Source organism: Danio aesculapii, chromosome 12 (assembly GCF_903798145.1).
Source record: "Danio aesculapii chromosome 12, fDanAes4.1, whole genome shotgun sequence".
NCBI lineage: Eukaryota > Metazoa > Chordata > Actinopteri > Cypriniformes > Danionidae > Danio > Danio aesculapii.
In genome coordinates, this window is record NC_079446.1 from 27652036 (window position 1) to 27796214 (window position 144179).

At 35.6% G+C, this 144179-nt stretch overlaps 2 protein-coding genes across 4 annotated transcripts in view; both read right to left on the reverse strand.

Moving 5' to 3' along the window:
* Nucleotides 1-15197: 15197 nt before the first annotated feature.
* Nucleotides 15198-92050, reverse strand: opn4b (opsin 4b). The gene is made up of 11 exons (XM_056469384.1): nt 91785-92050; nt 62238-62380; nt 58088-58221; nt 41389-41592; nt 39680-39851; nt 39312-39476; nt 34544-34651; nt 27027-27213; nt 24894-25106; nt 21538-21603; nt 15198-15799 (listed from the first exon to the last, which is right to left on the reverse strand). The coding sequence occupies exons 1-11, from the start codon at nt 91923-91925 to the stop codon at nt 15635-15637; spliced, it is 1698 nt and encodes a 565-aa protein (XP_056325359.1). The 5' UTR covers nt 91926-92050; the 3' UTR covers nt 15198-15634.
* A 47518-nt stretch (nt 92051-139568) lies between these two features.
* usp54b (ubiquitin specific peptidase 54b) overlaps nt 139569-144179 on the reverse strand; it is a 119583-nt gene continuing 114972 nt past the window's right edge. Inside the window, exons 19-20 of one of the 3 annotated variants that reach the window (XM_056469124.1) lie at nt 143980-144047; nt 139569-143743 (exon numbers count right to left, since the gene is read on the reverse strand). In XM_056469124.1, the coding sequence (XP_056325099.1) occupies nt 143704-143743; nt 143980-144047 (108 nt within the window). In that variant the 3' untranslated portion in view covers nt 139569-143703. Of the gene's footprint in view, nt 143744-143979; nt 144149-144179 lie in introns of all 3 variants that reach the window. The other 2 variants (XM_056469123.1, XM_056469125.1) reach the window with 2 other exon arrangements.

The window sequence follows — 144179 nt, forward strand, 5'->3', positions numbered from 1 at the left end:
TTCAGAAAGGCTTTGAAAGCATGTGAAATGCGACCTCCGGTGGACAGTAGCAGACTCCGAAATGAGGTGCAGATTCAGAGTTCCACATGAGGTTAATCATTAGCAAATGATATAAATGTTACGAACGTAAACATTAGGTGAGTAGGTTATATCGTAACCCCGTGTTCTAACAACACGTGATGAGATTTGCAGTGATAAGCAATTTGGCTGTTTGCACCAGACGAAACATGACAGAAATTTAAATACGGTCATTCAGAAGCACAGAATAGAGCACTCACGAAATGGTAAAGTTTATAATCTATTTAATACATATGAACCCTTTTTAACATTATTAAATGTACATGCTGAATCATTCATATGTGTTTAGTTCTAAAGTTCAATTTCAAACGATTTATTTTATAGTTGTATAGAGGTGAACTATCTGCTGCTGCTGACCTGAAAAGATCAGATTCCATGCGGTTTGGGCTGTTCACACTATCATTACCTAAGTCACATGTAGGAAAAATAATCAGTTTCGGGCCACATTTGGCTGCAGTGTGAACGTAGCCTAAATGTCATGTAAAATGGCATTCAGACTCACATTGTTAGCATTTAACACTGAATAAAGCACATGAGGTGTACCTGAGGTGATCATTGTCATAGTTTTCTGTTGTTCACCTGTGAGAAACAGAAGCCGTTTCTAATATATCAATTCGAGGTGTTGGTTGGAACAAAAACTCTTTTTAATATGGAGAATATTCCTTCTATCAGGTGCCGTTGCTTTTTTTAGAACACGATTTAAATCACTTGCTCCTGTCCTCAATCTGGCAACCTGTGCTTGGTTTGTTTTGAATCAGGAGTGCAATACCTAGTTCAACCAGTGGGTATCAATCTTACATTCATTCATTCATTCATTTATTCATTTATTTTCAGCTTAGTCCCTTTATTACTCTGAGGTCGCCACAGCCGATTGAACCGCCAACTCATCCAGCATTTGTTTTACACAGCGGATGCCCTTCTAGCTGCAACCCATCTCTGGGAAACAGCCATACATACTCAATCACACACATACACTACGGACAATTTAGCCTACACAATTCCCCTATACCACATGTTTTTGAACTTTTGGGGGAAACCAGAGCACCCGAAGGAAATCCACGCGAACAAGGGGAAAACATGCAAACTCCACACAGAAATACCAACTGACCCAGCTGGGAATTGAACCAGCGACCTTCTTGCTGTGAGACGATTGTGCTACCCACTGCGCCACTGTGCTGCCCCCAAACTTACATACTACACCTTTAAAAAGTCTTCACTTTTACAACTGGCTTGTAGCTTTATGACTGATTATGCTGACCATTAAAACTTTGACCTCTTGGAGTGAAACAGTTTTTTTAAGCGGTGTTGATTCATTCAAATACATTACCAGCTTTACACATCCATAATGACTTTACATTGTACTGAAATACAATATGACCCTTCTGCTGGATTCAGAGGAGAACTGACAATCTAAACAAGCTGACAGTTACATTGATAATGCTTATACTTGATGTTCTGTGAAATACACTTCTGGATCAAGAAGACCCACTATAGTTGATGTGATCGGAAAGGTTGAATGAAGCCCTGCACAAAAAAACAGTAAAAGATCAGAGGTATAATTTAGCCAGGTTACTCCATCTGAATCATGTCGCTCTTATTCTTAAGAGTGACAAATGCAGAAAGCATTCGGGCTTCATGATGCTACACAAAGACACACAGCAGCTATTATTACAATGCTGCTCTCTGGAAATATAAAGCTCAGCCTCAGCTATAAATTAACTTACCTCACAGTGATCACAGTGACTTACCTCACTCTGATGTTTCTTTGAGCCCAGCTTGTTGTCAATTCATTCAATTGTGGAAATGACTTTTGGCTCATTTATCTTCCCGTTGCTTATAATAGGCGATGTAAACAGAGACATAACACTGCAAACAATTTAGTGTATGCCTTTTTTCTGAATGAGTGTGTATGGATGTTTCCCAGTACAGGATTGCAGTTGGAAGGGCATCTGCTGCATAAAACATATGCTTGATAAGTTGGCGGTTCATTACGCTGTGGCGACCCCTGATGAATAAAGGGCCTAAGCCGGAGGAAATGAATGAATGGTAGAGGGCAAATATTTAAAACAAACAAAGGTATATTTTGATGATGTCATGACAGTGTGGAACCATGAAATTGTAATCTTAACTTATTATAGCCATCAAAGTGGAATGGGACTGAAGCAATTGCTGATGAGAGATGAATGTGACGGCACGAAAGCATCCACTGCTTCATGATCATGTGGGTAAGAAGCAGCGCTGTTTTTTCATACTAAATACAATTTAAGGTTAAGTTGTTTTGTGCAGTATAAAAAAATGCATAACACATTAAGGGGTCTTTGGTGTTTCGCTGTTTTCTATTAAACCAAATCAGAAATCGAGGGTGTATGATGTGATTATTCAATTCATGTTTATGTCTATAACTCATTTTACAATGTACAGGGTGGGCCATTTATATGGATACACCTTAATAAAATGGGAATGGTTGGTGATATTAACGTCCTGTTTGTGGCACATAGTGTATGTGAGGGGGCTCATGAAAGAATAAAGTTATGTTAAAACCAAGCACACCATTGTTTTTCTTGTGAAATTCCCAATACGTTTGATGTGTCATATGACCCTCTTCCTATTATTGATCCAAGATGGCGACTTTAAAATGGCCACCATGGCCACCACCCATCTTGAAAAGTCTCACATATACAGTACTAATGTGCCACAAAGAGGGCGTTAATATCACTAACCATTTTCATTTTATTAAGGTGTATCCATATAAATGGCCCACCCTGTAGATTGTGTCAAAGCCGCTTAACATAGAAGTTCTAGTAAAGTCCAGATTAGCATGGCCGCACAGAACACGGTCTGTATCACTAGTAAGAAACAGCTAATTTCTCTGGATTTGAAGATTCTTCAAAACATTTGGCATCATGAAAGTACATGAATTAGCTTAAATTATAACATTCTTGTGTTAATAAATATATTTATTCCACTTCATATTCTGTATTGGGTTATTAGCAATATGAAAGTTTCAGTTCCGTCAAAGTCAACAGTAAATACTAGGTGTAAAAATAAATAAACAAATAAAATTCAGCTGATATTATTGAAAGATTATAATAAACTATAAGTTAAACTGTAAAAAATGCTGGGTTGCACACAAATCCTTCATGTTGTCCCAACACAAATCGATTAAGTTAACTTAATTGTTTTTACAAAATGAAAGTGGATTGAACAAAAAAACAATTAAGTTGTTAAAACTCAAGAATTAAGTACTTTTAACAAGCAGCAAACATATTTTGAGTGTATGACCTTTTTGGAGGTGAACTATCTCTTTAAGAAAAAACCTTCAAAAAAATAATTATTTATAATGTGTTAAATAAATGGTGTATACCGTACATTATTTAATCTTGCCTGGTTCTAAAAGCATGTCCTGTTTGTAATAATTTTCTTTCTAGAAATTTGGGAAAATAACCTGTAAAACCTTAGCGTGATTTCCGATTTCTGACTGTGCTGGAATCAGTTAGCTACATCTGGCAACACTGGTTAAGTGCGGCGGCCCTGGTTACATTCAGCCGATTTGAATGTTATCACTCGATTGAATAGGCATTATCAGTGATTATAAGCTAATACATATATGCCAGTAGGGGCCTTCTGCACCTACTAGTAGGCTCAAAAGGCTGTTATCATCCATCCACATGGTTAATCAGCTATTGATCACATACGGCCGAATATTAATGAGAATTATTTAAATTATTTATTAAATTTCCCATTAAATGTATTTTATTATTGTCTACCCCCTACCCCAACCCTAAACCCAACCATCACAGTAATGTAAAAACAGATCAGGATCTAGAGTCTTTTCTTTCAGTATAGCTGACTAAAAACCACAGGAATTATTTATTCATTCATTCATTTTCTTTTCGGCTTAGTCCCTTTATTAATCCAGGGTCGCCACAGCAGAATGAACTGCCAACTTATCCAGCACATGTTTTATGCTGCAGATGCCCTTCCAGCTGCAACCCATCACTGGGAAACATCCACACACACACTCAGTCACACTCATACACTACGAACAATTTAGCCTACCCAATTCACTTATACCTCATGTCTTTGGACTGTGGGGGAAACCGGAGGAAACCCACGCGAACGCAGGGAGAACATGCAAACTCCACACAGAACCGCTAACTGACCCAGCCGAGGCTCGAACCAGCGACCTTCTTGTTGTGAGGCGACAGCACTACCTACTGCACCAATGCGTCACCGGAATTATTTATATCATTTATTAAATTTCCCATTAATTGTATTTTATTCGCGGATTCCCCAACCCTAAACCCAACTGTCATATTAATGTATAAACAGATCTTGAGTCTTCTCTATTAGCTGATTAACTACGAGAATTATTTATTAAATTTCCGATTCATTGTATTTTATTAACGTCTACCCCTACCCCAACCCTAAACCCAACAGTCACAGTAATGTAAAAACAGATCTGGATCTATTAGTATACTCTCTGTTAACCATGTCAATGGATGATAACAGCCTTCTGAGCCTGTTATCTGAGAATGTTATCGAGTGATAACAGTCGAAGCGGGTGTTACATTGGGTCGAACATTACAAAAAAGTGACAGAAGTGAACTAACTAACTAGATTCAATCAGTTGTTTTGGCATATATACAAATGCATTTTACTCTTATAGAAAGATAAAACTATGTAAAACAAAACAGACTCAAACTTCAGCAAATATATGTAAACAAAATTAACAATCAAGCATAACTCATAATACATAACAGACTTTTATGTTTATTAACGTTCTCAATCACTCAAATGCATCATTCAATTAAGTAAAGTGAAATCGCACACTCATTGCAAGAGTTTTCTATATTTTTGGCCATGTTGCATGAAGAAAACACAAATAGAACCGCACAAGATTTACAGATTAGGAAAACAATATATGCAAAGGAATCGAAAATCTTCTGAAAGGCCAATGAACCAATGAACAGTGTTTTGCACCGACCCCAGTGTAAGGTCAGCACTATTTTAGGTCGGAGAGTCCAGGCTATACTGTATTATAAATTGCACTAGTCAATAGCATAGAGCTGTTTACTCTATAATCGTATCTCCAGGGGCTTGTGACCTTGTTCAGAGCTCATTGCGGGAGTCAGAGTAAATGTTATATAAATGCAGAGCCATACTTTCCACCAACTGCTTATATAAATACATATAGGTTGGCAGATCTGTATAGCCTTTTTTAACACTCTTCATATTTCAACGAATCAAATAAAACTGAGTGACATTTATACAGCTGAAGTCAAAAGTTAACATACACACCTTGCAGAATCACCAAAATGTTCAATTACCAAATATATACAAAATAAGTATGTTAATTTATAAAATAAGTATAAGTTATTTTCACTCAAGAGGCAATTTAACCATAACTTCATGTTAAAACAGCTATCATAACATTATTTATTAATATGGGGCTCTTTTTGGATTGTTTGAAGCTATAGAAATTGAAAATGTAAAGCAGGAAATACGTTGTGACCATTGTTTTTGTTTACATCCCTCAAAATAGTCTATACTAATACATTTATATAGTATAAAGTTGTATTTAGTTATTTAGGTTTAAACTTCTGGAATCGAAAAACATTTGCTACATAAAACATAAGCCCGAGTTATTGGTGGTTCATTCCACTTTGGTGACCCCTGATAAATCAGGAACTGAGCTGAAGGATAGTGATTGAGTAAGGTTCAAATTCTTACTGATGCTCTAGAACAGGGGTGCCCAAACGTTTTCGTATAAAGGGCCAAAAACCAAATATCATCGAGAGCTGAGGGTGGAAGGTAAATATACCAAACTATATAACTTTAAAGTTTCCATAGGTAATTTCTTCATTTATTTCATAATGTTTAAAAATAAATAAAATACTATAAATAAATATTAACTAATACAGTATAACTTTTAAAATGACAACTTATTGCAATAAAAACATAACAGTGAAATGTGGAGTTCAATGCTAAATACACTAGTCAATCTGTCTTGGCCTTGATTTGCTCACCAAAGTTTCGGCATTGTCCTCTATCCATCAGGTGACAGTATGTACATTTAAACTGAATCTGATTACATTACAATATTTAATTGAAACATTTAACTTAAGTTAGCTTTTAACAATAAAACAAACACAAGGTTACTTTAGATTTGAAATGACAATCTCTAAACCATCCCCATCACTCTTTCTCTCTTCTCTGATGGGGTGGCGGGCCAAATCAGAGCTTACAATGGTCAAACTTTGGCCTTTTGGCCTTGTTTGGACATCACTGCTCTAGAAGGAAAAATGACACATTAAAAGCAGAGGGCTGAAAACCTTTGAGCAGAAATTAATACTTTTTCTCTAAGTAATGAGTACAGAAACGCATTACTTGAAGTTACTTTAAGTTACTTTTTTTTAAAAATATTTACTCGAGTTACTTTTTAAATGAATACACTTTAGCTGACATAAAATGAGTGTATTCACGTTGAATCAAACTCAATGAGAGAATGAACTCCCAGCGAGAAAAGACAAAAACCAGGATGGCAGAGCGAGCCTTACATGATGGAAGTATTCTCATTATTTAAAAAAGGGACAGTGATTTTACTGAACTAATGAGACCAAAATACAAAAGTAGCAAACACATTGCTTTAATTTTTAAAGGTTAATGAATGAAAATACCCCGCACGTTCTGAAAGAGATGAGGCCTCAAGCAGGTATGAAAAAAGTAACTCAAAAGTAACGTAAAGCATTACATAAAGGGATTAAGCTGAAGGAAAATGAATAAATAAATGAAAAAGTAACTAAGGAACACAACTAGTTACTTTTTGGGGGGAGTAACTCAATATTGTAACACACTACTTTCAAAAGTAACTTTCCCCAACACTGCTAAAAATCAATTAACCTTGCTATTTTGCTGCTTATTATTAAGTTGGTTTTAGGTGTTGACTGGGAATGTAGAACAACATCTTGCAGAATATTGGCTTTATAAGTACACATAAACAGCCAATATCTTAATATTAAACAGGAAATATGCCACTGGTTAATATAAAATATTTTATTCAGCTCAGTACTACATAAAAACAACATGCATTCTGTATGATCTCTCTTGTTTTATTAAAATAATTAACTCTTTTACTGATTCTACTAGATGTATGTAAACTTTTGCTTCAACTTTAAATAAATAAGCATTATGAGCAGTTAAAGTCCAAGTGAAATCTAAATTTACAATGTTTATTTTGCTAGTGCATATTGTTTTTCTTAAGATGAACAATTAATCTGTACAATTTAATGAAATTAAATGAAAAAAAATGCTTCCTTCTCTGTTCACATCAGTTTGACGACTTTCAACACAAAATTCTTAACCACCTCTTACTGTTAGATTTCTATAAGGTTATGGTGCACCTAACTCCTATTCAATATTCCATTTCAATTGGAAATACATCAGCATATACTGAAAAATAAGTCTCCACAACTTCAGGCTAAGGGGGACTTTAAGTTGAGGAGAAATGTCTGAATTGGAATATTGATCAGAGCTGGCAAATAAAGTCTGGCTGAGGAGTAAAAATGACAGACAGCAGTGATCAGCGCCTCTGCATAACAGCCACACATTACCATCTAATCTGGACCACTTGACAAGCTAACATTTGCATGCTTACATAATGATTTCTGCCTCTTTCCAGATGTGGACAGTGTGGATTGATGGTGGAACCTGCGGTGTCTCTCTCTAAACCCACAACCCAAAGGTTACACAGTATTTTGATGGTCTCCTATCTGACATTCCAATTTACAGTTGTTATTAAGATGTGTTTTTGTCAAACTGATCACAAGTACTTAAGGATTACATGTTTAAAAATTATTTGCACAGTGGCACAGTTACTGATTCTCCCTGATATTCTCATATTATTTCTTTCTTTTAAATGTTTCTTTCTAAAAACTTTACTGGTTGTCATAATCTTAAGTTTGAACATTCATAATATAGAATGGCTATATAAAAATGAGATATAGGTTTCTGAATTTTGGGATAAAATAATATAAAAAACAAAAACAAACAAACAAACAAACAAACAAACAAACAAACAAACAAAACACTTAAAATAGTAAATAGTAAAAAAAAAAAAGTAAATCTAAAAGTAATCCAAAAGTAGTCAGATTACCTTACCCTAATATAAGGTGCAGATTACATTTTTGACCATTTTGAGTAACAGACTAATATTTTAAGCAATATATCTAGCACAGATCATTTGTATAGTAGCTCGCCTTTTTAAATGCTTAAGGTCTTATACAGATAAATAAATTTGATGTTCTTGCAATGTTTTAAGCATTCGTTAGCAGGTAAAAAATGCTCTGAAAGATAATCCAACAATGTAATTTGTCTGGGTCATTTAGTGTGGATTAGTAGTTGTACACTACCTGACAAAAGCCTTGTTGTCGATCCCAGTTGTAAGAGCAACAAATAGTAATTTGACTTCTAGTTGATCACTTGGAAAAGTGGCAGAAGGTAGATTTTTCCCAATGAATCATCTGTTGAACTGCGTCCCAATGATCACAAATACTGCAGAAGACCTACTGGAACCCGCATGGACCCGCAAGACTCTCAGAGAAATCAGTCAAGTTTGGTGAAGGAAAAATCATGGTTTGGGATTACATTCAGTATGGTGCGTGTGAGAGATCTGCAGTGGATGGCAACATCAACAGCCTGAGGTATCAAAACATTTGTGCTCCCTATTACATTACAAACCACAGGAGAGGGCAAATTCTTCAGCAGGATAGCACTCCGTCTCATACTTCAGCCTCCACATCAAAGTTCCTGAAAGCAAGGAAGGTCAAGGTGCTCCAGGATTGGCCAGCCCAGTCATTATTTCTGTTAAGTGACAAGACTTTTGTCTAAGCAAAGTCAGACCTGACTGCCCTAATTAAATAATTAAAAATCAAGGCATGATCATATTTTATTTCAGTGAAATAAGCGTAATCTAGAGGCCTTTCCTTTCATATACTCCACTTCTGATACCAAATGATCAAGTAGAAATCAAGTTATTATTTGTTTTTCCTAAAACATGGATAGATGACAAGACTTTTGTCTGGTAGTGTATAGTACATATGATGTTTAAATTATTTGCCACACTTATTTGTTAACTTCAGTTCATGTGGATTGCTTTTGAGATCTGCATGAAGATCCATTTATTTGCATTAGATTTAGAACAATCCTGGAATTGTTCAATCTATATCATTATGAAGACAGAAATTCAATTACACCTTTGCAAATGGAATTTAATATTTTATGACGATGCTGAGTAAAACGGGTTAAAATTCCATTATTTAAAAAAACATGCAATGCAGTTTACAGCCAGTAAAAATGTACAATACTACTAATAATGAAGTTCTTAAGGCAAGACACTGCAGATGAGTAAAGTGAAAAACATTCATTCATCATTCATTTTCCTTCAGCTTAGTCTCTATTTCAGAGGTTGCCACAGCGGAATGAACCGCCAACTACTCCATTATATGTTTTATATATAAATATATAAATATTCCTTCCAGCCACAATCAAGTAGTGGAAAAAAATCAACAAACAAAATATGAACTCTGAATGATGTCAGGTTATTCATTCATTCATTTTCCTTTCAGAGGTCGCCACAGCGCAATGAACCGCCAACTACTCCATCATGTTTTACACAGGGGATACCCTTCCAGCCACAACCCAGTAGTGGAAAAAATCAACAAACAAACAAAATATGAACTCTGAATGATGTCAGGTTATTCATTCATTCATTTTCCTTTCAGAGGTTGCCACAGCACAATGAACCGCCAACTACTCCATTATATGTTTTACACAGTGGAAACCCTTCCAGCCACAACCCAGTAGTGGGAAAAATCAACAAATAAACAAAATATGAACTCTGAATGATGTCAGGTTATTCATTCATTCATTTTTCTTCGGCTTAGTCTTTATTTCAGAGGTCGCCACAGCAGAATGAACCACCAACTACAGTATTCAAGCATATGTTTTACATGCCCATCCAGCCGCAACCCAGTATTGGGAAAAATCAACAAACTAACAAACAAATGCCAACTGGCCTGGCCAGGACTTGAAGCAGCGACCTTTTCGGTACGACACGACTGTGCTAACCACTGAGCCACCATGCCACAAAATGTCAGGTTATCTTTTAACCAATTAGAGTCAACGGTTCTTACACAATAATAATCTCTTTTTATCACTCCAAATTTAAGAAAATACTTCAAACTGAAAATCCAAATTTTATTTTATATAAAGCACATACAAACTTTATAGATTTCTGTATCTTTAAAGTGTTGTATTTTCTTCAAGTGTTGCTGAAGTGGAGATTTATGGCTTAATGCAAGAAAAAAAAAACTCATTTTGAGAATACAGCTTTTAAAAATTAAATATATGTATTGATTAAAACTGATAAAAGGGACAAAGGAAACAATTGTATTGTAACAAAGTATATTTTGGATGTTTTCTTTACTATATATAGTTTTCACCTGCAGTGTTTTACCTTATTAATTATGGTAAATTAAATCATTATCAGGGGCTTTGAAAGAAAAACATTTTTTGAGAGAAAAAACTTTGCCCTGCACATATTAATATTACATGGCGACAACATCAGCAGTGAACTCAAGAAAAAAAGCAGGTAAGAGAAGGGCAAAAAAGACAATGTTATCACAAATAAAAATGTATGACCTCGTGGCTCTCACCGATAAGCTAACCTTATCATTAATATACCACTTGATTATGTCACCCGACGGCGTCCAGACAACAAATCAGCAGGACACGCCATTGACCTACTTGATAACCACGAGTGGCTTTAGAAATGCAGTCGAAGGTGAACATTCTGGCAACATCAGTAAATATCCACAGCAAAGGAGATCATAAACCATTTCTGAAAGACATTTAGCTCAAAAAGGAAAGGTAAACATCTCTCTCCGGAGACTCGGTGAGACTGACAGCGCATTTGAACTGCTTCAGAGACCATTATCTGAGAATGTGAACGTAACTTCCAGCCTTTAAAAGCAATGGCGTGTTCTGGCTGAGCACTTTTCCAAAAGTAATCTTGTTAAAAGCGTTTCCCCCTCTAATCCCTAGGGACTCCCAGATGCCGGCATATTAATCCCACTAAAGCATGTCTGAAATCCAGCAGAAAGGCAAATCTGCATCTGAAAGGTACAGTTCATTAACGCCACAGGCGTCGAAACCATTCGCTTGAGCTTAAAAAACAATTCTCACATTTATACGGGTTGGGATGTCATTGTAGTCTACGCAGAAAGTGAAAAACATTTCAATATTTCATTTAGGAGCCTATTTTACATGAAGAAAGCATGCAGGTAATCAGTCTGGGGGATTTTTAACACAAAAAGAGGGTAAATCATACAACTGAGATCATTTGTTGAGCACGCTTTCATATAAACATTCAATAATACATAGACTATTATACACATTGGCCATAGAGTGCTGAAAAAATATCACTTACAAAATGAGACAAACATTGTGTTTGATCAGCAGCAGCAAAAACAATGGCAATGGTTTTGAATGTGGCTGATTTAGATGAAGATGATATTTTAAAGCTAATCGGGTAGGTGCAATATATATTTACTATTTCAGTTATCCCTCAAAATCAGACATTTGTTTTACATCATATTCTTGGATGTACAACTGGTTTTCTTGTTTTATTTCCTGTACTGTCAAGTAAACATTCTTACATTAAAATAGATTGACTTAAGAAGCAAAATTACATATCAAGTTGTCTTCTTAAAAAGGGTGTTTGAGTTCATGCTTTAAACAAGGAAATATCTGCTAATGCAATCAGAAGTATCTTGTTCTTCTTTAGAATTACATTTTATTTTTTACCCCAATTGGTAGACATTTTCTTGTTTTAAATACCACGGTACTAAATTTTTCTGGGTTTTTTTCTCCCAGAGAGCAACATTTTATATCAGGGGTGCCCAAATTTTTTCTAATGAAGAGCCAAAAACCAAACTTGATTAAGGCTAGTTGGCCGAAGGTAAATGTAGTTGCCATGGGTAATCTCCTTATTTATTTAATAAGGTTTAAAAATGACTTTAAAACATTACTTTATATTAACTAATACAGTATTTTATGATGAACTTATTACAGTTGAATCAAAACAATCTCTATTTACTCATTTACTAGTTTTTGCCTTGATTTGCTTGCCGATGTCTTCTGCATAGTTCTCGATTCGTTGAGTGACAGTATTTACATTTTTAAAAATCTGATTCGTTTACAACATTTAATTGAAATGTTTAATTTCAGTTTGATTTTTTTTTTAAAGGTTACGTCAAATTAGAAATGACGATCTCTCCATCATTCTCCTCTCAGATGAGATGGTGGGCCAAATCAAAGGTTACAATGGGCCAACTTTGGGCATCTCTGCTTTATATCTTCCATCATTTTGTTTCAGAAGTTAACACATCTTGATTTAAGAATGTTTATAATATGTTTACTGGAAATACTACATAAGTAAACAACTGTTTTGCAGTGTATCCAATTTTTGCAATGTATTGAATTTTTTCTATGACACATTTAAATTAAGTTGGTAACTGTTTATGTAACATAACATAAAATGTCTGATTGTATTACAATGTTATAATACCTAAACTTTTTCATTCAGTATTTAAAACAATACGATGTTGTTCGTTTTTATTGTTCAAATTATCAACACAATATTTTATGGTGTTATAGTATGTTTAATTTTTTTTCTTTAAATAGTGGCTACAGTAAAAATATATCTTTTTTACATTTATACATGTAATTAATTACACACTCCACCTTTAAAACATGAACCTCGATTTTATGTCCTAACATGGTTACACTCCAAAGATACATTTATTTTAGAATTACAAAACAAAAAATATCTAACAATTCTTAAAGAAGACAAATTACTAAGGAAATCGAGTGATGTTTTCTGAAAAAAGTTCAAATATGGACGCTTAAACTCCCTGAATGCTTAAATCCTACGAAAAATTCAATCAGTGATTTAAGAAAAATGCAACCCAGGCTCATTCTGAAAACGTCCCGCTATATACATTTCTCGTTACTGCCAAATAAGTCCCAGGAGCTACGTTTTTTGCAGTTTTTGATTTCGCACATCCACCAGAGACCGCTGTGTATGCTTTTTCAGATCTCAAATTTCTTTCACGAGTGCTATTCTCGCATAAATCTATCAGAGGCCGCTGTGTACGCTTTTTCAGATCTCAAATTTCTCTGACGAGTGCTATTCTTGCGTACATCCCCCAGAGGCCACTGTCAACAGACCGAATGACTGACTGACTGATCGACGGACCCACCCTTCTTCTTCCCTAAACCCAACCAATAGTGTTTTCAAAAGCACAGATTGACCCGAACACCCACTTCCCTAAAACCAACTGACAAAAAAGAAATCCAGTTTAAAAGCAAAGTTTTAAAAAGCAATCCAGAAAAAGAAAAGCTCTTGTCTGAATTTTACCACGTTTTTCAGATTAGACCACATTCTCACACTGTTATTTACTTGTTTATTTTATTTTTTGGCTTCTGTTATGCTTTATCTGTTTTCTGGAACTGTTCTTCGCCAGACTGAACTCTGTCGTTTTGGTCAACTTTTCTCTGCGTCTCAAGTCCGCTGACCTACATGGTGAGGTAACTGGACAAACTGGTAAAAGCAGGAAATTTGTCCATACGGAGGTAAGAGGTCAGCTGGTAAGCACGAAAAGCTATGGCATCATACCGCCCTGTAGAGTTTGTTTTAAAGACAAAATGCAGCCATACATAGTTCCTCTGGCTACATAATTTGTGATCTCCAGAAATGTATATAGGGGTACATTTTCAGAATGAGTCTATGTTGGAAAAATCTTGTTTTCCTTTGTAATTAAAAGATTAGAGGATTAAAGGTAATACTGCTGTAAGTAATGCTCAGTTTCCTGCACAAACAGATAATTGTGATTTATAAGACCTCAATTTATTGTCCAGATTATGTTTTGCATGTACTGTATGCATGTATGCATTTTTTTACTCTCAAAGTTCTGGTAGCCACTGGCTTTAAATATATTTTTGTAACCACACTATCAGAATTGTTTTCTCATTTTATTCTTAACCTCAACCCAAATTTGATATATTTTAACTAAACAAAGTAAAATATTTTCAATCATTTTGCTTCTCAATTAAATGCATCTTGGTTTAAGAATGTTTAAACATATGTACCAGTGAAAAATTCTAGTAAAATTGGCAGTGCACACTTATAGACAGGGCTCTACATGTCAAAGCAAGAACAAAATCTAGAAAACTAGGTAAAATCTAAAGGTCCCATAATACTTCAAACAAACTTCTTTTTCAGCTCTTCATTTGAGGGTTAAGAGGCCGTTTGAAAGGGTTAAGTGACGGTATACTGTTTTCAAGCTGTCCGACACCCCCGTGCTACAATAGGCAGGGTTGTAAATGTGTCTCGCTCATAGAGGTCATGTTGCTCATGTGTACCCATAAACAAAACAATGATGGTGGCTGTGAGAGAACAGTTTCCTAGATATCTGGCCAAACAGCCTTCTCTATTCATAGGAGATTCATCTTTACATTGTTTTCTGTTTGCCTCGAACAGACACTGAATGCAATCTGGATTCACACCAAACGCAGAGCACTGAATCACTCAATCTAGTTTACTCGTGGGATGTTTTTTCCCTCACAGAATTTTTTTAAATTTGAAAAAATTTTAACCTAAAAAATGTTAGGTTGAAACCAGAATAACTTTCTAAATTAAGTTGATGTAAAAACATATGTTGTCTTTGTTATTATTTATATAATGACTTTGTTATTACGTAATCTTTTAGTGTAAGTGTAAGAGTGTAGTGTAAGACACAACCTCACATGCTGAAGCTTTTTGTCCAGTGTGTCACTCCTTCAGAGTCTTTTAAATCTGTCTGCTCTCAATCATACAGGTGCGGATACATCTGTACCAGCTCTGTACATACTCTCCTGTTTATTCATGTTGCTAACTAGACATTTTTGTTGTATAATGAGCTGCCAAATTGAACAAAACCAACTTCATTTTGGCCAGATTTGTTCAAAATGATGTAATTTCAGCTCGCTGTCCAATTTTGTTTGAAGTATACTGGGGCCTTAAGTGTTAAATTTTCAGTTCTTAAATAACCTGTTGTTTCTGATCTTGTGCAGACGCAGGCAATGTTTTTTTTTGCTATGACCTATACAGCACAGGCATTATTGGACAAAGCAGCTCATTGAAAAGGGAATCTGAACACATATTCAGAGCCGGTGCCAAAATCCACAACTCAGACACCAACTGCTGCTTTTCTTCCCTGAGAGGAGAGGATCATCTCCATACCACCGGAAAAACCCTGAATGGGTGTCCTGACCCCACTTTCATGTCAAAATACTGACCCTGTTTACCTTATGGTTGCCCGGTTATCATCTGAAAACAGGCAAAGGTAACAATAATTCAGATGTCAGTTGTAACTGCATGCAGGTTGGTTTTTTGAGCCCTGGGTAAAGAAGACAGAAATGAGGAAGAGACAGTCAGATGACCAAGCATCAGTGTTCAGTCAGTCGCGGTGACAGAGTCTGTGGCTGCTGGAGCTCCAGGTATGAGCCTGGAAGAGTGTCCCGCTGACAAGACAGCAGGACTGGTTTCTGAAGTCACAATGATGGATGGGATCCGAACCAACGGCCTTTTCTCATCTGCTTTCTCTGAGATGTCATTCGCCTTGATGTGAGACAGAAAAAGACAATGAGTGAAGGAATAAACACATAAATACTGTATGTGTTTATATAACATTTTTCTATTTTACAGTTTTTGATAATAAAAATCTATATTTCTGTGTTGATTATGTTGGTGTTAATGTATTAATCTACATTGGATGTAATAATTAGATTTAGGGGACTTAAAGATGGAAAAAATATGCTCTGCGCCCCGACACATGGTCTCACAGGGTTGTGTTAATTCTCTTAATGAGTTATTGGTGTGTTTTGAGCATTATGTGCATTAAACCAATCAGAGTCTGATCTCCCATTCCCTTTAATGCTGTGTTCACACTAAACACGGAAGAAGCATCAAGCGTGAGTGATTTACATGTTAAGTCAATGCAAACACCCGAATAGACATCTTGTGGCGCGATATGTGCAACTGAGGCGACGCGAATGATGCGATTCATGCGAATAAAACAGCGCGAGTTAAAAGTTTTGCGCGAATCGCTCAAGTTGGAAAATCTGAACTTCCGCGGACATTCCCAATGCGTTAACCAATCAGGAACTTTTTCTTGTAGGGGCGTGATTATGACATGTTGTTGGTGTCCCAGGGTAAAATCCTTTTGCAGACATCGGACAACAGTTCATCAAACTGGGCTCGGCTCATTCTGAAGCACCACTGAAAGATTCTATCATTCAGATATAGTTTCTGGTGAAGTTGATGAGCTCACAGAGCTGGGTGCACCTCTGAATGGATCTAGTGGACTCGGCTCTAGTGGAAACGGCTTCAAATGAATCAACACTGTTTATCAGCCTTCCTAAAGCACAGCTATTCTCTCAATAAAATCCATGTTAGCCATTTAGCAACGAAGCTACAGTCACTGGGCAGACAGAAGCCCCGTCCATGACGTGAATCCGCATCTATTGCTCGGTGAATTAGACACGCGAATGAAGCAGATTTGACGTGCGATTGAAGTGAGTAAACTTAAAATGTTCACACGTCTATTTCCGCTTGAATATCGTGATTTATCCGCGCGTTCCGCGTCTAGTGTGAACACAGCATAGGAGTCAGGCACATTTGCTATTTACATGGCGGATTTTGTAAGGGGAAAAACTGAATGCTTCACTAGCGAGAAAACAGTTAAACAGACCATCTGCAACCAATGAGCCTCCTCCATTTGGCCTCTTTAGTTTCTCTTTACTTTACTTTTACTTTTTACTTCTTTACTTTCGTGGATAAGGAAACGGTGTTGTACGCAGTCCACTAAAGACATCCATTAACCTGCATATTTTGTTTGTTAAGTACAAAGATTTGTTACAAAACTATTTCTAAATTCAGTTCTAATTTCCAGCAAACGAATAAATGAACAATAATAACAAAGCATGGTCAAAAAACTAAGTTATATCCAAACACACTTCCTATTCTTATGCCTAATATGGTGATGCATACATTTTCAAAACCCAACTGATGGAGAACTCTAAACTTGTTTTTATTAAAACAAATATAATTATGCATATAATAACTAATACTCATTGTCATGAATAAACTGAAAAAGCACCCAGAGATGAGTGGAGGTAGTGTTTTCAATATTTATATAGAAAATAAGAATTCTCGAAACATTTTAATTCTTAATTTTTTTCATATGTAAATATATTTGTGTATTGCTGTACATCATGTGTTTATTAAGCAATGTGTAAGTATTTGGACCCACACAGACGCATAACTAAAGTGCTCTGCGCTGGACTTTAGACCAGTTTTATTTTCAGTCTATTTTAGTTCCTCAAAATAGCAATGTGCCAACAATGCGCCTTAACACACCTCCTTTATGGACCAGCACACCCATGAGTCCACAAAGCGGCGCAAATGGATTTGCTATTTAAACAATGTGGTACAAAACTTGAAAATTACTGTTGCACTGATCTGAAAATAGCAACAAATCATGCCAAACACGTCTTGCGATTAATTGCGCCAGTTGTATGTTAGGGCCCTTAATCAGTATAGCTCTAAAATAAAACGTAAAAGTTTGTTACAAATAATATTTTTGTATTGTAATGTATTTTAAAATGTAAATTATTGATGTGAAATTTATCTGAAATTCCATTGTCATTGTTTTTTGATAGCTGCTGCACATTGAGTCAAGTCAATTCTGGCACCCAGAAACAGCCCACAGATCCTGTGAATTTTGGGTTTTGCTTCAGAAACTGCATTTGCATTTATAGAGTCCTTTTTAAAGTTTTTTCATTAACTACTTCACTTTGTTGAATCGAGTCCTCTTTTTTCATCTTTTCAGATGGCAAACTTACAAAAACTAGTGAATTTTTGAACCACTGAGATGAATGAAACTATGTTTTTATCAAAACTAAATGATTTTGCCCAATAAAAGTCGTCTAGGATACTTGGGAGTTAAAATAATAAAACAGAAAATATTTGATATTTATGAATATGTTTTCCACACCTCTGTATTTTTGTTCAGCTCACATACAAAGCACAACAATGTAACTGTAAACCTCACATGTATAATAACTGAATACAAATCAGACCAAGCTGGGATTATAGAACTGGCTTGATATTTTGTAGAGTGAAACCATGTTTTTCCAAGGTCATGTTGATGCTCAGCAGCACAGGAGGTTTTTTTTTTTCAGCTTGATCTGCGAGAGAACTTTCTGGACTGAGGTTTTTTGTGTTTGCGTTCGCTGACAGGTTTGCTTCCTGCTTTCGCTTCCAGTCACTGTTGTTATTAATAATGACACACTGGAGGTGACTTTATGACAGTGCAGCTCGGCCTGTGATCAACAACACCACAGCTCAACACAGGACAATCTGAAAGCTTAATTTGGCCTCATGCCGATTGTTTTACTTGTTATAGTGTGCCATTTGTGTCTCCCTTCTCTATAAAGATCAAGCAACACTATTTTTCTGTCCGAATTCAGTGTAATGAAATCCTGTATGCTATTATGTTGAACCAAATAGATATTTTATTACCACATTTACACCGAGGGAGCTACAAATCAGATTAATAAACATGAACATCTATGGGATGGTTGTATTATAGAAGACATATTCGGACAAGTGTTCCCTGTGGAGGTAAGGTAAAATTGCATTTCGCAGATGGACCCTGTGATTGTAATCCCGTATGAATGAAGCATGTTTGATTTTTCACACACAACCTCCAAAAAGATTACAGAGTAAATTACCTGTTATTTTTCAGCATCCTCTGAGAAATAGGATGCTCATCTCATAGGTATATCTATGATTGAGGTGCATTATTATTATTTTCATAACATTTCTCCTTCAGACTGGGCACTTTATTAAGCATGTCTGTTCCACTACGCAAATATTCAATAAACCAATCACATGGCAGCATCTTGATGCATTTAGGCATGAAGATGTGGTCTAAAGTTCAAACTGAGCATCAGAATGAGGAAGAAAGTTGATTTACTGTGAGTGATTTTGAATGTGTCATGGTTATTGGTGTAAGATGGAGCACATATGCACAAAACAATGCTTTAAATTTTGCAACACACTATAACATGCAAGATGAAATATATATATGTGTATGAAATGAAAGATATATATTCTACTGCATGCAAGCTTGCTTAATTTGGACACATTCATGATCCACTATCCACTATTCAGGTCCACTTGTCATGGAAAGAAAATAAGCAGGTCAAGAGCTGTAATTCCAACCATACAGATTGTGTTGTTTGTGAACAATGAACAATGAATGACTGTAGTTGGCTAACAATGGTTTTTGGAATGACGTTTGGTTTCAGAAGTGTTCCTTGTGGGTTAAAATACCCTAAAGGACAATTTTGTTTTGCTTCAGAAATCTTGTATCAGTCTATTTGGATCAGTTTATCTTAATATTTATGCAAGTTTTGATTAGTTTTATTTTATCCCTTAATTTTAAATACAAAAACTTGTGTTTACATTTTACTGTGCACATCCAACCATATTACAAACAGGGTCAAAAATCACCCCCAATTTGGGTCATTTACCCCATAAAAGGAGTTTGTTCAGGAACCAAACTACAGTGATTTTATTTTATGCTTCTTGATTTTTTAAAATCTCCATTTCCTATGAACTCAAACAGATTACTTTCGTTAAAACTAGAAGATAAGTGTTAATTTAATAATAGAATTTAATATTATGGTGTCACAATTGCACAGCGGGTAGCACAATCGCCTCACAGCAAGAAGGTCGCTGGTTCGAGCCTCAGCTGGGTCAGCTGGCATTTCTGTGTGGAGTTTGCATGTTCTCCCCGTGTTTGCGTGGGTTTCCTCCGGGTGCTCCGGTTTCACAGTCCAAAGACATGTGGTATAGGTGAATTGGGTAAGCTAAATTGGCCATAGTGTATGTGTGTTAATGAGTGTGTATGGATGTTTCCCAGTAATGGGTTGCAGCTGGAAGGGTATCCGCTGCGTAAAACAAATGCTGGCTAAGTTGGCGGTTCATTCCGCTGTGGCGACCCCAGATTAATAAAGGGACTAAGCCAAAAAGAATGAATGAATGAATTTAATATTATTATAAGCGTGAAGAACACCCTATATGTTAACATGTTAAACATAATTTACATCCCCAAATCAGAAAAAGTTGGGACAGTATGGAAAACTCACATCAAAAAGAAAGTGGTGATTTCCAAATTTACTTTGACTTGTATTTCATTGCAGACAATATGAACACACAATTTTTCATGTTTTGTCTGGTCAACTTCATTTCATTTGTAAATACACATTCTTTTCTGTCATTCAGACCTGCAAGACATTCAATGATGTGATTTGAAACAGGAGGTGTCAACAGGTGATTGTAATTATGATTTGCAACGAAAGCAGCATGCAAGAAAGATTTAGTTCTTTAGGAGCAAAGATGGGCCGAGGATCGCCAGTTTGCCAACAAAAAAATCTTGAAATGTCATCTACTGTGACATCCACAAAACTGTACTGTGCCAAAAGTTTAAAAGTGTCCGGAAGCGCAGTCAACTTCTTTGGGCTCGGAGGCATCTGGGATGACCCATCACACAGTGGAAAGGTGTACTGCGATCACATAAATCAGTATTTCAGTTTTTTTTGCAAGAAATGGACACCGTGTGCTCCGGACCAAAAAAAAGAAAAGGATCATCTAGACTGTTCCCACCAACAAGTCCAAAAGCCAGGGTCTGTCATGGTATGGGGTTAATCTGCACTTCTGTGATAGCACAATTAATGTTGAAAAGTACTTTTTGGAGCACAACATGCTGCCTTCTTTTCCAGCGACACCCATGCTTATTTCAACAAGAGAAAGCAAAACCACTTTATGCACACTTTACAAAGTTCTGGCTGCAGAGGAAGAGGATACAGATACTTGACTGGCCAGCCTGTAGTCCCAACCTGTCTCAAATAGAGAGTTTGTGGTGCATTTTGAAGCGCAAAATGCAACAACGAAGACCCTGTGCTGTTGCTCACCTTAAGACTTGAATGGGACAAAATTACACATGAAACACTTCATCTATTGGTGTCTTCATTAAAAAAAGAATGGCAATATTACAAAGTGGTAAATGCTTTACTGTTCCAACTTTTTTGAAATGTGTTGCAAGAACCAAATTTGGAATACGTGTTTATTTTGAAAAAGAACAATATAAATCAAGAGGAACATATTAAATGTTTGTTGTATTGTCTGCAATGTATTACAAGTCAAAGTGAATTTAGAATTTACTCTCCATACATCTTTTTTCTGATTTGGGGTTGTAGAAACAGATCCAGTTCAATTCAAGTACTCACAGAGGATGAGGGACAACTGGATAGGCTGACCTCGGCCATGGAGATTTCATCTTTGTCACCAACCGTCTGAAAGGGGGACGGAGAAGATACACATAAAATTCACCATAATGAGAGACTAACTGACTAACAGTACTCAGTTATTTCATTTTTTTGAAGTAGACACTTCTCTTTCTCATTTTAAAGTTCATATTACCACATTGAGGCTCCCACTGTCTAAACTGGACTGTGACCAATCAAAAGAAAGAGGTGGATGGGCAGAGCTGAAGGTGCCACCCAGTGGACGCACTAATGCCATTCATCTTGATGACATAGGATGAGCTTCTGTTTATGGGGATAATCTCTCTAAAACCAACAGATTAGGATGGGAGAATTAAAGCAGGCTTAATCTCAATGTAATGGACCCTCATTGAAGTCGGCTCTTTAAAGGAATGCCCTTTGCAATGCTCCAAACTCAGCTTCTGTTGGCCTGTGTTCTGTTGAAAGTTCTGTTCGTTTAAAAATGTATAAGACGTTGTTTTTTTTATTTAAAGAAAATAGAAACAGTTTTGCATTATACATCTTGAATGATAAGCAGAAAAGCTGGATTTGGTTCATTCCATTAACACATGATCATTTTCTGCTCTCTGAAACAGTGTCGCAATCCAAAAATGGGTCGTGGGTCTATTCTGATAAACCTACAAAACTTTCTCAAAATAAAACTAAAACATAAAACAAAGAAGTATTCAGGTTGGATAAAGAGACAATTTTGGTTTCCTAAGATTGCAATTCTGATCTTGATTCCCTTTGACTCAGTGATGATTCATTTGGATATATAGATTGCAAGGATATATAGGTACAATATATATTATATTGTGCATCTATAATTAGCAAAATGCTCCATTCTAGAGTTAAGCTATGGTCACTGGATTGTATTGATATCATTCTGCAGTAGATACACTGATTGATTCACAATTTGTCAACTCAATTTGGACTGCTTCTTTGAATACTCCTTTGTTTGTTCATGTTCTTTCAGAACAGCAATTAGCAGCAAGGAGAAAGGGATGATCCGTTCACATTACTTGCAAAGAAAAATCGATGTAGAAAAGCTCTTTGTTTAGTGTGTCTAGTCACCTTAGAATTTATAAGGTTCTATCTGACATTTTTGTCAAAATTGAGTTATTCACATATTCTTGTTAAATGACTCATTTACGTTATATGATGTTTTTTATAAGTTGTTTACATTTTAGGACTTTTTATTTAAAAAAAAACAAACAAACAAACTCTAGCTTGGCTCTATAAGGTTCTTTCTGTGAGCCAATCAGCATTTCAATTGCATGCACAAGAACCAATCAGGATCAGCTTTCTTTGTCATTTCGCTGGACTGCTCTCTTGACAGCAGGAAAGACCAGAAAGAAACATAAAATCAGAATCGACTAAATAATGCCGCACCACACAAAATCAAGAAGAAACCTGAAATTGAAAAGATGTGTGTAAATGTGATCATTTAGAAGCATTTTTTGACACAGAGATATAATGTTACATTTCACACTGTTAAAAAAGACAGGAACTAAAATAAAATTATATATTAAATGTGAAATATTTTGTAAATAGTATAAATGTTTAAAATGTACAATATAAATGTAAATAGTCAGTGAAACATTTTTAGTGTTTATTAAACTTTGTTAAACAATTTGCTCATTGTCTATTTTCTTTTAAAGTCTTTAAATTTGATATTAACTTAATTGGTATTTATATAGCGCATTTATCATGTATGGCCATACATCCAAAGCGCTTCACAATCATGAGGGGGGTTTGTCTCTCCACACAACCACCAGTGTGCAGCATCCACTTGGATGATGCGACGGCAGCCACAGGACAACAGCACTAGTGTGCTCACCACACACCAGCTGTTGGTGGAGTAGAGAGACAGTGACTGCGACAATTCAGTGAATGGGGATGATTGGGAGGCCATGATGGGTAAGGGCCGAGAGGGAATTTAGCCAGGACACCAGGTTTACACCCCTACACTTTACGAGAAGTGCCATGGGATTTTTAATGACAACAGAGAGTCAGGACCTTGGTTTAACGTCTCATCTGAAAGATGATGCCCACTGACAGTATAGTGTCCCCTACACTTTTACTGGGGCATTAGGACTCACACAGACCACAGGTTGACCTGCTGGCCTCACTAACACCACTTCCAACAGCAACCTAGTTTTCCCATGTGGTCTCCCTTCCAGGTACAGGCCAGGCTTATATTTAATTCAATAAATATAATTCAATAATTCATATATAGCCTATAATTTCATAAATATTACCATAATAATTACATAAAATTGACATCTGCACTGGACAAAATATTTAGCAAGGCTTACTTAATTTGAAAAAGGGAGAAAAAATCATCTTACAACATTTCTCAAGCATCAACATATTGTTACAACACCATTTTTTTTCTTTAATTAAATTAATAAGCAGACTGATTGTAATTCTTAAAAAGTAATGCTTCAATTAATTATCCGCTAGATAAAACCTTATTATTCCAAGCGGAAAATGACCTTATAGAATATAAGGTTCTATCTGCATTTGCCATGTTTGTTTTACCTCAACTTGCAAAATGAAGAGAACTTAGATCATTCACATCTAGAGTACATTTTGGGTCTCTGTAATGTTAATGTATGAAAGAGAACTGTTACACACATATTGTTTGCAATATGTATTGCAAAAACTTTGAAGCTCAATATCTCAAAATCATTTAGAATGCAGATAGAACCTTATAATTCCAAGGTGACGAATTTGCAAAGTAGGACTGAATAAGCAGCACATGAAACTGGTATTGGTAATATGAAACTGTTAACACAAAGAGTATTTTAGTATAGTTTTCAGATAATAGGTGTACTTTAAAACTTCCCCATGATGTATCATTCAGGTAAAAAACTGTACCAGGAGGTCGAATTAAAAAGCACTTCTTCATCTACTTGTTAAAACGAGCTGTATGTAGATGTCAGACAGCAATAGCTCCACTACATTTAAAAGAAAAACTTGGTGAAGGAGGCACCAATTTCTCTCAAACTTAATTAATGTACAGTCATAAGAAATCCCAGAAAGTGCATCATTAGCACACATAAGCATGCAGGCTCTTGAAGACTCTTGTCATTTGTCAAAGTACAGCGCTGGCTAAAACCAGGGCAGCGAACTGTCATCGAGATATGAAGGATGGAATGAAATTTCCAAATTAATTTTTTAAATCTGATGGAGTCGTTTCCTCTCTTAAAATGAATATGGGGCTTCCTAATTTCATAAATCAAAGAGTGCCGGGTGAGCTGTGGAGCTGGTGATAAATGAGGTAGATATGACACTAAATGAAGTCTCTCACTTACGCTGATGTATGCACAGGGCCGGTTGGTGCTCGGGTCGGCTAGACTCTGGGCTGAGGTCCTGTCGAAGATGCCAGAGTCTCTGCTCTTGACCTTTAGCCTCAGAGAGCTGCTGTGCTTGATATCGCACATATCTTTGCGGATGTCTGATGAGACCTGGCGACTAGCAGGCCGGGAACTTGCAGTGGAGAGATCTGCTTCTGTGTCCGTCCAACCCTGTTCATACAAAACATACATTAAACAGTAACAACAGAAAGAGCTTTGCTATTAAAGCAATAGTTCACCCCAAAATAAAAATGTACTCACTATTTACTCACACTCAAGTGGTTGCAAACCTTTATGAGTTTCTTTATTCTGTTTAAAGGGCACCTATTTTACCCCTTTTACAAGATGTAAGATAAGTCTTTGGTGTCTCCAGAATGTGTCTGTAAAGTTTCAGCTCAAAATACTCATCAGATTATTTATTATATAAAATAGAATTTGTCCAATTTGGTGTCTGATCACAATGTAGCTGTTTTTGCAGCCTGTGTCTTTAAATCCATATGAGCTGGTTTTCCCTGCCCACTGCTCTGACGTGCATGTCTGCTTCTCCTGCGTTACATCAGATAAACAGCAGTCAGTGACAAAGACAAACTCGGATGACGCTGAAATAAGGTCACAAGTCAAAAATACCAAGTAAGTTTATTTCATGTATTTTTGGTGGAGATTATTCAAGCTTTTTTGAAATGAGTCTCACATAAATGCCGTTTGCAGTATACATACACATTCACAGATATACGTTTACTGACACCATGCAGCCATGGTGATTATAGCGGTTTAGAATTACACAGCAATTCTACTGTCTTTATTACAAACACGCTCTGTTTTAAAACGTTTTAAACGTGTAAAGTTTAACTTGTATTGAGGTTATAAAGTTTAACTTATATTGAGATGCAACTGATTACAAAGACTTGTAACATATGATTTAATCCCAGTTTATTTGCAAAAAAGTTCAGTGGACGTGTATATTATTATAGAAACATGGCGCCTGTCAATCAATTCAGTGGGCAGGAAAAACCACACTTATATGTCATGTTGCGGTGGGCCTCAAAATCACTGGGATTTGTGTCGTATTTTAATGAAAGTAAATTTAAAAAGAGACTTGTTGGGGTTATCTCTCCAATTTGACAGTGGACACACTATACATACAGACAGTTCTGTCCAAACAGCTTACAAAAGTTGATTTTCATCATAGGTGCCCTTTAACACTAAAGAATATATTCTGAAGATATCTGAAAACCTGTAACCATTGACTTCCAAAGTACCAAAAATACTGTAGTAGTCGATGTTTACAGGTTCCCAGCTTTCTTCAAAATATCTTCTTTTTTGTTTAATAGAAGAAAGAAAGTCGAACAGGTTTGAACACGTAAAAGCATGAGTATTTAACAGAATTTTAGGTGAACTGTTGCTAAAGCTTAAAAAATCTAATAAGGAAAAGCATCAGATTTGTGTGTGCTTTTGAACGAGGAAAGACAATTCTACAAATATCTGCAAAGTGAATTCCTTTGTGGTTGATCTGTTATCCAATATTTAATATAAATCATAATATTTTGTTCTTGGTTTATTAAGTTACAAGGTGAACTTTTGATAGAATTTTTTTTTACTGAATTATGTCACATACACTTTTAAAAATAAAAGTTCTTTACTGGCATTGAGAGTTCCATGAAGAACCTTCAACATTTTCAGTTCACAAAAGTGGATATATAGTGGATTTGTTTTTTTTAGATAGTGGAAGACTATGAAAATGTTCCTGACACCGCAAACGATTCTTTGAAGAACTTTCGACAAAAAAGTTCTTGCACTTTCATTTTTAAGAGTGTAAATACAATGTTCAATTCAGTTCATCTTTATTTTATTGCGCTTTTACAATGCAGATTGTATCAAAGCAGCTTAACATAGAAGATAATAATAACAATGTTCTATTAGTAGAGTCATTTGTAGAATAAAAAAAACCCCTTGAAAATGATTGAAAACTATCAATTTAATTTCTAAAAGTGATTTTAAGGGAATTTGGAACTCAACACATGAAATCAGGAGTATGTGGCTACAAATATATGGGTTCATTGGGTTGTTTCTGGCCTGGAGGTGTTTTCTTACTGATTCGCTGTCAGATACAGAGGACAAGCGTGCCTTTCCGGCTCGATGCAAGTTGTTGCTGGTCTCAGAGGACTGGCTGGTCAAAGTGGAGCGTCGTGTGGACATAAAGCTACTGCTGCTGAAGCGGTCTCTACGAGGAACACACAGCAGCACTCCAAGACATGGGATGTACTTTGCAATGGCAGACCTGCCAGAACAAGAGAGAGAAAACATATACAGGAGGCAGTAAAACACCAATGACATCTGTTGCTTTTCACACAAATTAGGACTGCAGGGCAAACTGTTAGATACATGCTTATTTGTGCCCTTTTTATGAACTCCAAAACTATAAGTGGATGATTTCTTAACAAATACATGCAAATGCATATCTGCATGGCTTTTCTGGTAAACTTGCTTGGTAGTTCTCCTGGAAGAGTGTTGCACTATATATTTTCAACAAAGAGCTCAAAAACATGCAGAAAAAGATAAAATGGCAGGATTACTTTAGCAAATGCTTAAAAAAAAAAAAAAAAAAACATTTGTTTTTATTGTAGTATAGGACAGTGTTTCTCAACCACGTTCCTGGAGGATAACCAACACTACATGTTTTGGATGACTCCTTTGTCTGTCACACCCATTACAGGTCTTTCAGCTACTGCTAATGAGCTGAAGATCTGAATCAGGTGTGTTTGGTCAAGGAGACATGTGCTGTGTCTCAATCGCATACTTATACTACGTCCTAAAAATATGTACTTTTTGTGAAGGAAAAGTATATACTTTTGAGTGTGTAACAGAAGAGTATGCAAGCTTTGGGACATACTACTTCCTTGTTAACAGATGTTGCTTAGTTACAAGCCCTGTCAATTATCCACACATCATCCACATTTCTTTCATATTTAATTACCTACCTTGTTGGAAAAGCAGCAGCAGGATAATCTGCCATTTCATGTAAATAAATCTCCTCAGTATTTGGATAATTATGCATTCAGACTTTAATGTCCAAACATGTCTTTATATAAGTTCACAATGTTGTTACGGATGAAATATAACACAGAAACGACCAACTTGATGGTTGGTCTCGCGCATCCACCATGTTTGTAGTTTATTTACACTTTTCAACTGCATTTGTAGTTCTGATCAAATTTACATCCAACATGCAATATATTGTGGACAATATTAGAGGTTAGAGTATGGATGGTTCTAATTTTTACTGGAAATAGTAAACTATCCGGTAACCTTTGGCGTACTATTTTCAACATAATATGATTTGAGACATACTATTTCTATTTTCAAATACTATTTAGGATGGATAGTATGGGAATCGGGACGCAGCAACGGAAAATGTGCAGGGCCAGTGGTCCTCCACGAACATGGTTGAGAAACACCTGGTTAAAGCTTATTCTCAAATATCATGAAAATAATACAATTTATTTACTCCCGCTATGTGTATAGCACTGTAATAAAACCTAGCATAGTCATGTTTCAGGTTTGTCACAGACAATTCAGCACCAAAATATAATTTTGAATCCATTTGTTTTTTTCATGTCACAGTCTTGTTTGATTTACTCAAAGCTACGTTTTATAGGTTTCATATAAATAGCCACATCTTGCCAATTACTCTTAGTTGCAAAAAAGAGTAAACAGCACATTTCACATTAATAAAAGTAGTACAATTAAAATTGTCAATAAAAAAAACAAATAACTTTTGCTTAAAGTGCCCTTATTTTTGTTATTTTTTTATGTTCCTAATCAAGGCTGACATTAACACCCGCCAAATGCAGGTGGATTTCAGCTGTTGGAGGTTAGATAGACACTCACACTAGCCACTTTGGTTGGTTGGAAATCATTTTTGAATTGTAGTTTTCTTAAAAGCAGGGTTCGACAATAAAGATGGCCCAATATTCATAGAAATGTGATTATAGAATCGAGAAGCTGCAAGACAGACCAAAATAACTGTGTTCCACGCGAGCAAACAAAAGCAGATGAATGCCGAATGAGAGGATGATCACTCGCGATCACAGATGATGTGATGCACACGATTGTTAAAAAGCGCACGTGCTCCCGTTTACTTCCGCGAATCACAGGAAACGCAACTGGTGCTATCGATTCTTTTTGAAATAGACTGGACAAAAAGCAATGATCGTGCATTCACAATCCTGCTGCTTTCAAGAGCTCAATATTTAAATATATGCATATATATCCTTCTGTATGCAAGAGCAGTCACTGCGTTCGTTTTAATTATTCTTTGAACAGATTATTAGCAGGCCTAACATTAACCATGTGCGTGAGTACATCCTTTCATTATCATTATCATATTTTTGTTTGTTTTTTTTGCTTACAATTATTTTTGTTAATATAGTTTAATTATCTTTTCTTTTTTTTACAATAACATTTCTTTAATATGAGATTAACCCCCCGTTTATGTGTAGTTAACTGGTGATCTGGGACCTTTAGTCTGGACAGGTTACTGTGCATATTTTAGATACATGACAATAATTCTTTTTTAAATGTCTTTTTTTTAAATAAAGGTTTTGTGGAAATAAAAAGTGCTTGTATACAGCTATATTTTGCTTGTTTTGACACGTTAAAAAATTTGTGGCTAAGAAATAATCATACATAAATCTGGTAAATCCTTAATTTTGAGCTCTGAAAAGTGTGGAATAAAAACTAATTGCATTGTGACAACCCATTTGCTCATGCTCATTGAGCAAGCTCATACACAACACACACAAAAAGTTAAATGAATGAGGACGCATGTGGACATAACACAAATCTAAATCAAGTAATTTCAGCATATCAAGGTCAAATTTATGCATATAAAACATATTTTCCCAATAACAAAAGTGTGGCTAGTAAAATTGGCGAGTGGCTAGTAATGTTGAAAAAACTACTAGCCACAGTGGCTGGTGATCAAAAAAAGTTAATGTCAAGCCCTGTTCCTAATATATATATATATATATATATATATATATATATATATATATATATATATATATATATATATATATATATATATATATATATATATATATATATATATAATAGGTCTGCCAGCATTGAATTCATTTCCTCAAATATTTATATTTCATATCACTTCATTTTTCCATTGATTTGTTTGAAGATTTGCTTTTTTTAAAAACCCTCCTTTCCATTAGCCTGCTCTGCTTTGATTGGTCAGATGGCCCAATAAGTTGTAATTGGTCTACCATTTATAGCAAATATCACAATTTAAACACTCATTAACATATCTAAATGAAATTTTCAGAGCCTTCCTTAATCTTTAGTGGTTGTACACTGTGCACTGTAAAAAATAGCATTCATTATGGGATGCTCTGTCGACTTTTCAACTCTTTTTTAGATATTTTTATAGTTTGAAATAATATAATGATTTAAGAAATAATATGTAGAGAAAATTGTAAAATAACAGAAGGTTTTATTGGGTAATATACACCACCAACACAGCCAATATGTCAATTTAAACTATGAAAATTTTAATAAAAGTTACTTTTTTCACCTTTTTAAGGTTAAAAATTGTCAGAAGAAAAATCAAGGTCTCAGAGTGCGATTCAAAAGCATAATCAAAAATAAAAAAATAAAAACATGAATCACAAAATATGGAAAACTGCTAATTTACAGATATTTTTTACAGTGTGTGCATAAGTTGCAAAAGAATACATGTTTTGTCTCTACATTAAATTTAATGTCAATAACAATGACCCAACTAAACTCTTTGTGGGTCAGAATGGATGCTTGCAGGTAGCAATCCCTAAGCTGTAATTATGCAAATTTGTCATAGATGAATAAAGATAAGTAACAAAGTGAAACAAGAATGACTTACAACTTGTTTAAGTTCAAAATCTGTTCTTTCTTTAGGAAACCATAACTTCATTCATCATGTACTTTGACCTTTAAAACTGCAGATCTTTTGCATTCACAAACAGAATGAGTTGATTTTTAAAAATGCATAATTGTGGAAAATATTTAATTGTTTAATAGGGAAAGAGAATATTGTGTTTGCTGTTTCTTGTGTCACTTATCAATCCTTCGTAAGGATGACCTTAAATTGAGGTTATGTGTAAGTGATGACCTCATGCTTCAAGTGCTTCATGTCGAGGCATTATTCTTGTGTGTCTCACCACAGATCGGTTATGAGCAACACATGGCTCAACGCATTCACAGCAGATCAATCTGAAGTAAATCTGACTTTTAAAGGTCAGAATCTACCTCTGTCATTTCAAGGTACTTGTGCTTGCTCTCTGAACACAAAGCCACTGATCGATTTAGGTCTGCCAAGCCTTGAAGCACGCAGCATGCATTTTTTTTGTAAAACAAGGTTTCATTTCACTGGACAGACCTTTCTAAACTGGAAAGCAGAGTGTGTAAAAAACTAGAGCAGATGGTTACTGAGTCAGGTCTGCTTTGGTGCTCAATTTGGATCAAGGCTATTACATTTATGTAAAATATTGCATTTATTAAAGGTGATGTAGAATGAAAATCTGGATACACTTAACAGCTGAATAATAGGAGTTAAATACATTGAAATGACATCACATGAGCCTCAATCACCATTGTTTTATAATTCAAAATAGATAGAAATCCTGCTTGATGCATCTTAAATGCATCTCTGACTGCCCCTTTTGCTGAGTGTATTCATAATTTAGCCCATATTTCATCCCAAACATTACTTAGAGAAAACTTTCATTTCATTTAATTCCTTTACTCTCCTTAGATATAAAATATCTCTCCACCACTTTTGGATAAGGATTGACGTGGAATCTCCTCAGTGTTATTAAAACAAAATGAACTTTGTATTTGGTCCAGTTTTTTGTATAAGGACCAAGGTATGATCTAGAACTCTATTATGGTGGTTTATGAGGACATGTCTGACATCCTTGTAATTCAAAACGCATAAAAATCATTATTCTTAATGGTGTCTATTTACATTCAATATTTCCTCTGAGGGTTGGATTTAGGGCTAGGACCATATAAGTGGATTTTAAAAGTAAACTGTCCCTGTAAACTGCCAATAGCAACTCGTGTGTATGTGTATGTTGTGTGTGTGGGACAGGCGCTGATATGAGCTGCAGAGTGTCAAAAAAGTACTTAAAGGTGCAATGTGTAAGTTTGACACCCAGTGGTTGAACTAGGTATTGCATTCCTGATTCAAAAAACACGCAAGAGCGGGTTGCCAGATTGACGACATCAACAAGCGTGTGCTGGTTATCGAGCCTAAAGGCTGATTTAAGGCTTATTTATGTTGTGCTTTAAATAAAAGTAATAGCACGCGAAAGAAGGAATATTTTCCATATTAAAAGAAGTTTTTGTTCTACGAACACCTCGAATTTATATTTTAGAAATGGCTTCTATTTCTTGCAGCTGAGCAACTGGATAAATTGATCACCTCAGATACACCGCATGTGCTTTATTCAGTGTTAAATGCTAATAATGTGAGTTTGAATGCCATTTTACATGACATTTATGGCTATACTACTAAAAGCAGCAGCAAATAGTTCATCTCAGATCTTGAAAATAAAATAAACCATTTGAAATGGAACTTTAGAACGATGACTCGGTGCAAGCCAACAAATATCAGTCATTCAGCATGTACATTTAATAATATTAAAGAGGTTTAATATGTATTAATTAGATTTTAAACCAAACCATTTTGTTGGAGTGCAGTAAGTGCACTATTCTATGCTTCTGAATGGCTGTATTTAAATTTCTGTTGTCTTGTTTGCAAATCCTGTCATGTAGCGTGTTGTTAGGACACAGGGTTACAATGTAACCTGCTCACCTAATGTTTATGTTTGTATTATTGATATTATTTGCTAATTAATAACCACCTCATGTGAAAGTATAAGTCTGCATCTCATTTCAGAGTCTGCTACTGTCCACCGGAGGTCACATTTCAGTCACGGACGCATGCTTAGAGAGCCTTTCTAACTGAATGAATGAATTACGAAATACTGTGACATACTGAAATACTGAAATATAATTTGCTAAACTGGCAATGGCAAGGGGACTAAAAAACGTGATGGACGGAGCTGTGCCGTGACTATTGCTCAGTGAAGTTGTAGGTGATCTTTGAAAGGTTAGATTTTGTTTGTTTATTTTAACATCCTGATTCCTTTGTCTTTTGTAGTTCATTAGCCTAAATAACAATTGCTGCGTCTCAATTCGCATACTATCTGTCTTAAATAGTATTTGAAAGTAGAATTAGTATGTCCCAAATCGTAGTATGTTGAAAAGAGTATGCCAAAGGTTCCCGTATGGTTTACTATTTTCGGTAAAAACTCGGAGTAGAAATGTCCATACTCTAACCGCTGATATTGCCCACAATACATTGTGCATAGGATGTGAGTTTGATTAGAACTACAAACGCAGGTGAAAAGTGTAAACAAACTACAAACATCATGGACGCGCGAAACCAACCGTCAAGTAGAGAGGCTTCGGTAAAGATGTTTGTATGACTGTTAATTAATATCTAGCCCACTGGAACATATTTTAATCCCATTTTCTGTGTTATATTTCATCTGCAACAACAATACTGAAGTTATATAAAGACGTGTTTGGACATTAACGTCTGAATGCAGAATTACCCAAAGACCTGAGGAGATTTCTCTGCATGAAAGACTTGTGAATGGGAGATTAACCTGCTGCTGCAGCTTCTCCAATAAGGTAGGAAATTAATATGAAAAAAATGTGGATGATGTGTGGAGGATTGACAGGGCTCATAACCAAGCAACACAACGATCTGTTAACGAGGAAGTCGTATGTGCCAAAAACATGTATACTCTTCTGTTACACACTCAAAAGTGTGTACTTTTCCTTCACAAAAAAGTACATACTTTTAGGGTGTAGTATAAGTATGCAAATTGGGACGCAGCATATAACATAAATCGGCAGGTCCGTCACATTTTAGGGTCCCCTTGAAGCATTTCCATTGGGTTCCGTGCTATTTGAAAGTGTTGTAAGAAAATGCAGCGTGTTTTTGTAAACTGTTTGTGTTGTGAGAAAATGCAGCGCATTTTTTAAAAATGTGTTTGCTTTGTGAGGATTTGCACAAGTGTGAAGATTGCAAGATTGCAATTATTCTTAATTGCACATGTTTTCTTAAATTGCAGAACGTTAAGCTCTCTCGGCCACTGTACAAAAGTGATATGAGAGACCTTTATATTATAACAAAATATTCTATTCTATTTCTATTCCTTCAAACCAATAAACAAATAAATAAATAAGTAAAATTACACCACTAATATTCCGTAATAAATGAATAATTAACAGTAATGATATTTAACAGCCTTGTTAAAGATATTCTGCTAACACTATTTTAATAACATTTTTACACTAGTTTGTATTCAAGATTGTTATATGAAATTAGCACATTTTTAATACAACAAATTGCTGAAGTTAAACCGTAGTGCTGTTATTTTTTAAATTTTGACATGCTACTGCTCACTGTGAAGTCACCGTACAGTACTTAAATCAGCAGCAAGAAAATACTTTATATTAAAGGCTCGAGCTCAGCATCATCAAACCTGTATTTGGGATGAGTGATAGCATAGATGATGGGGTTGTGGATGGCAGATGCTTTGGCAATCACAGCGGGCACAGAGTTCATGTAGGGTGTCAGCATGTCTGCGTATCTGTGAAAAGAGTAAGAGAACACGGCATTACACATCATTTCATATGCTTTCATTTCATTCAACCCACATAACATCCAAACACAGCCAAGGAGGAGGCAAATGAGCAAAATGATTCTGTCTGTTTGAAATGCGAAACAGCATGTACAGTATGTGGGATATGAGATCATTAAAATGAGAAAAAAATATTTAATTCACACAGTCTGGGTAAAATAGAGTTTATTATAATATTACATATGTTATGTTATGTTATGTTATGTTATGTTATGTTATGTTATGTTATGTTATGTTATGTTATGTTATGTTATGTTCATTAATTTCCCTTCCGCTTGGTCCCTTTATTCATCAGGGGTTGCTACAGCGGAATGAACCGCCAACTTATCCAGCATATGTTTTTCTCAGCGAAAACCCTTCAAACTGCAACCCAGTACTGGGAAACATCCATACACACTCATTCACAGACATACACTACGACCAATTTAGTTTATTCAATTCACCTATAGTGCATGTCTTTGAACTGTGGGGAAAACCGGAGCACCCGGAAGAAATCCATGCGAACATGGGAAGAACATGCAAACTTCACACAGAAATGCCAACTGGTCCAGAACTGACCCGAACCAGCGAACTTCATGTTGTGTATTTTATTAATTTTATTTTATCATGTTATGTTATGTTATGTTATATGTTATGTTATGTTGTGTTATGTTATGTTATATGATGTTATATGTTATGTTATATGTTATGTTATATGTTGTTATGTTATATGTTATGTTATATGTTATATTTTATGTTATCAGTTGTGTTATGTTATATGTTATGTTATGTTATGTTATGTTATGTTATGTTATGTTATGTTATGTTATGTTATGTTTTGTTATGTTATGTTATAAGTTGTTATGTTATATGTTATGTTATGTTTTATGATATGATGTTATATGTTATGTTATATGTTATGTTATATGTTGTTATGTTATATGTTATGTTATATGTTATGTTATATGTTATGTTATATGTTGTTATGTTATATGTTATGTTATATTTTATGTTATCTATTGTGTTATGTTATATGTTATGTTATGTTATAAGCTGTTATGTTATGTTTTATGATATGATGTTATATGTTATGTTATATGTTATGTTATATGTTATATGTTGTATGTTATTTTATGTTATATGTTGTTATGTTATATGTTATGTTATGTTATGTTATGTTATGCTATGTTATGTTATATGTTATTTTATGTTATATGTTATGCTATGTTATGTTATATGTTGTTATGTTATATGTTATTTTATGTTTTACAATTGTATGTATTACAATTTTACATTTTATGATTTTCTTTTATTCTATTCTAATATACAGTGCATCCGGAAAGTATTCATAGCGCTTCACTTTTTTTCACATATTTTTTGTTACAGCCTTATTCCAAAATGGATTAAATTTATTGATTTCCTCAAAATTCTGCACAAAATACCCCTGAATATTCTGAAATTTCAGATTTCTCCAGAGATGTTCAATAGGATTTAGATCTGGGCTCTGGCTGGGCCACTCAAGGACATTCACCGAGTTGTTCAGGATTTAGGATGTCTTTGTACATTGCTGCATTCATCTTTCCCTCTATCCTGACTAGTCTTTCAGTTCCTGCTGCTGAAAAACATCCTCACAGCATGATGCTGCCACCACCATGCTTCACTGTAGGGATGGTATTAACCTGGGGATGAGTGGTGCCTGGTTTTCTCCAAATGTAACGCCTGACATTCACAGCAAAATGTTTAATTTTAGTCTCATCAGACCAGAGAATTTCATTTCTTATGGTCTGAGAGTCCTTCAAATTCGAGGTAGGGAGTGGCTTCTGTCTGGTCATTCTACCATACAGGCCTGATTGGTGGATTGGTGCACATATGGTTGTCCTTCTGTAAGGTTCTCCTCTTTTCACAGGATTACGCTGGAGCTCAGACAAAGTGACCATCGGGTTATTGATCACCTGCCTGACTAAGGCCCTTCTCTCCCGCCTTTTCAAATCATGTCCATTCAACTGAATTTATTACAGGTGAACTCCAATTAAGCTGCTAAAACATCTCAAGAATGATCAGTGGAAACAGAATGTGCCTGAGCTCAATTTAGAGCTTCACGGCAAAGGCTGTGAATACTTATGTACATGTGATTTTTCGGGTTTTTTATTTTTAATAAATTTGCCACAATTTAAATTTTTTTTCCCATATTGTCAGTATTGTGTGTAGAATTTTGATGAAACAAATGAATTTAATACATTTTGGAATAAGGCTGTAAAATAAAAAAATGTGGAAAAAGTGAAGCGCTATGAATACTTTCCGGATGTACTCTATTCTATTCTATTCTATTCTATTCTATTCTATTCTATTCTATTCTATTCTATTCTATTGATTTGAATATTAAATACATATACAGTGATTTAAATATTTTTATAAGTTGTTTGATTTTTCTCTTATCATATTTATGATTTATATGTACATACATTTGAATGTTTGTACATTTCAGAAATATGTTAGAAGATTTACATTTTCATTTAAGCCTTTCTTGTCAAATTATCATATTGTGTAGACAATTATTTACTTTAGTGCCACAGAAATGAAACAGCAATGTCTGTACTTTAAAGAAGAAATTCTTCTTGGCTACACTCATGAAATACTTTGAAAAAATGTTTGCTTCTCTCTTGAGAAAACTGGACTATATGCTGAATCACATGAATAGACAATATTAATTATCTTTTATTTAAAACCATTTCTGCTCTTGTTAAATATCTTTCTGCTTTGAGTCTATGCACTGTCTGAACAAACAACTGAAGTCAAATCTTTTTTTTTTTTTGTGCTAGCAGTGAATATTGTGTAAAAAAATATAGTGACATTGGCAGCTGAAGTTCATCCATCAAATATTAAGCTATTTTGGTTGCCTCCAGTAGCTATAAATGAATAAAAAGCTATAAGAAAAGCCAAAGTCCACCATAACATCATCCAGCAGGTTGTAATAAAAATCTAGCTCTGTATTTTACAATTCTGTTTCTCGAATAATATTATATATTTATAGTCATTGCATAAACTGGGTAATAACAATATACTATCCATAAACCTACCCCTGAATATGGTAATGAAAAAAAAAAAATCAAAACAAAAATGGTAATGACAATAATTTCAAGTTGACTGACTACATTAAAAATAGCAAACATTTTGGAAAGACTTTAATATTAGTCATAGTTTTTGCAATTAACTACTGACTTATTAGCAACCTATTATTAGGATATTAACTGTTCATTAGTTGTTATAAAGTACGATCTTATTCTGAATCCCTAATCCTACCCAAAACCTAAACTCAACCTCTACATCCTCACTATTAATAAACAGCTAATTAGTAGTTAATTAAGGTAGTAGTGCTAGTTCATGGTTTGTTAATACTGTGAATTGTGACCTAAACTAAAATGTTTGTTTTAAAAGTTCTAAAATGTTGTTAAAATATGCAAATGAGGAGCTATCTCAATAAATGTGTTAATTTGAATACATTTCTAGAACAAAAATCTGAATATTGGATGACGTCAGGTTCAAAATTCTTGTTTAATTTTTGACGCATTAGAATCAATGTGTCTACTATCAAAGTCCCTTTAAGGTAAGTAATTTCACTGGGCGGCCATCTTTAAAAAACACCCCTCAGGCAATATGCACGGGCATTCAGTTTGATTGGGGAAACATCAAATTCTCCAAAACTGCTTGCCAAGCTTACGATTGAATTTCATATTAGCAATCACCAGTTAAATGAAACAACAATTGTGCCTTTAGTTTCATTTCTAAACGTTTGAATCACACAAAATCTGCAGAAACTCACATCTGGTTCGAGCTCCTCCCCCGAATTATTGTCAGTCTATAGCGATTGATGATTGGCTCCTGTACTAGAAGGCGGGCTTTATTCGCTATATTGACTGTTACACTTTTCCCTATTCAAAACAATACGAATGACATGTCTTGTGTATTCTATAGTCTTTGCTACTATGGATCCACAAGAAATAATTCCATAGAAAACAATTTCTCTATAAATGAAAAAGTGTTTTTTTTAAATCACTTCATGAATAGCCCAAACTGACAGGTGCATGAAAAAACATGTATTACATCATGTATTAGCATATAAAATCAGTAAATTAAGCTCAGTACTTTCTTATGTACACTGTAAAAAGGAATACATTACTTAAAAAAGTAAGTAACCCCATTGTAACTTCACTTTAATTTAAATATGGATTCCACACAATTCCCTCAAGTAGTCCCAACACAAATTTATTAAGTTAACTTAATCGTTATTACAAACTTAAGTGGATTGAACATAAAAAAATTAAGTTGTCCCAAAAAATATAGAGAATTGTGTTGTTCCAATTTACTTTAAACAAGCAGCAAAATATTTTTTTTGAGAGTTGGAATTGTTTAAGAGGATTTAATTTTTATAATTAGGCACCTAATTAAGTAATTTATTTTAAGGCAATGAGTTTCCTCACCTTTTTAAGTAACGTCAAATTTATCGCTTTGAGAGAAACTGGTTTACTTACTTTTTAAAGTAAAGTCAACTAATCGCTTATTAAACTTTAAGTACATTGTAAATTGCAACCAAAAGTTCTGGATGGTGTGTGTAAAACATGCTGATTCTCACCCAGCAAAAGCAGTGAGAGCCACACAGGAGTATGGAGACCAGGAGATGACATACAGCAGGATCACTATAAGCGCTATCTTTGCCATCTTCCACTCGTTTTTCATCCTGTGGATCTTCTTGATAGAATCTCTGGGTCCTCCTTCTCCATTGATTTTCCCCACAGCTCTGTTATTCGCATCATACAGATGTGAAAACAAACAGATAAATACAATGCACATCAGTTTACGCAGTGACATATTTAATCAACCACGTCTTTGTAAAGAACACAACAAAGCACCAATCTAAAATTGATCTCTTTTTTTGATAAATAATGAACCTCTACTTTACAGATTTTTTTTTCTCCAGTAAGACGTACTAAACCAGTTTACCTGTCGGTTTCACGGATGGCCTTGAAGATAAAGAAGTAGCAATAAATGATGACGAAGAGGGGAATGAAGAATACAAAAGTGAAGAGCAGCATTGTGTAGGCTCGAACAGAAGGACTGAAGGTCATGTAGTCCCACGAACAGGATGTCAGCAGACCTTCAGGAACATATGCACCTGACAGGAGAAAATATAATAACATATTGTTGAGTGTATGTACAGTAGTGTGGGCTTCAGAAATGAGGAGGTATGATTTCCTCTCAGGTTTTCTTTTTTAAGAATTCAGGGAAGGTCCCCCCAAAAATAAGTTATATTAGATGAAATCCAAGAGCTCTCTCATCCTCCATAGATAGTAATGGTCCAGAGACGTTTAACATCCAAAAAAAAAAAAAAAAAAGCAAAACATCTAAACATTCCATGTGACTTCAGTGGTTTACTATAATTCTATAAAACTATATGCAAAAAATATATATATATTAAAAATTTTTGCCGCACAAAATCACTCTTGGGGATTCATATGGATACAATTAACAACTGAAGTCACGTGGACTGTTTCACCACTGACCAATAGTAGTTTGAATACGTTTATCAACAAGATCAAAGTATCTAAAGAGAGCTGTTTCAAACTCCTGAACTGAACTTTAAACTTTGGCCTAATTTCGTTTAAAATTAAATCAAAATCTATGTTTGATTTTGTCTGAAGTATAAACCTTTACCTTTCTAAGACTTTTTTTATCCTAACAACCCACCAAGTGATTTTGTTTAAAAGATGTCTAATAGATGTCAATAACATTGCAACTTGCCAATACATACTAAACATACTAACTACATAATAAACTGAATCTGGGCTGTCAGTAAAAATGTAAAGGACTTCTAATAGTAGTCAAAAACTAGAATTGTCATCAAATAGAAAGATCCTAGCAGGCACACAACATCATAAGATATTAATATTAGGTTAGATTCAGGTTGTGACGTCAGGTGACCAAAATTCAATGTCTTGCCAGCATCTTAGGACAACATTACTTTGACGTCCAATAACAATGTCAAATCACGTTGATATTTGGTTGAATTTAGGTTGTGTTGGGAAGTGACTAAAATCCAACGTCGAGCCAACATCTTAAACCAATGTAATACTGACAATTATTCGCCAGGTATGGCAACCAAAATGCAACGTCTGATAGATGTCATCGTGGTAACGTCCACACAACGTCAAGCTGTAACATCATTACACGTTGATTTTTTGGTTGATTTTTAAGTTTGTCGTTGGACATTGACATCAGCTTGATGTTGGGTTCTGACGTCAACCTGATTTTCATTTCCAAACAAAATGCAGCGTCCCCACAATGTTGGGGTACAACAAAAATATGACGTTATGTTGACGGTCTGTGCCTGCTGGGATTAGACAGATTCACATGTGTAGTCATTCTTTTCTTTTTGATGACTAGTATATTTTTGGAGTATTGTTAGACATCTTAAGATATCTGGATTTTCACTGACAGCACAAATGTAGCCTTGTTTAAGTCAAGATCTGAATGTTTACATCTACAAAAAAAATGCTTGCTGGAAACAAAAACAATCTCAAATATGATGTACTGAAAATGTGACCATTTCTAATTGACCTGTCCCATTCAACATCTTCAGCATTTCTGACTCTAATTAACTCTTCCCTCAACTCCTTACAGGCAAAACACCTCTAGTGTTTGTATTTACTTACTCCATCCAAAAAAGGGGGGCAGGCTCCAGCCCATAGAGTAAGCCCAGGCAGCGCAGAGGATCAGCAAGGCTCGTTTGCGTGACATAACGCCAATAGAGGCCAAAGGACGAGTGATCACAAAGTATCGATCTACTGCAATAATCATGAGTGTGATCATTGAGCAAATTCCAAACAGAGCACCGCAGAATGCATATAACTCACAGCCTGTGAACAGACACATGAAAAATACTGTAAAATCAGATATAAAGCAGACATCCAGTTGTGGACAAAGTATAGAATTCAAGCCCTTGAGTAAAAGTACAGATAGCTTCATAAAAATGTAATGGACCATTTTCATATTTAACAGTCATCATATTCTTAAATCCTTGGAAGTTTTTTATTATTTTTATTTTTATTTTTTTAAACTTGTGAACGTTTATGCATTGTATGCATATACACGTATACATATGTATGTATGTATTCCTGCATATAAACTTTGCGTCAAATTTGTTTGTAATGCAGCATCTATAGGGCTGAGAGTAAATTTGATGTTATTCTCTTATCTGGCTGCCGTCATCAGTCTCAGACAATTTTTTTCCTTTTTCTGAAAGTCTTGATAACACTATCGAGAAGTTTTTCGTTTATTATTTCAGCAAATAGGGTTGTAAAAAAAAAGATTTGTTGCACTCTCCCTTTCACTACGCTCTAAGTTTACCCAGCTATGATGCCTTCTGCTACTGAGAAACCCAGAAATGTGAAGTGTCTATCCAGAAAAAGTAAACAAAAAACAAAATTACTTATAAATTTAATTATGTACTTAAATACTTATGTATTTAAAAAAATCAATAAAAGTACTAATTGATAAATGTTTATTTTCAAAACAGGCTCATTAGAAATACATGCTCCAGCCATAATTTTTTTTTTTTGAAAATGCAAAAACATTCTTAAAGATATTTAAACAAGTTGCAGTTTCCTGGTAAAATAAACGCAAGGGGCAGTGTGATGCTCTGGGTTTTTTTTTTTTCAACACTATTTTTCCAAATAAAATAAAAAAAGACTTTCGCTGTTTGTTCAAACTTCTTATTTAAAATGAGCTGAAACAACACAGGACAACTTACAGATGTTACTACTTCAATGTGTTCCTTTTGGCGCCATTCATACCGCGGCGACAGCGGTACTTGGTGCGCCAGCAGCTTTTGACCGCTGGGTGGCAGTTTAACCACAGATATTCAGCTTTGCCTTTCCACAACACTAAACAGACTTTTCTGTGCGTACCTTATGTGATCAGATGTGTTCAATTAAAATATAATTTTGAGTTAGTTTTCTTAGTAATAAACATGATCTTATGCTCGGTCAGCGCGCTTCAAGTTTTGCCGTTGTGTGCTGTGTGCTCGAGCGGAAAAGCGTGTTACTTCTGTTTCATTGTTCAGTCAAATGAAAGCACTTCTGTTGAGGTGACAGCGGGGTTTGGGTTGTCAATGTGAGTATTGCAAACTTTTAAAGATGGAGGAGAGTACTCGTGGTCGCTGTTTCAAGTTATCCAGAGTTGTATTTATAGATCTTGAATATTACAATATTATTAAAATTACAATTATAACATCGACAGCAACTCGACTCGCGCACACCAGCTGATTCAGTCGTTTTCTAGTGACATACAAAAGAGTGCAGGGCTTCTTTTTTTTTTGTTAACCATAAAAGGCAGAAAAATAAGTGTTAAATGGACAAACACGTCGAACCTCCAGAGCTGCGGTCATGTCACCCAGCCCATGAAATGCGGAGCCAGCTCCGGTGTCATCTACTGAACGCAAATGCCCAGCTAGTCCAGCCAGGTATAGCAGAGAGGCCCTATCAAAAATGGCCAAATACAAAAGAGAAACTGATAAATAGTAGACGTTGATGAGAAATGGAGCAGCATATTTGGTAGTTGAGAACGCGCCGCTCCGCGATGTAGAGCTGGTTTCCAAAAAAATGCAGGCGGCGGAGCAAGATACCCTCTTTGCCACGGTTGCGAAAAAAGTATCTGCATGCGCCACAGGCACACCGTCTCAGTGCTGCTGGAAACATTGTAATCTCAAATAAGTCTCCGCTTAAACCGAACAAAGTCAACATGTTAGTTTTTCTGGCAAAGAATTTAAAATATGAATAGAAAACAAAAGGCGGAGAGACGCAGTTTTTTTTTCAACATCTGACTTTGTTACAAGCCTAGGCTAATATTTTTGTTCTTCGTTACTATTTATATTATTATTGATTAGTATTTGTGAAGTTTCTAAAATGTAACGTTTACTGTTTCAAGCAGTTAAAGTTATTTCTATTTAACTAGGCTACATTATTATAGGCTGTATTGTGTTGTTTTATCAACGAAAGTTAAACACCAAACATGTTCGTTTGTACGGATATTTAGCATAATACTTTGGCCTTTTTTGATTTCTTATTGTTTTACATGAAATGTAAATTAACTTAGGTAGGCTACTTGGGTACAGGGGCGTAATTTGTTGGTAGTATACCGAGAAATGCTTAGACAGTGAATATTGTCATCATTATTTAAAAAATTATAAATAAATAAATAAATAAATAAATAAATAAATAAAACACATACGGAAAGGATGAAATAAAGGATAAGCATGCTCTTAATCATTCTTCATAATCTGATTCGTAGCTATACATGCAATAAACTTATATTGCGCCGACAAGAACAAGCTCTAAAAGGTAAAGTCTAAAGCCAGAGGAGTTATTGATATTAATGTTAGTTGTTAATATGACCGTAAACACTGCGTTGTATAATTAACGCCGTCATTGTGTCGTGTCTGCGATTTTTTTTTTTCTCGTTGAAGAACAGAAAATTCATGTTATCGCCGTCTTCCCAGCCAGGTTTTCATGCACAGTTTCCATTTTTGTTTCTTCTCAAACAATAAAGTTTCGCTATAGCAGGCCCGGCGGCAGGATATCATAAATGAGGGTGCAAGGGCGCAATCCCATTGCACTTGACGACTGAATTTGGTCCTTTCTTGTTCCTTTTATTTAGGCTATTTATTCATTCATTACCGATATAGTCCTACTTTTTATAGTAATAATAATGCAGTTTCGCTATTACCGATTTTATTAATGAAGGCAACGATACCGTTTACATTAATGCAGAAAGATCATGGTTTAAGCACCAAACAAGTGGTTTAAATTATGTTAGTCTCCTTATTTCTTTCCGTTTTATTTTAAATATTATAAATGTTTAAAGTTTTAGGTAAAGACGTCAAAATATGCCCACACATGCAAGCTAAACCAGATCATATCTGAGTCATCACGCTTTATTACCCAACCAAAATCAGCGAGGAAAAAATAAATGTTTTAAATTAAATTATATTTAAATGTTAAATTAAATAAAAAAAATGAATTTAAATTTTAAATGCCATTTAAAAATATTTGCTAAAATTAATGTGTTACTTAGTTAAATTTTTAGGCATTAGCCAAACAGAAAGCCTGTCTACGGTAAATCCACACGCACTGAATAGCCTACCTTTTTCTTTTATAACACTGTAAACATAACTTCGCAGGTCGATCATCTTCAAACGCAAAAGGCATTTTTAAGTGTCCTAACTTGACTGCTGCTGTAGAATGGGATGTTTTTTTTACATAACTTTAAACGTGTGCTTTAGCTATGTCAAAATGAAAGCAAATTTTTTTAAGGGTTCTGCGTTTTGACAATTGTATAGCTTAATAATAATAATAATAATAATAATAATAATAATAATAATAATAATAATAATAATGGATATAACAAATTATAATATTATAGTATAGACATTTTTACTAGGCTACTTTAATATTAATCCCTAACTGAAAAACTAATGTGAAAATGACTGGCAGCTGTGCTAAAATTAATATAATGGCAAATTTCTTCTGCGTTTTTTCCCTTTATAGCTCAATAGTTTTATTCAAAGAATTAGTTAAGCAAAACATGAAATAAATTAAGCTGCGTGTCTTCGTGATATCCACTAGTCCAGTTTTCTCCAGTGTGAGTTTAGAGTGCGCCTCCACCGCATGTGCATTTATGCCTGCACCAGATCAAAGCAGGTGTAAAGTCCAGCACAAAGCGCTGTTAGTTGTGCGTTCAACCAGCAATACCCGCTCCACTGTCTACAACACACAAATACTCTAACTCTTTATTTGTGGACTTACTTTTGATAATAGGCTATATCATTACCTTTATCCTGATTCTATTTTTATTTTTATTATTCTATTTTTTTATTTTATTTTCTTTGTGTTATATCCATAATTGTTTGCACTACTGCCCTTTTTGCACTGTCTTTGTCCGCAGTGACGCTGCACTGCTTTGGCAATACGAATGTACAGTTATTTGTCATGCCAATAAAGCACCTCAAATGTGAAAATAGCCTAGGCAACAAATAACAAATCGGAGTCTAATAATAAAATAAATGCCATTTTCATTTTCATACATGTGTGGGTTTTGACAATATGTGTTTAATTAAGCTATAAAGATTAGCCTATCAGATGAAATGCATAGTGAAATATTAAATAAATGTCTCATTTGCTGAATATTTAATTAATCTATATCTTTAATATTTTTAAAATCACCTCGCTTTGGCCCAGAGAAAGAGGCGCGCGGCACCAGCGGACCTGTGCTTTCCCAAACAAAGACGTACAGTAACTTGCAGGTGAACTATGCATAGTTTTGGGGGGGAAAGAATATAGTGATGAGTGTTTCCCAAAACCTTTAGTTTCTCTGTCGCAGATCCATCATTTGAATCACATCACTATTAACCCTGCTTTTATTTATTAAATGCTTCCCAACGCCGCATTTCTGTTGCGCGAAAAAAAGCTGCTGCAAATAAACATTTATTTTAGTTATGCCAATGCCATTTTAATAGTTTCATTATAGTAGTTGCTGGTGTGCTTCATCTGCGTGATTTTGATTTGACATTCTTCCGCTAAACTTGCACTGTCTTGGCGTAAATGGGCTGTGAACTGTTGCTATTGAGGCTGAGGCATCAAGGTGTGAATAGGCTATAGTTCTCTCTTCAACTTTCAGGTTTGAGGTGGGGGAAGAAGTGGCAGAGGCAATTCAAATGTACCATCTCTAAATTAAAAAAGGCCACTTACGCGGCATCTGTGTGTAAAGATTATTACCTTATTTTTATTTTATTACTATTATTTATTTATTCATTCGTCATTCATTTTCTTTTTGGCTTAGTCCCTTTATTAGTCTGTAATTGCCACAGCGGAATGAACCGTCAACTTATCAAGCATATGTTTTACGCAGAGGATGCCAGGAGGGCCAGCTGGGGCTTCGGGACGGAGTGAAAGGAGAGGCAGGACTTTGCCCCGAGTCTGGGAAAGATGGCTTGCCGTCATTACACTAGTTTTCCGATGGCACACAAGTTACATGCGCCAAACACATGAACAAATAAATTAATAAATAAGGGAAAGAAAACATCTAGCCTTATAGGCTGAGTTCTTTTTGATTATAATCGCCGTTAAGTTTCCGTTTTAAATGTAAGGCTGTTGCATAAAATAATAAAATTGCATAAAATAATACAATTTTAATTTATAAGTGACTTTGCTGCGTCCCCCTTGATGTTTCAATAACGCATAATAATCTATACACCATATTAAAGACACTTAAATAGTCTACTTAACACTTTCCTTAAGATCACAGAATAATATGCAACATCTAATTCCGGGGATGTTCTGGGGGCAGGGTTTGCATGCAGCTAGCCCAACAGTTAAAACGCGACATGATTTCGGCCTCACTGATGCCCATTAACACCTGACAGACAAGCTTTAGGTTATGAGAAGGGGGAAGGGGTCTCCACTCTTAAGTGTTTTTCACAAACATGAATACACAAAATCCAAAACTCCGACATAGGACGGATGGCGTAACAAAACCTATGCGTTTAAAAACGAAACCGCATTAAATATGGGGCCTTATGAAAATGAATGTTTCTATGCACAACAACTTCTGAACTGAACTAGGCTACCTGTTAGGGGTGGGCGATATGACCTAAAATTAATATCACGGTATTTTTCATCTTTTGAACGGTGATGGCATAATATCATGGTATTACTTTCAATAGCAAAATAATATACATCTCAAGGAAGAACGGACAAAAGAAAGTCTCACTTCTATCACTCTTTAAAAGTTTTGGTTTGGGTCATTTTAAATGCTCAGTCTCGTTATGAGCTGATCTTCATTTCTCTGTGTTGGTGGAATAAAGCAGGCGAGTCAGCCGCACCAATTTATGAGCAGACAGAGCAGGATTCTCGCGATGACCACCAGCGCAATTCCGCTCTTTGTTATGAGCTGTAGTTTCAGTGTAAACTTAGTAAAGGTGAGTTTCTTTGGCAATGATGTGTACAGTGTTAGATTTTATATTTAGCGGACATTTGCGCTGAACACGCGGTGAATGCAACGCATCGAGATTCGGGCACCTTCTCCGAAAACACTCGATTGATCTCAGCTGGTGGATCAACATTTACCTCATGTCATGATCACTGTCATCTGCGCCATTATTATTATTATAACTTTAGGTGAGGTTTGCAAACCTGTGCACTTTTCTGTGAACCGTTTGCATTTCCTGCAGTAACAAAAGCTCCCTGTTTATTATATTCATTATATTCAGACACACAAATGCTCCCAAATATATTATGAGGGCGCATAGATTAAATTTCGGGCGCTCATGCGACCAAAATGGTTGCAATTTCGAGCCCTGTAGTATAAGGACATGTATTCAGACCACAACTGATCGTTTGAAGAAAATTGAATGCCTTATTATTTAGAATTAGCTATTATTGATGTAAATGCAGCCGTTCAAGCCGCGCAAAATTGATTTATTACGGTATTGACGGTATTAGAAAATCCATGTCGTGGCGCAATGTCACACCGGTGATGACGATGACGATGGGTTAGTAATTATATTATAACTGGTTATGTTCAGGTCAATGAAATAATACCTTTAATAAATAAAATATGTTCGTAAGAACGTGGTGGGCCAGTGATTCCATCGCTGTCATCAGTGGTTTAATGAGCTCAGGAGAATTCTGCTTTGCATTTTTCTATGCATTACTAACATCACTAAACCAGACATTTGTTTTATAAGTTAACCAAATATTCGCAGAGATTCAGCAGTTTTTTTTCTGACGCGTTTGCCAGTCAGTGGAAAAAAAAGTGGCCCTGTTTGCAGGTATTAATATTCGTTTTTTCATCAATCTGATGCAACTTTTATTATTTATACAGGACGTTAAAATGCAATTAAAAGTTTCAAATCAATTAAACTCAATTTATAAAAAAGCTAGCCTATTTTATGCATTAAATATAACTAATTTCCTTTATTTCTGATTAGACCATGCATTTTGGACTATTTTACAATTGTAATATGTGCATATGCTTTTTTTAAATAACATTCGTTTAACAAATATTTTAGCACATCGAAAGTAATTAAGTGACCTGTTTTTTTTTTTTATTAAAACCTTTATGCAAAAGGATCAGAGGATAAATTATCGTAGGATAAACGTATATGGAAAAACACCAATTGACGGGCTCTGCTTTCGGTTTTAAAAGAATCAAGCAGCTTTAAAAAATATAATTTGCTGAAGAGAAATGACAGGAAAAAAAGAAAGAAAAAGATTAAATATATAGTGACTGTTAAAAGAACATTTCTCTTTAATATATTCTTTCGACTCCGAAACATCAGCTAAGATTATGATGAATGACGGAGTTTCTCTATTGCCTGCTTGAGCAGTGCGTCCCGGTCCCGCAGGTTATGAACGAGGAGGCGGAGAGAATGCGCTGTTTAGTTTCGGCTTGATATATTTAAATAAAAACTAACACCGAACTGCTTTATAGCTCAAAAAGTTAAACTAAAATGCACAACTCTTGTTGGTTGCACCCGCGGGATGCACAATGAAACGCGCCATTATTTTAATTCTATATTCGTGAAGAATGAGCCATGAGATTGAGATTTTTGAAGGTGCTCTTTAGCGGCGAAGTTCCTGGCAGAGTAGCGAGTGAAAAAATGTGCATAAAGAAATTGGACAAGAGGAATAACATTTTAAATTATATAACAAGCATCTTATTCTTTCTAATCCTCGCCCAGTTTTAATACAAGTTGTGTTTTTTAAATATTTGTGGCTGGGAAGTTTATTAAGAATATATTTATAATTATATATAATTAAATAAATACATAATTATATATATATATATATATATATATATATCTATATATATATATATATATATATATATAGAGAGAGAGAGAGAGAGAGAGAGAGAGAGAGAGAGAGAGAGAGAGAGAGAGAGAGAGAGAGAGAGAGAAAGAGAGAGAGATATAGCAAAAAATAATTTTTATTATACTTTTAGTGATCTGCTTAAGGTAGGTCAATTTATTTTTTTTGCTTTTGATGAAGCAGCATTCAACTTAAGCTCTTTAGACCATTCCCCTGACCGTTTCTCAGTGTTTCGCCACAATATCTTTAAATAAATTATTTATTTAGGCATATTTTCATTAGTAATTTATTTTCATTATTCGTTTATTATTATGTACAATAATTCAGACATAAAATAAGATAGTAAAATATAATCAACAACGAAAATGTAAATAAAAACATAAATAAAAACATAAATGAAAAAGTCTTGTCTTAGTCCTATCAAAACGGCAAACACTAAAAGCAGGCTAAAAGACTGGTTTATTTATTTATTTAAGACTACTTATTGTACTGAATGTTTGTGCTTTCATGTTAGTTGTCTTTTATTTCTTCAATTCCAAAACGAGTCCTCTTTGCACTTAAAAAGTTTACAATAAAGTGTGTTAACAAATTTTAAATGATTAATGAAGGACTTATAATGCTTTGACCTATTGTTTAATATCATTTACAAGCACAGTAGCATATTTAAAGCTGCTGTAAAGGCTATTTCTTTCCGTTCGCATCCCGTCCCTTTGCGCCCCCTGGCGGCTTTTTCACAAACTGCGGTCTTACACTAAAAACAGAGCAGCAGTTATTTCAAACGGCGGCGGTATAAGCCACGGCGGTAATAGCCACTTTGAACTCTCACCTACTGTAATTGTTTTATGTTCAATCCACTTAAATTACTAAACACTAATACGCTAACTTAATTGACAAATCGATTGCGTGGAACCCAGCATTTTTTACAGTGTATGATATTTTCAGAGAAAAATCAACAAATAATGGATTATTTTCATGCAGTCTTTGCGCAGCACCAAATAAATACCACAAAACAACTTAACGGTGTGTAAAATTAAAAAAATTTGGCAAAGTAGGTTTGCCATATCTATTGCTACAGTATATGGACAACATTTTTGGCATGGTCAGTATGCTCAGTAGCTCACTTTGTATGATGTTATACTTGCGACACAGAGCACTCCAGTTCAGTAAAACCTTATTTAAAATCCATGTAAATTTAGATAGCTGCAGTGCACTTTTCTCATGTTTGCTTTTAAATATACTATTTGTTACATTTCTGTAAAAGTTTAGGTCAGTGGTTCACCTTCCAGTGGAAGATGTGCATCTGAAATGTAATGTAAGACAAAATATAAACTTATTTCGTGAAGCATTTAAAATTTGCCAACATTTTAGACAGCGCCCTCTAGTGGATTTGTCATCTGAAACATACAATAAAATGTACCTGGAGTAACGTATTTTACGTTTCACAAAAATGAAGACTGCCGCACATATTTCCAAATAGCCGTGCACTGTTTATTTTGCATTTTTAAACTGAGAACCATGCTAAAATTGAATGATAACTCAAGTGTGTGCTTTGAAAAATAACACATAAGCATATTTAATAAAATAGCATATTAAAAAAACATAAACATAAAATGTGTGTTATTGTGAGTGAACAAATACAGACGTACAACAAAATAAAAAAAGAGAGTAAGCACAGGGCATGTTTTAAGAAGAATGTCATATGTAACCATACTAGAAGCAGTGTGCAGATTACAGTGGGTGGGGAGAGAGGTTAACCCCCCTAATTAATGCTTCAACTCCCCTGAAGGAAGTCAAACTAGATATTTATAACATAAATATAAATTTGACCCCTCTAATATAGTTCATACCATTGCCAATGCATGATCGCACTCAGCAGGGATGCTGGGAAAAAATTCAGTCGGTGGTCTGAAACAAGCAGATCTAGCCAATTAAAAGGCACTGTAAGTATTCAAAAGACACTTTTCCTGTTAATGAAGTGCTTGTATCTAATTTATAGCCAAAATTATAGTCTAAAAGTGAATTCAAATGAAACTACTGTATAGTGTGTATTTTAATAGCCACCTGCATCTTTCATAGCTCATCACAGGTTACTGTATGTCAGAATCAAATTATTCACAAAAAACACTAAAAATAAGTTTGATTAATAAATTAGATCAAATATATGAATTTAGTTCACTGAGGCATGTGTATACTAAAAAAAGCAGACCCCTGATAGTCATAGTTTAATTCACACTCTGACTACAAGTGAAAGTTTCTTAAGATAAAAATACTCCTGAAAAGTTCAAATACTTAAAAAATGTACTTTTGTACAATAGTGAAGTAAAAATGCTGTCCACCACTGCCGGTACAGTATTAATAAAGCAAGTCTTTCTAGAAATCAACCACCTCGCTCGCGTTTCTTTGAAAAGTGTAAGACTTGAAATAGCCTTAGATGAAAGAAAACATGTTTTTCTTATCAACACAGAAATGCTAGTTAATTCATACAAGCTGCACATGCTGGAGACTGTGGATGTGTAATTATAATAATAATGGAAAGCCCTGTAACCCTGTGAATCTATAATTGCTCGGAAATGTCACTAATGTGAACCGGGTTCTCATTGTGCAGGCAGGAGAATGGTTTAAGTTTAGAAATGTGTCATTGAAAAGCGCATATTTATTGACTACATGTTTAAATATTGCTTTGGACACTATTATAGTCCTACGGTTTGAATAGTGCTGTGTGTATAAATGTAGATAGGGATAATGTACAATCGTGTGATCTTGTATTGTACTGAAGATTTTTATTTTTGCAATAATTGCTTAATGACAGTCTATTATACCAGAGCTATGTAATAGTTAAAAGAAAAGCCGTGAAATGAAAACCCTTTTGTTAATTGAAATAAAAGAAATGCTTAGTTTAGTATATTTAAGTACATTAGTATTATTAAATTAAATTCATCCTTATTTCTATAGCACTTTTACATTGGAGATTGCTTCAAAGCAGCTTCACATAGAAGATTATAGTAAACTGAAACAGACAGTCATTCCAGTTTTCAGAGTTTAAGTTCAGTTTAGTTCAATTCAGTGTGGTTTAATATTCACTGCTGAGAGTTCAAACAATGAAGAGCAGATCAATTCATGCGCAGCTCCACAGGTCCCGAACCATGCAAGCCAGTGGTGACAGCAGCGAGGAAAAAACTTCACCAATTGACGAAAGTGAAGAATAAAAAACACAAACTAAACAAAAAATAAATAAATCAAACTAAGAAGTTTTACAGCATATCTTCATCGTAACTAAAGTTGTAATTAACATTTATTAAATACAATTTTCATGTTTAAACTGTACTGTGAACTAACATGAACATTTTTTGGAACAAGCAAAACCAAAAGTTTACAGATATTACAAAAAATTCTGAAAAAAACAAAAAAAAAAAAAAAAACAAATGAGAGGTTACTGTAAAGGTACATTAGTGAACAATAATTAATGCATTATCTACATCCACAAATCAGAAAAAGTTGTGACAGCATGGAAAACACAAATAAAAAAAGAAAGTAGTGATTTCTAAATTTACTGTGACTTTAAGCCCAGAGAGTCAACAGGGTTTCTGGACACTGTTAACATAGGGCTTCCTTTTAGCATAGTACAGTTTTCACTAAAATTTGTGGATGCAACTACGTTTTGTAGTTGACAACGGTTTGCCAAAGTAGTCCTGAGCCCATGTGGTGATATCGCTTACAGCTGATTGACGATTATTAATGAAGCGCCGCCTGAGGGATCAGAGATCATGGTAGTTCAGCTTGGGCTTGTGCCCTTGTCCTTTACGCTCTGAAATTCCTCAAGATTCTTTGAATCTTTTAATGATGTTATGCACTGTTTAAGGTGAAATATCCAAATGTCTCCCTATCTGTCTTTGAGGAACATTGTAAACATTTCAATAATTTTCTCACGTATATGTTGTCAAACTGGCGATCATTGGCCCCTCTTTGCTCCTACAGGATTAAGCTGCAGTCACACTTGACTTTTCCTCCCATAGACTTACATTCATACGCACGCGAATGCGTCAGACCGGAAACGCAGGGTCATGCGTTAAATTTCGCAGTTCGCTGCGGTGCAAAGTTCAAGCTTGGTGAACTCTGACCTGCGAAATCGCATCACTTGACTGCGTGAGACCAAACGAGGATCAAAACAGGACCTCTCCGGACAGAAATTTAAAACATGGAGCAATCGCTCGCTTTTTTAATGTCTAATCATCTTATTTAATCCCGCCCCTTTTCGCAGCGCAGTACGACAGAATTTCGCACACACAAAGCCCAGTGTGACCGTAGCTTTAGACCTTTCTTGGATGCTGCTTTTGTAGCAGATCTTAAGTACAATCACCTGTTGACATCACCTGTTTCAAATCACATCCTTATTTAACCAATTTACCTGATTGCTAGCCCTAAATTGCTCCTGTCCCAACTTTTTTTTGGAACTTTTTTTTTCTGAATGACAGGAAAGGATGTATATTTATAAATGAAAATGAAGTTGACCAGACAAAACATGAAATATATTGTGTTCATATTGTCTGCAATAAAATACAAGTGGAAGTAAATGTGCAAATCACTACTTTCTTTTTTATTTGAGTTTTCCTCACTGTCCCATTTTTTTTTTTTTTTTTGTAATATTAACTATCAACAAGCATTTGTAACAATATGTATATTAACATTAATTAATAAACATACATATGTTCATTGTTAGTTAATGTTATCTCAGGTCCATTAATTGATATTTATGACTACATTATTAAAATCCAAAGTTGCATTTGTAAATGTTCAAATTAAAGTTAGTTAAAATAAGTGAATGTCTCTGAAAAAAATGTGGTTAACTAATTTTAAGAAAGAAAATCGTATTTATTTATAACTATATACATTTTAGTTGTCCCAAAAAAGTATTCCTTATATTTAATTTAAACTGATGCGCTACAGTAACTAGAGCTTATAAATGAAATAAACTAAAAATAAGCATTGACAGAATAATGCATTCCTACTATAAAAGAACAACAACCTCTTGTATAAAATATTAACTATGAAACAACATGAACAATGCATGACTGCTGGGAGTTATACAATTCTCAGATATTATTAATTAGGTGATGTTTGCAGTACACAAGTCAAGCCAAGGAATGCTTGTTAAATTCTGATTGAGTAAGATTTAGAAGGAGTCCTTGAATATGGACATTTGCTATGAATTATGTGTTATGATTTCACTTTTTTATTATTAGTCACTGAGTAATGTTGGTTTTTGAGCATCAACAGTTTAAAAATTATAATGCTGAATGTTCAAAGCAAAGGGAGATGATTTTATTTAATAAAATTCACTTTTCAAGGCCTTCTTTCAAAGTGCACTAGGTGGTTAGACGTGCCAGTTGACCAATCAGAGGCCATTGTGCATTTCTGAAGGACAGAAATACCGGGGAGTCAAAAGAGAACAGAACATTTGGTGTAGAATAGTAGGGAATTATTTAAAAAATAGTTTTTTTTGTTTGTTTGTTTTGATTTTTAAATACAACATATGCTTATTCTGAAAACGTATCCCTATACACATTTATGGAAATCGCAAATTATGTAGCCAGAGGAACGTGTGGCTGCATTTCATCTTTAAAATGAACGCTAACATTTCACTTGCTAAAGACAAACCTGAAGGGAAAATGCTCCAAGAGCAAGCAGGAACGGAAGACAGTTGCTGTAGAGGCCTGGCAGAGCACCACCAGGAATGAAACCCAGTGTCTGGTGGTGTCTGTGTTCCAGACTTCAGGCAGTAATTGACTGCAAAGAATTTGCAACCAAGTATTAAAAAGTGAACGTTTGATTTATGATTATTATTCTGTCCAATTACTTTTGGACTCTCAAGTGGGAGTGACATATGCAAACTGTTGTAATTCCTACAATGTTCGCCTTATTTGGATGTAATATATATATATATATATATATATATATATATATATATATATATATATATATATATATATATACACACATACACAGTTGAAGTCAGAATTATTAGCCCCCATTGAATTTATTTGAACATGAATTTTGAATTATTTCCCAAATGATTTTTAACAGAGTAAGGACATTTTCACAGTATGTCTGATAATATTTTTTTCTTCTGGAGAAAGTCTTATTTGTTTTATTTCGACTAGAATAAAAGCAGTTTATAATTTTCTTTAACCATTAAAAATTATAATTATTATAAAAATTATAAAAATTATTTGCCCCTTTAAGCTATTTTTTTTGATAGTCTACAGAACAAACCATCAATATACAATAACTTGTCTAATTACTCTAACCTGCCTAGTTAACTTAATTAACCTAGTTAAGCTTTTAAATGTCACTTTAAGCTGTATTGAAGTGTCTTGAAAAATATCTAGTCAAATATTATTTACTGTCATCATGGCAAAGATAAAAGAAATCAGTTAATAGAGATGAGTTATTAAAACTATTATGTTTAGAAATGTGTTGAAAAAATGTTCTCTCTGTTAAACAGAAATTGGGGATAAAATAAACAGGGGGAGGGGGGGGGGGGGGGCTAATAATATAGGAGGGCTAATAATTCTGACTACAACTGTATTTACGAAAAGTCAAAAAGTCAAAAGATTCAAAACTGAGAGTTACATGGAAAAACTTTGTCTTTGCCTGCAGTGTTTCACCTTAAAACATCATTGATTCATATAACAATAAATAAATGAGTGAAAAAATCTCTCTTTCCTGTGGTCCATGTATAGTGGAAGCCACTGTCTCATTCTTCTACAGCAGTGTGAGAGTGTTTTATTGAACATCAGATCTCTCTCACAAACCTCAGGTGGACGAGAGACTCGAGAGAGTTTAACTGAACTCATTCCACCTCATCAACCATACAGCAACTACTTCACTTCAAAGAACAAGTGCTTAAAAGGTCTGAAATCTAAACAAGACCATCAGTGATCCCAGGCAACCTCGGTCAACCTGCATTTTCTGTTTCATTACTGCCATTATTCGAAAGCCTAACATTAGAGCAACCTATAATCCCACATTTGCTTCTGCTCACCAGAAGAACATGTATAATCATGTCATTGTTGTGCTTCCAGTAATTTTTTTAATTTTTGACTGATATTAAAATTCAAAGCAGAGTAATATGTTTAGGAGAGCTTCATTGAATGAGAGATCACATTTGTAATTTAATGCATTTGCATAGAGCTGTTGAGTCATGGAGCATTTACTGCTATTCTAGAAAGCCATAAAGAGAAAATGGCTCAAATATGCTAATTCACCCCTGGGTTTCAGGACAAATGTAAAGTAGAATTGTTATTACAATAGAAAATTGCATTTTTTTATCAACACAAAAAGTAATATTGCTGTCAACAAAATAAAATGAAAAATTCAGTGAAATTAAATATATTAAAATATTTCAACTTATTTGATGTCAGTTACACTGCAAAAAAATCCACAGGGTCCACACAGTTCATTCATGTTGTTCCAACACAAATCAATTAAGTTAACTTAGCACTTTTAACAAATGTATGAGGATTGAACAGAAAAAAAAATTAAGTTGTCCCAATGAAATCTCAAGAATTGTGTTGTTTCAGCTCATTTTAAATATGTAGTTTGAACAAGTAAAAGAAAAATTTTATTGTAGCTGGCAAGGAAATATGGCATCAAATTATCTTGATGCACTAAAATTAAGAATGAATAAAAATATATAGATATAAGCATGCAGATTAACAAGCCATTTGAGAAAATGAGGTCTTTCATCCACTCAGAGTTGTTGATGAATAAGTAAAGGAATATTTTAGTCCAAAAATGTTTTATATGCTATTTATTAAGCAAATTGTACTCATTTTCATTAAAGGGCACCTTTAGAAAGAGAGAGCGAGAGAGAGATTCAATAGACATATCAAAAGGCACACTCAACTAAACAAATTAAATGTCTTAATTGCAGAAAAAATGTTGATAAACAAGAAATAATACGTGCTTTTCCAAAAAATATTTGTTTTTAATATAATTCTGTTTGTTGTTATTCTAGGATGATGAAAACATAATTACCACAGTTATTCTCCTCAGTAATAACACCCTGAAAAAAGGTTTATAAAACAGATAAATGTATCCTTAATTATTTTCATTCTGCTTGATGTACCAAAAACATTTCCATGGCACATAATAATGGTTGATTTAAAGAAGCCTCTTTGCATTGTAATCAAAACACTGATTCTGCCGCTATGACCTCTGGGGACACTGAGGTGTTTCTTCTCCTTCACCAGGATGCAGTTATGCATCAATGAATAATCCCTCTCCAACTGTGATCCTCTAGCATTATCTGTTCTGTACTTTCCTCTCATCTGTACTAGAATCGGTGAATCATGAAGATAATCTGCTATTAAAAGAAATGCCGTTCTCCTGGCGTCCAGCTCTTTCTTAACATCTGTGCAAGAAACGTTGAATGCCTTCAAAAGACTTGTTTGATCAAGTCGTGGTTTTCCGACAGCTGGATTACCTTTTTCTCCAAAGATCCATCGCTTGTGCAAACTGGTGGTGAAGAAGATTGGTGTCTGAGTGACACACATCAGGAAATCAGTGACAGCAAGATTAATGATGAACATGTTGGCGGGTGTTCTCAAACTCCTGCTCCTGAAAACATAAACAAAACAAATGCCAAATTGTAAACTTCTGAATTAAGAAAAAAGAAGATGTTTAGCAGTATGTTTCCATCCACCTATTTTAATGCACATTTTGAAATATCTTATAAAAAATACTTGATGGAAATGCTAAGTTGCTCATACATTTCTGGTATTGCACATAATAGCTTATGCTCACAAGTAAGTAGGATAAACTCTTTATCCGGTAAGAAAAAATGTGCATAGTACGAAGGAAACACATTTACAGAATAAATTCTAGCAAGCACATCAAAAAAGTCATTTGATTTTGTTTTTAAAGGTGCAGTATGTAAGTTTGTCATCCATGGGTAAACTAGGTATTGCACTCCCGGATCAAAACAAACGCAAGTGCAGGTTGCCAGATTGACGACAGGAGCAAGTGATTTAAATAACCGTGTTCTAAATAAAAGCAACGACACACAATAGAAGGAATATTTTCCATATTAAAAGGAGTTTTTGTCTTAACCAACATTTCAAATTGATATATTAGAAATGGCTTCTATTTCTCACAGGTCAACAAGAAAACTATGACAATGATCACCTCAGGTAAACCTCATTTAACTGCTGAGGATAATTTCTAGTCCATCGTCTGTATTTACATTCACCCACTGGCAGCCAAAATCCACTATGAAGCGTGTATGCACTGTGACTACTTTTATATTGTTGATTAGCAGCTGGCCATTTCACTCTGTCTCGAGCTGAAGCATGTCAGTGTCGACAAATCGCAGCAGGCTGTCATCGGTCCAATCAGATTAGCTTTGCGCTGAGGAGGGGTTTGGGAACAAATGAATCGCTGAACGATTCATATGGGAGTCGCTGGGATAATTAGGTAAAAATAAATGCAGATTATAAGAACATGAACATGTTTTTTGACCTTGCATGCATATTAGACTGTGTTGGAGACCCTTACAATCAAAATATGGCCCTATATCATGTATAATAGGGGTTCTTTAATCACTCATTTCTGATTTCTTTTATCTTTGCCATGATGACAGTACAGAATATTTTACTAGATATTTTTTCAAGACATTTTTATACAGCTTAAAATGACATTTAAAGGATTAAGTAGGTTAATAAGGTTATCTAGGCAGGTTAGGGTAATTAGGCAAGTTATTGTATAATGATGGTTTGTTCTTTAGACAGTCAAAAAAAAAAGGTTTAAGGTGGCTAGTAATTTTGACCTTAAAATGGTTCATAAAAAATTAAAAACTGCTTTTATTCTAGCCGAAATAAAACAAATAAGACTTTCTCCAGAAGAAAAAAATATTATCAGACTAACTGTGAAAATTCCCTTGCTCTGTTAAACATCAATAAGTAAATATTTAAAAAAGAAAAAAAAATTCAAAGGGGGGCTAATAATTATGACTTCAACTGTATCTATAAATAAATATGTGTTTCTTTCTAACATTGTTATTTTATTAAACTGCATGCCTTTCAGTGTCTGCTACTTTTCCCCGTGACTTTGAATATGCGTGCATCTGTTGCCTAGCAACTTCCTACATAAACATAACTTTCTGATATCAAACACATAACTTTACTTCAGATATGTCTTTCAAAACAGCATATTCAGTGTCATGAAAAAACCTTCTCTCTATCTTGTAAAAGAGGTTCAAGGGTGGTCTAGTAGCCTAACAACATATTTATAGGCTGTATTACCAAAAAGGTTATATTTTTAGGATGATGAATTCATTAAATATCATGACAGACATTCATTCATTTTCTTTTTGGCTTAGTCCCTTTATTAATTAGGGGTTGCCACAGTGGAATGAACCGCCAACTTATCCAGCTTGTGTTTTACACAGCGAATGCCCTTCCAGCTGCAACCCATCACTGGCAAATACCCATACACTCTCATTCCCACACACACACTACTGACAATTTAGCTTACTCAATTTACCTATAGTTCATGTCTTTGGACTGTGGGGGAAACCGAAGCAACCTAAGGAAACCCATGCGAACACAGGAAAATGCAAACTTCACACAGAAATGCCAACCGACCCAGCCGAGGCTCGAACCAGCAACCTTCTTGCTGTGTGGCGACAGCGCTACCGCACCGCCAACGATGACAAACATTCAGTTGTAATTTTAATATCTTAATAGAAGCTTTGAATGTAAATATGATGTGACAATATGACATCTTATATGAGAACGTAGAAAAGTTCAATTAGATGCCATAGAAATGAATGCTATGGTAATTCTAGGAATTCTGGTATTCCAGTAATTCTGGTAATTCTAGGAATAAACTTATGAGCACAATTAAGTAGGATGACATTTTTATCTGATAAGAGTGCATGTGTATTAACTATAACAGAAACACATTTACTGAATAAATATTAGCATGCACATCCAAATAGACATGCAAGTTTATTTTTTAGCAGATTATAACAAACAAACAAAGTGATAACAAAAATGGCGAGATGGGATAGCAATAATAGACCAGCGAACCAGCGAACAGACCATATTGTAAAACATCTGAAATTTTGTTAATGAAAATGAAGTGTGAATGAAGTTTTAAATCATTCTAAAATCCCTCAGCCAAAGTCCATCATCAAAGTAGCTCGGTCTTGAGCAGCTGATCTCCCAAAGAATGCTCTCACATCTCCAAAAGTGCAGGTAATTTAATATTTAAGAAATTAGACCTACAGCGACTTCTACTACTGCAGCAAATTACATTTTTCTAATATGTTATTTTGTTAACATTATATTTGCTTATATTATATGTTATTTTGTTATATGATATTTTGCACCAATGTATCAAGAAGTGACAATTTTGATCTCTTTGACTCTTTTTGGATAGAAATGGCACAAAAGTTTTATGTTACAGTTTTGCGGAAGAGTTTATTTAGCATCTTTAAATGGAAACATAGCTAGTGGCAGTGGTGTTTTTGATTCTGATTGGTTGTTTTTGTTATGGTATGGTTATGTGTGTTTTGAATGGGCCATAAATCATAATATTTTTTAAACGTGCTTTGTGGTGCACACATTTCACTTGAGGCCAGATTTACTAAAGAGGGTAACTTAACATGAAACCACAATCCCATAAAAGGTTCTACATGTGTCAGACAATGAATACAGACACAGCAGCACATTTGCATAATGACCAAAACAATCTTCCAAGATCAGAGAAATAATATTGCTTGGTAATTGTTATGTTCATCATCGTCTTCTGCTATTCCAAACAAATGAACCCCAATGGAGAACATTCTCCAACTGCATTTTTCAAATATAACAGTATATCAAGCACAAAATGGATTAAGGCATGCTTTCTGAGGTGTTAAATAATTGTACACATACCAGTAAAGTAATAAACAAAATACTTATACTTAGTACTAAACAAAAGAGTATTGGAAATCTATAAGTAAATTGATTTTATTGATTGACTTTAATACTTTTCTCCCATAAATCCCATAAAACCTCCTAAAGGGAAACTCCTAAAATATCTTATGGCGTGAGTTGAGCCATAAATAAAAAAAATTAATGAACAATAATAATAACGATATTATTATTGATAATAATAATCCTTATGAAAAAATGTATTACAAGTGAAAGTATCTATTGTGTTATGTCTATGTCAAAAAACCTGGATGCTCCAATATTAAATAGGGTGAATGTAATGGGCACTAAATTGTAAGAATTGATATTATAAAACATTGTATACCATTCTATACTATATTAACGTTGCTATGGGACAATGTGAGAGACACATTTAAAATTTTATATTTTACTGTAAGTATTGTCATTTCTATAGTGAAGCAATAACACAAAATAGACATCTCAGAACTTTTAATATTGCACACACACCAACTGGACAACATATAAGTCTAAACATAAATTAGCTTCTTAGCAAATGTAACAAAAAAAGACTACATTACAAAATAAACTGTAATAATTTTGTTAGTAACATGTTATTATCATCATTGGTTGATGGAAGGCCTCTGAAAATCTGTCCCTAAATGAGCAGATAAGATAAAATAAGACATCAGGACTCACTTGCAAAAGGCATACATGACCAAAAGATTTCCCACCATGCCGGTGATGCCCACCGCCAGAATGACAGAGCCGATGGTGTAGTGAGCATGATCTGGAACATCTACAGTCGGGAAAGGATGTCGAACATCCTGCACCATCGCCACCTGTGGGAACAGAGCAAGAAGAAAATGTCAGGAGATGATTACAGATGAGGACCGTGTACGACATTTACACAGTAAAGGACAAGGAAATCAGAGAATGAAAATTGAAAACAAAAATGAAAGTTCTATCTTTATTTACTGTATTGCATTTACTTGACCTTGACTTGTTTTATTTGAACAAAAAAATACATATTTTGAAAAATGTTGGAGTCTGCTAGTCATTGACTTCCAAAACAAAATCAACTCAACTCAAACACTTGAGGATGAGAAAAGAATGAGAAAATAACCTTTTTTTATATTACCTTCCATGTAGTGTGTGAGTCCTTTATGCTTATGGGTCCATTGAATTCATATTATGTTAAACTGATTTAAAACAGCTTGCGTAACTTATAAAATTAAGTTAGAACAACTTAGGTAGATTAACTTAGTGTAATATGTTACATATGTTACATTGACCTAAAAAGATATGCTATCAGGACTAATTGATCATTTATTTTTTAACAGTGCTGTAATACAGTAAATGTAAACGGTCAACAAAGTTTTAAAGATCAAAGTATAAGATAAAATAATGAGTTAAAATGATAAAAATGAGTTATTGTGTCTCAAAATAAAGAACTGCCTGAAATGAGTCTTCAGTAATTATTAGTAAGTCTTACTTCCTGAACAAACCTAGAATTTCGTTTTTAAAAATTAAGTTTTTAAATTGAATAATACATTAACAAACATTGACTAAAACATAACATTCTCATTTAACAATTTGCAAAAATAATAATTATATTGCTTCTGTTATACACAATCTGTGCCTGGGCACGAAACAATCAAAAGCTTCTATGAGAAATAGTGTTGGGTTAAGATTGTATTTATATGACTTTCTAATGATCTTGTCTGAAAAGTGACTTAATTGGCTCAATAAGTAATTCAATTACTTGAGGCAATACTACTTACAATACACTGTAAAAATGCTGGATTTTACACAATCGATTTTTTTTTGGACAACATGAAGCAACTAAGTCAATTTATTAGTTTTTTTTACAAATTAAAGTGGATTGAACATAAAACAATTAGATTGTTGAGAAATCATCAAGAATTGTGTTGATTCAGCTCATTTTAAATAAGTAGTTTGAACATGCAGCAAATGTAATATTTTGAATCTCAAAGATTACAAATTAAACTCTTAAACTTCTTTCAATTTGACTGGGGATTTTAGTTTTATTAAAATAAATAACACAAAATGTAAAAAAACAAAATGTTTCAATAGAATGATGACACCATATTTCATACATAAGATATATTGACATTAATATCTGATCTCATTGTTTCTAAAAATGTGTAACTGTCTGCTAAATCTAACTTTCTTTAGTTGAAAAGATTCTTCAATTATTAGTATATTTACAATTCTCTGCAGTTCTCTGAATTGATTTATACAGAAATTATGAATTTATGCAGTGTTTTAGGCGAATACACTGTAAAAAAAAAAGGCACAAACCGATTAATATAACAAATTTAAGTGGATTTTAATGTAAAAAAACTGTCCCCCCATAAAAATTTGTTTTCAGCTCAGTATACATAACTAGTTTGAACAAGCAGCAGAATCCTTTTTTGAGTGTATATTTTAAGTAACTGTCTCGTGAAGTGCTTTGAAATGTGCATTTCTTTATTCAACGTTTGACGTGATTTCAACTGAAAAATGAGGACAGGATGGGACATAGCTCCTCCCCTTTAAAAGAAAAACAGCTAATAGCGTTTTTGTGAAAGTGACTGAGATCAAGCGCATCAAATAAAAAGCAAATAAGATCATGTTAGATACTAGAGAGCATTTGATTGGTCAGGATTTGATAAGAAACTAAAGTATGAGTTAACATAGAAAAAAATTGTTGATCCATTTAGGCAGAAGTGACAATCTGCAAGCTTTGCATGTTTATATCAGTTTTATATTTTCGAAACGTAAATTTTGTCACTGTTTTGGTGCACAGTCTGCACACTAGCTAATTGATTTCCTTAAAACTAACAAACAGAAACTAATATCTTAAAAACTAAAAATGAAACGGAAACTCTTTCATTTTCAGTGGAAAAGTAATTTAATTACAGCAACATGTTACTTTGTAAATGCATCAAACACTGGCTATAAGCATGCATATTTATTTCGTTTTAAAATCAGTGAGCAAATGAAAAACCTGATTGTTTTATCAGTACTTCTTTATTTCCACAAACCAGAACAACCGAAGAATTGAAGACTCGAGTTGTATAATCCTTGAATGAAATTAACTATGAAATAATGATGCTCAAACACTATTAGTACTATATACAGTTGAAGTCAGAATTATTAGCCCCCTGTTTATTTTTCCTCAATTTCTGTTTAACAGAGAGAAGATTTTTATCAGCACATTTCTAAACATAATAGTTTTAATAACTGATTTCTAATAATGGATTTATTTTATCTTTGCCATGATGACAGTAAATAATATTTGACTAGAGATTTTTTAAGACACTTCTACAGCTTAAAGTGACATTTAAAGGCTTAATTAGGTTATTTAGGTTAACAAGGCTAGTTAGGGTAATTAGACAAGTTATTGTATAACTATAACTATAACTATAACTATTGTATAATTAAAAATGTTTTTTTTTAAAGCTGCTTTTATTCTAGCCGAAATAAAACAAATAGGACTTTCTCCAGAAGAAAAAATATTGTCAGACATACTGTGAAAATTTCCTTGCTCTGTTAAACATCATGTTTATTGTCAGAATTATAACCCCTCCCCCCTTTTTTTTAATATTTCCTAAATTATATATATATATATATATATATATATATATATATATATATATATATATATATATATATATATATATATATATATATATATATATATATGAACCTTACACTTGCATAACAGAGACACTTCACTATTTATTATACAATTATCAATATCTGAATTCACCAAGAGACCATTAGTTTCAAATCCTCTACTTCATATAATCTCTCTAACACCCGTTTAATACATCAATAGCCTGCTGAGGTGGAATTAAGCAGACATATTTACTGTTTTTGTAAGAGCATAAGGCGCATTGGATTGTGCTGTTGCTTTCAATAAGATTGGCACGTGGAACTGAGAACACATAAAAGCTTTTAGAAAGGCAAGAGGGGCCAGCTTTGGTTTTTTTGCCCTCTTGTCGGACTCAGTTCTTAAGAGGCAATTACTGTATCAAACACTGCAGTTCGATTCGCCACTGTCAATACCTTAGTTTCAGCATCCATTTATCCATTTATCCTTCTATCCATCCACGAGCCACTCTATTGACTCCATTGGCTGAAGCCGAACAGAACAAAACAAGCCGAATTGACATTCTGCAGGTCACTTGTATAGCTAGAGTGAGTAATACACACTAGCAAATCATTCACATTTCTCATAAATGAAACAGTCTGCTGAACAATGACTGAAAAACTGCTTAGTCTTTGAAGAAGTGGATGGAAAGATTGTATCGATAGCGGATATTGTAAGACTGTTAAAGATAGATAATCGCAAACATTGAGGGAAGAGGACATTTGAGAAGTAATGAGTTTATAATCTGCCTCAGATCAGCAGCGGATTAATGCAATGAGTATGGACATCTTTGCTTGTGATATACAGTAGTAGCTGGGAAATAAATGGGTCGCTAAAGAGGTTTATCATCTCACTGAAGTGTCCGCTCCATTAGTAATGGCTGAAGAATTTTAAGTCCAAAGTTTAATAGAGTTTGCCTTCATGCGAAGAGCATCTGACCGTCTGTGCAAAGCATTATCGATGTCTCAAAATGCTTATTTGATTAGAACCATATAGTACAGATTTCTCTTTTTTAAATGACCAAACTTTCTACTTTTATCCAGGTTTAAATTGGATTTAAAGATTTTTTATGGTGGGTTAAAACTATGACTCCCCTTGTGTTTACTACACACAGCTGTCAATAAAATTAGAGCGCAAACAAAGGAAGGTGTAACAATCTTGATAAGATAATGTAGATTTTTATGGACGCAACTGATCCTATCAGATATCTTGTTTGTCCTTTTTTGCACTATGATATGCCATTTTAAGCAACTGATAAATCTGTTTAAGCTGGTCTTAAATTAGATTTTAAGGTCTTGTTTAAAGTGTTGGACAAAGTATATGACCAAAAGTATCTTCAGGTCATCGCAAGAGTACAAAGAATATCAGAACATTCCTCTTTTTTTTTTAACAATTAGGTAAATAATAAATAAATAAAATAAATCAGTAAATAAATAAAATAGACCCCCCCACCCCACACCCACACATGATATAATCGTCTCTAATTTTGTCAAAACATTTCTCATATTTATGTTACATAAAGGTACTGTTGCAATGGTTGATGGTAATAATAAATGAAGAGTTCAGATGCAAAAACCTTTAAATGTTGTCTGAAATTTTCATTGAAAATGAACCTTTTTCCCAGCCTCCTTTGTTTATGTTGAAATATTTTACTTTAAAGACCAGAAAAAGGACTTATTCTCTGCCATAACCGTGATATTACTGAACATACACACAGGACCTTAATAAAAATTCTCATTTTAGAGAAAAATTTCAGACGCATTTAGAGATTTTTGCATCTAAACTCTTCAAATATTTAATTCAATTCAATTCATGTTTATTTATATAGTGCTTTTACAAGGTAGATTGTGTCTAAGCAGCTTAACGTAGAAGTTCTAGTAGATTAAAACTGTGTCAGTCCAGCCTGATCTCATGAGAAAACTTAGGTATTTTACATTTTGTCAGGTTAGTGGCTAATTCGTACAAATTCGTACGAGTTCAGCCGTATGAAATTGTACGATTTTAAAAAGGAGGTGTGGCACCTAACCCCACCCCTAAACCCAACCGTCATTTTGGGATGAACAAATCGTACTAAATTGTACGAATTAGATCGTACGAATTCATACGACTTAGCCACTAAATCAAAAAGTAACGAATTGCCGTGAGATTGTGTTGGTCAGTCCAGTTTTCAGAGATGAAATTCAGTTTGGTTTAAATTTCACTGCTGAAAGTCCAAACACTAAAGAGCAAATCCACTGATGCTCAGCTCCACAAGTCCCAAACCAGGCAAGACAGTGGCAAGAAATGTTCAGAAATGATGCATAAACACATTACTATTAAAAATATTCCACATTAAATTTAAACAATACCATAAAATAAGGGAAAGTAACAAAATAAAAAGACTATTATGATGCATTTTGATACCTGGTGTTTAAATATGTAAACAGGGAGGGTCTATTTAATATTGGGAAATAACCTCACACAATTTTCATTGTGTACATTCAACAAATAAAACACATTTTAAAAAATATTTTTATTTAATATATAAAAGGTTTAAAAAATAAAAATGTTTGATTTCATTTTCATTAAATCATTTAAAAGAATAGTTCACGCAAAAAATTAAAATGACTCTATAATCATTAAGCCATCCTCTGTGACTTTTTCTTGTCAAACAAATATTCGAAGTATAGCTTTAAATGTTACCCATACTGTATAATGGTGGCTTGTATTGTGAAGCTTCCAAAAGTGCATACATCCACCATCAAACTAACCCATACATCTTCAGGGGCTTAACTTGTTTCTTATGAAGCAGATAGATGTGTTTTAGTAACAGAAGTATTTCTATTTTTAAGAGATAAATTTGTGACCTCCTGTGGCAGCTGAATGCATGTTGTGCTCGACTGACGTTCACAACACATGATGTAAGACATATTCGTAGGGGAAACCCTGGGAATTGACAAGTCTTACCACATAGTTTAATTATTACAGAAGATGCTGCCGAACAAGGAAACTAGTTGCCTTAGCATTACCGTATAACATTACGCAGGATTACTTTAACAATACCATTCATACCATCCACAATACCATCCATACTTTAACAATGTGCATTCAGATGCCAACTAAAGTCAGTGACTGGAGCTCTTAATTAGTAAAAAAATTGAAAAATGTATCTTAATAAACAAATGGATCCACTTCATAAGACAGGTTTTGCCCTTGCTGGTGTATGGGTTCTTCTGGGAAGCTTCTGCTTCATATCTGCTTCATACTGTTTGTTGCCTCTTGGCCAGGTCATCATTGTAAATGAGAACTGGTTCTCATTTGGCTGACCTGGTTAAATAAAGGTTATTATTATTATTATTATTATTATTAATAATAATTATAAAAGGCACCAAACACCATTGTACAGCAAGGATTTTTGGGTGGACTTTTTTTTTTAATTAATTAATTAATGAGACTTAACCTGAAGGTTAAAATTGACATGTTTTGTGACAAATCTCACTCAAGTTTTGAGCATTCTGTTCTGATTTTGGTTGCATCTTGTGACATCATGTTCTGTTGTTGGTTCATTTGGATCATTTTTGTCAGTGTTGATAAATATTTCAATCAAACCACACCACAGTTCATTCTGAAGTGGACTGAAACCCAAGTTTTCATTGCTGGTCTGCTTTGAGTTTGTTTTATTCAAGTCAAACCTGTCTTATATATATATATATATATATATATATATATATATATATATATATATATATATATATATATATATATATATATATATATTTATTTATTTTTATTTATTTTTTATTTGGGTAATTCAACATCCTGGTGTAAACACTTGATCATGAGATCCTTTGTTCTTTATGCGCTTCTTGAATAATACAACAATCAGACTGACGCACATGATTACACATGTGGTTGCAATTCACATTTATTCATTTTGCTTCGGCTTAGTCCCTTATTTATCAGGGGTCACAACAGCGGAATAATCCAACTATTCCAGCATTTGTTTTATGCAGCACATGGCCTTCCAGACGCAACCCAGTACTGGGGAAACACCCATAGACTCTGACATACACACACTCATACATTATGCCCAATTTCGCCACAGTGGAATGAACCGCCGACTTATCCAGCACATGTTTTATGCAGCGGATGCCCTTCCAGCTGCAACCCATCTCTGGGAAACATCCATCCACACTCATTCACATACATACACTACGGACAGTTTAGCCTACCCAATTCACTTGTACCGCATGTATTTGGACTGTGGGGGAAACCGGAGCACCCAGAGGAAACCCTTGTGAACACAGGAAAAACATGTAAACTGCACACAGAAATGCCAACTGACCCAGCCGGGACTCAGCAACCTGCTTGCTGTGAGGTGACAGTGCTAACCACTTACCCATCGTGCCACCTTAAAACAATTCACAAACAAACTTTAATATTTGGATAGAATTTTATTGCATAGAAAATATAGTCATATTTTCTGTCAGGGTTGTTATTCATTCCAATCCCTCAACAATGGATTAATGAATCAACAGACAAGCTTATAACCTAACGATCAATAGGTTAAAGTCACTTCCCAGCAGGTACAGGATGTCAATATGACATCAGTTTGACGTTGTACCCCAACATCATGGGACGTAGCATTTTGTTTGAAAATGATGTCAATGTCCAACATTGGACAAACATTTTGGTTACTTTCCAACGCAACCTAAAAACCAGGAAGTTACCAATATGGCATCTATTGGATATTAGATTTTGGTGGCCATACTTGAAAAATAAATGGCAGTATTTGACGTCAATATGACGCAAGAAGTTGGCTCGACGATTTTGGCCACTTTCCAACACGACCTAAAATCAACAAAATATCAACGTCATTTCACGTCATTATTAGACGTCAAAATAACATTGTGCTTAGACCTAAATCTAGCCTACTATTAATGTCCTATGACAATGTGTGTCTGCTGGGTTATTTCACACCCTGCAAGACTGAACCTTGAGTCATAAACCTGTCTATTCTCTGAAGCCATGTGAGCATTAATCAGACAATCTACGAGCACACAGCTCTTACACTTGAATAGCATTTTGGTGTCTCATTTACATGGAATTTTCTTTACACAGTGGGAGAAATCAGGACTTGTGGCGGAGATGCTCTTCTTCTACAAAGTGACATACAAATCATGTTTCAAAGCAGACTTTAGTGCCAGAACTTCAACATTAACCTTAGACTGAAAAGTAAAAAAGGAACACACACACACATGCATACATACAATATATGTATATATTATATATTGACATTTCAAACATTTTACAAATAAACTGGCAGGGGGTGGCAGTTTAATTTTTATTCCAAAAATAATAATCATTCTTATCCTTGTTATATATAAGAAATACTTTTATTAAATGCATACAAATTTTAGGGACCCTGAAAATAATATTGATTTATGGACACAACTAATCCTATCAGGGTGACGCAGTGGCGCAGTAGGTAGGGCTGTTGCCTCACAGCAGGAAGGTCGCTGGTTTGAGCCTCAGCTGGGTCAGTTGGCGTTTCTGTGTGGATTTTGCATGTTCTCCCGGCGTTCGCATGGGTTTCCTCTGGGTGCTCCGGTTTCCCCCATGCACAGTTCAAAGATATGTGGTACAGGTAAATTGGGTAGGCTAAATTGTCCATAATGTATGAGTGTGAATGAGTGTGTATGGATGTTTCCCAGAGATGGGTTGCGGCTGGAAGGGCATCCGCTGCGCAAAACATGTGCCAGATAAGTTGGTGGTTTGTTCTGCCTTGGCCACTTTGGATTAATAAAGGGACTAAGCCAAAAAGAAAATAAATGAATGACTTATCCTATCAGATTTCTCTGGTTTGTCCTTTTTTTGCACCATTTTAAGCAACAGAACAAACAGTTTGAGGTGGACTTAAATTAGATTTAGAGGTATTTTTCAGAATGTTGGATTTATAAAACATTGCTATTTCAAATAAATTAAGTACTAAAAATAAATAAATTTGAACATTCTATCAAATTTCTAATTTACAACATTCTATAATGAGAATAAATAGTTTCTGAGCAAATCAGAACGTTTTATTTCAATATATTTAGTTAGTATTATACTCAGATTAAATGATCTACAAAGTATACAATAATAATATTTTTAAGCCAAATGACAATTTCTGGAGCAAACTCTTCTACAAAAAGTCCAAACTGGAAGACAGAATATCCAAAAGAAAATGGTCTCAACTGTCATTTCACCTAATCTAGAGAGACAGAAGTGATATTTTGTTTAATTCTGATACATCAGGTCTATTCTATTGCAGTGCTTGTCTGTTATAGGTCTATCGATGAGGGATTTGGACGAGAGCACGTTCTGCTATTTGGAGGAATGATTCAGAAGCACACATAGATGAAAAGTGCTCTTAAAATGTCACTATCACTTAGTCATTCAGTAAGAGATATATGAAGAGACATAAAGTAGAGAAAATGACAATTCATGTCAGCTAGAGAAGCTTATTTGTGCCATTAGTTGTGTGAGAATGATGCCATGGCACATTAGATTTGGGCTGATTTAGAACAAAAAAACAAAACAAAACAAAAAACATCCTAAAGTCTCCCTCTAACAACCCTCTAAAATAGAATATAGTGGCATTTGAATATTGTTACACTATACAGTGCTCAGCATAAAAGAGTACATATCCTCACATATCTCTCTTTTAAATTACTATTTTTTATAGGATGCTTTACAGTAATATATTGGTGTATAAACATTACATTAGCCATCACCAAAGGCAAAACTTAAAGTAATCTAACAAAAAAAACTTAAGATCACAGTCCCAAAATTAGCATGCCCAAACTAAAAATCGAAAATAAAATTTAAATAAACAGGAAAAATCAAGAGAAATGTTTTAAAATAGACAGTTTAGTTAAAGGACCATTCATTCATTTTCTTTTCGGCTTAGTCCCTTAAATAATCTGAAGTCACCACAGCGGAATGAACCGCCAACTTATCCAGGATGTTTTACTCAGCGGATGTCCTTCCAGCTGCAACCCATCACTGGGAAACATCCATACAAATTCATTCACACACATACACTTCAGACATTTTAGCTTTCATCTGTACCGCATGTCTTTGGACTTTGGGGGAAACCGGAGCACCCGGAGGAAATCCTCGCAAACACAGGGAGAACATGCAAACTCCACACAGAAATGCCAACTAACCCAGCCGAGGCTCGTACCCACGACCTTCATGCTGTGAGGCGATTGTGCTACCCACTGCACCGCCGTGACGCCCAAGGACCTAAATATTTAATAAAACTATTTTGCTTAAATTTAACAAAATATATTGGCTATATTGACTGAGCAATGGATAAAGATATGAAAAGGGGTGTACTGTATACAATCACTTGCCTCTTTATTAGGTACACCTGGCTAACTGCTCGTTAACGCAAGTTTCTAATCAGCCAATCACATGGCAGCAACTCAATGCATGTAGGCATGGTCAAGACAATCTGCTGCAGTTCAAACCGAGAAACCATCAGAATGGAGAAGAAAGGTGATTTAAGTGACTTTGAATGTGGCATGGTTGTTGGTGCCATATGGGCTTGTCTGGTTATTTCAGAAACTGCTAATATACTGGGATTTTCATGCACAGCCCTCTCTAGGGTTTACATAGAGTGGTCTGAAAAAGAGAAAATATCCAGTGAGCGGCAGTTCTGTGGGCGCAAATGCCTTTTTGATGCCAGAGGTCAGAGGAGAATGGCCAGACTGGTTCCAGCTGATAGAAAGGCAACAGTAACTCAAATAACCACTCGTTACAACTGCGGTCTGCAGAAGAGCATCTCTGAATGCACAACACATCCAACCTTGAGGCGGATGGGCTACAGCAGCAGAAGACAACACCGGGTGCCACACCTGTCAGCTAAAAGCAGGAAACTGAGGCTACAATTCGCACAGATTCTGCAAAATTGGACAATAAAAGATTGGAAAAACGTTGTATCAACGGTTCAGGCTGGTGGTGGGGGATTTCTTGGTACACTTTGGGTACATTATTATCAATTAAGCATCATGTCAACACCACAGCCTACCTGAGTATTGTTGCTGACCATGTTCATCCCTTTATGACCACAGTGTACCCATCTTCTGGTGGCTACTTCCAGCAGGATAACGGCCATGTCATAAAGCGCGAATCATCTCAGACTGGTTACTTGAACATGACAATGAGTTCACTGTACTCAAATGGCCTCCACAGTCACAAGAACTCAATCCAATAGAGCACCTTTGGGATGTGGTGGAACGAGAGATTCGCATCATGGATATGCAGCTGACAAATCTTCAGCAACTGAGTGATGCTATCATGTCAATACGGATCAAAGTATCTGAGGAATATTTCCAGTACCTTGTTCAATCTATGCCACAAAGAATTAAGGCTGTTCTGAAGGCAAAAGGGGGTCCAAAACGGATTCTAGTAAGGTGTTCCTAATAAAGTGGCTGGCGTGGGTATGTTTTTTTTTTTTTTTTACAAAAGTTATATAGATTATACACTGTATACCATGAAAATCTTAAAATTGTAAGTAATAACTAAGCAGTGACCTCAACATTTCTTTAATGTAAGTGGCTTAAAGTGATCAGTTGACTTTAAAAAATTAGAGTAAACCTTTTATTAAATGAACTATGTGCATAATTATAAGTCAACTTAACACTTCCAGGTTCCAATGAGTTTACTCCATTAAAGTATAGTTAACTTGTTGCTTTTATGGCTGCGGCTGCATCTAAGTTTAGGGCCAACTTACTTTTTAAATAACTTTTTTTTACAGTGTAACTTTGACCCATACCGTTCATATATGTACACATTATTTAAAAGTGTAAAAAATAAACCTGGCAAGACTGAGAGCAACAGATTGCATGAATTTGTTTGCTTGTGCCGCTCCACTTATTATCATGGCTTGCGGCTAATAGAAGCAGTCTGGATAAGAGAAAAGCACACAATCAATTCCAAATCTGTCAGCTGACAGCTTTCTGATCAGAGAAAAACATCTCTGGAGACTAACGGCCACAAACTTCTCAAGCAGAAACGCCGATAAAGGACGATTGATCCACTGCTTTAACAAAAAAAAACTTCTTTTTGGAGATTATCTACTACACCTGTCCAAAAAAAAAGCTGAGACCTTTCAGCAAAGAGCAGTGGTATGTTTACTTCACTTTCTTGAGGCAATGTAAACTTGAATTCGAGCTGAGAAACTTTACTTGCGATGTCATAAAATAAAAATCAATACATTTGACTCATATAGTACAATGTAGTTTTTTACTTTTCCCACAAATAAATCCTTGCAACATGAGAATGGTTTTGCTGTACAGGGTCACATTTAAGCCCCAAAAAGAGTATCTGTATCTTTATGTTGTAACTAAAGATATCACTAATAAATTTGGTCATTTAGTTATATTGATAGAGATTGAGTTTTAGCTGAAAAATAAAAATGAATTAAAAAATAGTCTAGTGGAGTGGTCAAATGAGCCTATTTAAAAAAAAAAAAACAATTCAATTCACCTGAGGATAAAAGTCAATTGTAAGATAAAAAGTATATAAAACAGTTGTGATAAAAATAAATTTGCTCAAGCAGCCATGCCATTTAACCTGGCTTACACTTGGCTTTGAGTTCTTTTGGTGAAACACTGTATGGTGAGTTATCGAGAAAGTTTACTAGAGTACAAATGTTGGGGGGGGGGAATACATGTGTGATGCAGCCATTAAAATTGTTTTGTATAAGTATTATGAAAACAACAGTGTGAAAGTGCATCTTCGTTAATTAATAATCAGCCCATTTAATCATCATTTGTGGAATGAGCCACACATTGTGATAAATTAATTAGTGCTTTAATGCCTCTAGTGTTCGTTACCTCTGCAATCTGCAGTAAATGTTACGTATAAGTATACTACCTGACAAAAGTCTTGTCGTCCATCCCAGTTGTAAGAGCAACAAATAATAACTTGACTTTTAGTTGATTATTTTGGGAAAGTGACAGAAGGTAGATTTTTCAATGAATCATTTGTTGCACTGCATCCCAATCATCACAAATACTGCAGAAGACCTATTGGAACCCGCATAGACCCAAGATACTCACTGAAATCAGTCAAGTTTGGTGAAGGAAAAATCATGATTTGGGGTTACATTCAGTATGGGGGCGAGCGAGAGATCTGCAGGGTGGATGGCAACATCAACAGCCGGAGGTATCAAGACATTTGTGCAGCCCATTACATTACAAACCACAGGAGAGGGCAAATTCTTCAGCAAGATAGCGCTCCATCTCATACTTCAGCCTCCACATCAAAGTTCCTAAAAGCAAAGAAGGTCAAGGTGCTCAAGGATTGGCCAGCCCAGTCACCAGACATAAACATTATTGAGCATGTCTGGGGTAAGATGAAGGAGGAGGCATTAAAGATGAATCCAAATAATCTTGATAAACTCTGGGAGCCCTGCAGGAATGCTTTCTTTGCTGTTCCAGATGACTTTATTATTAGGTTATTTGAGTCACTGCAGAGATGTATGGATGCAGTCCTCCAAGCTCATGGGAGTCATACACAAGATTAATTCTTTTTCCACTTTTATATGACTTTATATTCTATACTATACATTATTTTTGTTAAATTATTTTTGTCTTAGCAAAGTCAGACCTTACTGTCCTAATTAAATAATTAAAAATCAAGACATGATCATATTTATTTTGGTTAAATAAGCATAATCTAGAGGCCTTTGCCTTTCATATTAGCCACTTCTGATACCAAATGATCAACTTGAAGTCAAGTTACTATTTGTTGCTCCAAAAACTTTTTTTGTCGGGTAGTGTACATTTTTTTTTACAAGAGTTTCGCATGAATGTTGGTGGAGGCACAAGCTTGTCTTTTTAAAGTGATCCTGAATTTCAGCTGAATGGCTCAGAGTCTGCCTGACATGACACACGCACTTGAAGGAAAATCGATCAAGACTTCACACAACACATCCTTCTCATTGTTCAATGTCAATGGAGAAGGACTGTGTGGTTTAATGGCTAAAGCTGTAAGAGTATAATGCTTGAAACCTCAAGGTTATTGGAGTTTGATTCCTAAAGAACACACATGACGATAAAATATGTACCTTCTACTACAGATAAAAGCAGCTACATAAACAAGAATAAACAATTGTGTGTAGCAAAGATAAAAGCAAACTGTATGTTGGCCCCTAATTCCTGTCATCACAATGCAACAAGAAATAAAATGCTTTTGTGTTGTTTCTAGTCCAAATATCTAAATATTCTTAAATCATATTTTAAAAGAGTAAAAAATATTGTTTTCAGAAATAATAAGTCGATATTAAGTGAGTGTTTCTCTAAAACAAGCTAAATTATCTGCCAGTGGGGAAAGTAAAGTAACCTTATTTCAAATTGAAAACAAGATGATTTTACTTTATTGGCTTGACTTAATTTTGACTTATTATTTATTTGACTTAATATTTCTAAATATCTATGTCAGATATTTAGACTAGATGTGCTGTATACTGTATGTATAACTATATGTACTGTAGAAAAAGCATTTTTTTCAGCGCAGTTTGAAGTTTGATGACCTTTGAGAGATCCTTTAATTGTTCATTTCCAACACAAAACATTTGTAGTTCATTAATGATCCTACATGTAGCTTCAAGTTATGTAACTATAACTTACCACAATCAGACAAGAAACATAAGTAAACATAAAGAAAGACCACCTACAATGTGTATTGTCAGAATGAAATGTAAAAAGAATACTAATGTCTGAAAGCCTTGAAGGACACAGCAAAGTCACTGTAGATTGAACAGATGTTCTGCTTCAGTCCCTTTAGTGTGTAAAATATACATGCCAGAAGTATGTTAATGTTCAAATACAATAGCTTGAACATTTAATGTCAAATTGGTGTTTATATAGAGTCAAGGAATTTTTTCTGTAGTAACAAAAATACTTTAAAAAACACTGGGTTGTTTTAAGCCAAATAAAGGTATTATGTATAAACCCCATACCTCATGATTTTTCTTAGACTGTATACATAATATTTACAGTGGAAATAAAAAATATTCAGATCGATTTCTGAACACTTTTCAATAAATGTCATCTTTATAGTTAAAATTTTTAAGGAATTTCAATAATGGGTATATGTACATTACCATGCTAGTAGAAAAGTTATTTACAAAATTAGTAAAGCACTACAAGAAAAACTCTTTAGTTTGTGAATGATTGTAGCTGTATAATCTGTTAAGATAACTTTAATAGCTAATGATTGAACTGTATTCAACTTGTGTTGGGACAGCATAAAGGAATTAAGTTAGCTTTTTAGTTTTTACAAATTTAAGTGCATTAAACAGAACAATTAAGAAAAAAAATTGGTCACACTTTATTTTGACGGTCCGTTTGTTGAATTTAAGTTACATTGCAACTATTTCTCATTAGATTATAAGTAGACTGTTAGGTTGGGGTTAGGGTTATGTCTGTTGAAGAAGCAGTATAAACAGATATTAAGCAGACAGTCTACTAATACTCAACTGGACCATCAAAATAAAGTGTTACCAAAAAATAAATCTTCTATCATTTTATAAAAATAGTGTGAATGAACAGTAAACTTATTTTTTTTCAGTGTAGTGTCAAGGCTAATATTTCTGTAAGAACCAGAAATTATATATATCCAATGGGTTGTAAAATGGGCTGAATTGTTTTACCACAAATATGGGTAAAATATGGATACCCCATGGTTTTAATCATGGAGTTAATTGTTTTAAACTATTTTTTTTTTTTACAAAAAATATTATTTAAAGATTTATAAATATTTTAAAATAAAAACAATGATCAAATCATTCAATGATGCAGCAAGTCTTATTTTTTTCCCACAATAGTGTTAAAAATATTCACAAAAATGAACAAAAACAGTCCACTTCCCCTGTATTATGCCTGCTTTATTCCTCACTTGCTCTATAGACAGAGCACAGACCAGTGTCTAGTTGTTGCCATTCTGTGAGCTATTTTGTATTACAGAAACCTGTTTGCTCTCTGCTATACCTTTGACAGGCCAGAAATCAATTTAAACACACACCGAACAAATCGCAAACAAACCTTGGACTCAGTCTGATTATTCAGAAACAAAACTCAATTGAACTTTACAACTTTCTTCTTTAAAGCCTGCCAGCTAAATAACCCTGAGAGCAGAAAGTCTACCAAAAAATAAATAATAAGAAAAAAAAACATTAAAATTGTACAGTAATAAATCATGTTGCAGTCTTGCTTTCCAACAAAATGCAAAGCTAGGCTAAAATCTGATATGATATTCTTCCAATATGCAGCACTTCCTTATTGCCTGGCCATATGAATTTACCAGAAAACGTATTATAAAGCAGCACCCAGATTTCACAGTAAACTAATATTTATTGATAAATCATCATTTTACAGCAGATAAACTCTGAGAGCTCTCTCATCATGATCATCCTCATCACTGATGAGAAGAAGCTGTTAAATAAATTTGTTTTGTAAATTTTTTTGTTTTATGTGCATACAAAAGTATTCTCTTTGCTTTATAATATTCTTATAGAACCATTGAAGAACCACTTTTTTACTACTGGGTAAAACAGATCTGTTTACTTAGTAAGTATGTAAGTAATGTGTATTTATATAGCTCATTTGTCATGGATGGCCATACACCCACTTGGATGATGCGACAGCAGCCAACGGACAATGGCACCAGTGCGCTCACCACACAGCAGCTATAGGTGGAGTGAAAAGACAGTGATATGGTGGATGGGGATGTTTGGTAGGCTATGATGGGTAAGGGCCGATGGAGGGAATTTGACCAGGACACCAAGTGTTACACCCCTACTCTTTTACGAGAAGTGCCATGGGATTTTTAATGACCACAGAGAGTCAGGACCTCGGTTTAACGTCTCATCTGAAAGAAGACACACACTGACAGTATAGTGTACCCTTCACTATACTGGGGCATTAAGACTCACACAGACCACAGATTGAGCACTCCCTGCTGGCCACACTAACACCACTTCTAACGGCAACCTTGTTTTCCTATGTGGTCTCCCATCCAGGTACTGACCAGTCTCAGCTCTGCTCAGCTCAGGTCTTGGACTGCAGGGTGATTGGACAACAGTTCCAATTCATTCCAATCGGGTCCAGTCAAAGAATTTCAGTGCCAAGAACGGTGTGTAATCGGTAAGGCCAGACGGAATCTGCAGACGTTTTTTGCTATTTCTGCCGAGAATTTTGTTAAAAATCTGCGGATTTCTGCAAAATTATTTAGGGACTATCATAACTAAAACCTTAATATGTAAAATATAAAAAATAATACCTTTTTAACTTTTATTTAATGTTTAAAATGCAAATACAATTAGATTCACTTTATTTGGTAAACAAAGCAAGTCTCTCATATATTTCTACTAAAAGACAGAAAATATTACTGTACACACTGCATTGTTCATAAATCAGATGAACATTTTCATATTAGTCAATATTTTTACTGGAATTAATAAAAAACTGAATAAATATAGATTTACACACATTTACCCAAATAAATAAACAGAATTAATTATGGGCTAAAATCTGCTGAAAATCTGCGCGCGCAGATTCTGTGTGGGCCTAGTAATCGGGCTGTGCCATACCAGACTCATGTGAAAACATAACTGGAACCGTTCCTGTCTTTTCTTAGAACAGTTCGGCATGATAGTGAAATGGACTCTTTTAGTATCTTTCTGGACTTTGAATAAGTCGGGCCATTACCGTTTACGGGGAGTCACTGAGCTCTTGGATTTCGGCCAAAATGTGTTCTGAATATGAATGAAATGTTTCGGGGGTTTGGAATGAGTCATTTTTGACAAAGTTTCATTTTTGGGTGAATTAACCTTTTAAAAAGAGTTACAAATGTAAAATCAATCATTTTTTTTACAAGATTTGGCAACACCGGCTCATTGGAAATACATGCTTCAGCTTGCATTTTTGTGAAACCACAAAAACATACTTAGACATAGATTTGACTGCAGTTTCAAGATAAACTGAACATTACGAGGCAGTCTGATACCAACAACTTTTGTTCCTTTTCACTCTAATGATATTTACATGGAGATATTTTTTACAAATAAAAATATTTTTTCTGCAGTTCTTTGCACTACACCAAATAATTAGCAAAAAAACAACTTAAAAATGTCTTTTATATGTAATTGATACATACACTTCACTTATTTATCTATCCCTTTAACTGCCCCACCAAGAAAAAAAAGTGGATTGCACTACTTAACTCCTAATGTTGCTAGTTAACGCACTCAATGGATTTTTTTTTCAACACATCCCACAATTTCTAAAATATCACCAAATGGTTGATATGTTGGTTTATAGTAAAAGTACCAGAATGAATACATATGCTATGAAAAATCCAATTTATTTCAAAACATAATCAAAATAAAACACTTTGAATACTAAATCATCTTTATATTTTGAAGTATGCCAAAAAATATTTCAGATTCTCATTTACAAGTTTTCTAGTTTGTTTTTTTACAATAAAACCAAAATGAAGTGTAGTAGTGCAACAGGATTATATTTGATAGATTTTTTGTAAGCCAACAATGCTGTGTGTGCTGACTTAAACAGTCATTATTTAAAACAGTCAAAATACGATCAACCATTCAGTAGAGCAGACAGTTAAAGGGTTATTTACCTATTTATCTATATATGGACAACTTTTTTAAGGTAGAAGTTTGCTCGGTCATTCACTTTGTACACTGTTATACTTGTGATGCAGAGCTTTAGGTTTGCGTTCCACAACAGAGATAAAAGTAATGTAAAATCAAGGTAAAAATAAAGTAGTCACAGTTCATTTTCTCTTACATCTGATTTTAAAAAGTATATTGGTTGGGTTTGGGAAGGCATTAGGTCAGTGGTTCACTAGGTGATCTGCCCGACAATTACCGCCTTTTTTTGGATGTGTACAAGAATGCCATGCATAACAAAAATGTAGCATAGTAACGTACAGTATTTCATTTACAAAACATGTAGACAGCACACTCTAGTGGATTTGTCATCTTAAATGTGTAGCAAAAGATACCCAGAGCTATGTATATTCCATTTCGCAAAAATGTAGACTGATGCAGATAGCAATAACAAAAAGTTGCTGATCTTACTTTTTGAGACCACATGTGCAGCATTTACGCAACCAAACCAATCATCATATAAACTCATGTAGAAGGTCAGATATTAGCTGTGGGCAAACACAGCCTCAACTGACCATTACACATTTATATAGCAGAGTTTCACACATCCAGCTCTCCTTACTCCCTGTACAACCATGACTTTTCACCTTCAATTACATTCTTGAACCCACATTTGCATTACTTTATCCCACAGGTTCATACACACTGCTGCAAAAACTCAAATCTGTCTATTGTTTGCAATCAAAAGGTGAAAACAACTATACAGAGAACACCAGTCCACAGAAGCAGGATTAACAACGTGCAATGACACAATGAATTAATTCTAGTGATCATCATTTGAATGAAAATAACTAGTTAAATGCGCGAAGACTGCAGAGAAATCATGAACTGAATAATATGGAATTAGGCCAAATGGAAGATATAGGAGTTAAACTCTGTACTCACATCACATCAGCACATTAACGCAATCTCTGAGTTGAAGCTAAGACATTATTAAATAAAGTCTTGATTTATCAGAGGAACAGGGACACCCTCTGTTTATAACATAACATTTGTGCGAATCACTATCAATCTTTGCAATTAGACTGTAAATAAATGAATTATTACAGAGAAAAGGTTATACATTATCTGATCTGAATTCCAAACAGCCTCACTGTCAGCAAAGCATCAGCAAACAGTTTTTTTTCTTCCCCTCCAGAAAGAATTATAGCTAAGTAACATTTGGGTGTACAGCTTTCAAATCTTTTAAGGATTTCACATCATTGTCATGCTGCTTCAATACCATATCATTTTCACCTGATGAAATGTTACAATTCAAAAGATGCTCTGGTGCACTACATTATGCATGTTTGTTTACTTTTTTATTTGTTTAATTTCTTCCCCTGAATTCATTTTCTGTATCTCCAAGAACTCATTTTAATCACCAAACAGGAAATATCCAGGAATAGCTTACTTCTCTCAGGAATTAATCCCATGTGCAGATCCCCACATTGTCACGGATTGGCCAGGCTCTTCCACCAACATCACGCACCGAGCACCTTCACCTGAGTATTAACCACGCACAGCTGCACCCAATCACTCCCATTCACTATATAAGCACACACCTCACTTCACTCAGTGTCCGGTCTCGTTCCTACGAAGCGGACTCTGAGTGAACCACTTCCTAGGTTTCACTCCCCTACGATCTCAGCAATTATACTTAACTTTATTCTGTTTCCTTCTAGTCTGTCCAGTGTTCCCGGTGTCCTGTCAGCGTTGTGTGTCTCGTCAGTCTGTCTTCCCCGCAAATCCTCTGGTGTGTGCATTCGGTCATCCTTCAGTGTTTGTCATCCCACCTGACAAAGAGGATCATCAGTTCCACTAAACTCCGTTCATCGCTCCATCAATATTCATTAATACTCTACTGTTGGAATAAACATTGTTTATACTCACTCCCCTTGTTTGTCCGTCTGCTTCCGTAACAGAAGACCGGACCTGAAACTACCAACAGCATGAGCACTCACGATCCCCTTCAGGAGTTGGTGGATTCATTGAAGAGAGTGCTACTACCATCTGCTCCACTTCCCGAAGCACCACCAGCACCGAGCACTTCTTCACCGTCCATCCACTCATCCAGTCCCATGGCTCGACCAGCGCCCTACTCTGGCGGGGCGGAGGAGTGCAATGGATTTCTCCTGCAATGTTCTCTGGTATTCACTATGCAACCCGAGTTATACCCTACAGATCGGTCCAAAATCGCTTTCATCATCTCCCTCCTCTCTGGGTCGGCTCTTCGGTGGGCTGAAACCATCTGGCAACAGTCTGGGCCGGTAACAAATTCCATTCAGTCATTCACAAAGTACTTCAAGGAGGTTTTTTGGTCGCGCGGATGCTGAAGTAGCAGCTGGAGAACAGCTATACCATCTCAAACAGGGAGCCATGTCCACTCAGGATTATGCTCTCAGGTTCCGAACTCTGGCTGCTGCTAGCGGCTGGAATGAGCGATCTCTCCTCACAACCTACCGGTTCGGACTAGAGCCCAGCCTCCGGTTACAGCTGGCCGCCCTCGACGATACGATGGGATTGGAGAAGTTCATCCAACACTCTCTGCGCTGTTCCGATCGTCTGAGGGTCTACCAGCATGATCCTCCACCAATATCCCAAGCACTCCTCCGTTCGCCAGAGCCAGCCGTCCCTCCAGAACCAGAACCCATGATCATCGAATCTGGTAGACTCACGATCACCGAGCGACAGAGGAGGCTGACCCGGGGTCTGTGCATGTACTGTGGCGCCAAAGGACATGTCAGGCTGGACTGTCCCATTCGTCCAGCACGCTCTGTGGTGAGTTTGTTCAGTTCTCCTATTGAAAAGATGCATCCTCTCACCACTAATGTCCAGTTAACTACCCCTTCTGTCTCAGTTTCAGTCACAGCCCTCATCGACTCCGGGTCAGCAGGAAATTTCATCTCGCACGCCCTCTGTCGCAGACTCCAGCTTAACACAGAAGCCTCGACGCACGTCTATCAGATTCAGCCCATAACCAAAGATATCCATTGTCAGGCACGTATCCATCGAAAATGTGAACCCGTCAATCTCCAAGTAGGACTGCTCCACAAAGAGGAGATTCAATTTCTGGTTCTGGAGGGTGCATCGATGGATATCATCTTAGGGCGCCCGTGGCTGGTGAAGCACGATCCCATCCTCTCTTGGGGCACAGGAGAAATTAAGAGATGGGGAGAAGAATGCCGATCCAGCTGTTTTCCTGATCTACCCTTACAAATTCGAAGACCCCTTACCGTCTACGTCACGTCTGTCGAAAGTCCAGTCGAGAAAATATCCATTCAGATCCCGAAGATCTACTCCTCATACGAGGATGTGTTTTGCCCCAAGAGAGCTTCCCAGCTACCTCCACATCGGCCATGGGACTGCGCCATAGACCTGCTTCCAGATGCTCCTATGCCCAGAGGTAGGATCTACCCGTTGTCCCTTCCGGAGACCAAGGCAATGGAGGAGTACATCCATGAGGCTCTGAGTCAGGGGTATATCCGTCCATCCACGTCACCTGCTGCCTCAAGTTTCTTCTTCGTGGCTAAGAAGGATGGAGGGCTGCGGCCATGTATCGATTACAGAACCCTAAATCAAGGGACAGTCAAGTTCCGGTATCCCCTTCCTCTCGTCCCTGCGGCCCTGGAACAACTCAGATCCGCCAAAATTTTCACCAAGTTGGACCTCCGCAGCGCCTATAACCTGGTGAGAATACGTGAGGGGGACGAGTGGAAGACTGGGTTTGTGACCCCTACTGGACACTACGAGTACCTGGTCATGCCCTATGGTCTGGTTAACGCCCCCTCCGTATTCCAAAACTTCATCCACGAAGTCCTCCGGGAGTTCCTCCATCTCTTCGTCATTGTATACATAGATGATATCCTGATTTACTCCCGGAGTGAGGCCGAACATCGCCACCACGTTGCGGAGGTCCTGAAAACCCTCAGGAAACATCGCCTGTACCTCAAGGCTGAAAAATGCTCCTTCCATTCACCATCTGTTCAGTTCTTGGGGTACATCATCGATCAAAGAGGGGTTCGTATGGACGAGGGGAAGGTCACTTCCGTCATCTCCTGGCCCGAACCAAAAACCATAAAGGAACTCCAACGTTTCCTAGGATTTGCTAATTTCTACCGACGTTTCATCCAGAATTACAGTCTCATCACCGCTCCGCTCACCAACCTGTTGAAAAATAAACCCAAAGCACTACCCTGGCCTCCCGAAGCCGCCGCAGCCTTCCAAAACCTAAAAGAATCCTTCACTCAAGCCCCACTGCTGACTCATCCTGATCCTGACTTGCCGTTTGTGGTCGAAGTGGATGCATCGACCACCGGAGTGGGAGCCATCCTGTCCCAGTACCACGGTACTCCTTCATTACTCCATCCATGTGCCTATTTCTCCCGGAAGCTCAGCCCGGCGGAAAGGAACTATGACATTGGGAATCGAGAACTTCTGGCCATCAAGCTCGCCCTGGAGGAGTGGCGACACTGGTTGGAGGGGGCCAAACATTCGTTCCAGGTGATCACAGATCATAAAAATCTCCAATACCTAAAAGATGCTAAAAGACTCTGTCCTCGTCAGGCCCGTTGGTCATTGTTCTTCTCCAGATTTCAGTTCTCTATCTCATATCGACCAGGTTCAAAGAATATCCGAGCAGACGCACTTTCCAGAATTCACGACCAGCATGAAATTATTGAGACACCGGCCAAGATCCTTCCCGATCAGATCACTATCTGTCCCATCCAATGGTCCGCTCCTACAGTAATCGCCACTCCAGAATCCAGAACTCCGCCGGGCTGTCCCCCCAATCGACGCTTCATCCCTGAAAACCAACGGGTAGATCTCATTCATTCCAGCCATACATCTCTGGGCACAGGACATCCTGGGGCCAACAACACCCTCTCGCTGCTATCCCAACGCTTTTGGTGGCCGAACATGGCGAGGGATGTGAGAAGATACGTCCAGGGCTGCAGAGAATGCGCTATGGCAAAGAGTCCTCGCCATCTACCTGCTGGTAAACTCCATCCCTTGCCCATCCCAAACCGCCCCTGGTCACACCTAGGAGTTGACTTCATGACAGACCTCCCATTGTCTGAAGGTAACACCTGCATTCTAGTCATCATAGATCGATTCTCTAAATTCTGTCGTTTGATTCCTTTGAAAGGTATACCCACAGCCCTAGAGACCGCCGAAAACCTGTTCAACCACGTCTTTCGAAATTTTGGGTTACCAGAAGATATAGTCTCGGATCGAGGACCCCAATTTATCTCCAGACTATGGAGAGCATTCTTCAGACTCCTAGGTGTGACCGTAAGCCTCTCGTCTGGCTATCACCCCCAAACCAACGGCCAGACAGAGAGGAAAATTCAGGAAGTGGGGCGGTTCCTCCGGACCTTCTGTCACGGTCACCAAAACTCCTGGAGCCAGTTTCTGGGCTGGGCGGAATACGCCCAGAATTCCCTGCGGCAACCTACCACCGGACTCACGCCATTCCAGTGCATCCTAGGGTTCCAACCTCCACTCTTCCCCTGGGATGGCGCACCATCTGATGTCCCCGCAGTGGATTACTGGTTCCGGGAGAGCGAGAGAGTCTGGGACGATGCTCATCATCATCTCCAGAGGGCAGTACGCAGAACAAAGGAGGTATCGGATAAGAGGAGGATTCCAGGCCCCATCTATACTCCAGGACAAAAGGTCTGGCTCTCCACCAGAGATATCCGGTTGCGACTGCCCTCCCGAAAATTAAGTCCCAGATTTGTTGGTCCCTTCACCATTCTGGAACAGGTCAACCCCGTCACATACAAATTACAGTTACCACCACAGTACAGAATCCACCCCACATTCCACGTGTCCCTTCTAAAACCCTTTCACGATCCTCTGATTCCCTCCACAGAGCCTGGCCATGAAGAGGAACCTCCTCCCCCCCTGATGTTAGAAGAAGGGGCCATCTACCAAGTCAAGGACATCCTACGATCCCGGCGTCGTGGTGGTCAGCTTGAATACCTCGTCGACTGGGAAGGATACGGTCCAGAAGAGAGGTCATGGGTCTCCAGATCCGATATACTAGATCCCGCACTTATGGAAGAGTTCCACTCCAATCACCCAGAATTTCCAGCACCTCGAGGACGAGGTAGACCACCACGACGTCGGAGGTTCAGGCCCTCAGGAGCGGGCCCTGGGGAGGGGGGTAATGTCACGGATTGGCCAGGCTCTTCCACCAACATCACGCACCGAGCACCTTCACCTGAGTATTAACCACGCACAGCTGCACCCAATCACTCCCATTCACTATATAAGCACACACCTCACTTCACTCAGTGTCCGGTCTCGTTCCTACGAAGCGGACTCTGAGTGAACCACTTCCTAGGTTTCACTCCCCTACGATCTCAGCAATTATACTTAACTTTATTCTGTTTCCTTCTAGTCTGTCCAGTGTTCCCGGTGTCCTGTCAGCGTTGTGTGTCTCGTCAGTCTGTCTTCCCCGCAAATCCTCTGGTGTGTGCATTCGGTCATCCTTCAGTGTTTGTCATCCCACCTGACAAAGAGGATCATCAGTTCCACTAAACTCCGTTCATCGCTCCATCAATATTCATTAATACTCTACTGTTGGAATAAACATTGTTTATACTCACTCCCCTTGTTTGTCCGTCTGCTTCCGTAACACACATGATGCTTTCACATCTGACATTTGTGTGATTCTTTCTCAGTCTGTTTTGACAGGTCTGCTAAATTTTGATAATTTCCTGGGTAATTGCAATTGTAAAACCGGTGGGGTGTATGTTTGTCTTGTATTTCTGACTTTGTGGGGACAAAATTTTTTTCCTCCTGTGCAGAAATACCAGTAAATTCTGACCTTGTGGGCACATTTTTTTTTTTTTTCCATGAAGAAAAAACTCATAAACCACATAATTTAGTTATGTAAACACGTTTGCAATTTGCTTTCAAAGTATTTTTCACTGTTCCGTTTTAGCGATCGATATATTGACAACTGCGTTCCCTTCGCAGTGCACTTTGAAAACATTTATGCCACTTTGAACGTAGCCGTGGCTCATGATGAAAGCTATAGGTGACCTACTATTTAAAAGTGGAATTTGTGGAAAAGTGGAATCCAAAGCTTGTGAAAACAAAAATATATAGAATACATTCATAATTTTAATTTATAGTAGGTTATTTATTAAGAAATGTATCTGTAGCCTACTGTAAATGACATGGGCCTGTTGGTTAGAACATGTATGCAGTGGTTTAAATGTGTCAAATAGTAAAAGAAGACTTTAATAAACAAATAAATAAATAAAAATAATAAATACATAAATAAATAAATAATATCCTACTTAATAATAATAATAATAATAATAATAATAATAATAATAATGATAATAAATTCATTCATTTTCTTTTCGGCTTAGTCCCTTTTTATTAATCCAGGCTCGCCACAGCGGAATGAACCGCCAACTTATCCAGCACGTTTTACACAGCGGATGCCTTTCCAGCCGCAACCCATCTCTGGGAAAATAATAATAATAATAATAATAATAATAATAATAATAATAATAATAATAATAATAATAATAATAATAATAATAAATTATTAATAATAATAATTGTTATTATTAAGTAGGATTGTTTTTCTTTTCTAAATAAATGGCCTACTGTAAATTACAACCTCTGGCCTAACGATTTATATGATTTATACATGAGATTAGAATACGTGTTAGCTAAGGGTTTCGTGTTTTATTATAGAATATGTAATGTTCTCAATAATATTTGTAAAGGAAACATAGGCCCCTATATGGGCCATTTACATATATTTAAATTAATATGGAAAACGAGTGCATGTTTTTATCAAAACTAATATTGGATTTTTTGTGTGTGTGTGTGTGTGTGTGTGTGTGTGTGTGTGTGTGTGTGTGTGTGTGTGTGTGCAAAACAATATAATTTCCACAAAAAAAAAGGTATGGGATTTTCTCTAAAGAAGTTGTTACTCCACCCCGTTTAAAGCAACATTATGGACTTTTTACATTATAACTAACGTGGTTCAGAGATGGATCTGCTACAAAGCAACTGCGGTTTTGGGAAACACTCATCACTACGTCGTTCTTTTCCCAAACAACGCATCGTACTATGATAGTTCAGCCACAAGTTATGTCATTGTTTGGAAAACGCACCCCAGAACAGCCTTATACATGCATTTCACCAGCATGGACCATGCCACATTTTGAGCTTGACGTTTTTGTAGGGATGTAGCAATGAAAGGGATGATAAGGGAACAGTGGGATGAAGGGGAATGGAAGTAAGAGAATAAACAGTGAACAGATAGGTAGGTTGATCGGGCATCCTACGTTGATGCCCAGAGACTCAGAGTGGGGATACCGTCTCTATAATATTTTGGTAGAGTGATTTGAGCCCCTGATTCAACCTAGGAGAGAAGAGAGGGTTATAAGGATTGTTAATGGGAAGCAAGGAAATAGAGGGAGGGAGGGTGAGTTTAATAGAATGAGACGAACAGTGCTAGAGGCTGGTCTGCCTCAAATAAGTTTTAGGGAGTAGCTGATTGTTTAAGGAGGCATGGTCCCGATGCCAAACCTTTGTTAACAAGTTAACTCCATTTTATAACTAGAAAAGCACCACTTCTATTATTCCTAAAAATAAAAAATAAGTATTTTAAAAGTGAATACATGTGGGTATTACAGGAAAAACTCTGAATGAAAAAAGTCAAAATACAAATTATTTAGTCTATCCTGACTGCAGACTATGCAAATGAATATAACTCATAAAGGCTGAATGGATGGCTTTATATTGCACATCACAGCTTGACTGCTCCACTCACATGGTAAAGATCAATGCAATAGTTCTTGCAATACTTTGATTTGAGGTATTGCTGTAGCTGAATATGTGCTGTCATAAAATATTCAACACTCTAAGCCAGGTTCTACAGGGGGTCTGTGGAGAAGACATAAAACATGGAATTGTCCTACTTTGCCAAAACTATTGTAATTTTGAACTAATGTTCTAACTAGTTATAAACATTTAAAGGGATAGTTCATTCAAAATATTAATTATCTGTTAATTTAATCAAGTGCATGCAATACAAATATATCGTTTTTTATCAGTAGAATATTAAAGGAGCTGTTTAGCTGAAACACATACATGGTCCTTGATGATTCATAACATGCTTTTGAGAGTCAAAAAAACACATATAGGCAAAACAAAATTAATACATGTGGTTCTTGATGATACATTGAGGTCTTACGAAGTAAAATGTTCACTCTGTGCAAAAAAAAGATCATTATTTATAGCAGTATTATCTTCAACTCACAGCTTAGCAAAAACTCATAGCAAACACACCTGAACACAACCATGGCAGTCAGCAGAGCAAACTTCCTGTCACATAAAGACATATTCTTAGTGAGGGCAAACTTACTTGTGAGAGGGAGAGAGATTATATGCATGTCTGTGTGTATTGTTCATCAAAATGATAATAGTAAGTAAATATAGGCAAGATTAACTTTTTCCAACATTTGATATTCATTTGTCAATAGGCAACAGATTGATTTGCCCTTCACACTTGCATTGAGCTTCCATTTTTACGATCATTTTCACACATACAAGAAAATATGTAACATGTGTATCTGCCTCCCGAGTCTTTCTAGAACCAGGTATTAATTTTGTGTTGCCTGTAAATGTTTTGCCTCTCAAAGTGCCAGAAGCTGTTGACCTCCATTTTATAAATATCCAAGCTTCACAGTGTGAGCTAAAAATGTTCTTTAATATTGTACTGAAGCAATAATAATAATAATAATAACAATAAAATCAGCAACATCTTAAATGACCCATAGGTGAGTACATTTTGAGCAAATTTAAGTGATTTAAGTCTGAATGCGCTTTAAAAAATAATTTATTTATTTTTCACAGGATTACACAGCATTTTTTGGTTCTTCAAAGAACCTTTCAATGAACAATTCTTCAAAGATCCACATTTTCTTAGTGCAAAAATAACATTTTAAAAAATCTAAATAACTCAATTTTAATAAAAACGAAAAACTCTGTAAAAGTAAAGGTACTTTAATTCCATTTTTTTTTTTTGCTTTAAGCTTTTGACATTCACATCCTATATCACATGTTTAAGCACGTGAAATTCGTTACGTTTCAATGGTTCACTAAACTTACGATTGTGGATCACATATGGATAACCGTGCCACACACATCCAACATTCCCCAGAGTCCAGAAGCAATAACAATGAGGTGTGACTGAGAACCGCGCACATTTAATTGACATGAAGGGTCCCTGCTGCGTGTCCACACGCCGAAAATGAACATGTCAGTAATCTGTCCTGCAGCGATCTGATTTGCTGCTTCCCAAATTATTTGGCGCCCCGTCACAGTAAACGAATCAAAAATAAGCTAGTCAGCTATCCACCATCCTTTCTAAACACGTATGGTTACTAAATCCTGTAATTAAAACAAGTAAATGTATAAATGAATAATCATTCCAATGCTGATCGTCGATGTACTGTATCATCCGATACCCATCCGCACTGTTACTATGGTCACCACATCAGGAGAACGCAACTTCCAGCTCCACTTGTAACTTTGTAGCTAGTTAAACATACAAAAGCACTCATAAAACAATTCTTGCATGTACTTTTGACAGTCTCGTTGGAGAGAGTCAACTCCCGCATAATTCGCACCCCTGCACGGATGCGCTTGTTCCTCAAATACTTGCTCCGGTTACGCACGCGCTCTTCGCCTTAGTTTTCCCAATATTTTTAGTTTTAAGTTCAACTGTTTTAATATAACTGTTATAGAGTCACACGTACGCTATTTATCCTCACAGACGACTCGGGATCCGCGCGCACTCCAACACTAAACACAATGTCAAACTCCATCCTCTTACCGTAGTGGCTCGTGCCGGCAGCTCCATCAGTTTGTGCGCGCTCACTGCGCTGTAATTCCACGGGGCGAGAGAGTCACTGACCGCGGTGCTGTTGGCCATTTGAGTGGGGATCCCCATGCTGAGCGAGCGCGACGCGTTCATCGCGCGCGGGAAGAGGAGCTCAGAGTTCGTGCGTAAATAGAGTTTGCCTATATGTCAGAAATAGCATTACTATATAACAAGATCTTCCTGTGCCTTTCTCTGTCCGCAACCTAGAGCTGAGCTGTCAACTGCGCCCGACATGAGTGTGTGTGATGAGTTTGTCAATGCCAGTAACCATGTGCCGATTCCAGTACGCATGAGGAGTGATGCTCAGTTAAGCAAACTCAAACATCCCACATGCAACCCAACAGCCCTGTGCTAAAGCTCTTCACAATCACACTGAGCGTGAGCCTCCTGTGTGTGTGTGCCCGTTTGCCCCATATGTGTTTATGTGCCAGCAGGACGTTCATATCAATAGGCTATATGTAAAGAAGCTGCACATGCTCAGTCATGCTCGTTGTTCTCTCTCTCTCTTTCTGAAACCAACATCCAGTTCAGATTCGGAAGCAGCCTTAATTAACAGTCAGTTAGCAGCAGACACATGTATAAAATGCTGATTAAAGTGTGTGAAGCCCAGAGCTCACAATTAAAACGTTAGGAACAACAACAGCCTACTAAAAACATTATATTATATTATATTATATTATATTATATTATATTATATTATATTATATTATATTATATTATATTATATTATACACTCATCGGCCTTTTTATTAGGTACAACTCTCCACCTGCTTGTTGACGCAAATTAATCAACCAATCACATGGCAGCAACTCAGTGCATTATTACGGTGGGCAGGAAGTGCAAAACAATATTACAAAGTGTGAAACACTTTTACAAAGCTCGAGACAAATTTACATTTTGACATTTTTTTTTACCTATTATAAGACACAATTACATAGGAAAAACAATGTTATTTTTAAAAAATTTTGCACTTTCCAACCACCGTACATTTTGGCATGTAAACATGGTGTAGACGATCTGCTGCAGTTCAAACCGAGCATCAGAATGGGGAAGAAAGGTGATTTAAGTGATTTTGAACGTGGCATGGTTGTTGGTACCAGACTGGCTGGTCTGAGTATTTCAGAAACTGTTGATCTACTGGGATTTTCACGCACAACCATCTCTAGGATTTACAAAGAATAGTCCGAAAAAGAGAAAATATCCAGTGAGCGGCAGTTCTATGGGCACAAATGCCTTGTTGAGGCTAGAGGTCAGAGTAGAATGGCTAGACTGGTTCGAGCTGATAGAAAGGCAACAGTAACTTAAATAACCACTTGTTACAACAGAGGTATGCGAAAGAGCATCTCTGAACACACAACAAGTCCAACCTTGAGGTGGATGGGCTACAGCAGCAGAAGACCACACTGGGTATCACTCCTGTCAGCTACGAACAGGAAACTAAGGTTACAATTCGCACAGGCTCACCAAAATTGGACAATCGAAGATTGCAAAAAGATTGCCTGGTCTTATGAGTCTCGATTTATGCTGTGATATTCAGATGGTAGGGTCAGAGTTTGGCATCAACAACATGAAATCATGGATCCATCCTGCCTTGCATCAATGGTTCAGGCTGGTGGTGGTGGTGTAATGGTGTGGGGGATATTTTCTTGGCACACTTTGGGCCCATAAATACCAACTGAGCATCGTGTCAACACCACAGCCTACTTGAGTATTGTTGCTGACTATGTCCATCCCTTGATGACCACAGTGTACCCATCTTCTGATAGCTACTTCCAGCAGGATAACGCACCGTGTCATAAAGCGCGAATCATTTCAGACTGGTTTTTTGAACATTACAATGTGTTCACTGTACTCAAATGGCCTCCACAGTCGGCAAACCTCAATCCAATAGAGCACCTTTGGGATGTGGTGGAACGAGAGATTCGCATCATGAATGTGCATCCGACAAATCTGCAGCAACGGTGTGATGCTATCATGTCAATATGGACCAAAATCTCAGAGGAATATTTCCAGTACCATGTTGAATCTATGCCACGAAGGATTAAGGCAGTTCTGAAGGCAAAAGGGATCCAACCGGGTACTAGTCAGGTGTACCTGATATTATATTATATTATATTATATTATATTATATTATATTATATTATACATTTTAAGTACAGGCTAAACATATTTCCTGTGCAATAAAAGCTAATAATCTGTGTATTTTCAACACTGGAGGCATTTCTGAGAGGAAGTACACAAATATGGGTCATTACTAACAAAGAACAGCTTTGTTATTCAAGCAATGAAAAAAATATTTTACGTACAATCTACTGTTATACAAGCTTTTTGTGCGTAAGGTGCTTGTCACTGCGTCCTCAGGACTTATCCTCTTACTCCAGTATCATGAGACACATTGCCCAATGCATGGACAAATCCCAGCAAATCTAGCTGGAATGCACTGCAATTGAAAGCCATTCTGTAGAACAGTACAACGGTGAAGTAAAGTATATTCCTTTCACTGGGATGGATTTTTTAAAACTTTAAAAAGACATTAAAAAAGTAATTATGGAGCAGATGTCAGGTGATATAGCCCTGACTTGTGACCTCTGACCCCTGTTAAATAGAGAACAGTTAACCTAGCACTGGAATATTAGCCTGGCCTTGAGGCTAGTAGTGAGGTCAATCGTTGGTGCATTTCTCTCATCTGTTTGTTTCATCAAAAACAGTGTTTAGTGAGTTGCTTCTGCTTTGAGAATCTAGGGCACCAAAGAGCAAATATGAAGACCGGCAAGTCATAAGATTGTAAATAATCACATCTAGCCTCGATCACTATGGGACTATGTTGTTTTTTTTTTTGTTTTTGTTTGTTTTTTGTCTTTTCAATGATTTCCATAATTGTTATGTTAATCAGATAGTCTATCCAAAAATAAAAAAAGTCAAGTATTTTCTAAATATGGGTCAAAGACAGCCCATTCATGGTGTCCGCATTAAATTAAATTACATTACATTAAAACAAAAGTGATTTTGTGAACTTAGGGCAGATGTTACAGTTTTTCTCAGTGGCTTTGGTGCATTTCTCACAACACTATTTACATTTGCACAACACTTCTCAAAACAATTAGTCATTTGTGCACATCAGAGTAGCAGTTTCTCATTTCTTTCCAACAAATTGCAAATGCTTTTGGACATGCATCAGTTGCTTTCATACGACTCTCTGCTGTTTTATAACATTATCATTTGCTCATGTCTTGCCAGTCAAAATTAACTAAACTTGTGAATGCTGAATAGTCATTCCATATAAAACTACTAGTCCTCATTTCTTTACTTGATACAAAAATGTTGAACTAGTTGTCAAAATCTGTCAAGTAAATTTTATAAAACTCTTTAAATCTTTTTTTTCCCCTGAAAAAGTCTTCTAAATTGAACAATTTCTTGAATGCTTTAAAGACCTGTGTATGTTGTAGGTTCAGTTCCAATATGTACTGCAATATTGTATACAGTTGTGGACAGCTCTACCCAAAGGAAGTTTATGTTTGTTGTAAATAAGGGTGTGTTTATTTTTTCGCACAATTCTGTGAATCAATCATTGCAACGAGCAGTAAAAACATGAAACACACATATTCAGTGTCTTGTACTCAGATCCCTCACTAAATGCAGTGTCTAACTTTACTGTAGTTTTCAAATGGCTGTACAAATAGTATATAGTCCTGTCTTGAGCATTTTCAGGATGCTGAAATGTCACCAAAATCTGACTTTTTTGCATTGGAAAAAATGTACAGAGTAAACTGTCATAATGAAAACATGACAAAGCCATTTGACTATCTTGTTCATAAGGAATGGTGTCAGGACTTTTCATCCTGATGGCACTGACACTTTCATTGACATGAATACTTGCTTTTGAGGAATGAGCTATCCATTTTGAGCAAGTGACACGCTTTTGCAGGTTATTAACTATGTTTTGTAGTTTGTACTTATTGTTTTGAGAAATGCATTAACTGTTATGCAAATGCAAATAGTGTTGTCAGAAATGCACCAAAGCGACTGAGAAGAACTGTAAATGCAACTATCATGTATATATCAAGATAATGATGAGTCTCGCATCAAATCAATAAAGGATGCAGTTTGTCAAAGGCCAAACATGATAAACATAGACAATGCAGTGTGGAGATATATATATATATTGATCTCCTGTCGATGGGATCTTCATTGGCTTTGCATCTTCAAACTGATTATAGCTAAATTTTTAGTCATTTATAAAAAAGAACAATAATTTATGTTCAATTTTGTGCAATTATTTTAGTTAAACCGTGGACATGTCTTATTAATTTGTTGCTTATTTGTATAGCAATACTGGGAACAAAATAAATCATGCTCACATTACAAATGAAAAGTTAAGAATTTATATTTTTTAAAAAGGCAATTAAAGGATTTGTTTACCCCAAAATAATTCTGTTTTTAAATACTAACCTTCATGTCATTCCAAACTCCTGAGAGCTTCGATCATCTTCAGAACACAAATTAAGATATTTCAATTCTAAGTGCTCTCTGACCCACCATATATATCAGTGGCCAAAAAGACACTCAAAGTCCAGAAAAGGAAACAAATGAATTACCAAAACATTCCATGTCATTCAGTGGTTCAACTGCAATCATACAAATCTCCAAGAATACTTTTGTATGCCAAAAAACGTCTGTTTGCCAAAATCTTGCATATAAGATCAGGTTGCACATTTGCAATGATTAATATGCTTAACATGCTTATGCTATGATTAATATGCTTAATATGTTTGTGCTTAATATGTTGCATTGCTGAATCTAATGGTAAATAGCTGTACTGACCCTAGTAAACGCACACCCTGACGTGTCATGGAACAGAAGACACTGAAGTCATATGGGATGTTTTGACAATGTTTGGGGCTTTTGTCTGGACGTTGAATGTCTCAGGACTATTGCTGTATATTAATAGTCAGAGAGCTTTCTGATTTAATCTAAAATATCGTATTTTGTGTTGCAAATAAGAGCACAGTTCTCGGCCGATTGGAATGAAATAACAGAAGTTTAATTTTTGGGTGAACTAATCCTTTCATAAACAGACATGAAGGTATATTTTCTTCCATGTCACATTTAGTAGTTTAGCTATCTGTTACAGTCAACAGTCAAATGATTTCCATCATCCAGAAAATGGCACTCATCATAAACACGTGGCTAATAAACTGCTGAAATAAATGGCTAAAGTGAAACTTAGAGCATAGGTTCCCAAAGTGGGTGTCGGGAGCCCCTGGGGGGTCGCGGGACAATGACAGGTGGTTGCTTGGTGATTTTAAAAAGTCTAATAAATTTTATTAAACCATTAGAATTATCAAATTTTATCCATAATCCACAGAGGATAGAAATAGTAGGTTCATTAGTAAAAAAAAAACAACAACATGCAAATAAAAGAGCCATTAGCCTTTAAATGATTTCTTTTATAGGATCGGTGTGTTTACGTTAGATTAATAACACAGCAATAGCGTCAGCTGCAGCAGATTGACTTTAAAGCACCAGGTAAACTTTCTGACACCTTTATGTCAATCAAATATATTAAAAATAAACACAGGTCACAACTGAATATTGAGGATGATCTCTGAGTGGTGGTCTGCAAAATTAAACCAAGAATAGACTTTGCGCTAAAAACATTGTGTCCACCAGTCTCTTTAAGTTAATATTAAATTAAACAAGTGAATAAATGACTATAAAAATGATATGGTTGTTTGACTGTTGCACTTTTTTGTGTTGTCAATATGCTTGTGTATATATAGGCCTGTTGTTGTATGCGCAACGTTTGCATATTTATAACCACCTAAGAGGAATTTGGGGGAGCACGAGTCACTGTCGTTATTTTAGGGGTCATGGGCTGAAAAGTTTGGAAACCCCTGACTTAAAGGTCAAACGCTGCAACAGAATTTATAATGAATGAATGAATGAATGAATGAATGAATGAATGAATGAATGAGTGAATGAGTGAGTGAGTGAGTGAGTGAGTGAGTGAGTGAGTGAGTGAGTGAATGAATGAGTGAGTGAGTGAGTGAGTGAGTGAGTGAGTGAATGAATGAATGAATGAATGAATGAATGAATGAATGAATGAATGAATGAGTGAGTGAGTGAATGAATGAATGAGTGAGTGAGTGAGTGAGTGAGTGAATGAATGAATGAATGAATGAATGAGTGAATGAGTGAGTGAGTGAGTGAGTGAGTGAGTGAGTGAGTGAGTGAGTGAATGAGTGAATGAATGAGTGAGTGAGTGAGTGAATGAATGAATAAATGAATGAATGAGTGAATGAAGGAATGAGTGAGTGAGTGAGTGAGTGAGTGAGTGAGTGAGTGAGTGAGTGAATGAGTGAGTGAGTGAGTGAGTGAGTGAGTGAGTGAGTGAGTGAATGAATGAATGTCTAGGCATGAATAGACATCCCTTACGTTGTCAAATGTAAGGTGACAACAGTGGTTCGAATCTCATGAATCCCATGTCTTCAGGAGCCATGGACATTACTTTTGTTTTGCCTGTATGCTGTATGTTTTCTTGACTCTCAAAGTGCCAGTATCTTTTATGAATCAAAAAAGATCACAGCTTCAGCTAAAAATGTTGTACTAAAGAAAAAAAAGTCATTCCATTTTTTTTTTTTTTTTGAATTATTTTTATAAGGGTTTTCACCTTTGTTGATAGGACAGTAGAGATTTAAGGACAGTAGAGTAGAGAGAGGGGAAGGGTGGGCAAAGGACCCCGAGCCGGAAATCGAACCCGGGCCGCCACGAGCACCTGGCCGCTACATGTTGACGCACTAACCACTAGGCTATTGACGCTGTCGTTATCCCATTCTTAATAGATATGCAGTGAATTGTATTTACTAACAATGCATTGCTCAGAAATCTGGATCAGTTTTAACTAGCCTTTAATGGCACATTTGTGTCCATTTTAACGCTTAAAGGCTTCAGGCCCCTTTCACTGTAAAATCACATGCAGGAAATGCACATTAAACATAAAACACATCATAGTTTATCTTTCTATGCTCTATAGATGAAATTAATCTCAAGACACAGCCTAAAGGCTCCTGCTCCTAAATGCTTTTGACATTTTGTGTATAAAAACTCACAGGAGATTCCTGCAGGAAAATGTCACCAAGTCATAAATAACTATTGTGCTTTAAGCCAGCAAAGACTAAAAAGCTTCTTTCAGTTTATAATGCCCAGATCAATACAGAGGTCAATTGAGTCATGTTTTAAAAAAGTCTTTCATTAACAGCATGTAACTAAAGCATAACTAACAAAGCAGCAACTTCTGAGTTTGATGATTAAACTCAATGTAAAAGAGACATCAATTGGAACCCAAGTATATGACTTTAACTCTAAAAAGTTATACACTGATTGGTTTCTTACTTTTTTCAAAGAGTAGGTGGTGCTATCAAACGTATAGTCAAAGACAGTCAAAGACAGAGGACGTGTCCCATTTGTGATGTTCAAAATAAATTTACAAGAGTGATTTTAGAAAGCATGTTAAACAAAATGTTAATGTTTCAAATATTTTTTGCTAAAGTAAAAGTAAAAATATCAATAAAAATAATGTGCCATCATAATTCAGAGTCAGGGACATATTTATATAAAAGCTACAAAATTACCCTGACCTGTCATATTTCCTTGTTCCTCCGGAAATGCCCACCCTTAAGAAGCTCTGATTGGTCAGCTAACATAATGTGCAGTGATTTACGGATCGCTTCACGCCACCAGGCAAAGCGTCACACCCCTACAAGCACGTGCTTTTCAGTCAGAGATGATGTTAGCCTTATCAGTTTGTACCTGAATCAAACAGAAAATGACACAGAGGACCAGCTGAACCTCACGCCAGCTCTCTAAAATAAAATCTGACAAGTGTTTCTCATATATATTCGGAATACGCCTGTGTAAGTAATATGAAAAGTTCACATATTTTTTGCAAGTTTGTTATTTGAGATGTAGAACGCATGGAAAGCATCCGCATAGAGAAATACTAAAAAGCGCCAGCATAGAGAGACACTGCACACGCTGCTTAAGATTGTGGGTGTTTACAGGGGTTTGACGGATAAATATGAATTTGTAGATAAATTGTTAATTGTGCCAAACAGCATTTCCCGTTGTTTACATTGTTTACATCCTTGCTACAACATACCGTCAATGCTAGAAACTATGTATGTAATTGATCATTTTGTGAAGTTTCACAAACTAATTTCGAGAGGAGCACGTGATATGATTGACTGCAGCTGGCTACCCATCTACATTCATTAGTTAGCCAATCAGATTAATCCCAACGCACTATAAATAGCCTAGCTAGAACTACTCTCTTATCTTCGTTTTCCGAAGAAACCCCCCCATCCACCCCTTCTCCTCCTTTACCACAGGGAGCTCTCGAGAACCACCTGATCTCAAACTCCCCTCACATGCTCTATGGACCAGGCGGGAGTCCTGGGCTCAACTATCTCCGAGCTCAGGGTTCTCTCCCGGGACAGCATGCCAAACCTGCTAACAGTTGTCAAACAATATCTAAGTGTGAACTCTTGAAAACAAATAAAACACATTTACAAATTGTGGCTCACAATACACAGCTTCATCTATTACGGTTGGAGCTGCTCCTTCTTTGAGAAGTTTTTAGCCGAATCCAGCACTGAACTGGGAGAGATTCTGGAAGCTATCCTTTGTCAAATGCTAGCTATATCTTTTTTATAATTCTCTAGAACATAATTAAATTGTAAGCACTTCTCTCTTTGTGTCATGTCATTTGGAAGCCCAAATAGAGAAACAGAACAAGCTCTGCGTAAATAACAGCGTTTGGATGCTATTTTAGCTTTCTCTGCTATAACATTACAGAACCTCTGGCCATGCATCTTTGCTGCAGGGTATATGCGCATGGTGAATGCATGTAACCTGAAGCATTTGTGATCTTACTAACCCGTATGTATTTTATTTTAGTCCCCAAACTTTGTTCGCTGTAGGCATTGCTTAGCTTACTTTGTTAAAGCCAATGTCTCCCCTTATCATTGAATTTTGAGCGTCTTACATTCAAAGATGTTATGTTCACATAGATACATTAAACATGAATTAAAGTTTAAAATATTAAATCATAGTGGACCACCCATTTAAAATATTCTAGCTAGTTGTTTAAAGATTTAAAATGAAAATTAAAGTATCTTGGTGCTTTTATACTGTTACACTGAATGCAATTTTAATAGGTGCCTTTCTTAAATTATGGCCAGAACATATGATGGTCATAAATGCTGCTTAAATTAAACAGTCAAGGTCATGTTTTGATGTGGGAAGAACTAAATTAAAGCTTTATTATACTTCTCTTGTTTTTATGCTTGAAGTCAGCTTTTCATCTTTGACTCTATACAGATCCTGCCAGAAACAGTGAAAAGGTTGCAGTGGCTTCAGGAAAAAGCTGTCAAGATACTATATGAGATATTTTGCTCTGCTTTTGTTCCTTTTTGCGTGCGTGTCTATGTATTGTGGTAGTAGGTGCAAAGATTCATCACTACAGACTTAAATTACACTCAGACAATGATTTTTGCTGCTTGTTCAATCTACGTATTTAAAATAAGCTGAATCAACACAATTCTAGAGTTTTTTTAGGGACAACTTAATAGTTTTATGTTCAATCCACATAAAATTAGTAAAAACAATTAAGTTAACTTAATTGATTTGTGTGGAACCCAGCATAGCGTAGCTTTGTTCATTAAAAAAACTTTCATAAGAAAATATAAAAGTAATTCTTTACAGTTCTTATGGTTTCGATAAGTTATAACAATTACAAAATAAAAAAAAAATCTGTGATCCTTTTCTATTTTTGCATTTCTATTTCAGTGGACATCGGGTTCTACTTTACAAAAAATAAACAAAAAAATAAACAGACAAACAAACAAACAAACCAAAAAATAAATAAACAGACAAACAAATAAATAAATAAATACATACATACATACATACATACATACATACATACATACATACATACATACATAAATAAATAAATAAATTCATTTTCTTTTCAGCTTAGTTCCTTTATTAATCTGGGGTCGCCACAGCGGAATGAACTGCCAACTTATCCGGCATATGTTTTTACACAGCGGATGGCCGTCCAGCTGCAACCCATCACTGGGAAACATCCATACACACTCATTCACACACATACACTACGGACAATTTAGCCTACCCAATTCACCTGTAGCGCATGTTTTGGACTTGTGGGGGAAACCGGAGCACCCACACAAACACGGGGAGAACATGTAAACTCCACACAGAAACCCAGCCGAGGCTCAAACCAGCGACCTTCTTGCTGTGAGGCGAATGTCCTACCCACTGCGCCATGGTGCAGCCCCAAATAAATAAACAAATAAATAAATAAACAAATAAATAAACAAACAAATAACAGAAATTGTTGGTCTACGTTTGCAGTTTTTTCTCAAGGCCACAGAGTGTTAACAGTGTAACTTTAATTATGAGGGTTTTTTGTAGACACTTTATAGATTGCACATTGTTTATAGCAGTGGTTCTCAGTTCCTGTCCTGTGGATTGTTTTATTTCTCTCGAATCTGACATTGAGATCTTCATCTAATATTTACTGCCTCACCTCTTGGTCCCTTGAATCTATGCAATCTATGTTTAAAAAGGACAGCAGGACTTGCATCTTGCCATATGTGAAGCTCTGTGATGTTAATTTAATCATAAAAAATTTATGGGGCTGCCCAGAATGGCATCTCCACATCCGCTCTGTTGAATGCTGTTAATGATCCAGTGAGTATACACTAGAATCACATTTTGTTGCATGTACAATACAAGAGTCTGTAATCGATAAGGGATTGATCAATAAACATTATTACGAATTATCACAATTTAAATTATTCATTCATTCATTTTCCTTTGGCTTAGGGCCTTTATTCATCAGGGGTGAATAACACAAAAACATAACACAAAATAATATATTATAATATACTCTGTGGAATCTAATAAAATGCACAACATATTAAAATGTCTTTGATGTTCCTGTGTTTTGTATCAAACAAAACTGGACATACAAAATGATTATTGAAACAAGATAGTAGAGGAAATATAAATGTGCCTTAATGTTGGAGATGATTAAACTGCAGAATCTGAGCAGGGAATTTGGCACTCAGATTCCTCCTGAGACAAAAGAAGAGATTGGTCATATTACTCTCCTACTCTCCTGGTTGAGCTCATTTTGCCACTGCAAATCACCACATAACCCTGGCCAACATATTAATTTCTGGCCAAAAACAGAGGGAAAGGCTTGGCAATCTTTTAGTGTTTTCCTTCAGTTATTAGGTACTTATCCTGCAGACATTAAGACAGATTTATTTTCTGATTAAATATATAAAGGCCATTGTTACTGCCTGCCATTCTGTGAGGCTTGTTATTGTTGCTGACCAGTACAATCACTTCAAATATAAAACAATTAAATACATAATAATACTGAATTAAATACATAATAAAATACATGTCTGTTTATCTATCTATCTATCTATCTATCTATCTATCTATCTATCTATCTATCTATCTATCTATCTATCTATCTATCTATCTATCTATCTATCTATCTATCTATCTATCTATCTATCTATCTATCTATCTATCTATCTATCTATCTATATATCTATCTATCTGCCTGCCTGCCTGCCTGCCTGCCTGCCTGCCTGCCTGCCTGCCTGCCGCAAACTTAATTCTTCCATTTCTTCATTTTAATGTAATAATTCAATAATTCTGTAATGCTGTAATCTATTTTTTTCTGTAATATAATTCTTCTAAATTACCTTAAAATGTCTCAGTTTAATTTTCTTTTGTTTGTTTTGTTTTTGTCAAAGTTTTTTTTCAGTCATTTTGGTACATTTCTCAGATCAGAATTGAAATTCTTAAAACTACCTGTATAATCTTCACATCATAGTGTCACTTGTGCACATCAAAAAAGCAGTTTTGCTTTACTTCCACTTAAAGCACCCATGCAAATGATTATGATGGATTCTCTGATGTTTTCAACATTATCAATTGCTTGTCATGTTGAACAAAATGTATGATTGTTGAAAAGTCCCACCCCTCACAATATTTAATCGTTTGTTCATGGCTTAAATCTTTACATGCAAAATGGCTGAACAAGTTGTCATAATATTTAGTCATGAAGCATTTTTCTAAACATCTATTAGCCTTTTTTTCTAAATCTGTCTACAATTGGTAAATTTCACCCAGGTAAACATTGTTCCAATGAAGGTGTATCTGAAAGGGGATTTCTACTTCTGCTTTGTTTTTTCTTTGTGCTATGCTGTCTTTTCTTTTCTGTATAACAATGACAAGATGTCAACAAATTACTGAATATAAAAATAAATAAATGTGGTCATATAGTTTATATCAGAACACCCCTCCAGAGTACGCTGTAATACTGACAACATGACTAAGTAATTTGTCTTATCCATACACTATAACACAAGGACTTGTCATTCTGACAGCACTGATATGTTCATTTACATAGAAATTTAGTTTTGAGAGATTGACTTCGAATTTTGAGCAAAGACTGGCTTTTACATGCTGTTTTGCTTTTTGTACGTGTTGTTTTGATAAATGCACTTAGTGTTTTGCAAATTTGAATTCTGATCTGAAAAAATATTACCAAAGCGACTGAGAAAAACTGTAAGCCACTCTTGCTACTATAGCCAGGCACAAAAACAGAAATGAAACAAAATATAAATAAGTTGTCACAAAGTAAGAATAAGTGAATACGATATAATTCATAAGAAGATTTTCTAAAAATTGAGGTACCTGTGTGATTTAAGGCCCTTTTCTGTTTCCCATTGGGTCACACTTACAATTCATTACACAATATCCTGTTACAAATGAATACATTTCTTTCACAGTATCACAAATCATTATAAAATAGTAAACCTTGACTTGCAAACACTTCTATTTGGTCAATATTTTAACGATGAAAAAATTAACAAAATTCTATATCATAAAGGATATTAAACCAACAATAAGACAATTAGACCTTAACCATGTAAAGCCCACTGTTGTCGAATTACAACATCACTTTTAACAATAAAAAGGCAAGCAAATGTCCCCCCCCCCCCAAAACCACATTTACATGATTAATGGGTCCTATTGTGTGTCTTCACGATGCAATTGGATAGAAAAAGTGTTTATAGGTCTGGTCATCCTGCCATCAACTTACTCTAACTGCAATCTTCGCAATGAGCTGATTCCTTTTTTGCACGTCTGGATTTGTCAAGATTTATGTAAGTAAAATTCCTTAAATATTTTTGTGTGTTTATTACAATGTTTAGAACACACACATATTTAGTTATTTTAGAAAACATTAATCAAATTTGATTTAGAGCTTATTATGTCTATGTTGTGATTCTTCAACGTTGGGTCAGCGTGGTAGCCTGTTGCATTGTTCAGGCACAAGTGTGAATAGTTTTAAATATGAACCTGTTAGTGCTCTAGGAAGATGCATGTGTCCCTTTCAGTATAAGTAGAAACCATAATAGGCCATTCAGACAGAATTGTTTGAATGTAGTGGAATTTTAATTAGCATTTCTATAGAAATGGCATTGAAATTGTCTGCAAATCGTAAATCTGCCACAATATGTTACAGTATGTATACAGATTTAACTAAAATTTTCCAAACCTTTTCTGTTTCAGAATGCCATCAGTGTAGAAAAGTCATCTATTCCAAGTGCAGAATGTGATTGATGCAGTCCAAAATGCATTTAAAAATACCTTACAAGCAGAGATGTATAAAGTACTAGAGACCCAGACTTAAGTAAAAGTACAAGTACTCTACCAAAAAGTGACTTGAGTAGAAGTAAAAGTGCCCTTTAAGCACCATACTTAAGTGGAAGTACTAAAGTACTCAACATTTTTTGTACTTAAGTATTGCAAGTAGTTTATTTCAAAATTTACTACTCAAGTACTGAAAGTAAAAGTACAAGTATTGTGTAATGTAGTTATTAAAGAATGCAGTCAAAAGACATCATATTGTTTTGTTTATTTTAAATCTCTTTTTTGGGGGCACATCATTAAGCAGAACGAAAAGAAACATGACTTACAATACTGTTTTTCTCTCACGCTTGAACCACAGATCTGACAGATTATAACAGCTTTAACACACACCTTTCAAAGTTGTGTGTCACAAAAACAGTCCATAATCCACTCAAAACGCTATTGAAACCCATTTTCGGAGCACAATTTACTGGTTGTAAACGCTGTAAACGAACTTTCTAATTCACTTGATTTTGATTTTATTGTAAAAAAAAGAAAACTATATATTACTGTGTTAAATGAAAATCTGAAATATTTTATGGCTTATGGCTATGATTTAGTATTCAAAAATGTTTCATTTTGATTATGTTTTAATTAAATTGGTCTTAAACTTCATATTTTTCATATTTTTATAGTATATTTATTCATTCTGGTACTTTTACCATAAACCAACATCTCAACCATTGGGTAGAGGCTGATATTTTAGAAATTATGGGATGTGTTGGGGGAAAATGTATTGATGGTGTTAACTAGCGACATTAGGAGTTAAGAAATGCAATAAATAAAAAAATTCTATTGGTTTTTTTCTTGGTGTGACAGTTAAATGGTTACTTGTAATAAAATTGTGTCCTTTAATACAGCAGTAATATATATGAACTGTACCCTTAATTTGACCTGCTCAAAGAAAACACTCTTTCTGAATGTATCAAACAAAACTCATGCACAGAAGACAGCATGAGCATTTATAGCAAATAAACTAATGTAAATATTCTCCCGCCTGCTTTTTAAACGCTGACAGGCGAGGTCTTACACCCCTTTGATTGGTTATTGTCTTCACCTTCTCAACAGAAAGGGCTGCTATCGGCTTTAGAAATGAAAGCGTTGTTCACTGATGGCGAGAAGAACAGCCGCGGTTACAGTCTATGTATGTATAATACGCGGTTATCACAGGTAATCTATAATAGACACAGTGGAGAAAACTTGCACCTCATACACGCCCAGGTCTGGATCCACAAGTATCGCTTTAACAGCCAAGAGGAGATGAAAAGTTACCTCACAAACAGGCCAGAGGGTCAAATGTCCAAAGTGAGAGAGGCAGAGATGGAGTCTCACAACATTTCTCTGTAGTAGTGAAATAGCGGCTCGTGTGCTGTGCCGCCTTCACTCGCCCTCGCGCCTCTGTCCTTCGCCATAGTATTGCGACACCGCACATAGGAGATAAATGACGTCAGTACGTAATAACCCGTTATGATCTATTACTGAACCGATATCGACCATTTTGACACCTCTAGTAACGAGTAACGATGCAGCTCATAAAAAATCTATCGGAGTAAAAGTATTAAACTCATCGAAAATATGTACTTAAGTAAAAGTGGAAGTAGGAGAAAAAAACAATACTCTAGTAAAGTACAGATACTGCCTTTTAGTACTTAAGTACAGTAGTGAAGTAGTTCTACTTCGTTACTATACATCTCTGCTTACAAGACTAATTTTTACAAGGTTAAAGGGCCATAAACCTCCTGTCTCTGCAGGGTGTTTTCACACCTCTAGTTTGAAAAAAGTCAGGAAAGTGTGAGTCCTGCTTTGTTTAGGTGGGAGTGTCGAGTGGCAAAAGAGGGAAGGGTTTGCATGAAATGGGGAGTTTCATTACGAGCATGCACTGATTGTCACAGAGGTAAAACAAAAACAGACGCAGGGGAGAAAGACAATGAGTACCTTTACATGGACATCAGTAATCAAATTATTTGTCAAAGTATTGCTTTGTCAACTTTTACTGCAGTTTGACACTTTCACTTTCATTCCGAAACATTTCATGCAGGCCCCTCGTGACAAACAAGATATTGGATGCGAGGAACTGCTGGAAGAGTGTTGTTTTAATGGAATGTTTGATCCCGCACGCAGTATGGGAGAAAAAAACCCGCCAATACAGACATCCAGTTTCCTGGAATTTAGACAAGGATCTTATGCCCGTGAAGTAGCTTCTAAATTTCATTTAGAATTTGCATGAAATAATGCAAAAACTGAAATATATGTGTCCTAATAGTGCTTTTAGCAGAATGGGACACATACATGACTCTCAACATCTCAAAAAATGTGTTTTGGTGTTTCGTGACCCTTTAAGGGTTGAATATGTTGATCAATGACTTTCAATTTACAATCACTTTCAAGAGTTCACACTTAGCTGATGATTGATTATAAAGCTTGTTTGGCATGCTGTCTCGGGAAAGAGCCCTGAGCTCATAAGATCCTCGAGCCTGGGGCTCCCTCCTATTTGCAAGGCGAGAGAGGAGTTTGAGCTCAGGTAGATCTCGAGAACTCCCCTGCTTTAGTAGCTAATGAACAGAAAGGGATTGCTCTTAAGAGATAACTACTTACTAGGTGCATGTCTATGGTGCCGATTTGGATTAGTCAATTAACTTAAGTTGCATGTTTTAAGACGGTGGGAGGAAACCGGGGAACCCCACAAGAGCACAGGGAGAACGTGTAAACTCCGCACAGAAACGTCAGCTGGCTTGGTAAGGACTAGAGCCAGTGACGCTCTTGCTGTAAGGCAACAGTGCTAACCACTGGGCCACCGTGCCACCCATCTAGGAAAGGAGGAGGAGTAGGGGTGGAAAGGGGAATTCTTCAAAACGAAGATGGCTGTTATACAGGACTTAGAGTATTTATAGTGGCTTAGGAATTATCTGATTGGGGAATCATAAATTGAATAATGCGGGACCGCCTGTAAGCAATCATAAGCACGTGATCCTCTTGAAATTAGTTTATAAATAAACTTCACTTAGATATTTCCTAACATCTAACAATACATTTAATCACTACATTAAATCTAATTCCAGTCCTCTGTGGTAAAACATGGTTTTATTATCTGGTTTAAGTGAACATTAGAATAGGATCATCATTCATAGACCTTTGCACGCTTGACAGGGACGCAAATACATCAGTAATTTTCATCGCATGAATCAATGTCCATGCATGTAGCCAGCTGAGTCATCGCTGCATCTTTTTTTTCCCTCATCCAGTCATATTTAAGAATAAAGCCAGCAGCTGGGCAAATAGTCAAAGAATTACACTTCAAAAAATTGTGTTTTCTGTTGACTTCATTCTGTGCCACAGGAAAAGTGTGGATTTTTCTGAAGACTTACAAGACAAATGTGGACTTAAGTCATGTCAGAGAGCATCGGCGTGGAAGTCTGTCATGATTAGAAGCCTGGATTTACACTGATGGAAGGATTACCATGAAAACAGGGAGATGGGATTTTTTTTAAGTACATAAATCCCACAATAATCCCATCCCACAGCATTCCCTCCCACATGGAAACACACGCACAGGTAAAGCCCTCATCCCTTTCATAAACAGGGGTCGCATGAGCAAACAGCACTGAGTGAGATAATGTGAGTAAAGGTGCAATGAAAAATAGCGAGAGCAAACTGAGAGAATCAGGTGTCAGAGATACACACCGCAGTGGCGAAACAAGGGGAAACGATGTGAAAGAAGTGAACTGAATGGAGAAGTCTGCTGAGACATCTGTTTAAAAGTAGACTGTACAATAGATATTTAAAACATGGAGGGGAAGTTATAAATACACAGATAAAATAACTGAGCAAAATATTTCTATTTCTAAAATCACAAATTAAAGTGTTAAAAAAGTCCTTCATTTAATTAGAGCTGGTCAAAATAGATAGAGATAAATACAGAATCAATTATAAATTACATAACAGTATTTGGAGATGCTTTCTTAATAATATTAAATTCAATTCAACTGAAAAGAATCAAAATAAAAATTTAAAAAATGTAATGTTTATTAATCCAGTTAATATATATTTTTTAATCAAGTGATATATTTAAAATAATTAATTAATTAACAACACAAGTCTGTAAAAGTGTTCCTCAAGTTAAATTTCAGCCCTTTTTTTCAGCATTTACACATTTCCACTTGGACTTTTTTTAAGATTACTTGGACGGGATTTTTTTACATTTTATTTTAATGCAGATGACACTCAGATTTATATCCATTCTAGGCATGGTCACATTTTGGATGTTTCTTTCTTCTTCTTTTTTTTTTTTACAGTTTTTTTTTTTCTTCAATTGCTTTGGCACATTTTTCTAAACAGCCTTAACATTCTCTAAACTGTGAGTGCAAATCTCAAAACTTAACACTTCAGAACTTTATTGCATGTCTGTAAAATGTAGTTACAAAACATTTCATTCATGCTTCAAAACCTAGTTATCGTGTCAGTAATTTGACCAAGACCACCAAATCATAACGTGTATTTGTCATTGTGTAAGCCACACGGCTCAAAATAATTAGTTGTTTTTTCACCATGACAGTCAACCATGGAAATGAAGGTTTAAAAAAATCTGAAATTTGTTGAGAAAAGTGAATACATACAAAAAAATATATAAATAAGCATTTGTATTGAAGTGAAATCTTGCTTGTCCAATTGCTGTATATTTCATATTTTTTATGTTACCAGAAATACACACAAAAAACTATGAAATAGCATCCATGAAAAAACATTATTCTTGGTGGACATCTTGTCACTACCAAGTTTGCTACCAAGCTTGATTGAAAAATAGAGGATGCAAATTATATTGCAACTAGAATTCATTTACCAATTTAGCAGAGATTAAAATCAATGTCAATATCAGATATTTGTGGTGTAAACATCTGTATATACAAATGTTTGAAAATTGAATTAATTGTTTTGAGTGTGATGGCTGAAAAGTTGTGAAGAGTTTGACAGTCTAAATAAGAAAAAACTCATCAATTTTGATTAACAAGTCATGTGCAATTTTTTGGTCCAAACTGCAGATGATTGTACTTACTGTTTGCACACGTCAAAGCATTTGCAGTTTGCTTAAATCAATAAAAAATGCAACTCTGAAGTGAACAATAAGCTAATCGTTCAGAGATCTAAACTTATTGTTTAAAAAAATAAAAATTTCAATCGAGACAAATTGCCAAAGCAATTGAGGAAAAACTGTAACACACTCTTTCTGAGATTAAAATATAGATGTCCAAAAACTTCTTGTGTCTTAATAACAAAAAGACTGAGCTTTATGAAGCTGGTTCATTCATTTTAAACATTGATGGCTCTGTTTTAGACGCACAAACTACATAAAACATGTAAGAGTTATATTTGACTCTCATGTGTAATATAGAGTATATGTAGTATAGAGTACTCTTCCAATGCTCTATAGGCTTTGGAACAATTCTTGCTTCAAATTAGAAATGCACAGAATGTTTATTTATGTATATATTTTTAAATCTTAGATTTTTTAAATTGTTGTCCTGTATGTTTTCTATACACGCTCACATTCACATTTACATACACTCTAACATTCACACACATACACTACGGACAATTCACCTATCACGCATGTCTTTGGACTTGTGGGGGAAACTGGAGCACTCAGTCTCCTTACTGTGAGGTGAACACTACCCACTGCGCCACCACGCCGCCCATCATTATATGATACAGTTGAAGTCAGAATTATTAGCCCCCCTAAATTATTAGCCCCTCTGTTTATTTTTCCCCCATTTTCTGTTTAACGGAGAGAAGATTTTTTTCAACACATTTCTAAACATAATAGTTTTAATAACTCATTTCTAATAACTGATTTATTTTATCTTTGCCATGATGACAGTAAATAATATTTCGCTAGATATTTTTCAAGATACTTCTATACAGCTTAAAGTGACATTTAAAGGCTTAACTAGGTAAATTAGGTTAACTAAGCAGGTTAGGGTAATTAGGCAAGTTATTGTATAACAATGGTTTGTTCTGCTTAAAGCAGCTAATAATTTTGACCTTAAAATGGTTTTTAAAAAATTTAAAACTGCTTTTATTCTAGCTGAAATAAAACAAATAAGACTTTCTCCAGAAGAAAAAATATTATCAGACATACTGTGAAAATTTCCTTGCTCTGTTAAACATCATCTGGGAAATATTTAAAAAAGAAAAAAAAACTTCAAAGGGGGACTTATAATTATGATTTCAACTTTATATATCATTATTATAATTATTATTACATTATTATTATAACTTTATTTAACAATTTTAAGATGTATCATAATATATAAAAAATAAATATATAATTAAACACTTTATTAAAGGAACTGAAATATTCACAATACTTTCAATAAAATTAAAAAACTTCATGATTATTGCAAATAAATGGGAGGAAATCAGATATTTCATTTTCAGTCATTCTTGCTTGTATTGTACTTCCTGCGTTGTACCAACAATGTTCTTCCTATATCAGCTTCTGCAGCAATTTAGGACGTAATAGACATTACGTTCTCTTCAGAGAGGCAGCATCAGTTTATGAGAAACTTAAATCATCTGACTCAAGTGAACATCAGAGAATAACAGAGCTGCTTGTTATGAATCATTACCACAAACAGCAACACGCCGCCCTCTCGCATTACTGATTAAAAAAATCTCCCACTGCAACTTTCCATGCCACGAATCAATACATGGGAAACTCTATTGATCAGGAAGTTTCATTCCAGTGTATTTATGCCCTGACAGAACCTGACAAGATGATGATCCTACTGCACAGCAAAACACCGTCAAAATACACTTCATTTACTCCAGTGGTCTGAAATGACTTTTCAGATCACTAACCAACAGCTCTTACTCTTTGTGTTACTGTATTATATCAAAGTCATATTAGTGAAACAGAATATCAGAATATTCATTGTACATTAACAAGTGTTGTAATGCATAATGTACTTCTTTAAAAAGCAGCCTTATGCTATTTTAAAGATTCTATTTTTCTTGTATTGGTTGGCCAGATGGCCCAGTCTGTCCTGATTGGTCGACGGTTTACAGCACAAATGTGCGTTACCATGTCTGAATTGTACAGTAGCTCTAAATGGTGACACAAGAAAAGATGGCATCAGCTTTTCTGTCCATTTTTCCATCGATTGTTTAGATGTCCTATTTAACTTTAGAAAAGGTTTCTCCCACCATTTTCTAACTTTGGTTTTAGATTTTTTTTAATTCTGATCAAGGTGTTTACATGAAGATTTTACATTCAAATTGCACTTATAAACCAAATGTAATCTAAATGCAATGAATACAACACATACCTGTATCTATTTCCAATAGTAATTTATAAAGAACAGCTCATATAATGTCAATTTTAAACCAAGCAACTTTCTGTTGGTCGGTGGAGAAATTTGCTTATCCCCCCAATGACGGTTGGGTTTAGGGGTGAGGTTTGGTGCCAACTTGTTTAAATTCATTAAACTGCCAAAATGTAAAATAGTTATGTTTCCTCATGAGATCTCATCTTGACTAAAACAAGGCTAAATTTAGGCTCTCAGTGAAAACCTAATAGATGTCTAAGAATAGGCCAGGACAATCAATTAAACAGAAATGAATGAGTACACATACTGTAAAAGTCTGTCTATTTGATGACTAGTCTAGTTTTGGGTTATTCTTATATCTATTAGATTTTCACCCACAGCCCAAATTTTGCTTTGTTTTAGCCAAGCTGTCTACATTTAGATGTCTATTAGACATAAAAATGTTTGCTGGGCAGGCTGATAATACCCATGTCATGAACATGTTGCTTTCTATTTGAGTGCATCTACATTTGAAATAAAGAACTTGTGTGTGAGCAAAAGATGCTATACGTAAGCAGACCCGCACAACTACAGCAAGGGTTTGTTAGTGTTGGTTTTTCTGACAACGCAGCTGATGATTGCACCGCAGACATTGTGGGTGAGAAAGCATTTCAGAAAGCAGTGTGAAATCCACACAATTCAAAACAAAACAATCCAAAAAAATCAATTCAACACCATGGTTGGTCCAGACAAAATCAGGTGAACTAAGACCATCCTGGTGTGAATACACCCTTAAACAATAATAACAAGGACAATAAATCCTTAAAGAGCACTATTGATGAAAATCTACTTTTGTAAGCTGTTTGGACAAAACTGTCTGCATGTATAGTGTGTCCACTGTCATATTTGAGTGACGTTAACATAGGACCCATATCCCAGTCATTTTGAGGCCCACCGTAAAGTGACGTAGAAGTGCAGTTTTCCCCGCCCACTGAATTAATTGACAGGCGCCATGTTTCTATAATAACATGTATACACATGTGCACGAACATTTTGTATTGCAAATAAACTGGGATTAAAATATTTGTTCCAACTGTCTGTGATTTTTATAAGTTTTATAAGTTTAAAAGTTTTTAAAACAGAGTGTTTGTAATAAAGACAGTAAAATCACCATGTAATTCTTAACTGCCATAATCACCATGGCCCATGGCGTCAGTAAATGCTAATATGTGTGTGTGTACTGCAAACAGCATTTGTTTGAGACTCATCATATCAGAAAGGCTTGAATAAACTCCACCACAAACACATGAAATAAACTTACTTGGTATTTTTGACTAATGAGCTGTATTTTTTGGATGATAACTAATCATCTGAGTCTGTCTCTGTCACTGTGCTGTTTATCTGACGTAATGCATGACGAGAAGCAGACACGAACGTGGGAACGGTGGGCAGGGAGAAGCAGTTCAATTGCATTTAAAGCCACAGGCTGCAAAAACAGCTACAATGTATTCAGACACCAAAACGGGCAGATTCTTGAGGCAATAATAAATAACCTGATTGGGTGTTTTGAGCTGAAACTCATCCTGAAGACAACTATGTAACATCTTGTAAACAAACTAATGGTGGGTTGTCCTTCAAAAAACCTCCATAATAATAATAAAAAACAATAGCTTATTAGTAGAACATGTCACAGTAGAACTCACAATTAAATAAAACAATTTGTCCTTACTACAGAGAACAATTCTTAAAGATTTTAAGCAAAAAAATGTGGCTAACTTGCTGAGCAAAGTCTAATTACATAACTTCAATTTCTACTTCATACTGTATGTCTTATCAATTCATTTTACTTCACACCATATGAAAGAAAAGCTGACTTGGCAACAGTGAAAGCTAACAATGCGAAACAGAGTAGCGGTTGTACTGATCTTCACAAAGGACATTTGCCGCATGCCTAACAGAGAGGATACAATGGGATGATGGACGTACTGCATGTATGTATGTGAGGAATTTCACTGAATCTTTTCTTTGTGCAAGGACATGACGCTCTGAGCTGAAAGACGCAAGGTGACAAGGGTTTAACAAGAGAGCAATAGTAAAGAGCTCTGAGAGAATCCATTAAGAGAGCATCTCACAGGTGATGAAGGCTGTGTGCTGTGTCTAAAAAGCCTCTGTGATCACACACGCTTACGGCATCAAAAGAATTGACCGCGCGGCCTTCAAAAGCAGGAGCCAGATTGTATCCATCATCAGTTTAAGCCTCAAAATAAACAGCTTTAAGGATTTATGGTTCCTCAGCATCCACACTAAAGCCTTGTACAACCTTGGTGTAACATAATTTGACAAACCGATGAACATGAAACACACTGCGAACAAGCTCACATTGAAAGTGGGTAGAATCATTGTGAATCAAAGCAAAAATCATCTGACAATAGATTATGGAGCATTAAACAAGTCAGAAATGTCTGTATTAGTAGTAATATGAGCCTTAATAATATTCCAGAAATGTGTTATTAAACTAATATTACAGCATTAAATATTTAACCAATGTTTATATACAACTTGGAATTTTCTCACAATAAATAAATCAAAATTTGTTTAGAATTATATTAGATATTATTTCCAAACACAATAAGAAATCTGGAAAAAAATTACAATGTTTATTTTAACCAACTTGCTTACAATTATTTTAAATAGTTTTGGTACTGTTTTCATAAGTAAGTGTACATTTTCAAATCTCTTAGTACAAAACTTTAAACTGATCCCACTTGTAGGCAAGTTTATTTATATAGCATATTTCATACACAGTGGCAATTCAAAGTGCTTTACATAAACAGGAATAAAAGAAACAAGTATAAGTGAAATAAAAGCAAATAATAAAAATGGTAAAAATAAAAAATAAATAAATAAGCATAAAAACAGATCAAATGTGTTATAAAAGAAAAACATAATAGTGCAATCTGCCGGACGTAGCACAGTGCTCATTCAGTAAAGGCACAGCTAAACAGATGTGTTTTCAGTCTTGATTTGAATGTGCCTAATGTTGGAGCACATCTGATCATTTCTGGAAGCTGATGGGCGAGGGGCGTAGTACCTGAAAGCCGATTCACCCTGCTTTGACTGAACTCTTGGAATTTCTAGTTTATATGATCCTAAAGATCTGAGTGTAACACCACTAGTCATTCTATCAAATCTGATTTCATTGTAGTTGCACATACAGCGGTCAGCATATATAAGTACACCTCTCACAAATCTTTCTTGTAAATTCATATTTTTAATAGGAAGCTATACATTATGTTTGTGCATATACATTAGATTAGCCAGTACTGAAGCCAAATTTGGAGCTTATCTAACAAAATAACTTACGATAACGACGGTCCAAAAACTAGTACACCCAAATTTATACTTTATGTTACGGAACAATATTAAATACAAATTTAAAGAAGAGGAAAAAATCAAGAGGAGCAAAAAAGTTGAACAATTTAGTTGAAATTTTGTAGGTAATTTTTTTTAGCAATTTTTTAGCAAATGTGTTATCTTTTTTAATTTCTAAATATGTTTGGTGACTAAAATATTATTTTAATAAATGTATCTGTTTAATAAATCTGTTTTGTTTAAATGCACCAAAATACACTGCCTATAGTCACTGAGAAAAATATTCATTTTCAAAATGGGGTGTGCTCAATACATATATTTTCAGTGCACATGTTTATTGTTTCAGAACACAAGATCATTCAGATATATATTTAGAACATTTGCTTTAATCACCAAAATTAAACAGTAAGATCTTTTTTCAACTGAGTATTTTTAACAATCAGTTAATTTAGTAGCAAACAATACAAGGTGCAGGTTTCAATTCACCCTTGTTGCCCAATTAATGTTACTATACTGTAAAACTGTACATAGTCATTACCGCAAATGTTACACAAAAATGTAATAAAAAACCCATATAGAAATCTGAGATAAAGCAATATATGCAAATGACATTTATGACATACAATATATTTTTATATTTTCCATATGTTATATTTGCACTATGTTATTCATTAATTTTCTTTGCTGCTTAGTCCCTTTATTAATCAGGGGTCGCCACAGTGGAATAAACTGCCAACTTATCCAGCATATGTTCCACGCAGCGGATGCCCTTTCAGCTGCAACCCAACACTGGAAAAACACCCATACACAATCATTCACACACATACACTACGGCCAATTTAGCTTACCCAATGGCTGAGAACTCGGGGAGAACAAGCAAACTCCACACAGAAATGCCAACTGACCAAGCCGAGGCTCGAACCAGCAACCTCCTTGCTATGAGGCAATTGTGCTACCCACTGCGCCAACGTGTCGCCCCAGATTATGTTATATGCAACATATATTTAATTTTCTTTTTTGCCTTACAGTAGGTTGAAAAAGTTTTTGCCCCCTTACTGATTTCTTAGTTTTTTGCATGTTTGTCACACTTTACAGTAATGTTTGTGTACATGTACATACATATACATGCCTATTTGTAATTTTAATATTTATAATTCCAGTATATATAAACAGCCATGTTTGCTTTAATTTGAAATATGTTGACATATTTTATGTAAAATAACTTACATACACAAGCAAAAAAGTTTTTACTGTACTGCACTGTACTGTGCTGTGCAGTTATTTTAGTTTAACTTTGCAAGTTGTACTTACTGTATAAGGTATAAAATTGTGATATTGGTAATTGGTATTTTTTGACTGAAAGTTCTTGCAGCAATTTGTAACTAACAAATGATCAGACAACAATCAGACAAGTTGAAAATCTATAGAGATAATAAATGATTAATTGATTAAACATTACGTTGAATTAAATGAAAGACAAATGTATTAAAGTGAATGATAAGAGATGCAAATAGCTTTACAAAAGGTATTTATATAGATAAAACATTTATTTTATGAAGTGAAAAGAATAATTTGTGATTGTGTATTGTACTAACACAATAGCAAATATGCTTAAGTGTTTGAAAAAAGTGTACTTTTGATGATCTGTTGTTATATAAGAACTAAGAGTTTTGAAAATGTGCAGATTATATGTGAAAATTGCGCCAAACTGATAAAAAAAAATAAAAATAAATAAATAAATTTAAAAAATCACACGGTTTTCATATTGAAGGTTGTTTCCATCACAAATTAAAAATGTTCTGTAGAAAGTTGACATTTTATTTTACAATTATGACTTCATTTTTTTGCAGTTGCAAATTTATATCTTGAAATTTTAAATTAGATGTGTTACGACCTGGCGTTTTCATTGTGTTGTTTTCCATGTATTCGTGTCATGTGCTTTCCCATTTGTGTCATTCCATGTGTTCCATGTGTCTTTGTTCAGTGTTCCCACCATTCGTTAGTTTCATTAGTTCCACCTGTGTCTCACCCCTGTATGTATTCAGTTTAATCATGTATTTATACCCCTGAGTTCAGTGTTATAGTGTCATTTCTTTTCCTTTGTGTGTGCCTGTTCCTGGCTTGTGAGTGGTTTTGTAAATAAATATATGTGGTTTGATAGTTCCTGTGACCCGTGCTTTTGTGAAAGTGCTAAACCGTGACAACATGTTTGTGAGGAGAAGATAAAAACTCAAAATGCCGGGGTATGATAGGGCCCGTGGTGTTAAAGTCTTCCATATCATTATCAACATATATAAATGAAGCGAATACACTGAAGCTTCAGTCTGAGAAGAAAAATATAGAAAAACAAAACCCTAAATCTCCTTTAGTCACAAATGTGTTAATTACTTTTTTAACGTTTTAATAGGAATTAAAACTAAATTGCTCTGGGGTTGCTTTATGGAAAATTAACCTCTTCATTAATGACTTTAATCTGCTCATTTATAAACATTGCAGAAACTGTACAAAAGATGATTTCTTTTAAGAATGAATGAAGATTCCCCAGACTCCAAACGTAATAGCACTTAAAAGGGAAGAGTATTAATGTCTACAAGCTGATTAAGAATTGAATTTCATTTCGATTTAATGCTTGTATCACCAGTGGGGATTGAGGAGAATGTAACTCTTCAATTCCGATACAAAGTCATATAGAAGACAAATAGATGAAGCATCTCTACAGTGGTGAAATGGTGTTCTCTAAGCCTTAACCCACACCATTATAGTGATGTAGGTTGCTTCATGTTCAGCGTAAAGGATTTTTTTTTCAGAGGCCTTTACAAACAGAATGAAAGTGTCCACTGGATGACACTTTTCTAGACAGAAGACACTCATGGCTAATTGAGGTGTGTGAAGTGGCAATGACAGAAAGTACAGCTCGTCTAATTCCTATTAAATGTTCAGGCTGGAGTCTTAGATGGCAGTAAATGCACTGACAGACTGCGATTCTCAGCCAGCAGGAATGGTGCGATTTCCAGGCAGGTTATTGACAGTTCTGTATCAGAGGCTGTCGATAGTTTATGCACCCTCCCCTTCCAGATCAGCAGCTATCAGCTCATCATGCCCACAGGCTCACATACATAATGCTCAACTTAATTAACTCACAATCAGGGTCAATGGAAAAATTTGCGATTTTGCACTTGTCAATGTGACTTTCTGTCACAGACATTTCTGTAAAACAGGCTTCTCCAATTCTTTCTTTATTGATATTTGTTTTAATATTTTTCAATTAAGCCCTTAAAAAGTTTTTTTTTTTTTACAATCAGTTGTTCTTAAAGTCTATGTGAAATCAAGATTTACAATGGTTATTTTGCTAGCACACATTGTTGTTCAAAGCTGTAAAGAAAGCAAAGATAATTTCATTGATTTTCAAGACAATTACATTTCAGGGTTTTTACTTCACAGCTGTACATTTCATTTATTATTACTTTCTATTCCTTTGTAACTTTGTAAATTTCTTAGTAAGTGCTTTGAGTAAAGCATTTTAAAAATAATTCTTTAGATTCCTTTAAAAAAAATGAAGAGCTATTAAAGATGCTATAGAATGCATTAATACCATACTGTATATTTAAATTGTTTTCTAATATCTACACAGAAGTTTTCTCGCTTGTGCAAAAAAAGTCTTCATAAAAGGTTTTACCCCTTAGAATGTGTATATATATGTGTGTGTGTGGGTCTCTGTGTGTGTGTGTGTGTGTGTGTGTGTGTGTGTGTGTGTGTGTGTGTGTGTGTGTGTGTATTATGGAATTATTTTAATTCGTCATCCAACTGTGTTTCTAGAAAGACTTCCGATTTAAAATCTTGAATCTCCTCTGGGCAAATTACAGTTGCAACACTCATCAGACACTCCTTTATAAATTTTTCTTCATGAAGGGTTTCCTGTGCTTTGCGATTAGCTGAGCTAGAATTAGCTGAGCTAGAATTTTCTTGCACTTTATTAGCACAAAAAAACTGCTGTTGTTGAGCTGAGAGGGCAGCTGCTAATTGTTTTACTTTTTGATCTCGTTCGGGACCAGTGTAAGAGCTGAAGGCCTGATGTTTTGCTTCATAATGTCTTTTAATATTATATTCCTTTATAACTGCAACTGATTCCAGGCAAATTAAACAGACACATACTGACCTCTGTGAAGAAATATTCTTTGCCCCACATTTCCTGCACTCACTGTTGATTTTCCTTTTTCTTGGTTGTGCCATGGCTTGCCAAAACGTGATTATCAATTATGTTTCCTTCAGTTTGTTCGGTTCGTTTTACTTCATAACAGGAACTGCTGGCTAATTGAAGGCATGTGATAGCAACACCCAGTGGTTATTTATTGAATTCCTTTCATTTTTGTATAGCGTTCATTTTTATATAAATTTTTATATATATTAATTTTATTAACATTTATAAAAAGCTTCGTGGGCTGCCACAAAACTGATTGCAGGCCGCAGATGGCCCGCGGGCAGTAATTTGGACACCCTTGCCTTAGAACCTTAGAAATTGGCCCTAGGATGGAAAGCTCTGTTTTTACCTTATTTGGAGGGTTTATGAATATTAATGAGCTCTGTTCCCATGGCCAGAGTTTTGGCTGTAAAAAAAAAAAAAAAAAACGGACAAACCGTAAACATATAGGCTAAACATACATAAACAGATGCATGGCTGTATGCTTCACACCAGAACTGCTCATACTGTTCCTTACAATCCAGGCTCATTCTGAAAACGGGCCTGTTCTCATGTAAATTCATTAAAGGCTGCTGATGACTGACTGACAGATAGACTGACCCACCCTCCTCCTTCCCTAAACCCAACCAATAGTGTTATTAAAAGCACAGATTGACCCGCCCATCCACTTCCCTAAAGCCAACCGACAGTTTTAAAAAGCAATCCAGAATAAGAAAAGCCCTTATGGCAGATATTTACCACATTCTGACCCTGTTATTTACTTGTTTATTAATTTTTTTTGGCTTCTGTTTTTGTCTTACCCGCTTTATAGTACCATTCTTCGCTGGACTTGAACCTCGCCATTGTGGTTAACTCCACTCTGCGTCTCAAGTCCGCTGACGTACATTGTGAGCTACTGGACAAACTGGTAACAGTGGGAAAGCATATGGAAATAAGCGGTCAGCTGGTAAGTGGGAAAAAAAACAGCATATACCGTCCAGTAGTGTTCATTTTAAAGATGAAATGCAGCCATACAGGTAAGTACTTCTGACTACATAATTCACAATCACCAGAAATGTATATAGGGCTACGTTTTCAGAATGAGCCTATGTTGGTTCCTTAGTCTCTTCCTGTTTACAAAATAAGAGTCCCACCTACATAGGATATATAATAAGCTGTGTTAAACTTAGAACTGGACAGAATTATAACTGCTCCAATCTAAAAATAAACATTGTGGCCCATCAATCGCTACTGGGGGCATGTACATATTAATGACATTTTGTCACCTTGGAATTATAAGGTTCTATCAGCGTTCTGAATGATTTTGAGATATTGAGCTTCAAAGTTTTTGCATTCTATATAACAGATAGTATGTGCGTACATTTGTTTTTGAAAATAAAAAGTCTTAAAATGTGAGCAACTTATAAAAACACATCCAATAATGTAAATAAGTTGTCATTTAAAAATTTTAATTTAATTAAAATGTCAAATAGAACCTTATAATTTTATGGTGACGATATTAATTTTATTTTAATAATTTAACACTCAAAGGAAACAATGGTGTCTGAGGCTCACGACATGCCATTTGAACTTAATGAACTCTTACGTTTCAGCTATGCCTAGGTATATCCAGGTAAGTAACATTTATCTTAAATGGAGTGACTCATTACAGACAATAACATGGTAAACAAAGTGTTTCATGCACAGATCGACTTCAACGCATCACCAGAAGAAACAGGTATGACTTTTATTCTGTCTGAATAAGTTTTTTTCTCCCTCTCAAAGTCAAAGCAGTGGTTAACCTTTATAAATCATCAAGCATCGCCACATCAGCTAAAATCTTTTCTTTAAAATCCTTGCATAGTCTGAGAGTGAGTAAACTAACAGCAGATTCTCATTTTTGGGGAACTAAGATGAATTGCAACATATCAGAATAGAGTAAATATTCTGTCCTGCATTCACCCTAGAGCTTTGTTGCTATATATAGATCTGTCAACTCTTGTGCTGTTTGCACATGGGAATAATTGTCTCTTGAATGCACACTGCCTCCGATTCACTCTGGTTCAGAGAGAACGCACTCTTTCTAATGCTTATCAACTGTTACAGGGCTCTAGGCATTTGGAGTTATGAGTGTGAAAGGCACAGACAAGAGATTTTATTAGCCCTACTAGGAAAGATATTTCATAATTCCTTTGAGTCAAGCAAGTGTGCTCTGACAACATACTAAGCACTGCTGAGGGAACTCAATCTAATGCTCACCCGTTTCGCTTTAGGGTTGTGACTACAGCACCACCTGATGGAAGTGAGGGCATATGCTAATTGAGATTAGGATTATTTCCATGGAAGCTTTTTTAAAGAATGAATCTGACCTCACAGCTGAGTGATAATTAAAAAAAACATAACAGAACTTCTAATAGTTTTCACTACTAATACCATTGAAGCATAGGGAACATAGTATTGAGCAGGGATGCCCAAACTCGGTCCTGGAGGGTCGGTGTCCTGTATAGTTTACTGTAGCTTCAACTTTCCTTAATACACCAGCCTGGAAGTTTCTAGCATACATAGAAAGAGCTTAGCTGGTTCAGGTGTATTTAATTGGGGTTAAAACTAAAATATGTAGGACACCTGCCCTTCAGGACCAAGTTTGGGCATCCCTGATTTAGACGATTCATTTGGTTATAAAGTCTACAAGAACTGGAAGTTGCTGAGACTTTTATTTCAGTAAGATGATGTTCTTCCAACTAAAAGAGAAAACAGATCTTTTCCTCATAGCAAGCTCTCAGTAAAAGGAGTGTTTTTAAGAATATTATAGCTAAAGACATTAGACTGACATCAACAGAGAAGGCCAAAGCAAATTGTCAGGCTTTGATTGAAGATTACCAAAACAAAACAAAAAAATCCAGTCAATTAACTTGCATGGATTAATGGTTAATCTAAAGAATAACAATGTGCGCTAGCAAAATAAACATTGTAAATTTTGATTTTAAAGGTGCAGTAGGTGATTGTCTTCAGAAGCATTTTTTGTTCTGCTGGTTGAAAGTGTCTTCACATTCTAATAGTTATGATTAAAGTAAATGATCTAAATGTTTTTATATGTGTTTTTATATTTAGGGTAAGTCATAAGACTAAAAAAATGTTATCCAATTAAATTTTGTCGGGCAAACAATTCTCATAATTCTGATAAGTAGCCCAAACTGTCTGTGAGCAAATGAAGATTTTTACATCTGCGCTCCCGTTCGCGCAGATCCGCCATTTGCACGTTCACGTACACATGAGAGAGAGACAGCGGTAAAAACAAATGCTGAATCAAAACTTTTAAAAATTCTGAATTAATATTGGAGTTACTTTTGCACGCTGGAGGAAGGATGACACCATGGCTTAAGTATTCTTTTAGACAGTTAATGTTATGTTTTAAAACTATTTTAGTCACGCAAAGATAATGTAGATTGTGTTGTATTATGAGTTATATGCACAGAAGTGTTGTTCAGCTACTAAAATATACTGAAACCAGCAAAAGATTGATGTGGCCATTTTCAAAATCATAAAGCACCTTTTACAGCATCAATAATGTAGATTTTTATTTAGTCAAACAACAAAACATCAGTAAATTCCCCCTAGCCTGCTTTACTGAGGTGAAGTTGGTTTTACATTCACCTTGGTTCATTTTTGAACGATAACAACCTGTGACGCGCTCCCTATATTTTTGACATGCTACTCTGAATATTCGGTCTGAAATAGCATGTAAGTGTGGCTTAGTAATAAGTGTAATTCCTGCACCCCGCCGGCCAACCAGTAAGGCTGCTCGATTATGGGAAAAATCATAAACACGATTATTTTGGTCATATTTGTAATCACGATTATTCAAAACGATTATCAGTTAAAGTCAAAATTATTCGCCCTCCTGTAATTTTATTTATATATATATATATATATATATATATATATATATATATATATATATATATATATATATATATATATATATATATATATATTTTTTTTTTTTTTTTTTCAAATGATGTTTGAGAGAAAAATTTTTCACGGTATTTCCTAAAATATTTTTTCTTCTGGAGAAAGGCTTATTTTTTTTTTTTTCGGCTGGAATAAAAGCCGTTTTTAATTTTTGAAACCTATTTTAAGGTCAATATTATTAGCCCTCTTAAGCAATATATATTTTTGATTGTCTGCATAAGATACTACTGTTATACAATGACTTGCCCAATTACCCTAATTAAGCCTTTGAATGTCACTATAAGCTGTATACTAGTATCAGGAAAAATATCTAGTAAAATATAATGTACGGTCATCATAGCAAAGATAAAAGAAATCAGTTATTAGAAATGAGTTATTAAATCTGTTATGTTTAAAAATGGGTTAAAAATAAATCTTTCCATTAAACAGAAATTGGGGGGAAAGGGTCACTAATAATTCAGGTAGGCTAATAATTCTGACTTCAGCCATATTTATACAGTTATTTTACTCCCTATAAATAAGGAAAGGGAAATCAATACAATAGAATAAAAATATGAAACAAACTGTGCTTTAAATTTCAGCTACAAAAGTCCTTCAGTCAAGAGCAGTGAGTGATTTTGTCCTTTTGTTGTTTGATTAATAATAAAAACAGGCAGCAGCATTGAATATTGTACACTGTCACTTTAAGAATAGTCCGGCTCTGATATGGTTTCACTTTCACATGCCTTTTGATTGTCAACTTGTTTGTTTATTATACAAATGAGGGTTAATATGAACAGTGTTGCCAACTTAGCAATTTTGTTGCTAGATTTAGCAACTTTTCATACTTCCCAAGCAACGTTTTTTTCAAAAAGCACAGAGCAACAAATTTAGCAACTTTTAACATTCATTTGGCTACTTCTAGCAATTTTTAAAAAGTGACTCAAAGGAGCAGTGGCTGCAGTCTTTACTCAGTAGAGTAAATTGCTAGTTCAGATGCTAGTTCTTGTTTTTCATAATTAAAAATTTACTTATAATTTAATTTACTGATATTTGCTAACGTGTATAATTGTTGGTAATTTGGGTAGCAATAAATTCTAATGGTGTTATAATTGTTGTCACTTTCATAAATGTGTTATTTTCACAAGTTAAAAAGAGTAAGTACACAAGCTTTGATTTTTTAAAAGAATGTAACTGATCATTATCAGTGTTATATTTAAAAATAAAAATCCTTATCAAATAGTGTTTTATATTACTTTTACAAATAGTCAACTATTTTTCAAACAAATCTAAATGGACATATTTCAAATAATGTTTTTGCTAAGACGGCCAGTCAATTTCAGAAAACATTAATTATTTTGTATACTACATAAAGATGTAGTTTTGAGTTGCGATTGCACCATGACGTCATCACTCATAGTAAGATGTAATGTTTAATATAATATAATACACAGCGCCTCAGAGAGTAGAGACATGACGGGTTTACACTTTGTCAGATACTACGTGATGACATCACTGATATGCAAATTAGCACGTGACACCATCTGGCAACATTTAGCTACTTTTCAGGTTGGCTTTAGCTACTTTTATTGGAAATAGTTGGCAACACTGAATATGAATATTCACTAAACACCGCGCTCTGAGACAAATGTGCATGTATTTGACCATTAAAGCGCTCGCATTAAGATGGCGTTAGATGTGTGTGCTCTGCTCGTCTCCGAGGCTAAGTGTGCACACACACAAAAGCATGCAGTCTCGTTCGTGCTTTTAAAAACGTAAATGATTTGAATGTACATCAATGAATGATGCGCATCCCATGCTGCAAACGTTAAATTACAGTACATGTTATTTTCACGTGGAACTGAGCTTTGCAGAGCAACAAATGTGTACAACTGGAAAGGGGGCGGTATATGATGCAATAATCGTTTCTCTGGATTAATGGTTTTTCATAATCGTTAGAAGCCAAAATTGGATTTTCGATTAATTGCACAGCCCTATGTTGCTTTAGGACAAAGGGCGTGAGTGAGTGAGACCAGTGATGCTTGCATGCATGAAATATTGCACATTATGACAAGTTTTGCTTGCTAACTGCACAACTGAAAACGTGCCAGATATAATACAGTTTTTTGTTTGGAATTAAAGTACTATAAAGTTTGGTAACACTTTATTTTGATGGTCCGTTTGAATATTAGTAGACCGTCTGCTTAATATCTGTTGATACTGCTCCTTCAATAGACATTACACTTACTATAAGAAACTTTGCAAGTACATGTCAACTTACTCTAACCCTAACCCCAACCTAACAGTCTACTTATAATCTAATGAGAATTAGTTGGCATGTAGATGATATCTAACTTAAATTCAACAAATGGACCATCAAATTAAAGTGTGACCTAAAGATTTCTAACTGGCGAATGATATGATCTAGTGGGTCATCTACTGTTATCTTCAAGGTGCGCGTTCATGATTTCAGGAGACATGGCTTTGGACGGCAGGGGTGGGACTATGTTTCAAAGGTTTTATGCTAAACGGTTAGCATTTTGGCAGATCACCTACTGCACCTTTAACATGTCACCAGTAGAAGACAAAAATTACCAGTAGGGACCCAAAGGATCATTAGAGTTTCCATTCTTAATTCTATGAAGAATTCTGTTGTGTTTCTGGCAGTGCTTGTTGCGTTTACAGCCGAACACACTTATAGGAGCCTTTAACTTCCAAAACTTACAACAAAACACAAAGGAGTTTCACGAAATCTAGCTTTGTACTTTAATAAAAAAGCTGCAAGCATTGCCCCCTTTTTCTTGACATTTCACAAACCAGTGACAAGGTGATAGCCCAGCTACAGCTGTTGCTAAGCAACACAATTGCTTTGCAGTCTTGAGGGAATTTTTCTGTCCTGTCTGGCTTTGGAGTAAATCACATTGCTGTGCAGGACTCCAGCAACACACATTCATTTCATTACCGACGCTGGACTAATATCTTAATAGCAGGCTGACAATTAGAGCATGATATCTGGCGTTTTCATGTTTTCTGAACCAATGAAAGGGTCCTGAGTGACAAGCGTGCTGAATGCAGCAAATTAATGAATTTCCACGGAAGGCTCAGTGTGTCTCTGGAAACTCATTGACATAAACGAATCGCACAGAGTGCATTCGCCTACTTGAGCTACTGCTTTCCCAGGTGTCCTTTGAGTTGATTAAGAGATTAATTGCATTTTGGATGATCATCTCATTTACTTTTTGTGACGGATATTATGTATGTTGTAGTTCAAAAGTCTGAGAACGATGTGCACTTAGTGAAAGTGATTGCTCTGCCATGATAGTAGTTGAAACAAAAGAGAAAGTTATCACTATGCTCCAAAACTAAAAAAAAGTCTCCAAAGTGTAATCATGGTTGCCAGTTCTCAAAACTGCCCACTACAAACAGTACTTCAGAATGAATTGATTTCTTGGCAAGTGTTACGTTTTAAAACAAGATGATGCTTTCAAAGAACAGATTTTGGGTTCTCCGCACCTTTCATCCCTTCGGAGCTCTCACTCTTTAAGGTGGACCCAAAGGATTAGAGATAAGGGAATAAAACACTCAAAATGAAACACATTCTTACTTTAGCCCTTTAAACACAGACTTTTTAGTGAGAAAGGGTGTCATCCATCCTCACCTCCCTTTTTATTTTTTAAAAATACATCTTAACCATTTAAATACTCCCTAATATATTCAACATAAACGACACAATTCAACTAATTCGTTTTCCTTTAGCTTAGTCCCTTTATTTATCAGAGGTCACGAGAGCCGAATGAACTGGCAACTTATCCAGCATATGTTTTACACAGCAGATGCCCTTCCAGCTGCATCCCAGCACTGGGAAACACACATACACTACGGCCAATTTAGTTTATTCAAGTAACCTATTGCGTATGTATTTTGGACTGGGAAACCAGAGCACCTGGATGAAACCCACACCAACTCAGGGAGAACATGCAAACTCCACACAGAAATGCCAACTGACCAACGCTGGGACTCAAACCAGTGCCCTTTCTGCTGTGAGGCGACAGTGCTAACTGATCCACCATGCCACCCAAATTCTATTCTATTTTAAAATATGAATGTCTGTTTTGTTCAAAGAGTATATAGGGTTGTGACCCTATGATCCAGACATGCTCTATCTATTATGCGCATTACATTTGAGTTGCTATTTGTTTAAATTTACATTTAGTCATTTAGCAGATGCTAAACAGTCAGTAAAAGAGATAACTAGTGAGTGCTATTTTTAGTCAGTTAAGTTTTGACGAAATGTGTCTCGTAGCTGTAGCTAGTCTATTGAAAGGGGTGGTTCTTTTTTCTCAAAAGTGGACCTTTTTGCAATTATTCGCTTTATTTTCTCTTTAATTTCGAGGTTCAAATACTGCATTTTATTGACATTTTAAGCACATTTTTTTCTGCATTAGCTTGTCGGATGGTGACCATACTTTTTGATGGAACAAAAATGATTTTTACATTTTTTGTCAAAGTGTTTATAATACTATTTTACCACAAAGTGTTTATTTACAAATGTGCAATTTATTACAGTTTTATAAATAATGTAATGAGATTAGAATGTTAAATAAAAAATGTTGAACAAAGAAATCTGAAAAAATGCTTATTTTTCAAATACCAATTTATTATCATGTATCAATAAAAAATGATTAGGAATTAGTTAAAACTAGTTTTTAATGAAAAAAACTGTAGCCTATAGACGAATTACCATGTTTGTAAACATTTAGGATGCATGCGCAGTGAAGTTGCAGAAAATAAAACAGGAGTGCTAAAATTTACAGCGAGGGAATGACATCTGATGCATTACAGAGTTTGTTGTTGTCTTAGAAATAAGTTATATTGGTTACATATTATACCGTATTTTTCGCACTATAAGGCGCACCTGAAAGCCTTAAATTTTGTCAAAAAATGGCCGTGCGCCTAATAATCCAGTGCGCCTTATGTGTGCACTGAGTTCCAAAATCTGTAAAAAAGTTGTTGTGTGACCCTATTGATCTGTGATCCATGCGCGCCCATCACACCGCTACTGTGAAAAACCAAGTGAAGCAAATGAACATGGAGCTTGCGGTCATTCCGGGAGGACTAACAAAAGAACTCCAACGGCTGAATATTGGTGTAAACAGGGCGTTCAAAGTGAAGTTGCGAGCGGCGTGGGAGCAATAGATGACAGACGGCGAACACACTTTTACTCGCCCGGTGAGTTACGCCACCATATGTGAATGAATTGTGAATGCCTGGGCTAAGGTATCTGCTTTAACTGTTGTCCGAGCTTTCGCGAAAGCCGGCATCATTGCTGAACAGCCACCCGGCAACGAGACTGACTCCGACAATGAGATAGAACACGGCATGTTTAATGGCGAAACTGCCCAGCTGTTCAATTCAGACACAGAAGATGAGGACTTTGATGGATTTGTGGGAGAAGACTGATTAAAAAATAACGTGAGTGTATTGTTAAATAGTACAATAAAGTTCAACTAAACTATGGTAACTGTTTTGCTTCCATTACCTTTTTTTGTAGACTGTATGTTTTAGTGTGCGCCTTATAACACGGTGCGCCTTATGTATGGGTAAAGTACAGAACTAGACCCCGTAATTGAGACTGCGTCTAATAATCCGGTGCGCCATATAGTGCAGAAAATACGGTATATATTATTTACACAATGCTTTCAGCGTATTAAAACAGCTTTTCACCCAGAGATAAGCACAGTTATTCAGCAAAATTAACGTTAAAGTGAGTGGCGTTCGTCTGACAGGTCTATTTACAATAGCACCCTCCAAATAGATATTGGATAAGACCAAATGGCCAAGCATCCAGCCCCAAATATACAACTATCTCATTAAAACTCCAAGTGTTTTAACAAGAGAGAAGTTAAAGGCCTACAAGTCTTTGGATGTCTACAATTTTGTTCTGTGTGGTCATGTGCAGGAAATAATGTTCCATGATTTCCAAATTCAAAACTTTGTAGTGCTAAAACCGAGGTTCTGCCTAGCCAAAGACAAGGAAAAAAGACGGAACTGTACAAGGTCTGGGTAATCATCAACAAGCAAAACAACTGCATTCTGACAGCGAACTGCACCTGTATGGCAGGGTATGTGAACTTACACTTTTACATTTCATTCTTAGCATTCAATGTCCGCAGTTTAATTAACCATATGTAACAGTTTTTTTTCTGAAATCATTGCTGCAATCAAAAACGAGTAATGTGTATGATTCAGCATAGCGTGAACTTACCTGATATAAAATGATGATTCAGCTCTTCTGATGGCTGTTAGCTAAAGACATCTGCGGTTGGCATTCGAATTTGGCATCCTACTGCACAACAGTGATCTTAACTATGTACTTGCGTCCAAAAATGAATACAATGTACTCACTGTGTTGATAATGTATTGCAGAACACATCTGGTGCTCTTTAGGTGGGATACAGGTAGGGCTAAAGACAGGTTTGATAGTAGGGATAGGTTTAAGGGTGGGTTACATTGTAAGGGATGGTCAACAATACAATAACAGAAATTAATTACAGATCACATGCATGTATTTAATCAATCCTAAGTACAATGTAGAATCATGCACAGTATTTACACAATATGTACATTGCAACAAATGATTAATTTCTGTGTAAGTACAAATTAGTTAAGGCCACTTAATACAAAGTGGGAGCTTATATTTAGATTTAAATCAGATCATGAATTCTACAAAGGCCACCTATGATGAAAATCAACATATGTAAGCTGTTTGGACAGAACTATGCGTAGGTATAGTATATCCACAGTCATATTGGAGTAACAAAAACACAATAAATTAACTTTTTTTTTATTCCTGGTGTTAAAATAGGATCCAAATCCATCCCATTTTAAGTCTCACCTCAACGTGACGTAGGAGTGCGATTTCCCCACCAACCAAATTGATTGACAGACACTTATTAAGATGTCTCCATAGGAATGCGTATAATCATATCAACAAGACAGGACGTGCGCAAAGTAAATGGGATTAAAAGACGTCTTCAGCTCTCTGAGGTCTGTGTGGAACTTTGTAACGACATTGTGTGCAACTCATCATTGCAGAAAGGCTTGAATTAACTCCACAACAAATATATCAAATAACACTTGGGAAAGTCCTAACAGTAGTAAAGGAGATCTGCTTCATTCTTGTCTGTCACTGTGCTATTTATCAACATGCATCAGAGAAATACTGAGAAATCTCTGTGGCTCTGACACACACGTGGGAATGGTGGGTGAGGAGAACCAGCTCGTTTGCATTAAAGACACGGGCAACAAAAACAGCTACAATGCCTTAACAGCTCAAATTACCCAGATTTATAAAGGTATAATAAATAATCTGATGGGTATTTTGAGCTGAAACTTTACAGACACATTCTGGAGACACAAAAGACTTTAATATTAAATCTTGAAAAAGGGGTAAAATAGGTGCCCTTTAAAATATTTTAACTTATGGTCCATAGTAAAAATCATACTGGTTTGGAACAAAATGAAATGATGACAGATATAAGCTGAAGAATTGATATTCATTGATAATAGAAAATGCAGTAAAATAAGTGTCTTCATTCTATATCTTAAAAATCAATGTCTGGCATCCCAGATACTGTAAGCCTGAAGAGTATAGCTCATCTCGCTTCACTTTGGTCTTAAATTTTAGCACCTGACACAAACTGGAGAACCCAAGTGTGACTAAGTGGAGAAACTCTCTTCAAAAATGACCAAAGGTGAAGCCTGTGGGATTTTCTCAGAAAGCGTGCAGAGGAAGAGGAAGAATGTAGGTGTCTTTGCCACTATTTAGCATGCACACCTCCTCGCTCGCCCCTTATGGTGTCATTTCCTCTGAATAAAACCTGCTGGAAGACACAAACAAACAGATAAATAATGAAAAGCTCAAAGAACTGGTGGGCCAAAGAAGTCACGATTCATAGTCAGTCAAAGGGAGTAAAAATAACCCTCCGGTTTCTATTTCTCCCTTCCTCCTGTGTGAGGGATATTTTTAGCAGCTGGAGACGTGTTTCATTGAGGCAGCAGAGCCACTCGTCTGAGGCTCGGCGCACGTGAGGCTGTGGCACATGCAGGGATGAGGAAGAGAGAGAGGAGGGGAGCTGAATCACCAAGAGCTACAGCATCACTTCACTTTAAACTACTCCAACTGTTCTGCATGCTGTACTTTCTGCCGTCATTCACAAGAAAATGCTGCTAAATATTTTAGGCTTACATATATGGCTGAGTCTAAAATATAATTGATGGTGGTGACATTGATTGATACTGATACAACAGCAGTAGGAGAACCGATTGGTGATGCTATTTTTTTATTTATTGGTCTCTTTAACTCTACAAACCTGCTCGATCATGCGTTGTTTGTAAATTTAAGATTCACTTGATTATTCATAGTACATGATTTAGTGGAATAATCATGCAATAATGTGAGTATACTGTAGATGATCAACTTTAGAAGACTAGTTTTTTTTTTTTTTTGTTCGCTTGGTAACAGATTACTTGAATGGGTGTTTATAACACGGTCATAGTACATTTTTAAAAAAATAAACATATATGTTATACCCATAGGCTCATTCTGAAAATGTAGCCCTATATGCATTTCTGGAGGTCACGAGTTATGTAGCCAGAAGTAAATATGGCAGCATTTTGTCTTTAAAACGAACGCCAAGGTGCAGTATGATGCCGTTCCTTTTCGTGCTTACCCCATACCTGCCAACATTTGTTCTGAAAATCTGCGAGACCGGGGTGTGAGGGGGTGAGGGGCTGGGTCGGGGAGGAGGATGTGGGCTTACAGGGGCTGGAGCGGAGTGGAGCGGTGCGATCTGAAGGGGTGCCTGGTCTGTCCTACGCACCGGGCACCGGCTGCCATCGGAATAATTGGCAATCTGGGGTGTTATAGATTGTACAAAACCACTGAGGACCGGGGAAAGGGGGTGAAATTCCAGGAGTTTTCCAGAAGGAATGACAAAACGGGAAATGGGTCTGAAATACGGGAGACTCCCGGGAAAAACTGGAGTGTTGGCAGGTATGGCTTACCAGCAGACCGCTTACCTATGTATGGACGAGTTTCCCGCTGTTACCAGTTAGTCCAGTAAGTTCACCATGTACGTCGACGTACTTGAGACACAGAGAGGAGTTGACCACAATGATCAGGTAGGACAAAAACAGAAACAAAATAGTAAAATAACAAGGTGAGAATGTGGTAAAATCTGAAAATGTGGTTAAAATCAGGCGAGGGCTTTTGTTTTTTTGGATTGCTTTTTAAAACTGTTAGCTGGGTTTAGGGAAGGGGGTGGGCGGGTCAATCTGTGTTTCTTATAACACTATTGGTTGGGTTTAGGGAAGGAGGAGGGTGGGTCAGTCAGTCAGTCAGTCAACAGTCTCCTGTATTTATGTAAGAACAGCAGGAGCGAATGGCAATCATAGCTCCTGGGATGTAGTTATCTCCAGAAATGTATATAGCGGTACATTTTCAGATTTAGGTTGGGTTAACAAAAAAAAACATAAAATTTACTGTGAAAAACTGCCAGCTATGGGTGCCAACACTTTACTTTTAAAAATATAGTAAAAACTGTAAAAGAATAGTCTAAAATTTTACATTTGTAAAATGAGAAGACTACTTAAATTTTTTAAAACTTCAGAGCTTCTTTTAAAAAAGTTTTTTTAACATTGACATTACAGTCATTTTTTACAGTGATGACATGACACAAGCCATGAATATTAATGAGACTTTATGCAAGCTTATGACAGCTGCTATTAGCTCAGCATTTTCAATGCACAAATGACATTGTTTCAGATGTCTTTGTCAAAACATCTTGACAACCAAAACAACCTAAATTGTCATAAATCTGTCATGAGGCCATTATAATTGTGTCATGAATATTGGTTTGATCATTTTTTTTTAATGGAACACACTGAATTTGTCATTAAAATCTCTCATTAAAAGTTCAATACTCTGTTAAATAATTTTATAACAGAATTATTAATATTTAATGGCATTTTAATGACAAATTCAATTTGTACCACTTTAGTTGAGGTCAATAAAAATATTAATGATGTTGTTATAAAATTCATGACAAAAAGTGAACAAAAATAAATTGTGTTTATATTGTATTGCACAACCCTAATGGTGCTATTGAGAAGAGATACAAGTAGGATACAGAAAGGTTTGGGAGGTTAGAGGGAGGTTTAAGGGATGGGCCAATAGTGTTATTATAAATGTAACTACATATGTAATTACAATTTTTTTTAATATTTAAGTACAATGTATATATTTACTAAGTGCATTGTACCATATTGATAATTTAAATGTACATTAACTGTAATTAAGGTTAATATACAGTATAGTGTGGCAGCATATTTAAATTAAAACTTCTCCCAACATCGTGATATAACTTCCCACATAACAAAATATCTCTATCCCAGCTCTGGCCCACACAATCAGCTTTTGCTTGGCCCACATGCTGCAGTGAATTACGGCACATGACTGGACGATATCTGGCTTCCAGACAAGGGCCAAACACGGACCATATCTGGGCCAAGTCTCAGCCGAGTTAGTAACCCATAACTGAGCCTAAAATGGGCCAGATATGTTGGTGTGTCACGACTGCAATGAAATTGATAAAGCCATAAATCATTGCACTTTAGGCTTGCTATGGGTGAGCTTTTTTCTCAAAGCGACCTAATTGGTAGAATTTTTTTCTTTATTTTAAAATAACAAAAATGTATTTTAAATGTGGGTCAGGACATGACAAACTCACATGGCCCACATATCAAGTATTAACATCTGGGCCAAATACTACATTTTACTTTTGGCCCAAGTATTGTTTGCCACCTTAAAGACGGTGCCACCTCTGCCAAACCAGGGCCAAGTTTGGCCCACATGCTGTATGCCAGTGCCGGATAAATGCCTGCTGTGCCAGATTTATGCCAAATCTGGGCCAGAATTCTTTGCTACCTGGGTTTAGACATTTGTGAATGAATAATGATTATTCATTCAACTGTCCACATTGTCCCTTTTTATAAGGGATATTTTTATTGTTTCTTCTCAAGTCATTTTGCCAATGAACAAAAGAATGTTCCATACCATACGCATTGCCACAAAACAATATATAAACAAATCTCAGATACAACTCATCCCTTGTAGAGTCACAAGCCAATTTATTAGGATGCAATGGCATGTTAACACAAGTATCTAATCAGCCAATCTCATGGCAGTAACTCAGTGCATACAGATCTGTTCAGAATAATCTGCTGAATTTTACAGCGAGCATCAGAATGAGGAGGAAAGATGGGATTTACGTAACTTTGAATACTGGTTGTTGGTGGCAGACAGGCTGCTCTGAGTGTTTCAAAAAACACTACAGTGATTTTGCCATACAACCATAGGGTTTACAGAGGTTTCCTTCAAGCCACGGAGAATTAATAGCATAGCAATAGCAACATGATCAATGTGTACCTAATAAAGTGGCCTGTGAGTGTACTCTATATGAGTTGTTGTACTTTACATTTTGTTCAAAACTGTTCACGTGCAACTCATGACTGATCTTTAGTCCCGGTCCATTCACCAGTGACAATTACAACACAAAGGTGTTTTATTGATAGAAATCTGGCCTTTAAATGTCATCTGAAGGTCTGTGTGTCCTCGAGTTTGGGTCTGGGTTAGTCTGGGTTCTTATCTGAATCATGGATAATTTCTGAACCATGGCTCTGTTTGACTGTAATTGTTTGTAATACTCAGTAAAAAAAAAAAAAATCACATTTCTGTTTTCTTCTTTCCGGCAATCAGGAATGCCTCTTCGCTGAAACAAATCTAAATAACATAAGTACATCTGGGTTATTTATTTCCCTTTGGCAACTTTGGAAAGGGCATTTCAGAACAGCATTGCATGCACAATAATGAAAAGCTTTGTTGTCCTGTGCCACATCAACAAACACTGCGGTGTGTGAAAGACAGAGTTTATTTGAGGATTTGCAACTACTTCATTTTTTATCACCGTCAATTGAACTAAGGAGAATTAGAGAATTAGAGTAAAAACCATCAAACACTTATTGACTAAAACATAATAAAAGTATTCCTGGAACACAAATCTTTCTGTGGTAAAAAGGAGATGTGTTTTCTTTTGTATAGAGAGTGTCACTGTTGTAATACACAAAGACTCAACGTTTGCGGTTCTCTACAGAATCACAACAGGGGGTTCGTTCACTGGGCTACATTACTGAGAATGTCATTTCAGAAATTTTACATCACAAAATAAATCCATTGAATGCAGAGTAAATAAATAAATATAAATAAATGAAGACTATCTATACTGACATCTTGTGGAGAAAATTGTCTAAACAAATTGAAATTGTAGAGGCCATCAACTCACGACAGCACAGCAGTTCCAAGAATGCTTTTTGATTAAGATCAAGGCTAGTAAACAAAAAAAATTTAATCAGTAAGTCATGGAATACCTCTTAAATCAGTGGTAGACCTCCGCGTTTATTCATTTCATATCACAGCAACTATTCATGAAAACAGTATATAAAAACTGTCAAAAAAAAAATACAATAATAACATAATTTTTAAAAAGCAAGAGGTAAGCAGAAATATGGTTTCCAGCCTTCACTATAGTTTTCATTATCATACAGTATTAAAACAAAAATCACTAAATGATTTGATATTTAATTTGTCTAAACTGTAACTGTTAATTTAAAAAACAAGCAAATTACTGAAGACATTTCTAAAATTGTGTGTTAGGTGCTGAATAAAGGGAGCCTTTCTTGACAAAACGGTTGTTATTCACTAATCAATTTGGACCAAACTATAAAAATAAAAAAAATGACAGACAAAAGAAACAAAAACAGCGGTCAGCATATATAAGTACACCCCTCACAAATCTCTCTTTTAAATTCATATTTTTAATAGGAAGCTATACAATATTGTATTTGTGCTTATACATTAGATTAGTCAGTACTGAAGCCAAATCTGGAGCTTATCTAATAACTGTCCATAAACTAGAACAGCCACATTTATATGTTAAAAATATTAAATACAAATTTAAAAAGAGAAAAAAATCAAGAGAAGCAAAAACATTTTGAAGGTTGTAATTGTTTTTGCAATATTTAGCTTGAATTTAATTGTTATTATCTTTCAATTTCTAAATATGTTTGGTTACTAAAATATTATTTTAATAAATAGTTAAAGTCAGAATTATTAGCCCCTCTTTGAATTATAATTTTTTTTTTTTCGTTTTTAATATATTTCCCAAATGATGTTTAACAGAGAAAGGAAATTTTCACAGTATGTCTGATAATATTTTTTCTTCTGGAGAAAGTCTTATTTGTTTTATTTACACTAGAATAAGAGCAGTTTTTAATTTTTTAAACACCATTTTAATGACAAAATTATTAGTCCCTTTAAGCTATAATTTTATGATACAGAACAAACCATCGTTATACAATAACTTGCCTAATTACCCTAACCTGTCTAGTTAACCTAATTAACCTAATTACGCCTTTAAATGTCACTTTAAGCTGTATAGAAGAAAAGAATTTCTAGTAAAATATTATTTACTGTTATAATGGCAAAGATAAAATAAATCAGTTATTAGAAATGAGTTATTAAAACTATTAAGTTTAGAAATGTGTTAAAAGATCTTCTCTCCGTTAAACAGAAATTGGGGAAAAAATAAACAGGGGGGCTAATAATTCAGGGGGGCTAGTAATTCTGACTTTAACTGTATATCGGGTTTAATAAATCTGTTTTGTTTAAATGCACCACAATACATTGCCTATACACTCTTAATCAATTTTATTTGTCTCTATAGATCTATGAAGGACATTTTTACATCCATAGAAACTTTCCATTGAACAAAATGTTCTCATTCGTTAATTTTCTTTTTGGCTTAGTCCCTTTATTAATCAGGGGTCGCCACAGCAGAATGAACCGCCAACTTATCCAACATATGTTTTACGCAGCGGATGCCCTTCAAGCCGCAACCCATCTCTGGGAAACATTCACACACACTTATTCACACACATACACTACGAACAATTTAGCCCACCCAATTCATCTATAGCACATGTCTTTGGACTGTGGGGGAAACCGGAGCACCCGGAGAAAACGGGGAGAACATGCAAACTCCTTACAGAAACGCCAACTGACCCAGCCAAGACTCAAACCAGTGACCTTCTTGCTGTGAGGAAAACGTGCTACTCACTGCGCCACCGCATCACCGCACAAAATGTTCTTTAAATGTAATAATTTTCTTTTGATTTTTTTAAAAGCTCTATGTAAGAATCTAATGATTTTCCTTTTTTTTCTGCAAACAGTTTATTACAAAGCTGAAAAAATAAGATTGTCTATGAAAGTCAGTAGATCGAATTTGTTTTATTTATTTCTTTTTGGTGCTATTTTTTCAGAGAAAATCCAAAGAATGTGACATTAGTGTTAACACCTGAAAGCCGTTCTTCTGTTCTTTGGTGGATGAATTGAATGCTTTTACAATGTTTAAGGTAACGCCAACATTAGTCTGCTATTCTAAAAGCTATTCTGTACTGTATGTCAATGTATTATTAAATGAAAGACATTTATACTAGTGACACATAGCATATTCTATCAGCATAACATAGTCTGTATGTGCGTGTTTATTTTCTTATTTACATGTGCAGCTGGACCAGCCTGAAAATGTCATAAAGAATTTTACCTTTTGCACAAATCATACTTTAAGGAATTTGTCATGTTTCCATATCTGCAATGAATAATGTCAGCCACACCCAGGTGCTTTTTTGTAGTATAATAATATGCAGTAGTTATGGCAGTTAAATGTATGTAATAGAGCACAGACATCAAACTCAGTTCCTGGAAGGCCACAGCTCAGCACAGTTTAGTTTAAGCTCTAATTAAACACACCTGATCAAACCTACAGGTAAGTGTGTTGGAACTAAACTGTGCAGAATTTGACAACCCTGTAATAGAGTAACACAATGCATTTAGTATGTCATAAAGTCATCACTCTCACTGTAAGAGATTTGATAATGCTATAATACTGTCATAGGCAGTTTATTATTCCACAAATATGTATAAGAAATTAATACTCAGACACAAAGTGTAGGCGTTTGTGCAGCGCCCCCGCTGGAGTGCATTGGTAATAACTTTATTGCAAAAATACAAGTTCACTCAACCTCAAGCATTTACAAATGAGTCCCGAAATGGAAAACCCTTGAAATGCCATTTCATCTTTGAGAAATCCACCTTCCTCTGGCTACAACTCGCATTCAAAGGCTGTTAACTGTACAGACATTAATAAGTAAAGATTCAACAATTCAGCAGGAAATCATTTTCTTCCTCAGTATATAGGAAAAGAAGAAAAGAAGAAAAAAATATTCGATTTTGTCCCAGTCTGACTCTTTGCTGGTAGTTCAGGAGAGAGCATTTTTGCATAGCATACTCATACGCCACCTTTGCTACATTCTCAAACATCTTTTAAACTAAAGGAAAGATGAATAAATGACAAAGAAGAAGAAAAAAAAACATATCTTTGTGTTAGAGCCAATCTTTGGTAAGACGAAGTTAAACAAGGTCTAAATCTCTTTAAGTTATATCTCTTAGAATCACTTTTCATTTTAGCACTTTAATTAAAAAAATAATGCATATCACAGCACAATATGATTAGGATGAAAAGTAAAATACTGCATTAATCATATTATATTGTGATACAAAATATCTGTTGATCGGTATAAGTGTTTGTTTATATATGTCACAAAACCTTTTAAAGGGAAAGTTCAAGCAAAAATGACAATCCTGCCATCTCTCTTCACTTGTTTCAAACCTGTTTGACTTTCTTTCTTCTGTTGAACACAAAAGAAGACATTTTGAAGAAAGCAGAAAACCTGTAATCATTGACTTTGTATTTGTTTTTAAGTGGTTTTCAGCATTCTTCAAAATATCCTTATAAGTCAAAAAGTTTGGAACCACTTGAGGGAAATCAAATAGCGAGTACATTTTCATATTTGAGAGAAATATCCCTTTAAGTGAAAGCAATCCTTGCTCAAAGACCCCATTTCAGGCTAGTGAAGCTTCAAATGAGCTCCATTTAAACACGATCGGGGCTAAACATTCTTCAGCTGCGTTTTGCTTTAAAATAAAATCTAGAAATAATGTATATTCTTCTAAAATTGAATGGGATGAGACCCCTCAATTATTACAGGCCTGAAGATCCATCATGTGCCAGACTCATAGCTGTGGTTTCAGTGTCACTGCAAGTTTAAAAAAAAAATCTAATAAAATCAATCAAATCAAGTCAAATAAAGAATAAAAAGGAAGCTTAACTTGGCATATCTCCCTGTATAAACGGGAGAACTGTCAATGGAATTAAAATAGCAGTTTTTCTCCAGCTTTACACTTCTGAAGTGTACTATACTTGTCTTAATGCAGATAATAATTATTACCACTAGAATTGATTAACATTCCATAACGTCATTACGTAGTTTCTCCATTCCTCTGTATGTTTCTTAAGATGTCATAGTTTTCTTTATTAACAATAAATTTGCTTGTTAGTGTATGTTCAGTCAAACATGTACACAGTCTTTTGCCTGTAACACGAGACACAAAACAGCTGTGTGCTACAGGGAATGCCCGTATCAGAGAAGAAGAAGTAGGAAAAAGGTTAGAAGAGACAGTCTCGTTCCACTTTCCACGCCAGGGCCACAGATTTACATGCCTGCTCCGACGAAAAGCACCAGAGCTGAGAGATGACACCGTACAAAACATCTCTATTCACTTAGTACAGGTTGAAGTACTTAGCATCTACATGACAATAACCCATCCTGCTATTGAAAGAGAAAAAAAAAAACGTTTGCAGGAGAGTTGTGGAAAGCAAAGCGGCGACAATTCCAGGATGTTGATTTGCTGAGGATTTGCATCTGTGAGACAGGCGAGGAGGAAGGATGAAGTGTGTGTGTGTGTGTGTATGTTAAAAAAAATACTGGTCAAAAGTCTGGAATAAATATAGTTTTTAAATGTTTTAAAAGAAACTAAAAATGGTTTAACTACCTAAAAAATGTTAAATTATGGTAACCACAAAATATTTATGGTTTCACTATACTTATCATAGTTGTACAGTACCTTGGTATCTGCAGTAAAACTGTGGTAATGATCATCTAATTGCAATCAATATGGCTAAAAATGATGTCTATCCTAAACCTTGGTTAATTTTTCTAGTTTGAAAATGTAAAACAAATGCAATATTGTGAAATATTTTGTACTGTTAATACATCTACTTCAAGATATTTTAAAGTTCAATGTATTCCTTTGATGGTACGCTTGAATTGTCAGCATTGCTCCAGTCTTCAGTGTCACATGATCATTCATAAATCATTCTAATAGGCTGATTTGGTAGCTCAAGAAACATTTTTGAAAAACTGCTACTTAATTTGTTTGTGGAAACTCTGATACCATTCAAAGGCCAGGTAAGACATATTCATTCATTTATTTTCCTTCAGCTTAGTCTCTATTTTAGAGGTCGCCACAGCGGAATAAACCACCAACTATTCCAGCATATGTTTACGCAGCGGATGCCATTCCAGCCGCAACCCAGTGCTGGGAAACACCCATACACTCTTACATTCATAATCGTACACTACAGCCAATTTAGTTTATTCAATTCACTTATATCGCATATCTCTGGACTTTGGGAGAAACAGGAGCTCCCGGAGAAAACCCAAGCGAACACGGGGAGAATAGGTTAAGTATTAATTAATTTGAAAAATTATCATTTCATTCAGAAACGGTGCAAAAATAATTGACTTTTTGGAGACCTTTATATTACAAAAGATTTCCTTTAAAAATAAATGCTACGAGATCAACTAGTGCTATGAGATCAAGTAGTTCTCGAGTGCTCCCGCAATTAGTTTGGCCTATATCTTGATTAACAAAGACAGCTCTATAAGAATAGACCGCCAACTACACAAGTGCTTACTTACTTAGAGAAGCTTGGTATTAAGTGCTTGTGACTGTTACTATTGTTCAATTCACTTATATCCCATGTTTTTAGAGTGTGGGAGAAAACCTACGCGAACACGGGGAGAACATGTAAACTCCGCACAGAAATGCCGACTGGCCAAGCTAGGACTTGAAGCAGCGAACTTCTTGCTGCGAGGTAGTAGTACTAGCCACTGAGCCACCGTGTCGCCTGATCCTATAATTGTGGAGGAGGGAGAAGGGGTGGATGGGGGGTCTTCCAAAAGGAGTAAAGTTAGGCTGGATATTTATTTTAAATTTGGAATAATCCGATTGACTAGCTAATGATTATTGATACGGACCAGCTGCAGTCAATAATATCACGTGCTGCTCTCGAAATTAGTTTTGTGAAACTTCACAAAACTGAACATTTTCAGAAATACCATGACACAGCTACTGAAAATACAGATTTGCCAATACAGGAATACATTGTGCTTTGTATTAATATTTCACAATATAACCGCTTTTAGTTATTAATGATCAAATTAGTTCAGTCTTGTGAGGAAACAAGACATATTTCAAAATAATAAAAAAAATAAAACTATAACAGCAAATATTCCAAACTTTGGACAAGAAGCATAAATAACACAAAAGGCAGGGTTACAACAAGCCCCTTCCTTTTACCACCCAACACATGCACACACGCATACACACAAACACACATTTACCATTTAATGCAGCATGGAGGTACCATATACTTCTCCTCTGCAGTTAACTGAATGTTGAAGTCAATTAAGTTAAGTGCTCTGGGTTGGATGGCTCACCGCGGGAGGTCCGAGTCGGGACCCTACGCTCCTATCATTGCATGCTGCAGGTCTGACCATAAGTTAGTCATACACACACCACAAAAGCATCACGCCATCCCAGTGCTTAAAAACAAAGTTGGTTTTAGTGTCTCTTTCCAGCATGCTGTGGATTGAGCTTCAGGGGCTTTTGCATGGAAAAATTTACCGACTAGATCAAGATAACAGAAGGACATCATCCCAGGAACAATACAGAGCACAGGGCGATATTGGATGGCATCAGATCTTAGGACAGTTCTCCAGGAAACTGTGAAGAGAATCAGGATTGGGTGTGCAGAAAGGTTGTCCAGGGAAACAAATGCATCCGAGGACACGGTTGTGTCAGAAGCCAATTTGTTGAGATGAGAACCTTAATCAGGACGTCCTCCAGGAACCCTCAGTGATGGACTGTAGTGCTCCCCACTGGAGAGAGTTTGACACCAGTCAGACACAGCCAGAAACTCGGAGAACCTCTGGAGACATCCTGCAGTGGGGTAGGATGGAGTGTGAAGGACAGGATCCAGACCAATCAACAAAAAAAAAGCAACAACCAAAAGAGGAGCTCCTTCAACAGCAGTAAGGAAACAAAAATGAAGCGAAAGCAGACTGCTTAGCAAGGGTGCCTAGGCTACGATGCAATGCAATGGCAGAAACATGGGAAATGGCCCTCTGAATGTAGACGTGGTGGTTATGGAAGTGGAAAATGAGAGTGAGCTTTACCTGGAACCTCTCTGCAAGGCCCAGGCTGTGGAGACAAGGGTGAAGGTGACGCATGGTGATGGAGATAGCTGGATTGAAGCAGATGGAGGTCTGAATGAGACAATGGAAACTGAAGGCAACTAGGTGAGTACATGGAGCTTTGACATGACGAAACCCCAGAGTACCCCAGCTAGATACACACACACATTGGTTACGCACAA

What these genes read in the sequence shown, in the direction of transcription:
- opn4b (XM_056469384.1), bottom strand. Translation starts at nt 91,925, where the DNA reads ATGAACGCGTCGCGCTCGCTCAGCATGGGGATCCCCACTCAAATGGCC. An exon ending in GCCCCCCTTTTTTGGATGGA is followed by an intron (nt 39,852 to 41,388) that starts GTAAGTAAATAC and finishes TTCTCCTGTCAG; the next exon opens with GTGCATATGTTCCTGAAGGT. An exon ending in GCCATCCGTGAAACCGACAG is followed by an intron (nt 39,477 to 39,679) that starts GTAAACTGGTTT and finishes TGCGAATAACAG; the next exon opens with AGCTGTGGGGAAAATCAATG.